Source organism: Paroedura picta, chromosome 13, assembly GCF_049243985.1.
Source record: "Paroedura picta isolate Pp20150507F chromosome 13, Ppicta_v3.0, whole genome shotgun sequence".
NCBI lineage: Eukaryota > Metazoa > Chordata > Lepidosauria > Squamata > Gekkonidae > Paroedura > Paroedura picta.
In genome coordinates this window covers 23,349,003-23,493,181 of record NC_135381.1, presented here as the reverse complement: position 1 = coordinate 23,493,181, position 144,179 = coordinate 23,349,003, and positions in this window count along the sequence as shown.

The window sequence follows — 144,179 nt, the reverse complement described above, 5'->3', positions numbered from 1 at the left end:
ATCTTGAAAAACAGAATCATGTTTACAGCCTGATCTTAAACATATTTTCAGGGGAACATGCCTTATTAGATGTAGTTTGTGTTTACTTCACGCATTGCAAGGAATAATAAGAAGAACTGCTTTCCCACTGGGTCATCACAGCTCCATGATAGCCATGGATAGCAATATGTGTGTGCAGCTCATCCTCTCCTCATTCTCTTTCTTTATAAAGAGGCTAGACAATATTTTAAAATCCAAAGAAATAACACAACTTGGGACTCCAGTTCTTCTTGCCCCATTTTAACAGGGCCTTGGATAGTGGCTTCTAATTAGATTTGGAAACAGGTTGCTACAACAGCATCCTTGGTCTGAATTGGCTAGACTTGTTTTGTTGTTGTTGAAGCAGTGCTGTGTAAAGAAACATTCCCCCCCTTACCACCCATTTCTTCTCATTCTTATGTAGGGTCAGGAAGATATAGTTGGCCTCCCTGTTGTCTTTGGCAGTTTTCTGATTTCCATTTGTTTCTTTTACATCATTTTTACACCACTGATATGTTATATTAAAACTAGCAGGAGATTGAGTAGGGCAGGGACATAAGGGTTTGGGGCAACCATCGGTGACAGCGTGACATGATTTTCAGGAAGAAGAAGAAGAAGAAGAAGAAGAAGAAGAAGAAGAAGAAGAAGAAGAAGAAGAAGAAGAAGAAGAAGAAGAAGAAGAAGAAGAAGAAGAAGAAGAAGAAATGTTGGTTCTTATATGCTGCATTTCTCTACCCGAAGGAGGCTCAAAGCAGCTTACAGTTGCCTTCCCATTCCTCTCCCCACAACAGACACCCTGTGGGGTGGGTGAGGCTGAGAGAGCGCTGATATCACTGCTCGGTCAGAACAGTTTTATCAGTGCCGTGGCGAGCCCAAGATCACCCAGCTGGCTGCATGTGGGGGAGTGCAGAATCGAACCTGGCATGCTAAGTCCGCACTCCTAACCACTACACCAAACTGGCTCTCTAAGTGAGGCCAGTCTTCTCTAGGAATTGCTGGAAACTATGGTTACAGTTTAATTAATTAATTAATTAATTTTAATTTATTTATTTAGTTTAATTTATTTCATTAGAAAATCAGCTTCTGTGTGGTTTCATTAGAGTTTCGGGTGATTCCTAGTGTGGCATAATGTTCACCTGGATTTTTCTGGAAGTGATGTTATGGCATCTCCCAGTGGGCCCATGACAAGCCTACCTCTAATTCAGATTAAGTCTGCAGTAAGATTTTAACAACAATGGGTGACTACACCTCCACTGTAATTTATAATTTGATTGCAACTTGAACTCTCGGGGAAAATGCTCATTTTTTATCAAGCCTTGTAAATCTAAAGGTTAGATGGCTGAGTGCTAGGTAAGCTTGTGAAGGGAGGGCATTCCAGTGTTTAGAGGCCATGACGAAGAAGGCACTTACCCATTTCATTTCACCTGAAAAGGCGAGGGAACAATAACTGAACATGCTTTTTCTACAACATGCAACGACTTCTAATCTGGCGGCTTCTAATCTGGTGAACCAGGTTTGATTCCGCGCTCCCCCACATGCAATCAGCTGGGTGACCTTAGGCCAGTCACAGCCCTAATATTGCTACTCACACAGAGGGCTCCCATATCAGGGCTCTCTCAGCCCCACCTACCTCACAGTGTGTCCATTGTGGGGATAGGAAGGAAAGGTGATTGTAAACTGCTTTGAGACTCCTTTGGGTTGTGAAACCTGGGTATAACAACGCATTCCTTGCCGTGACCAAGGGGCGAAGAAGCTTATTGCAGAGGCACGACGATGGGTCTAACTGGGTATAAAAGCCAACTCTTCTTCTTCTAAATCTTGACCATATACCTCCCTTTGACTTTGGTTTAAAAACTAAAAACCTGTAAATGCTTGAGTTGTCCCTCATAAGAAAGCTTCTCCAGCCTCTCTACTTTCCAGCTCCATTTCCTGTTCAATACTTTTCTTGTCAAGTAGAGATGGTTTTTATTTGTACAGTGACTGTCTTTTGAATTTCTCATTTCTGCTGATTCAGTCCTAACACCCCTGTGATGAATTTGCTGCTTTCCTTATCCAAGTTGAACCCATCATTCTTTTTTTGGATACTATTATTTTCTCACACTCATTTTTAATTGTACTGTACATGCGTTTTTTTTAATGTTACTGACGCGTCAACAGTTAGCATTATAAAAATATATGAAGAAACAATGAACACTGTGCATGTCATTTGTCTTTAAAATAAGCCACATACACTGGCTAAACCAACATGTGAAGAGTGAAGAACTGAAAGCCTTAACAAGAATGCAAACAAAATAAGAAACAAAATGAGAAACATTTGAACATCCTTCCAACTGAACAGAACAGCACATCATTTTCCCTCAGAGGGCAAAATGTGCAAGGTTGGACTGCTAACTCCATTTTCTTTATTAAACCCTGCCCTTTTGTGAGTGCTCCACATCGTGTTGTCATGAAGACTGTGATAACCTTTGCTGTAGGGGTTGAATATTGTTTTTTGTGCCAGCACAGAAACAGCGGTGAGACAGAAGTAGGCATGACTTCAAGTCTTGTCATTACTCTTGGATCCATCCTGCTTTCCTCTTAACCATCACAGCAAATATGTTGAAACTTTTTGATATAAACAATGCTGTTTCAGGAGCACAGGCAATAAATCCAGGTTTTTTTTTTAATTGTAGCCTCTTCCTCTCAAAATGCCAATGTAAAACAAAATGAGTGCGTGTCAGAGTGCCAACCTCCTGATATGCATTAAAGGGAGGAGGGGTTGTATTGCCTTCTCATCCTGCCCACAGATCAGATTGATTGGCAAGAGTTGTCAAAAATGACACACACCCAACTGACATAGCAGCTTGTCTGACACTCCACCTGGCAGCCAGTACAGCAAGGAAACAGGTATCATTAGCCTATGACCAAGTAATGACCATACAAATGCTCAATTCCTGCCCTATGGCACTGAAGCAGGACCTGATTTGGCCCTCTCCAGACATTCGTAAAAGGAAGATGCTGAGTATGAAGGGGAGAATAGGCACCTCCCCATCCAATCAAATTTTAGGCAGGGATAGGGCTAGTTGTTTTTTGGACTTAATCAGGCTGTAAAATTTCTTTCTGGCTACGAAATATTCAGTGAACCCTTCAGGTGTGTTTATATGTTTACTATAACTAAACAATTTCCTCAGCTTCTGTTTCTCAATCCTACAGTGATTATCAAACCAGTAGGTGGCACAGTTCAGCAGATTGAGTAGCAAGGGTCGAGTAGTTTAGAAGGGTGTCATTGATGGTACTGGACGCTACCATGGACTGACGGAGCACAAGTGAGGCATTTTTTGTCATAGAAGTCATGAGCTCGCTCCTCATATTTGGTAGACCATCTGTAAGAGATAATCTGTTTGGATGTAGCATGAGTGGGCAGAGGTTCAGGACAATTTGGGCTTCTTAAGATTAATGTTAGTGGGAGATGGTCACTTTCCGTGTGTATGCCAACCTGAAAATTGATGATGTTTCCTTTCAGGGTAGAGGGGATGATAATATAATCGATGACACTTGCCCTACGTCTTGACCTAAATGTGAACTCGCCCAACATGTCTCCTATACTATGCCCATTTAATAGAATTTTATTTGCAGGGGAACAAAGACCAATAAAATGAGCTCTATTTAGCTCTTTGTCTTTGGAAGCCTAGGAGAAGAAGAGGGTATCTGAGCAGACTTCATCTGGGTTTAAAGCAATAAACTTACATAGGTCCATATCATTTGCGCCCATTCCATTAACCAAGATTCTAGCTTCCTGCTTGGAATAAACATGATTAATTAAGTTCAGAAAATGATCTCCACAATTTAGTTGAGTGAGAATTGTCAATAAAAGCTTCCATTGCACCTTGTCAAATGCTTTTTCAGTGTCTAAAACACAAAAGCCGCTTGAATTCCTCTGGCACGTACCACCTCTATTGCATTAAGCACAAATCTGACATTGTTTTTCATGTGCCTCATTTCATTGAGGCACTTCTCCAGTCTTTCTGCTAAAGCCTTAGCAAAAATTTTATAATCCACATTAAGTAATGATATCAGTCTATAAGAATGCGGTGATAATGGACCAGTGCCTTCTTTGTTTATAAGTGTTATCGACACTTGTTGCCATGATTTAGGAAGTAATTTTCCAGATTCGCCCACTACCTCATTTAACATCTCTATCAAAACAGGAAGAAGTATGTGATTTAATTTCTTATAATAAATTGCAGAAAGACCATCTGGGCCTGGTGCCTTGTTTAATTTCATAGCTGTTACACATTCAAATAGTTCCTGGAATGAGAATCTCTGATTTAATATCTTTCATTGGTCCTCTGTAAAAGTTAAGGACGACAACGTCAACACCGACGACAATGAAGAAGACGAAGACGAAGACGAAGACGAAGACGAAGACGAAGAAGAAGAAGAGTTGTTTCTTATACACCACTTTTCTCTACACAAAGTAGTCTCAGTGGCTTACATTTGCCTCCCCTTTCCTCTCCCCACAACAGACATCCTGTGAGGAAAGTGAGGTTGAGAGAGCCCTGATATTAGTGCTCGGTCAGAACAGCTTTCTCAGTGCTGTGGCAAGCCCAAGGTCACCCAGCTGGATGCACGTGGGAGAGCACAGAATCAAACCTGGCTCACCAAACCTGGCTCACTCCTAACCACTATACCAAGCTGGCTCTCTACAGCCAAAGCAAGCTTGGTAGGTGATGGAGCATAAGGCTGTTTGTTTATTTTGGTTTTCCTGAATGAATGAGGAGGGGAGAACATAGGGGGGGTACAATCGAAAAGGCAAATCTTGGCACATAGAAGTGAGGTCTTGGAGCACAGTCACTTTAGAAATGAGGGCAAAAATAAATCTTGTGAGGGAATGGCAACCGGGAACCAGGTAGTCTTTGAACTGATGCCCTGACCGATTAATGACAGACTGCTTCACTACATCAGCATTGGAGGTGCTGAGGAGGAAGTAAATCTGGCAAAATGCAGAGATCTACACTTAATACTGGGGCTTTCAGAGTGGTTTTCTCAAATATAGTGAGTTATACCTGCTCCTGGATATCGTGGGGGAAAGGTAGTGTCATCATGGATCAGTCATAGATGTTGCAGAAGGAAAATCGAAAGCACTAAATATCAAAATGGAAATTGAATAATGAGTAAATGATTTTTTAAAATTTGGGATCACCGGGGATAAAAAGCCTAGTGCATATTCAGTCCTGGTGTGCTTGGTGTGAGAGAGAATGGGCATGGCAAAAAGGGTTAAGCTCAGTTGCTGAGTATATCTTTTGCAAAGATGGCAGCTTTACTATTTTTTAATGGCAGAGGACACTGCCAGGACAATACTGAAATCTTGGAGGGATCAAGCAAAACAGTCAGGGACCTGGCTTTATGATGTTTGTACTGGTAAAATCCATTTCAAATAGCTATTAGTAACGGGATTACTATTGGAGGTGCACCTGTATACCATGAGCACAGAGATATTTTTTTTGGGGGGGGGGGGTCAGGAAGGAGAGAAGAATGGAAGTAAAGTTTGGCTGAGAGCTTTCACATGGTCCAGGTTGCCGTAGCAACAGTATGTCTTTGTCTCTGTAGCCCAGCGTTATCCAAGTACCATTTAGGAGAGCCTTCTCTCTTATTGTGTATTATTAAGACAAAAAAAAAAACTTGGCAAATCAATTAAGCTGAGAGGCTGACGAGAAAGATGCAGAGTGGGAAATGGAAAGAGGCTCAAAAAATAGATCTCCCTGTTATTGGAAGCCCTGCGTGTCTCAGTCCTGATAGTGGCACTCACTGAAAATGCGCTTTGTGGGATAAAGGACCGGCAGGTAGCAGAGGCAACAGAAACAATATATCTTTTTCATATCCCTTTATTTGTGGGCCCCCATCAAATGCAATCATTATCTTTCTTGTAGATGTGGGTGGGGATCAGTGGGCTCCTTCTTCCGTTATTAACTCAATTTTGCTTCCTCCCCAAAAGAGGATATATTTATGTTTGTTCCGTCAATAATATTCAGTGCTTGAACATTACATGCTTCCACTTAAATCCCCATTTCTTCCCCTCTCGGCAGTTTGTTTATATGACTAACCGTACGATTGTTTCCCAGGCAACCGAACCGAGCACGAATTTGATTAAATACAGATTCAAAGATGCGGCCACCAGTGTATGGGTTAGGAAAAATAAATGTCTGGACAATAATCTTCAGAACTCATCAGATGAGTGCCATTTTGTTTTAAGAGATGGTGCATGAAGCCGATTCTGTCTCTCTCCTGACAATTAAATAACAAGATGGACTTGAGGTTGCAAGACAGCAACCCTCCCCCCCCCATACAGCCATCACAATGTTTCCAACCAAATCTGAGTCAACATTCTTCAAACACACTTATATCTATGATCAGTTCACTCAATCTGTATACCATGATTACTGCTGTAAACAATTTAATGGGACTCTGTCCAGGACAAGACTGTCAGCCATGTCTTGGACTGGGTGTGGAGGGGGTGGCTGAAGGACAAGCCTTTGGCTGTTTTTGACTCATTCACCACAAGGAAGCACGAACTGTCTGCCCACAAGGGCTGCCTACTGTGGGAGAATTGTGTAGTGGTGCCCTCTAAGCTGCAATCTTGGGTGTTAGCAGTGTTGCATGTCAACCACCCCAGAATTGTCCACATGAAGGCTCTGGCATGCAGCTATGTGTGCTGGCCAGGCATCAACAAGGACATAGTGAACTGGATAAAGCACTGTGGCACATGCCAGGAAAATTGCCCAGAAATGCTGCAGGCTCCAATACAGGTATGGGAGTCTACTAGAACCCCATTGTCATGGGTTCACTTGGATTTTGCCAGCCCTTTTCAGGGTCAAACATGCCTGTTAGCAGTGGACTCATATTCAAAGTGGCTGTTCAGTGGTGAGTGAGGCAAAGAGGCCAACTCCCCAGCATGTGGTGCTTATAAAGTTGCCTCACCCTGCCTCCTGCATTACCGCTGGGCGTGTCCCACCGGGAGCACCCACCAACAGGCCCATGCAGTCAGCGCCTCTTCCTTTTTGTGGCCGGTCCCTCAGCAGCATCAACTGTTGGCCATGCTTCACTCACAGCCGCTCTTTTCTGCTGCAAAACTCACATTGTGGACCTTGCTGTCAGCCTCCTTCACAGGATTGTTCCAATGATAAAACATGTGTTTTTAATATGAAGTTGTTTTAAGAGTTATTATATTTTAATGTTTTACTGTAAACTGCAAAGAAACTAATTGTAAGCGCATTTCTGTGGGTGACTTTGGGCCTGTCACTGAGTTTAATCTACTTCCAAGGGTTGTGAGGAAAAAAAAATATGAAGAGGGGAGAACTATGTAAGCTTTTGGGGAGAAAGGATGGGACAAAAAGTATGATCAGTTATGATGGAATTACTTGCATAGTGCTCCATTTGGTACAAGTGCTCCTTTCTCCAAGAAACTCACAATCTATCTAAAATGAGGGCATAAACACAGGAAGAATGCCAGTTAATTCTAGTCACATGCATTTGGGCTAAAAGAGGGGGACAAAGGGGTTGGGCCAAAGGCTTCACAGAAAAGGTGGGGTATGAGGCAGGATTTGAAAGAAATGACAGGAGTTGGATTTTTATGAGGCTGCTACCTGTGACTGGAATGTTATTGTGTTTTAACCTAAGGGGATACCTGAAGGAAAATGGGGGTCTTTGACAAAAGAACAATAACAAGATTTAATGGCCATGGAACAACTCAGCAGGAACTGATTGTCAGGAGACAAGCACCTGATTGATGCTGTTCAAGAAAACTTCTTCAGGAACCCATTAGAGTTTCCTGGAGGGGAGGGAATGACAGGTGTATAAGGATGTGTGAAGAAACAGAAATAAACACCTGGGCACAGGTAGAAATAATGGTAGACACTGAGGGCTGAGATATGGTGGAAACAGAAAATATCTGCATGCAGAGTGTCTTTTTGGGGATCTGATGTGACATAGCAGATCTGCTGCCTTGTAAAAGTGCCTGTTCCCCTCTGACTATGTATATACACGTTTTTATTTTTGTAAGTTAATAAAATAGTACAATGGCACCATACCATCAGCATTCTCTGATCCAAAAGAAACCAAACTTAGATAGTGTGGCTTCTGGAATTTTCTGCCACTTGGACATGTGGAGAGCACATAAGATGTGACTAGGGAAATAGCTGGATGAGTCTTGTGTGTGTGTGTGCGCATGCGTGCCTGCATCCTGCACCTATCTATCCAACACTTTGTCAAACTGCTTTTTCCCAAATATACTGTTGGATTTAGAAGCTTATATCCTATCAGGGCACTAAAATCTCTTTTTTCATAGTGAAAAACCACCAAGATTTCTAATGCTTCCCTATAGGCTTATCTCCCCCCCCCCCCCCGCAGCTGATCAGATACAAAAGATAAAATAATGTCACAGGGTGGGTGTTTTTGCCTCTAGTCCTGATTTCCCAAGGTCAGTTTTGTATATTCCCTCCCCCAGTCTAAGGGGGACGAGCTCTGATAGAGGATGGTAAGTCACATGCTCATGATGGTTTATGTCCTCCAAGAAATGAACAAAGAAAGCCTGTGAGTGATGTAGACGTGGAACGTGCTAATGTTACTGAACAACTGTGCATGTCGTTGTCAGCATAAGCATACATCAATTCTAATAAAGAGGGTGACCGTCACACACAAAAGTAGATCCCTTTCAGGCATAATGCTTTGCTGGCTGCAGATTTAAATTCCTCCTGGAAAATATGGGGGAAAGGATCACCTCGTTGCTCCTCAGTAATCATACATCATGATTTATGCAGCATTTCCCTGCCCCATCAGGAAAGGACTTCTGCGTGGGTGGAATATGGGAGTAACTAAGGATAAAATTTCATTTCATATCTTTTTTGTTTCCAAATGTTGTCATGATGAGCCTTTTCATTTTGCCCATTTGCAATGCTGGTGTGCCTGATTCGTGTGGCCCACCCCCGGCATTTTTTTGCATCCAATTGGTGCAAAAATATTATTAAACTAAAGGGGGGGGGAATGGAATTCTACAACCTGAATGGGTGAAATCTGGCATGATAAAATTTGACATGGCAGGCATGAAAATGAAGAATCCTGAGTGGAAAGCAAACTGGCGATTTTGAGTCAAATGGCTGGTTGGGATAAAGATTAACCCTTTCTCCACTCCCATTGATTTTATCGGAGTCATTTGCCAAGCTGCTCTCTGTCCCTGAAAACTAGGTACCTATATTGCAGACAGAAATTAGGAGGAGCCACTTTTCAGTGGGAAAGTGTTATAGGAAAGGGTTAAACATCCCCTTCCCTACTACTGAGCCCAGCTACATAGGAATGCATTTCAGTAAACATAAAACATCAGGAAATCCATATAACCTTTATTTGTTAGTTAATACATTTTAATTTCAGCCTCTACCCAAGGAGTTCAGCCTGATGTACCTTTTTCTTTCTTCTTCCCCTTTAACTTTATAATAATCCTGTGAGTTAGGCTAGGCAAAAAGAGAGTAACGGAACCAAGGTCATCTAACATGCTTTGCAAGAAAATGGATATTTGAAACTGTCTCTCAAGTCTCAATCATATTAGCAGAGGAAGGGAATTAATCCGGTCCCTCACATGAGCCTATTATGCACGGCCGCCGAAATGGCAATTTCGGGTCACATGGAAAACGTGGAGGGGGAAGATGCGAAGCTTGCACACGGGACAGGACGCAATAGCGGCAAAACCCAGAGTAACCGATTATGCACGCGACGATCCCGGCGCCGCTTCTGGTTGTGCCCCGGTCGCTCGGAAGCTCCGTTTTCTTCCGCGTTTTGCTAACGTGGCTTTTTCGGCAGCATGCACCAAATTTGCGGCCAGTTGCAGCTGGCGCCATGCGTTATCGGTGATTTTAGATGATGCCATTCCACCCCGAATGCGGACCTTCCCCTCTGTGTATAATGGGCTATGCAGAGTTGCAGTCTGCAAAGTGTATCGCAACAACAGGTTTGCATGAAGAATTAATCAATTATGGGCATTCTAATGCCCTGACTGAGGTAGCTCACAGGCACTGAGGCAGGACAAGAAAAAGGAGAGGAGGAAAAAAACATACAAGAGAAGTGTTCAGTGAGCCCTAAACAGCACAAGGTATATATTACAAACAAAGGGAGATGAGAGGACAGGAGGAACATGGGGAGATGCCGTTTCAGCTCAGGGATGCTGCACTAATAAGTGGGAAATAATATCTCCTTGTTTCTCAGTTCAACTTATTATCTCAAATATGGAGAAATAGGCAATTACAGAGTTGCTGTCCTTGGACACCTAGGAGTATTCCTATTATCAGCATCTTCTGCAGGATTCAAAAGTGTGGCCTGAAAAGGAAAGCATTTTGAAATTCTGCAGCACTGCTACTGTTCAGAAATTTCACATTTTAAGGAGATGCAATAATTGGTTAATTGGGTAATTGGTTAATTGGTTAATTGGTCAACTGGTCAATTGGTCAATTGGTTAATTGGTTAATTGGTTGGTTGGTTGGTTGGTTGGTTGATTGGGTAATTGGTTAGCTGGCTAGCTGGTTAATTGGTTAATTGGTCAATTGGTCAATTGGTCAATTGGTCAATTGGTCAATTGGTTAATTGGTTAATTGGTTAATTGGTTAATTGGTTAATTGGTTAATTGGTTGGTTGGTTGGTTAATTGGGTAATTGGTTCACTGGCTAGCTGGCTAGCTGGTTAATTGGTTAATTGGTCTATTGGTTAATTGGTTAATTGGTCAACTGGTCAATTGGTCAATTGGTCAATTGGTCAATTGGTTAATTGGTTGGTTGGTTGGTTGGTTGATTGGGTAATTGGTTAGCTGGCTAGCTGGCTAGCTGGTTAATTGGTTAATTGGTTAATTGGTCAATTGGTCAATTGGTTAATTGGTTAATCGGTTAATCGGTTAAACGGTTAATTGGTTAATTGGTTGGTTGGTTGGTTAATTGTGTAATTGGTCAGCTGGCTAGCTGGCTAGCTGGTTAATTGGTTAATTGGTCTATTGGTTAATTGGGTAATTGGTTAATTGGTTAATTGGTCAACTGGTCAATTGGTCAATTGGTCAATTGGTCAATTGGTCAATTGGTTAATTGGTTGGTTGGTTGGTTGGTTGGTTGGTTGGTTGGGTAATTGGTTAGCTGGCTAGCTGGCTAGCTGGCTAGCTGGTTAATTGGTTAATTGGTTAATTGGTTAAGTGGTTAAGTGGTTAATTGGTTAAGTGGTTAAGTGGTTAATTGGTTAATTGGTTAATTGGTTAAGTGGTTAACTGGTTAATTGGTTAATTGGTTAATTGGTTAATTGGTTAATTGGTTAATTGGTTAATTGGTTAATTAGAATTCTGATCCTATTGGCATTAGTATTCTGAATATTGCATATTCAGGAGTAGGTCAGAAGAATTACTTAATGGAGTTGTTAAAAATAATTTGGGATTTTGATGGGAAGTATCATAACATCTCTGGAAAGGCAGCTGGCATGAATGCTTTATTCACAACCCACATATAGGATTGTAGTGGAAGGTACCAGCTTGTCAGAGACACAAGTCTGGGTCCCTCTGAGTCACCACTCCTTATTGCTTGAGCAGGAGCCAGCCCTGTGGGTCCTCGAGGTTAAATGCACACAAATAAAGCAGCTCTTAAAATATATATATGTATGTTTTATATATCTATGTTTTATTTAAAAAAAATATTTCCATGCAGTACAGTCTATATAGGTTATCAGGGAAAGATATTGAGTTGGGGAGGGGATGCATCTCTTCATTCCTAAGGCCACGGAGGATGTCCTCTGCCTTCCTGTGATGAACTAATGAAGGAGAGTAATGAAAACCTGAAACAATGAAGATGCTGCAATGCAGCATGGGGAGCCAGGGAGCCTCATCCTGCTGCCTCAGCAGTGCAGGGATACATTCCTTTCTTTCCTGACCAAGAGCAATGCTGCTCTACTCAACTTTAGCAAGGATGCTAACATAAGTAATCTAATGCACAGAGCATCACAACATCCTGACAATAACCATGAGATCCCTGATTGGCTGGGAACTCAGAAGGAAAAGGAAAGGGTGATGGCAGAACAATTCATTCATTCCTCAGATTTTCAGTAAAAATGCAACGTATTTCTCTGCTGAGTTATAAGAATTGCTTGCCCCTCATAAAAGGATAGCAGAAACTGTAAATTCAGCTCTCTTCTCTTTTCTCCAAAATGCATTGTTCAAAAAGTGCTCCAGTATGCTTACTTCTGTGTAAGTCTGGGATCACAATCTTTCCTTCTCTGTATTTGATCAAACAATGCATATGGCCTTTTGTATAACAAACATTGCTATTATAGGCTGTGTACTGGGTTTCATATAATGTTGACTCAAAAGCCACAGCAAATGCTGGATGCTACTGCTTTCTTTTTGCTGGATGCTGACCAGTTGGAACAAGATTTGGCCCCAATTGTACTGGCCAAGCTAGGCTAAGGCTGCCCCAACCTTCTGCTGCCCATTGTCCTGCCCTTTGGGCATTGTATTGTTAATCAAGGGGCTTTACACACCGGGATCTTTGTTGCAAATTGGTCACTGAATGAAAAATCGCCATTTAAAATAGTGGAATTCGTCGTTATGCATACCTGCCTTTGTAGTGGAATCCAGTTGCGTTTTGTAGCATTTCCCACAGCTTCCGGTCTCGGCAGAAAAGGAAGCGCTATTGCCAAGCTCGTCCCGCCCCTGGCCGTCAAGCAGCCAATGGGCAGCCGTTAGCATGCTCCCAAACAGCCCCTTTCCATTTAAGAATGGGTTTTTAAAAAAAAAAAACAGACCCATTGTAATGAATCTGTGTAGATTCGTTGCAACGGAGAGACCCATCCAGCTGCCTAATGTGAGCTGTCGTTTGATCGTATGATCGTTGCCACGCTGCCTCGAGTGATAAAAAAAAAATCCCCCCCCCCTCTCACGGGCCCGATTTTCGGCTGAATTAATGTGTAAAAAATAAAGGGACTTTATTTCAGCAAACGGGCTTTTATGTGGTTTGTGCTTAGTGACTAAAGGTGAAGGACTGAAGCCAGGGAAGCCTCTAAACAGAAAGAGGCTCGCTGGTGCGTTTATCCCCACTCGCTCGGAGAAAAAAAAATGGCGATCGCTTCGCCGGAAGTTTGGAGGACAGGCTCAGGAGGAGGGACTTTGAAGAAACCGCAACAATGTTAACGCACAGGTCTTTTTCGCTAGTGTTGCAGATTGGTTGCAAGAGTGTAGCGCTTTCCGGAGGGTGAATCCACTTTTTGGGATTCCCCTGAAAGCGCTACAAGGAAGCGCTTTTTGCAGATTGGTTTCAGGTGTGTGGCAGATTGTCTACGACGTCGTGCGTTATGGCAAATCAATAGCGTTTCCAATTGGCAACCATTGTGCGATTTTGAAGCCGTGCAAAAAGCCCCCAAGTGTTGAGCAGGGGGTTGGACTAGATGGCCTGTATGGCTCCATCCAACCCTATGATTCTATGATTCTATGGTTGTAACTTCAAGCAGTTGCCTCACTTCTGTATTAACTGATTCAACTGTGTTTTCTAATGTCTTTCTTCTCGCCTTATCATCAGCAGCAATAATTTTATTATGACATTGTTTTATCTTTCTCTCTCTTCTCCCCCCTACCCTTGCAGTAATTAGGGCAAAGAGCCCCAGGTCTTTGTTCTTCAAGACTGTCATGTCATATATTATTATGAAGACAGGACTGGGAGTGGGGAGAAAGCAAACTTAATTGAAGGGGGAAAGAACAGATATAACCAACATACAGTACTGTGTATATAATCAATTTTGGGCCAGTAATGAGGTAAGCAGTGGTATCTCTCCTCTCAGCACTTGTAATTAAATCAAGAGTCATGTTTGTCACGCTATTTTTGAAACTGTCATACACTTCAGAAATCAGGGATGCTGCAGGATAAGATTACCAAACAGGAAAGTCTGACTTCAACACACTTCAGTTTCTAACACCGGTGCTAGTCAATGTGACTCAAACAAAGTCAAGGTACTGGCAGGATTCTATCTATCTATCTATCTATCTATCTATCTATCTATCTATCTATCTATCTATCTATCTATCTATCTATCTATCTATCTATCTATCTATCTATCTATCTATCTATCTATCTATCTATCTATCTATCATCTGTCTGTCTGTCTGTCTGTCTGTCGTCCGTCCGTCCGTCCGTCTGTTTGGACGCCGTCCGTCTGTCCTTCTGTCCGTCCGTCCATCCATCCTCTATCTATAGATATATAGTTTGTGTGTGTATGTGAAGCAGGAACAGCCAAGCTACGCATGCATTTAAACCAGGAATATTATTTGTGAAGTGTGAAGTTAACTTTTTATATTTCCTTCATAGAATGCTGCATAGAATGTTCCTCCCCAATGTTTCAATTGTTCTGGCATCAGTATAGGGCACAATTAGTATTCCTGATGATGTAACTCAGGGGAGGTAGATCGCTCCCTGGTTCCGGACAGGGTCTGGCACTTAGTCCAGGAATCCAGGGGAGGGGGAGACCCAGGTGCCTCCTGGCTCAAATCTTGCTCTCATCCTACCACCACCCCCCACTCCATTGTATTGTTAATCAAGTGGACTGGCTCCATCCTATTTGTCCAGGGGCTCCTAGGCAAAACTCTTTGTCTTGCACATCACTCATCCTTGGCCCCTCTGCAAGGGGAAAAATATTTCTCAAATATTAGCTGCTAGACCTATTGAGACATGATGTCTCTCTTTTCTTGGAACCATTAACACATTTGTTTAAGCTCATCACCGGCCATCTCTGGATCTGGCCAGGGCATTGTCCAACATCCTGACCCATGGATAATTCCATCATGTGATCACCTCATAGCCCTCTCCCCAAAACCTAGTATAAACTGTGGCTTCGCACAGTAAATATACCAAACCTTCTTTTCCCCACTCTTCTTTCTTCTCTATACGACTGCTTGCTAGGCGTGCTAGTTTTATTTTATGCTTTTATTATTTTCTTTCTAATAATGTCTATGCTTATCATTTTTACCATTTACCAACGTGTCTGTCTTGAGTTCTTAAGGGCATGATCGACCTTGTAAACACAGACAAAATTGGTCCATTAATGCTAAGTCACCCTACCTCTCGCAATTTGGCTGATTGCCCACAGCTTAAATGTAAGTGTTTCAGACACGTGTAAGCGTGATTCGGGTTACAATGTAGACGAGCATCTGGGGGACATTATCTCGGACTTTTATGTCCCTAGTTTCCACAGGATCTCTTCTACACACTCCTGAATCTCCTGAATTTGTGCCTGCCCAAATGACTGCTTGTCAATATCTGGTGTTTTTAGCTTGCACATGATTTGTTCTACTGGGTCATTAACCTCAAAAGCCAAACCGGTTCATTAGGCTGCTAAAAGTTTTTGATGATTTATGGTTCATGAACCAAGAATGCCATGAACCATGAGTTGATCCACATTTTCCTAGTTCATGCCCATCCCTGTTTGAGAGAACTTTGACTCCCAAATGCTTATCTAATGTCTTCCCCTTAACTAGTATTGCATTTATTTTATAATACAAGACCGAAAAAAATGCTGCACATTATACAGGAGTGTGTTTCTCAGAACAGGCCAACCTGTAAGAAACACAATCTGTTCTCTCTATCAGGAGGTGCAAAATGTGCAGAGAGGATGAAGTTTCAAGGGAGGTATTTATCAACCACAGTCTGGAGGACATTGTGTGGAAAGGACCAGGCTGAGGAATGAAATATGCTTAATGAGCTGCAGCAAACATAGACTCAAGAGAGCACTTTGAAAAACATCGTTCACAAGATAGGGGTGGCAGATTGAACATGCAGTCCTGTTAGCTTCAATATAATGAGGACTCGTGAGGGGGGCGGAGTTTCTGGTCCCTGTCACAAATCTTCCTATTTCATCTTTATTGTGTTGCATATAGCTTAGCATAAAATAATTCAGCTCCAGGATTTCCAGGGAGCGCTCAGGCAAGGGACCCTCTATGGACCTCCTTAACCAGAAACAAGTGCAATAAAAAAAAACTAATGTAGGAGGGTCCATGCAAATTACAAAACTGCCAGTGCTCTTGAAACTGGAGGCTACTGACCGGGACTACATTATCAGCTTCTGGAACTGGCTCTGAAATTAACGCCTTTCCTTTATTGTGCTAGGAATGAGAAGAAATACTTCTCTGCCGTCCCAGAACTTCTCTTTATGCAGTTTCATCCTTTCATTGATCCAGTTAAATTTTGAAAATGTTATCAAAATTAGTTTCGTAATTTCAAAACTGTATCAAACAAGTTTCAAAATAGGAAAGTTAGTCCTAGGGTTTACAAACCTCCAGTCACTTGCATTATTCTCTGTGTTGTCAAAGTCCACATCGATATTGATTGATGTGATTTCTACTCTGCCTTTCAATCCAGAAAAAAAAAATCGCCATGCTGACCCACAAAGAATGATAAAATAAAACTAGTTGAAAAAATGCACCTATTATTGACACAGCAATACTCTGGGTGTCATCCCATGAAAACTCCAGTTCTAGAATCATAGAATCATAGAATAATAGATTTGGAAGGGTTGGTCCTTGGTTCGCATAGCAGGGGTTGGAAATTTACCACCAGGTATGGTGGGGGAAAAGACTGGATGTCTCCTAGATTCATGACTTTAAGATCAAAAGCCTCCTCTATGGGAACTGTTTCTCATGCTTAATCTATCCCCCTCCCCATATATAGATCTGAGGGGGCCATCCATGCTTGTCTCTGTCAATGTTCCTGTTCTTGCCATGCTTTGTCTTGCTTTGCCTCATGGAACGCTTCAATAAAGACTGACTTCTTTGCACCACATGTGTATCGTGCAGTTCTTTATGAGGGAGTCTCTTCTTGTCAGCTGATCAGCCTATGATTTATGACACATACCCTCTAGTGACCTCTGTGTGGGAGAATGCCAGGTGTGGACCCATGTCCAGAGAGAAGAAGAAGAAGAAGAAGAAGAAGAAGAAGAAGAAGAAGAAGAAGAAGAGTTGGTTCTTATATGCCACTTTTCCCTACCCGAAGGAGGCTCAAAGCGGCTTACAGTCGCCTTCCCATTCCTTTCCCCACAACAGACACCCTGTTGGGTGGGTGAGACTGAGAAAGCGCAGATATCACTGCCCGGTCAGAACAGTTTTATCAGTGCCGTGGCGAGCCCAAGGTCACCCAGCTGGTTGTATGTGGAGGAGCGCAGAATCGAACCCGGCATGCCAGATTAGAAGTCCGCACTCCTAACCACTGCACCAAACTGGCTCTCCAGGTGCCAACCTCTTAATACCTGCCATCCTCTATCCTCCACAGGGACTTGTAAAGGGCACACCCAGCTGTGTTGCCACTGGAGGAAAGAGTAGAGTCCAGAAGGAGTAAAAATAGACTCAATCCCCCTCAGCAGGAAGAAGTAGAGTGAAAGCAGATGGCTCTTCCAAGAAATGCTCCCTGTACTTGGGCTGCTGTGAGTTATTAAAGCAGGCTACCCTCCAAGAGGTCAAAAGAGTTCCATGGAGGACCTAGGAAGTGCTCATTCATCTCATTGTCTGTGAGTTCCAGCACAAGGCAAAACCATGCACTTCACGGTAAACCTCTGGGCTAGCCAACATGATTGGCATGGCATGGCATGGCCCAGGAGGGGACAATCCTGCTACCATGCGACAAAGTGGATGGACAGTTGCAATATAGTTAATTGCTACATGGTTGTGGATGCTGGTGCCAGCATGCTGGCAGAGATGAAATGTATGCACCTTGATGTAGTGGTTAGCAGGGACTTCTAATCTGGCAAACTGGGTTTGATTCCACACTCCCCCACATGCAGCCAGCTGGGTGACCTTGGGCTATGCACAGGACTGATAAAGTTGTTCTGACTGGGCAGTGATATCAGGGCTCTCTCAGCCTCACCTACCTCACAGGGTGTCTGTTGTGGGGAGAGGAAAGGGAAATCAAATTTAAACTGCTTTGAGACTCCTTTGGGTAGAGAAAAGTGGATAGTATTGCCAGTTGCAGAGGCTTCAGCTTGTGATAAAGGATGCCGTGGGGCTGAAAAGCAGCACTGTCAAGGATACTAAGACACTCCCCCCTTGAGATGCAATCCTTGCCTGACACCTGACCATTTCTTGCACAGCATCAAGTCTGCTGGGTGAGAGGCAGGGGGTGGGGGATGAAGCACTCTACTGGCACCATGATTGTGCATTTGGTAGAGAAAAAGTGCTGGACATGTTTCATCTCCTCCTTGACCATCCTGCATGGGGAAGAAAAGCTCAATATTAACTACAACAATGGGCTAATCCCCTCCTAAATGTTTTAAGTCTTTAATAAGGTGACCAGTTAGTCCCACTTTTGGAGGGACATCTGGGGGCACTTGGCAAATTGTACCAATGTTGAAATTAAAAATATATATTACAATACTATTTTTGCGTTCTATGCGTTCTATGAAAATTTTTGTTGCTCCATGTAGACCAAATTTTAATAAAGAATCCTCCCCTCCCCCCGTCCATGGTGTCCTGCTTTACCAATGTTAAAAACTGGTCAACTTAGTCTTTAAACCTGTCCAGAATGCCACCAGTGTGCTCTGTGTCCATATAGCCAACTTGGGACAAGTAATCCCCCTAATTTGAGTCCTGTGCTGGGCACTGCCATGGAGCTAAAAGGATGCAATCCATTTAATCCTTTAGTTTTGATCTCCCTCTTCAAAGTGGTAGGGGAAATAGTTTAAATTAGTGATCCCCAACCTGTGGGCTGAGGACCACATGTGCTCCATCGACTAACTGGAGGTGGGCCGCGAAGGACACCTTCTCTCCCCCCGGCCCTTTACTTCATCCACGATCCAGCAGGCGCACATGGGACTATCTTGTTGCAGAGAAACAAGCTCAGGGTTCCCATTGATTTGTCATTGTCATGAATTAAAATTTCCATGAAAATAAAATGTTCCTTATCTTCATTGTTGTGTTGTATCTGTATCTTATTTTGAAGGGATATTTAAACATTACCATAGCAACCAGAGTCAGAGAGCGTTAGGGCAGTGGGCCTCAGTAAAATTGTCAAGCGTTGAGTGGTCCCCGGTGATAAAAAGGTTGGGGACCACTGGTTTAAATGGCTACCAGCCAATTAAACCTAACAGCTGAACAGTGTGAGGTCCACAGTGAGCCACAACGGGGAGAAAGATTGAAATAAAGTCCCTTCCAGTCCCTGCCCATTTTCTTCAGGCTGTGGCTCACCATGGCCAACTTGCCAGACTCATTCAGGCTTATTTGGGTCAGTTTGCTTTGGGGTTCAGTTTGTAGGTCACTCTGAACCCTGAACTGAACTGCTTTTTTTCTGATTCGTGCCCATCCCTAGAGCTGAAGCAATTACTTGTAATCCAATTCCAGAATTAATGATAGTAATTTTTCTAGTTAAAATGGAAATCAAGTGAAGTGAACTGCATAGCTGCATAGCCATGGAAGAAAACAGAAAGGGGAAATCTACTCACCTCTAATTGCCCATCTCCTATTAAATAAAAACAAATAAACAAACGCAACCATGCATGCATCATTCTTCCCAGTTAGCAAAATATTCCCTATGCCGCTCATAATCATGATATATTTTGCAACTGTCATCATCTGTCAAATGCAATCAAGAGCCTTGTCTTTGGGATCGTTACAAGGCAGGTGTTTATATACTTAAACAAACCCCTCCTATGTTCTTTTTATCTGCCAAATGCATAATGAACCTGCAGATGCTTCATTGCTTTTCTCCATTACCCTCCCCGCAAGAAGAGAACCCCAAATCTTTTAATCAATTAATTTGAAACTGCAAGTTTACTTGCATTTTATGTCATCAAATATTTGTAAACAGAAGAGATTAGTATCTGAATCACAGGCTCTAGTACTTTCTATCGGGAACTTTAACTGGCAGCTAAGAAATGAGATTTTTGTGTGCATAATTATTAATCATTACAGGTCGCATGCACCAAAACTCTTTCGTTGATGCTTGCTTGGAAACCAAAACTTAAGAAGAAGAAGAAAAGTCAACATTGGTAATGAGATGAAAATTGTTTCTTGTCTCATGTGGATTTAGGAGTCTGCTTAAGCAAAGGGATCAATGGCCCCTTTCCTGACATAAACAAACCATCAGAACAAGTGTGGCTGGTGGATAGAAAGCTGAACAAAATCCACAAGAGTTCTGGCTGTCTCTAATCATCCATGAAGCAAACTGGGTGGGGATTTATTGTGTGGAATAAAAAAGGAAGACCAGTGGGTTGGATCCGGCAGTCTACAGATGTAAGAACCACAAATCTTTCCCATGTTTCCCTCTGTACATTCAGGAAATTTATTTCTGGGGCTGGTACCTTAATGGAGTAACAAGCACAAAAATCAGAAAGCTACAATAGAATAGGTAAAGTGTGGATTTGTGTGTGTGAAATTGTCCTGCTCCATTCTACTATCAGCAGAGGGAAAAGGAAGAAAGAGTGGGGTCCAGTGCTGCCCTAAGATCCCGGGGGGGAAAAAAGCATTAAAAGATAACAGGTAGAACTTCTAATGACATAATCTAAACCAGGGGTAGTCAACCTGTGGTCCTTCAGATGTTCATGGACTACAATTCCCATGAGCCCCTGCCAGCAAACCCTGGCAGGGGCTCATGGGAATTGTAGTCCATGGACATCTGGAGGACCACAGGTTGACTACCCCTGATCTAAACGAAAACATTGTTACAGGGCAATGTGCTATTGGGAAATGATGTTAGTACCAATATCACCATACTAAGTAAAGGAATGTAATGGTAGAACAAATATTTCCCAGACTATTGTATTGAACACTTATAGTATTATGACCTTTTGGTATCATTGTTCTTTTTAAAATTCTCCTAACTGGATTGGCACAATTGTAAAGGAATTCTTTTGGGGTGAGCTTGTTACACACATTTCTGGTAGGAAGAACATCTTGAATAGCATATTGTCGTTAGCATGCCCGATAACAATTTATTCTGCAACTTCAGTTTGAGAAAGAACAGAAGAGATGAGGGATCAGTAAATCCCCACTGTTATTTTTATTCATCACATTTTTTTTTCTGCACTGCTCTGATCTACATACATCCTTAATTTCTGCTTAACAAAGATTACTTTTCACATTATTTCTGAAATCATTTCATCCAGAGTCAGCTCAGTCCGTTTGCCCTTTTACCTCATTGCATGTACAAAGATTTTAAAAAGCAATCTTGATGCAGCCACCGGCACAATCTCATCTAGATACCCTCCCTCCCCCACCCCGCAGCAACATTCTTCAAGTCTTCATGTGTTCTTCTATGCATTTGGTAAAACATTGCAGAAAATGAATCTTGATACTATCACATCAATATTTTTTAATTCATGCATCAGTAATATCCAGGGAAGAATTCAGGAAGAACAAAATGAACTACATCTATAGCAAACTTCTAGCCTCTAGAACAGGGGTAGTCAAACTGCGGCCCTCCAGATGTCCGTGGACTACAATTCCCAGGAGCCCCTGCCAGCATTCGCTGGCAGGGGCTCCTGGGAATGGTAGTCCACAGACATCTGGAGGGCCGCAGTTTGACTACCCCTGCAATGTGGCGGTTAGTTTAAGATTGGGATGAGATGTGGCTCAGAAACAGAGCATCTTTGCCAGGTTCATTCCCTGGCATGTCCAGTTAAAAGGATCAGCCAATAAGAGATATGAGACCACGAGACCCTGGTAGAGCTGCTGCCAAGACTAAATATTGCTGGCCTTAAAAGACCAGTGGTGTGGCTTGATTGGAGATAGAGTCATATCCGCATGGTGTTGCGTCTTATTTCGGCCAATATATGCCCACCTGACAGTCAACAAAACACACACGCACACACAAACCTAGCCCTACTGTGTGCTCTTCTGAACTGTAAGGTAAAGGTAAAGGTATCCCCTGTGCAAGCACCGAGTCATGTCTGACCCTTGGGGTGACGCCCTCCAGCGTTTTCATGGCAGACTCAATACGGGGTGGTTTGCCAGTGCCTTCCCCAGTCATTACCGTTTACCCCCCAGCAATCTGGGTACTCATTTTACCGACCTCGGAAGGATGGAAGGCTGAGTCAACCTTGAGCCGGCTGCTGGGATTGAACTCCCAGCCTCATGGGCAGAGCTTTCAGACGGCTGCCTTCCCACTCTGCGCCACAAGAGGCTCTTTCTGAACTGTACTGAGCATTAAATATATAGATATATTGTCTCTTGTTCCTCTAAAGTTGAGTACTCTGCATGATTACTGACAAATGAACAAATGTATATTTGAAAGAGCTTAAAGGAATGATTTAACTTTAAATACAGATGAAATCCTGGGTAATAAATAGAAATTAAGTTATTGCCAGAAAAGCAATACAGGCATTTTCAAATACGACTGCGGATTGTGCCTGGAAATATTTGACAGAAGCTAATGATCCATCATCATAAGCAAGAGTGTGAGGAATTGCTACGAAGCACATCGTTTCTTGATTAATTTTTTTTAGATTTTCTTGAGTGTTTTTGGTCCCAAATGTGTATGAATTCCAAGTCTCTCTCTCTCTCTCTTGCCAATTTAAATGGGAAGCTAATGGCTTGTGACCGTGTAATGAGTTGTAATATTTAATCCAGAATCTTTGCTCCGAACCACATTTGGAAGTTTTGACGTAGCTGTGTTCTGCATACATGGCAAATAATGTCCTGTGAATAGCTTGGAACCATTGTTTAAAAGGAGTCTGAACTGACGACGGTGACACTTGTTACTAGGATCGGATCAGATTGCCCATGGGTTGCAATGTACATGTGCATGCCTCATGGATAAAACAGCTCCTCAGCATGAGTTCCTGATATGCTCAGAGTTGGCAATGTGAGTTAAGACTCCCATTGCTTCAAACTAGGCATGGCTGAAAAACTCTCCGTTCATTTTTTTTAATTGTCATGAGTTACATTTAGTCAATTTTTTCTCCGTTTCTTGTTGGCTTTATAAATGGTGTACTCATGAACATTTTAGACACAATTTATAGAATATGATATCTACGGTGTATGTCATTTTTTTTTTGGCAAATGCTAATATATATTACCCTATTTTGCGTCTTTATTTACACCCAATTTTTCTTACTCTGAATATGCTCCTTAAAAAGTACATGTTTTCAACTTTATTTGTACATCAAGTTGAAAACATGTACTGTTTAAGGAGCATATTCAGAGTAAGAAAAATTGGGTGTAAATAAAGAGGCAAAATAGGGTAATTTAAGAGAAAATGCTGTTTCCAGGAGAACATCAACCTCTCCCTCTCAACAGTAGAATTTCTGGAAGAAGAAGAAGAAGAAGAAGAAAAAGAAGAGTTGGTTCTTATATGCTTCTTTTCCCTACCTGAAGGAGTCTCAAAGCGGCTTACAGTCGCCTTCCCATTCCTCTCCCCACAACAGACCACCCATGCTTGTACCTGGCATTTCTGGGGTAGGTGGTTGAGAGCGAACTGACTAAGGAACTGACTCAGGAGCTGACTGCTAGCTCTGCCCTCTGCTGAGTAGGCCTTTGTGCTATAAAAGGCTCTTACTTGTCAGAAGAACCAAAGAACTCTTGGGTTCTGGATCAAACCAGAAGTCTCTAAGGAGCCATAGGGCAAGAGCTAAAGGAATCTTGGCTGTAGGCTCATTGCTGGAAGATCAAGCCAACGGATTGAGTGAAATGTAGGACTGCTTGAAAGCATTTTAGATTAATCAAAGTGGCATAAAGATAGAAGAAGCTCAGGTAGTGACATGTACCATCTGCAGAATGGCACATAGGCCTTCTAAAAAGTAAAACAGAACAGGAATTACAACCAGCACTTCATATCACTTGATTTACCTAGAATGGTGGTGTTGGAAAGTGCTGTCAAGTCACAGCTGACTTATGGTGACCACTATTCTTTGGAGGGCTTCCATCCTAATACTAGCCAGGGCTGACCCCACTTAGCTTCCAAGAGCTAACGAGACTTGGCTGGCCCAGTTATCTAGAGCAGGGGTAGTCAATCTGTGGTCCTCCAGATGTCCATGTACTACAATTCCCATGAGCCCATGACAACGAGTGCAAGGAGCACCAGCAAATGCTGGCAGGGGCTCATAGGAATTGTAGTCCATGAACATCTGGAGGACCATAGGTTGACTACCCCTGATCTAGAGTGCTCTCAGACTTTGTCAGAATAGGGCCATATGCTGTAATCAAGTGAGCAGAGACCACAAAAGCTTTGTACCTAATGAATCAGATTTAATCTCCTTACTCCCCACCAGCCTGTGGCCACTTGTCTCTTTGTCTTTGCTAGCCTTGCTGTGCTTTTCTTCTCTTCTGTCCAATTCTTCTTTGTTTCCAGTTAAGTACACAGCTTAATAACGGGCTAGATAATGTGCTGAGAAAAGCATCCAAGCATTTAACATATCCATATTGGTTTCTGGGGTGGTCCAAATCTTTACCATATTGTAATAAGAAAGTATAGCATGCTGTGCATGGACAAATATTAGCAAATTTCATTCAACGAGCACAAATGCGAAAACTGTTATTCATGAGGTAGGATAGCGAGCAGAACAAAAAAAAAAATCATAAGTGGTGCAGTTTCACAGGAAAATCAGTCCTCTGATATACTTGTAGAAATAGAACCTCTCTGGTATAAGAGTGAATCAGTTAATTGGCTCTTCTTACTATTTTTCTTCTGTTCAGAGAGGGATGGTTTGTGATCAATGGAACTTTAAAAAAATAAAAAGAGATTTTAAGTTTCCAGTTCTAAACTCGACTACTAAATTATTAAAGTTCAATTGGCCTTATTTCAGAGTTGGGAATTAGATGGAATATTCATCCTGCATAATTTTATAGGGAGGATTCTGACATTCTCTTTATCCTAATTTTGATATGGGTGCCATGTTTTGTCTTTCTTTAACAAGTCAGCTACATACTTTTGGGGGCACCTTTGCTCTCATGCCTCCCTCCACTGCTGTTTCCAGTATGTATGGAATCTGGAGCCACAGTGCCCTCCTACTCTTCCTTATGGAACTTTTTCCATGTCTCCAGGATTGCTTACCCCGTTCTTCTTATGCAACTTTTGCACCACCCTCTGGTGCCTCTCCAGCCTTCAAAATGATCAACCCTTCCTTCTCCTTTGAACTCACCTGCCCAACAGTATGTAAAGCCTGATATATCACCGGAGGGCAAAATCACAAAACTCTGGTTCATTGCTTTAGGATGCTTTGGGCTGATCCTGTGTTGAGCAGGGGGTTGGACTAGATGGCCTGTATGGCCCCTTCCAACTCTATGATTCTGTGATTCTGTGATTTACTTTGGCCGTATCATGCGATCAAATCCAATGGAGAGAGCAATAATGTTGGTCAGTGGTAAAACGAGAGAACAATCAAAATGGCCAGAGCATTATAGAACTAAAAGAAGTGGTGCAAGATTGAAAGACATGGTGACAGTTGACCTATAGGATTGCCAGGAGTTGAACACAACATAATGGCTGACATCATCATCACCAGCAGCAGCAGCACCTACTGGCAGCATTGCCTAAAAGCTTCTAGGCAAACTTGACTCTGCAGGCCACTTGATCAACAATACATTGAGGAGTGAGAGGAAGGTAGGGCATGTCTCAGGCTGCAGCTGTGATGTCAAATCCTGAAGTGTAGCCCAGCTGGGTCTTGGCAGACTATGAACATGGTGTTGGACTTTGGCATAAGCCTAGATGTTTGAAAGGGTGCCACTGGTTGTTGGGAACAATATTCCAGTCTATTGAGTGGGGACCAGACACACATCACATTATGTACATTTGGTTGGGCTGTTCCAAGACCTCTGGACCATTCAAGGAGCACCATGCTTCTCCCACTTGAAGCTCACAGTTATCTGATTTTGTGGCCTTGAAGTTCTCAATTATCTAATTTTCTTTCTTTCTTTCCTTGCAAAGGAAGAGTAAGAGTCCTCTATTTAACCTTTCCAATTTGGAACAGAAACTATATGTTCCACCCCTGCCCCCCATTTCAAGGAGTGAAATTGAGCCACCCCAGTATCTGTCAGGGTGGCAGGAGTTCAACTACAAACTCCACACCACCTGGTCTGGACATGATAGCCCTCTTTAAGTATTTGAAAGGTTGTCATTTGGAGGAGGGCAGGATGCTGTTCCCATTGGCTGCAGAGGAAAGGACATGCAGTAATGGGTTTAAACTCCAAGTCCAACGATATAGGCTAGATATCAGGAAAAAAAATCACAGTCAGAGTAGTTCAGCAGTGGAATAGGCTGCCTAAGGAGGTAGTGAGCTCCCCCTCACTGGCAGTCTTCAAGCAAAGGTTGGATACACACTTTTCTTGGATGCTTTAGGATGCTTAGGGCTGATCCTGCGTTGAGCAGGGGGTTGGACTAGATGGCCTGTATGGCCCCTTCCAACTCTATGATTCTATGATTCTATGATTCTGTGGCTACAACAATGGGGGCCATGTGTGTGAACACTGTTTGAAATGCAGCCACATATCACCACCCCAGGATGCTGAGGAGGAGCAGCTGAGGAATCAGGCACTAGCGGTAATGTCACTGGAGGATCTCCTCTACGCAATTAATGGGCTGCAGGAATGCACAATGTCAGCACATGAGTGTGATCTAGCTGTGTTGGGAGGGTGGGTACTTTTTGGTGTGTTTTGGGATGGGGAGAGTTGAGTTTTGGGAATTCATGGCCATTACTTTCCCTCCACAAAATGAGAGGCTAGTATCCCAAGACTGATGGAGGATGTGAGGCAACTCCAGGAACTGTCCTCCCAGCAAAGGGAACTGGTTTCAAAGGTCCAGCAGTTCAAGTCATGCAGGGAGGGGGGGGGGAAACTAGGGGTATAAATAGTTTTCATGTTTTCTGGGTTGGGAGGGCTTGGAGGAGGAAGCTGTGTGTTCATTTATTTTCTTCATTGTTCTGAAATAGTGATGTAATTTTCACCAAACAAGTCTCATGTACCTCTCTGCAGCCTGGACATCCTGGACAATTTCCACTCTGCCTGCTTATGCACACTCAACATCACTGTAGTGGTTGGTGGTATCACTGTGCATCTATCATCTCCACCCCAGCTGGAGAACACGAGAGGTGGTAGAAACAGACTTGGACAGGCTTCTCGACAGGCAATCTAAAAGACAGAAAATATGTTTGACATTTTATTGTCTCAGCAACATTGTGTGCACTTATACTGAAGGGAAAACAGAATTATTATTATTACTAGGGGCCAAGCCGATTGTATCCAGGAATACAATGGGCGCTAGTGCTTGGCAGTGGGAAGAGGAAGTGGAGGAGTTGTCCAGTCTGTAAGGGCATAGGGTTGAATGTGTGTGTTTTGTGGGAGGTTGTGGTGACGTGGTGACAAATGAGGGCATGGGTGTGGAGATATGGGTTTCAAGAACCTGTGGTTTGTTAAGTATGGGAGAGGACTGACCCTTGGGAATTGTGGCATAGTAGTTACAGTAGCCCCTCATATTGACATCGTAGACCATGATCCAGAAAGCCAAACCTTTCCCGATAACACCAGTTATGTAGCCAGTCCTTTACTGGCATGATTTTGCTCTCTCTTCCTAAGCCACGGCCACTTACAGGAAGAACTGATGAAAACACAACCTGTGCTCCTGATGAAAACACAACCTGACCAATTGCGTGAAGATCCATTGTTCATGATTATATATAAATTGGATTTTCCCCCCCGGGATTTCTCTGTTCAGTTCTGCCTCTTGTCCCACCATGCCAATATCACTCTTTTCCGCTGCTCCAGACAGACAAATGCTCTATCTCGATCTACCCCGCAAGGCTGTTGTGTGGATGAAATAGAAGAGGAGTGATGTTGACCACTTTGGGGCCCCCTTGGAGAGAGGGGCCCTGCCGCTACCCCTATGAAAGGGTCGTTCGACCCCCAAAGGGATCCTAATCCCCAGTCTGAGAACCACTGCAGTAGAAGATTAAAGAAAGCAATGCAAGAGACTTGTCCTGACCTTTTTGATACGTTATATAAGTCACAGAGTTCACAAAGTAACTTATGCCAGATCCAGCCCTTGTGACAAATGAGTTTGACACCCCTGGGTTAAAGTGTTGAGCTTGGGTTTGAGAGATCAAGGTTCAAATCCCACACCCCATGAAAACTTGGTGGGTTGACTTTTTGCCAGCTTAATCTATCCCACAAGAGCTGTTTAAAAGGCAAAGGAGGAGGAGGAGGAAAAGATGTTGAAAGCAGCTTTTGGTTCCCACTGGGGAGAAAAACAGGAGCACACTATTTCTCATTGCAGTGATAGAGCCTTGGTACATACAATTTGCATGTATATAGATGCTGTTCCTATGTATAACAAACCCATGTAGGAGTGGGAGGTGCCAGATTTAGTCATGTGCAGACAGAGAATGGTTTCTGGCCTTTGCTCCCTTTTCATGCATATTGACCCTGGACCCCAGTATTTGACATGCTCAGTGCTACTGACTCAGAGACTTGAAGTTCAGCCAAAATCCAGCATCCTAATCACCAGATCATAGTGAGCAGAATAAACAACAATGAAAACCAAATTAAAAATGCAATGATTTAATATTTCCAGAAAGGGGAATGGAAGATGAAGAAGCAAATTTAATCTGAGGATTTCAATTGCCAATATATGGTAATCATATCCTCCCAAGGATACTGGAGAGGGTAATTTAATCCCAAGTGCAATTGAAAAATTACTGATGCTTCTTCTGAGTTGCCTTTTCAGGGAGACAAGGATAAATGCGGGATTTTAACGTAAATTACTAAAATTAGGCACCGACAACAAGTAGTACCCATCTGTTGAGTCTTTTAGAGTTCTATCACCTTCCATCTCAGACTCTGATAGCTGAAAAGAAAATTGCCCTTGTGCAGCAATAGCATTTGTGATTTTATTAGAAGAAGAGCAGGTTTTTCATTACTGAAAGTAATCCCAAAGCTGTTTACAAACCCCTTTCCCTCCTCTCCCCATAACAGGAACCATGTGAGGTAGGTGGTGCTAAGAGAGCTCTATGAAAACTGCTCTGTAAGAACATCTCTGTGACTATTCCAAGGTTGTTAAGCAGAAATTGACTGATATAGAATGTCAACAGGACCTAGGTAATAACCCATCTTTCATTATCAGTGAACCCAATAGATACTTATCTTTCCCTATGACATATTTGGCCAAGCTTGAAGTACCTAGTCATAGGAGGGCCTTCACTTTGGCACGCTGTGATGCCTTCCCTTCGACTGTATTAGAAGGAAGGTATAAGAAAATACCCTATATTGAAAGGGAATGTACCTGTGGCTCTGGACATATAGAAACCATGGAACATGTTCTCCTTCAATGCTGATTTTATAATGACATTTGAATTAGTCTAATTCTTCCACTCTTAGGCAGATTCCTAGGGTGTTCAGGATAATTTTACATTTCTCTGCTGCTTACAGATATAGATAATGATACAACCTACGGAGTTGCCAAATTCTATGCAGCAGCAATCAAAATTCGCAGTAGAATGGTCTGTTTCAAGTGAACTGGACAGCTGTGTTTATGTACCTTACTAGAAATTAAGCCTGCTGTAGAAAAAATACAGCGGGCGCTAGGGAATTGGGAGGAAGAATAAAGGAAAGGAAGGAATACTTTGGCCACCTCATGAGAAGGAAGGACTCCACTTGCCCACTTTCCCCGTCATCCACTGGAGGGTAAAGGGGCCGCCAGAAGACGCTTCTCCACTGGGAAAGGAGACACGGCGGCCCTGCTCTTTTCCCGCTGCCGAAGCCGGGACCTGGCCTGGGGGTGGCCACAAGCCACCCCTCGCCCCCGCGATGATGACTCGGGAGGTGCCCAGCACCTCTCGAGCTGCCTTCCCCCCAAACTATTTAAGTTTCATCGTCAGGATCTGGCCTTCTAAGGAGCAGTCAGGGCTGATCTCCTCTAGGACTGACCGGTTTGTTCGCCTTGCAGTCCAAGGGACTCGCAAGAGTCTTCTCCAGCACCAGAGTTCAAAAGCCTCAACTCTTTGATGCTCGGCCTTCCTTATGGTCCAACTTTCACAGCCATACATTTGGAAGACCATATCCTTGACTAGACACACTTTTGTTGGCAGGGTGATGTCTCTGCTTTTTAGGATGCTATCTAGATTTGTCATAGCTTTCCTCCCCAGGAGTAAGCGTCTTTTAATTTCTTTGCTGCAGTCCCCATCTGCAGTGATCTTGGACCCAGATGTATAGCTAGTTTGGTTATCTCTTAAAATGTATTAATTAATTGACAAATTAATATGATTGGTTTTGTCCTGGAAGTCCCATGTGGAACTTATCCACAAAGGAATTCAATTTGTAATATACCTTTATCATGCCTATTTTTTCTTACCTGCTTTGCCCTGACGCTATGATTTTGGATTTGACCATTTTTAAACTTTGGACTTCGGATCCTGTTGCTTCTGAACTTTGCAATTCATCTGTAATAGTGTGAGTATTGTGCTTAATCAGATATATTAAACAATGTTTTAATTTTCTCACTTTTAGTATAGAATTGACTTTTGTGTACCTTTAATAAAAACAAAATAATTTTCATAACTTGTCTTTTTTGGAAAAGCCTAGTGGGAACCCTGTGCCTTTTCTCTTGTCATTCTACAATCTAGTCTCTTGGGGGGTCTTTCAGTTATGGATAGAGGTTGATAAACCTGTTTTAAGTCCCTGATAGTCTCCAGAACTGCCACTGGGTTTTAAAAAACTAGGGAACCATTGACTAATGGTAGTATACTACCTTGCAGGGAACATGGAGTAATTGTGTCCTGAATCCTGTCCATCTTATGGACATTACCCCAGCTAAGGTCTAGGGACTGGGCTCTGTTTGGTGGGAGCGTGACCACAGTTCTTAATACTGCACTGAAAAAATAACTTTTTCATATAGGTTTATGCACACTATTCAGACTCGTCCCTCTTTATTTCGGCTGAATTTAGAATAAAATTATTGTTCTTTTGAATGGATCTCATTTTCCTTTGCAGACTGCAGTGTACTATAAAATAGCCTGTTCTGTGAACACGGGCCTTCTGGTCTGTTTCTCTTTGTAGCCCTTGGTATAAATCTCTGCCAATGGGTGGCAGCAGCTCACCATGGCTGCCGTTTGAGGAAATGGATGGGCTGGCTGGAAAAGGGACAGGGCAAACCTGGCAGCTCCTACAGCAGTGTGGGCAGTGCCCTGGCAGCATGCACTATAGTGAGGGAGGAAGTGGATCCCCATGGCACCTATATAAGGTGCCACTTGTTTGGGGACCAGTCTCTTCACTGGAACACCCCTGGAGCAGCTTCCCACCCACCCTGTTAAATCAGTTGTAATGTTGATGTTTTACTATTGGCATTAGGTTTGCATGTTGAGATTTCATCACAGCTGTGGGATTTTAGCATGAGAAGGAGCCTGTTTGCAGGGAATCCAGTGTGCGATCAGAATCCCTGGGGGTATAAGGTAAGAGGGGGTGCAAAATGAGTGTGGCTGACCAGATGGGGAAGGCATGTGGGCTCATTTTGGCTAGGTGGCCAGGGGTTATCCAAAGAGGTTTGCACCCTTTGGCCCCCCACATAGGTCACCTCCTATGGAAGGTGATTCCTCTAGGCAAGGAGATACATGTTCCCCGCTGGGAACTGTGGCAGACCCCCAAGGTACCTCTGGATTCATTTGGGGCATGTAGTCAGCAGATTGTTAAATCAGGCTACCTTTCCCATGCCATGCCATGCTAATCCTCCAGCGAGGAGATGAAATAAAGCTTTGGCCATGTTTAAGCCATCCATTGTGTCATGTCTTACTGCCAGCCAAAAATGCCATCCTGCCAGTCAGTTGAATGTAACACCTCATAATCTGTTAAAGTTGACTCTACCTCATAAAATCATAGATTCAAGTGGGTGGCTGTGTTGGTCTGAAGCAGCACAACAAAACAAAATCATCGTTTGTGGCACCTTTAAGACCAAGAAAGATTTATTAAAGGTGTGAGCTTTCGAGTGCAAGCACTCTTCCTCAGACTATGGAATCAGATCTCATAAAATCATGTCATAATAAATGTGCTTTCAGGCAGCTACATTTTTATTCTGCTATTACAAAATATCAGAATGACAAGATTGTTACACTAGAATAAAGGATCAACTGTGATCATGTCAGAACTGCTAAATTAAAACCAGTAAATTAACAGCAAACCTATGCCACCAGCTTCCAGCAATGCCTGCACACATTATATATATATATATATTTTCCCCTAAGAAGATTGTATGTGGGGGCTTTTTTTGGGTCCTAATGCAAATTAATCCAAAGCTCCTGTTAACTCAAATGAAGCATAGCAAGTTCCAGCCTCTTTAACAGACAGCTCTATACTTACCAATATTTCACAGTTTGGACATAGTGAGGACATCTAATTGGAAAATTATCCAATCTGCTCTGACTCAAATATTATATAATCAGGCCCTTTGCAGCCAGGGCTTGATTACACCGTTTCATTTTTGTTTTTGTTTTCTTACTCAGTGAAGTATAACAACACAATTCCAGCAATTTCTTCCCCATTGCAACATCCATTGTGATCTGCTTGGGTCAGTAATTCCCTAAGGGCTAAACTACACATTGCCTTTGACATGACTCATGCTAGGGGAGCCCTGACTTGATTTTGTTTTTGTTTTTTTGAGACACATGTCTGACCCTTGGGGTGACGCCCTCTAGCGTTTTCATGGCAGACTCAATACGGGGTGGTTTGCCAGTGCCTTCCCCAGTCATTACCATTTACCCCCCAGCAAGCTGGGTACTCATTTTACTGACCTCAGAAGGATGGAAGGCTGGGTCAACCTTGAGCCGGCTGCTGGGATTGAACTCCCAACCTCATGGGCAGAGCTTCAGACAGCATTTCTGCTGCTTACCACTCTGCGCCACAAGAGGCTCTAATTAATATATACATTTAGGTTAACATTATATTAAAAACTACCTCCTTAAGACCTCACAGAGGGGCAAATTTACATTGGGCAGATTGATATTTTGTGTGTGGGGGATTCTTAGTCAAGGAAGTCAGCATTTCCTCAATATTAATCTCCTGGCCTCAACCATAGGCCTGCAGGAACAGCTCTGATGTCTTGTAACTAAAGTTCTCAACCACACTTGGAAGCACAGTGTAGGGCAGGGGTAGTCAAACTGCGGCCCTCCAGATGTCCGTGGACTACAATTCCCAGGAGCCCCTGCCAGCATTTGCTGGCAGGGGCTCCTGGGAATTGTAGTCCACGGACATCTGGAGGGCCGCAGTTTGACTACCCCTGGTGTAGGGGGACGAGGGCTTCAGCCTTCACTCCCATACCAATTTCCCAAGTGAAACAGCCACAGGGGGGCATACATGCTGCACTCTGGGGCTCTAAGAGCTGTAACCCATGCACATGCAACCCCACAGTGAGAGAAATAGACTCTTCTCCCCCATGGCTGATTTATGTTGGGAAATTGCTGCAGGAATGAAACCAGAAGCCCTGCCTCCTTCTGCCCTCTACCCCCAAGCTGAGTTGAGTCCCTGACCAGACACATGATAAAGCCTGCCTTTACTAGTTCACAGATTTGCATGCCTTATCAAATATCTGTTAAATGTGCCATGATAACATTTTTTAAATGTTAAAATGTCTATTCACTTCTGGAAGAGGCTGCCCATTGCAACTCTGTATGATGTACTACTCTCTGCATTGGGTGAGACTGAAGCATTTAAGCACATACAGTGCTACAATGCAACATACAGACTTACCCTCAGGAAAGCATCCCTGTTGCTTCCCTATATATTCTGGGCATGCCTCTTTTCAGTCAGGATACGCTTACAGATTAGCAACATGGAGAGCTATAAGGGGCTTATCTGAATGCAAGTAGTTCATACTAAACCCTTTTCAGTTTAAGAGTCCCTCCAGTATTAATTCAGACAAAAAAAACCTGACTCAGTTATCAAGAGTTTAGGGAATGATGGCCCACGCTGTACTGCGTGTGCCTCTTCTGAAGGCAAGTCACCTCACCTCCTCTGGGCATCAGCAGTATTTGAATGATCCAATCAGTACCATCTCTAGCAGAAGCTGTTTGAAAGCTGACTGGATCAGAATAACTGAGCAACACAGTCAGCAGCCTCCTCCCTATGAGTGGATGCTTTGGGCTCTCTGGAGTCTTTAGTTATTTAATTCATTAGCTACATGTGGTGTAAGAAACCTCACACAGCACAGTTGTGTGCCTTGGCTCAGAGTCTGGGAATTACTGGTGTGTGCGTGTAGAGGGGGGGGGGAGAGAATGGATACTTGTCAAAACACCAGGAGAAAAGACAAAAAGTTCCTACATTTCTCAGGAGCAACTTTTACTCCAAATTGTACACTTTTCATTTCTCAAAGAATTTGTGCAGAGAAAGTAATTGACTAAAATCTCCGAATATAAAAATGTCAGGTGCTTTATAAGGAAATTACAAAAGCAACAATAATAAATGTGAAATAGTGATCAATAAGGGGGGGAAATGTGTATCCATAATCTCTCTGAGGCCTCATTGCATTGCATTCTAAGAAACTAGAAGCATGAAGAAAAAGATATACAAAACCCAACTATAGAGAACACACGGGGCTTCCCGCGCATTTGCAAGGGAGCCCTGGTGGAGCTATTAAGATGTGTGCTGTGATTATGAGCTAAGAATGCTCCACAAAATGTACCTAAATCTTAATAGCTCTGTTGATATGATATTAAGCTGGAAAGGGTCTGACTTCATGGCTTATTCTTTAAATGATAGACTTCAAAGCTAGTGACAATGAATAAGAAAAGATAAAAGGAAGGAACTATTTCACATAGTAGTGCAGACAGGACTGGCTGAAGCTGGCAGGTCCCTCCCCCCACACACACACACACACGTTGGCAATTTTATTAATTGAGTACTGGGATCTGCTGTTTTCATCTCAATTGCCCATGCTACAGAACAGGCTTTCTCATTTTCTTTCATTATATGTCTAATATTTTTCTAGGAGAGGGGAAGGCTTACTGCATGTAAACTTGGGTACATGTTAGAAGTGTGGAACTATGATGGAAGTGCAGATTGCAAATGTATCAAATTAAGGCTACTCAACTACTCTTCAGTTGGGAGAGAGATGCAGGTTTGTGGTTTTTTTTGGTGAGCAGGTGGTCTGTTTGTTGGGTTACTTTCTGAAGATACCTACAGTACTTCACACATGCATGTTCTCACACAGCTTAGTAGGAGTCCTAATACATATACACACACACACAAACATACACATACAAGCCTTCCATTGCTGTATGCTGCGGCCAATTGTATGAAAAAAGACTGAAAAAAACAGTCAACCAGTGAGTACAAATGAATACTTTGTGTATTAAAAAGTGTTACTATTTGGTGTACATTTAAGTCCATGCTATGTATGTTATTTTGCATATGACCCAACCACTCTGGTAGAAAATCAGTTTCACCTATGGTGCAGGTGCAAAGGTGCTAGGGTTATGAGCTCTAGGTTGGAAAATACTCAGATGGTGGGACCTGGGGAAGGAAGGGACTTCAATGAGGTATAATGCCATAGAGTCCATCTTCCAAAGGGGCCATTTTCTCCTGAGGAACTGATCTCTGTCCCCTGGAGATCACTTGCAATAGTGGAAGATCTCCAGCCTCCCTCCACTTAGATTTTTTTTGTGTGTGCAAGCACCTGCATTGCACATGCATTTGCAAAGGCATTGCAATTATTGGTCCACTCCACACAGCACTCCCCCCTCCCTGTTTCCCTGGACAACCCTTTGCAAAGGATGGGAAAGAGATGGAGGCTGGCTGGGAAGCAGGGAAACCCAACCACTGCCTCTGAAGCAGCAATTCAGCCCAATCAGCATCCAAATCATCCAAATCACTATCCAAATCACCCGAACCAGGCTGATTCGGATCTGTCAGAGATGCTAGGAGCCCGATTTGGACTGCAATGTATCGATCTGTTGCCGAATCATTCCTGATATGGCCAATTCGGAGCCCATATGGCCGAACTGCACAACCCTAGCTTTAACGGCTTTAATATTAAATCCCTGTGCTGTTAAGCGAAATGCTTGGTAATCCCGTAAATGCTATGATCAAAAATTGGGGGAATCAGCTATGCAAAAGGGGGATAATTAGCAGGATTTGTTTGCATAGTTATCAAGGTGATTAAGCCTTTCAGGAATCCAAGACAGACAACAATCACTGTTTAAAATAATACTGTAGCTATATTTACAGAACTAGAATTAAAGCCCGTTGTAGCTGAGACAACAGGCGCTAGCAGGGGGAAGGGGAAAATAGCAAAGAGGGGGAGGTAGAAAGGAAGAGAGTGATTAAGAGGAGGATGAGGAGGAGCCATGGCCCGGTACTGACTGATCCATGGACCGGTCCCGGTCCTGGGACTGCTGGGGGTTGGGGACCACTGATCTAGAGCATGGTTATCTACCATCAAATTTTGGATAAAACTGCATTTTTGCTCCAGCCCTAACAGTCTCCTGTATGATCTGCTAAGTGATCCCTTTTTTCTAAAAAGTACCAACAGATCCAACATAAAATCCATACTATGGATATCAACATAGGTTCTTTGATTAATTATGAGGAGTCTCAAATCTATGGCATCATTAAACAGAGAATTAATGACACTGAGAGACAGTCCATTGAAGCGGGAATTAATCAGACTAGTTCCACCCGTTTTTGGGGGGTTGACTTCTAATAAAGGGCGTCGAGCCTCTTATATGCAAAATCTTATTAATCTGCTCCACCGACTTGCCTTTATGCTTGCTGGATTAAACATCTTCCCCTCGGCTGTACTATCAGGTAGATATAGTAATGTACCAATGGAGAACAGATTGTGTAAATTCTGTCAACCAGAGTCTAACTCAGTATCACATATTTTACTTTATTGTCCGTCGCATGGCATGCTCAGGCAACGATTTATTGTCCCTCAGCCTTACCTCCCTCACAGTGTTGTTGTGAAGATAATATGATGAAGAAGAGAAAAACGTATGTTGATTTGGCCTCCAGTGTGTGTGTGGGGGGAATGGGGTATAAATAATTAAAATTAAAAAGCAATAAAAATAAATCCATGAATCATAAAATATGTGTGTGTTTTGTAAGTCAGTACTATAATGTCAATAAAACCTGCTGAATCAATGAGATTCTATAACTGAACCACAGATTCTGTAGCTGTACCACTTTGCACACTGAAGGTACTAGTTGGTGATGCCTTGCCCTCAGGAGGTTCACCTGTCCTCAACCAGGGCCAGGGCCTTTTTGGTCCTGGCACCAACCTGGTAGAATGAGCTCCCAGGAGAGATGAGGGCCCTGCAGGATCTTTTGCACCCTTCTGCCAGGTCTTTGGTTGAGGCCAGGGTGCAGAAGATCTGAGGGGCCCCTCCAGATTAGACATCTATTGTACCAGGACTGGACTGATGGAACCTCACCTGAGGCACTAGGAGGGGGCTGCTGGAAAATAAAGGGCAGGAAGTTGGTGTTTTACTTTTCACTGTTGGATTCTGATTTGTAATGGGTGGACGAGAAGGAATGATTCTAACTTTCATGTGGGGGTTTATCTCTTTTTATGCAACTTGCTGTGAGATGGGTCACCAATAGCTGCAGGAAATAAATCCAACAAACAAACAAACAAATACACAGCTTACCAAATTCTGCACTTAAAAAAGAAGAGTCCCATGGAGCAATCAATGGATATATCTAGTCCAGCTTCCTGTTTCTTAAAGTGGTCAAATGGATGTTCCAGAAGCCAGAAGCAGCAAGATAAAGGGGCAAGGCTACTCCACATAGGAACTGGTAGATCAGTTGCCTCTTGCCCTACTCATATTTTCTCTTTTTACCTTTTCCATCTGTGCAAGATGAGTTTTTTGTCTGAGGGGCGTTGTGTTGTTGTTGTTTGGTGGCTGAGCAGCCAGAACTGTAAGCAGCATTCCCAGTGCAGTGATTCTATTTGCCTTCATAGGGAATAGTCTGAATTGAGTATGGAAGTTACGGCATGCATCACACATCACAGATGCCTTCATGATTTGTGCTCCATAATATTGTGCTACTTTTCTTTTCTTTTTATTGCTAGGGGCAAAGTCGGCATTGCCCAGTGTGCTGATAATCAGGCAGAAATAAATGGATTTCCGAAACAGAACTGGAAAACAAGTGGTCTTTTTTTAGTTTAATATTTCTGTCTCTGTGCTCATTGTCACCCGCTACCCCGAGTTCAAAATTAAAGTCACCACGCCTCTGTTTTTATTTGTGAACCACAATGCAGTTGAAAGCTTCCAGGTGGGCCACCAATTTAAGCAGTCACTCTATGTCCCCACCCAACTCAAATTGCTGCCCTAACGTTTTTCAGATTCCCTGGAAATAACATGATGTACAAAATACAGAGTTCTAAAATGATCCCTTTAAAATAAAAGTATCTTTGAAAGCTGAGTAGAAACTCTCATCCTTAATCACCAAAATCATTTTCATCCTTGATGCTATTCCTCCTGTTGGATTCCAAATAAAGGGCTGAAAGGAGAAATTGGGGGAAGTGGCAGAAGATAATCTGTTGGGATGGGAAAAGGTTAAGTGCTCCTTTGGTGCTTTGCTAAAACACATATTCTCACATGTAAAAATAAAATGCCAGCAACTAGATTCTCGGCCATTATGTGAAAATTTCACATAATGGCCGGAGTGACGGCTGATGAATCCAGGTGCCAGGCCTCAGCTACCGCACAGCCTCCTCCAACTATCCACACTTTTCTGAGTGCAGGGGCAGGCTTGGATAGCAGGCAGTGGCGGAATGGCTGGGCTCTGGGCTCACTAGCTGTTGCATCCCGCTCTTCAAGACTGCCTGCACTCTGTTGAGGGCAAGGGCGGCCTCCGAGGACAAGCAGCAGTGGTGGGTGGCCCCATTCACTGCTACTGCTCATCCTCTGAGGCTGCCCCTGCTTTCCTGAGGACATGGGCAACCTCAGAGGACAAGCAGCAGCAGCAGCAAGGGGTGGGGCCTGGAGGACAGGAAGCAGAAACGTGGTGAATGGGGCTCAGTTCTGAGTCTTGCCACCCACCGCCACTGCTTGTCCTCCAAGGCTGCCCACACCCTCAGGAGAGCATGGGCAGCCTCAGAGGATGAGGCTGCGATGGTAGTGTTCCATAGGTGGTACTGGTAGTGTTGGTGGTAGTGTTCCATAGGTTGGTTTCTTTCTTTTTTTAAATTTGTTGATGTTTATAATTAATAAAAAAATAAAAAATTTAAATGGAAAAAAATGCTTTTGTGTTCTCAGCTCTAAGCCTTGCCAGCCACTGCTGCCACTCATTTTTCGGGGTCACCCATGCTGACAATCTACTGCCATGGTCCCTGGTGACAGGTCTATGGACGTATATTGTTTTGTATTGTGGATGTCATTAAAGGTTTTTGTATCGTATTGTATTGTAAAATAACATTTTGCCTCTTCTTTTCTCCTCCTCTTCTTTATAATTGTCACATGGATCAACCAGAGTCTTGACATCTTCAATGACCTTTCAAGTCTGACTGTTTCCTTTGTTTCAATGTCCTATCTTGTCCAGCCTGCATCTCCTTGTTCAATTGTTTCTACATGCCATTGGAAACACCTTTGTTCAAAAGAAATCTGGGAGGAATAGTAATAATAATAATTTTTTAAAGAACCCTTCACACCAGAGGTTTTCTGCGATGTCCTTAGTCATCTGTGTCAAGTTTATAATTGGTGGATGGGTTTATCATTTAAAGATGGTTAGGAAGATTATTCATGCGCTATCTCTTTTGATTAGGAGATTAGTGTAATGTCACATGCAGCATGATGAAAGATTCCTGAGGCTAAAATGGTTGCATTTGAGGGGCCTGAGGAGATTTCCTGCTGTTTTGTCAAATGACTGATTGGCATCACAGATAAGAGAAAAGGACTTTCTCCGTAAGATATTGCTGCGGGTGCATTGTTCAGCCCTCCCCCCTTCAATTTCTTTCTCCCTCTTGTTTTATTTTTTTTTCCACCCTGGATTACTATTGATGTTCAAGAAATCTGTCAGCAGCTGCCTTTTTATATCTTGTTCTGTAAACCAAAGACAAATAACATGACAGCTTTCGGCCTCCTCGACATGGTATTTGTACTTCGCTCTGGGCAACGCCATATACAGAAAAAGGACATCTCAGTTTCTATTTGCATCAACCAAATATTTTAAACAATAATGTAAATCATATCAGTGTGTTTATTTCACTCCTAGACCCAGCAAAAGCAAAATCATAGAATGTTTCCCTTCCATCTACGCATGCTTTCCTGCAGTTGGAATGTCAACAGTGAGTGGGGATATAGAAAGGCAAGAATCACCTGGATTTACACCGGCTGAGAATCTAAACAAGCAATTGGGATATGTTCAGAGAACGGCTAGGATGGTTGGGTGGTTGGAAGCCATGGCTTATGAGGAGCGATTGAGAGAAATTGATATTTATAGCTTGGAGAAGAGGACAGCAAGGGATGATAGGATAACTGTGTTTAACTATGGAAATGGTACACATGTTGAAAATGGGGCTAACTTGTTTACGGCAACTTTAGCAACAGGGACTAGGAGCAATGAGTTCAAATTATGGGAAAGGAGACCCCACAACTATTATAAAGCCTTTGCTGATGGTGAGGGCTGTTCATAGATGAAATATGCTCCCTTGGGGGAAGGTGGAGTTTCCTTTGTTGAAAGTTTTTAAGGGGAGATTGGATGTGCACCTGTCAGGAGTGTGTGATTTTTAAGTCCCCAAGAAGGTGGGGGCCTGGACTGGATAGCCCTGTGTGGTCTTTTCCAGTTATCTGTGATTCTGATTCTGAGTTCTAGAGGGAAGATCTGGAGCATTGTCTGTAGGTAGCAAATTTTAGTTAGGAAGGGGGAAAAAAACAGATGTTTCTATATCTGAAAAGCCTCTGTTTTCAAAGGAAAATACCCGCTACATTTCTGCAAGATTTGCGATTTGTGTCTTTTTCCAAACAACTTCTGCATGCTACAGGTAATTCTGCCACAGGTAGAACTGAACCATTATGTCAGGTAAGATTTACCTTGAATGCAGAGAAAAAGCATTATTCACCTTACAAGAAAGTAGTGCATTTCATCTTAATTTCTCTGTTGGTCTGGCATACTATGAGGGTTTTATGCCTATGAGGGTATGTAGTTCTCATTTTTCCGTTGGGTAGACAGAAATACACTCTTTTCTGATTCTTTTTAGGTTCCCATGTTGTCATTGTGACCCTTTTCCTTTCCACTCATTTGTGTTCCAAATAGATTTCTGTCTTCTGTGCAATTTTTCACAGGATTGATATGATGCCCACTATTTGCATACCAGAACAACACAAAGTGAAATTAACAATTGTGCAAAGTCTTATGGGTTCAAGTTACACAAAGGGAGGGGAAAAAACACAAACTGGGGAGCAAATTGGACACAACGGTATCCATAGGTTGGACCTGTGGACACTGTTATTATTGTAAAAGGATTTTAAAATGTCATAGAATTGGGGCCACAGCATGGTGGGCTGAGGGACTCTTGTCCCCTCCTCCCTCCCCTGCACCTTTTCAATGGTTGAAAGAGCTGTACACACATATTCACCACTTCCACATTTTAAAAGGTGCAGGGAACGGGGGCAAGAGCACCTCAGCCTTATGTACTTTGTGATTGGGCTCACATAGTATTTTAAAATCCTGTAAAAATGGCAGCAGCATACATAGATTGGACCCATAGATGTTAGGGATGCCAGCCTTCAGGTGGGACCATGGGAAACCCCAAAATTGCAGCTCACCTCTGGTCTACTGAGATGAATATCCTTGGAGAAAATGGGTGCTTTGGAGAGTGACGTCTATGATACTGAGGTCCCTCTCCTCTCAAGCTCCACCCCCAAATCTCCAGGAGGTTTCCAACCTGGGTCTCAGAACCATGCCCCAAACTCCCTGCTGGCAGTCCAAGGGTCTGGCAGATGCTGTGATGTTCAGGGATATTTGAGCTGCACCAACACATGCAACATACTGGGAAAGACTGAGGTCTAGAACCAAGATAAACTAACGCCCTCTGTGGTGCTATTAGTGATGCTAGAACTTGGCTTGGTTAGCCTTTGGCCTCTGGTGACTCTCCATGACAACGATGCACTGAGGTTTTTCCAAATCAAGAGGCTGGCTCCCTCTGGTGAATCCTCTCAAAAAACAAAGCTTCTTACAATGAACTTTGCCTCCAGTTTTATTCCAGAAAAAAACTGTGTGACTCAGCTTTCAGACTTTTGGCGACCGATTTCAAGTCGCCATGGAGAATTGACTATGAGGAGTTGACAAAGGTGGGCAACAACCTCGAAGGTGCTGCAGAAGGCTGTCTTTCATTATCTCTTCCTTTTCTGGAGCACAGATGTAATTTGCTAAGTTAGAATCTAAACGAATGAAGGTTAGTAAATAATGCATGTACAGCTTTGCCTGGAGCGAGATGGTGAACAAATGACGACTAGGCAACTTTCCACAGGCCAGCAGCTTCTTGTTACAAGAATAATGTGAAATGAAATAAAATAAGAAGTCACCATGAAGATGATGATACAAATTTCTATCACTGTTTATACTTCAACTCGGAATTGATTTTGAAGGGTTTCCAAGTATTAGGATGTAAGTTTAATGAATTTCAAGGGGATTTATTTCCAAGCCAGTAGAACTGCTACCTCCTACAATCACACATTACCGCTGGTAATAGGAATTAAATTCATAGGACATCAGATTTATTAAAAACTAGGGGCAAAGCCCCTTGTTTCAAGGAATACAATGGGTGCTAGAGCTTGACAGCGGGAAGAAGAAGGAGAGGAGTTGTCCAGACTGTAAGGGCATGGGGTTGAATGTGTGGGAGGTTGTGATGGCATGACAAATGGCCATGACAAATGAGGGCATGGGTGTGGAGAGATGGGTGTCAAGAACCTGTAGTTTGGAATGCTAGTTGAGTGTGGGAGAGGACTGACCTTTGGGAATTGTGGCATAGTGGCTACAGATGAGCTTTCCAGAGCCATGTCTTCAGATATGTGAAGGGAAAATCAGACTGGAGACTATTCTTAGGGGGAGATTACATGGCAACCAATTCCTCCCAGTTCTGCAATCAACATAACTTCCCTTTTTGTGTGAATTAGGTGACAGACACTGAAATGACTCCCTGCCCTAATCCACACGGGGTAGTCACAGTACACAGGCCCTGCTCCTTCTGTCTCCATTTTTTTACTGTTGATAAAATGTTATGTGCACACACGCTTCTTTCATGGATGCTTCTTAGAAGATAAAGGGCTGGATTTTTGTACCTTGCTGTTTACTACCCAAAGGAGTTTCAAAGCAGTTTACAAATACTTTTTCCCTTCATCTTCCCACAATAGACAACCTGTGAGGTATGTGGGGCTGTGAGAGGTCTGAGAGCACTGGAAATGGGCTGCAGTCACCCAGCAGGCCTCAGGTGTCTCAGAGCAGTTTCCAATCTCCTCCCGTCTTCTCCCCATAGCAAACTCCCTGTGAGGGAGGTGGGGTAGAGAGCCTCACTTAAACGATGGAATACCCCAAGAGGAGTTCTCTCTATGCACAGCAGTCTTGACCTTAGTCAGGTTTATGCCCACCTAGGTAGTGTGGAATTCCAGAACATGGCTTACACCAATCTGGCAACCTTACCTCCTCTCTGCAATGTTTTCTTGACCTGAAATATGTCAGTGGGTGCTAGGTGGTTGTGGGGGCATTACACAATATTGAGGTCCCACTTTTCTAGACTTCAAGGTGCCGGAATACGAGGGACAGCCCTTCAATGGCTGATCTCCTTCCTGCAGGATCATGGACAGAGGGTTGCAGGAGCACAAATTGGGGGTGGATGTGGTGCACCAGGCCATGTGGGTGCAGGAAGAGGTGGGGTAACCTGTCATGACTAAAACTCCAGCCTGCATCCTGGCATGAAACCTCCATTACATAAACGGTCAGGGTGAAATAAACATGATAATGAAAGACAAGTCATCTTTCCATCATCTTGTCTAACATTAGTGATCCTCTTTTCAAGAAGTGCTTAATAGAAACCACTGAATAGGGTGTTTTAGCCAAAACTCTCTTGGTTCCTACCATTTCTAGGATTATTCAACAACTTGATTTGTTCTTCCAGAGGATGCTAGGCATGCCACTGCAGTTTTGTACAATGTGAAGCTGATTCAGCTGACTGAATGGAATATAGTGGGTTAATCTTACGAATATGAAGAGGCCCTTAGGAAAGCTCATTTCTCAGAACAACAAATTATAAGTCTCCCTGGGGCTTTTTAAACTTCTGCCAAGAGCAAAACTTTTTTTCCCTCCAGAGTTGTCCCTGGAATCTGAGGAACCGTAATGATAGCTCTGAGCAATATTTGCCTCCTCTTCACTGTTCTCACAGACTTCATTAAGGCTTGTTGTGCTTCTCATAGAATGCAGAGTGATTAAATTCTCCTTGGCAAGACAATTTAGATGAACATTTACAAAAGCAGCTACCATTTAGTGAACTGCTATCTGCATTGACCCTGAGACTTCTGCAGACCTGTTAGTTATTGAGTGATTCATTATGGTCATGGCACAGAGCTTGGAATGTAAAATGATAATTTATTTAATTCATCTATTAGTCTTCAAAATCAAATCAAATACCTTTATTGGCATAATCATAATAAAACATCTATGTAAAAGGCAAGGTGGTTGAGATCCCAGATCACTTGGAGAAAATCCCGTGAAGGAATTTTGCAATGCCTTCGGTTATTTGAGGGTTATGATCCGATAAAAGAAAGTGCACTATTGTTGCAGGACTGTGAATCTTGCTCGTCCCCATGAGAGGAAATATATACAGTTCTCTGATGTGGTTATGTTGCTCACAAAAGAGGAGAACGTGTTCCACTGACTCGGGTTTCTTTGCAGGACATGGGCAGAGTCTGTCGGCATATTGGATTTTAGCATACCAACCTTTAGTCACTGCTGTTGGTAGGAGGTTCAGCCTTGCTAGCATTAAAAAAAAAACTGCTTCAAGGAAGGATCCTTCTGGCTGGGGGATCGATTTCAAAAAATATGGGAGAGCATGTTCTACATGCTCCAGCAATAGTATTCTGATAGTCGATATCCAGGATTCATTGCCTGATGATATTGTAAGCTTGGTTCTCTTCAAGGTTTTCTAAAAAGCTCAATAAACAGGCCTATAGACTTTAGTTTGTTGTTAAACTTCACGAACTAGGGTGATATAAACTTATCAGACAGCATAAGGTAGACAAGACTCCCAGTTTGGGCTCTAAAGTTCTGGCAGAGCCAGTATTTAAAGATACAGAGTCAGGCTAGAGTGGCCAGTTGGGTAACACCGGTCTCCAAGTATATTGAGGGCAGAGATGCATTTGGGGAGGCCCAATAAATGGTGAAGGAAGGCAGATTGCACCCTCTCTACTCCTGTAGGGAGGTCTATGCTCCATACTGGTATACCATAGAAAAGTCTTAAAATCAGCATGGTTTGAAAGATCTTAATAGCAGCAGGGAGGTTTTGACCTCCCTTAGTAAAATAGAATCTCTCTATTGCACTTGCCTTGAAATTTGTGCAGGCTGATATTTGGTTCCAATGTAAGGCCCATTTCAGAGAGTGGTGGAAATGAACTCCTAAATATTTAAAGTGGTGCACTTGCTCAATGAAATGTTCATGTATTTTCCACTTGGTAAGCTTCCTGGATTTGGAAAATACAACTATTTTAGATTTGGTGAAGTTGATCTGGAGCTGGTTTTGAAAGCAGTAGTTTGAGAAGACTTGGTACAAGAGAGGAGGACCGCATCATCTGTGTACAAGAGGAGGGGGACCAGAGAGCTTCCCAGCATTGGAGCATGGCAACAGATTCCTGTAATACTTTCTGATTGGATACATATAGGTTGAATAAATGTGGGGCTAAAATGCAGCCCTTTATTTGCAGGTATTCTGTCAGAAAGTTTCCCATCCCAAGGATCATGGATTCGGCAGCCAGTATTTGTGTGAAAGTTATGAATAAGATACTAAAGTCTAGAGTCCATTCCCATATCAGATAGTTTGGGGATGGAGTTGAAAGCAGCTTGCAGGTCGAGAAAGGCGGTATAGAACTTGCCCTGTTTGGCATGAGTGTATTTTGTCGCTAGATGGTAGAGGGTCAGGGCATGATCGAGAGTGGACTTTCCTGTCATAAAACCGTTCTGTTCTAGCCATTTTTTCACGCTTTATGCCCTCCTCATTTGCAGCTTGAAAAGTCTTAAGAGAAAGCAATATGCTTTAAACTTCTTGTGCTTCAGCCTGCCAATCCCCTCCTGGCATAACTTGCTCCTATTTATAGGTCCGGTGATGGGTGCAATATATATATTTCAAATAAATACTTATTTGTTGTCATGCGTATACACAGGCATAGTGATTGATGAAGAGCCATCCATCACAGACCAAAGAAAATGGAAAATTTATGAGATCAGGGTTAGAGACACCATTGCTAAGTTTATGTACAGTCACCAAATGGGTAGATGACAGTGTTTTTTTTTTTTGTATGGTTAAAAGTTACAATAAAGTTTGCATTGTTCATTTAAAAGTCCAGATACTCTCATCTTGCTATATTTTTCTGCATCATGTGGGAGGGCATTCCGCAGGCTTGGGATGGGAGGTTGTTGCCACAGGCTATATTAAAGTTCTCCCCCTCTTGTGGGCAAGAGGGATATCTGTACAGTTTATATTGCCTATCCTATTAGCCAAGCACTTTGATATACACATACAACATACACACACACATATATATATACATACATACATACACACATACAAACATACATATATATTTATTGCTCTACTTGAACACTGCCATTCACCAACATGCATGCACCATGGAAGGGAGCCTTCTGGCAGAGGGCAGAAATTGAGGCTCTCTTGGAGCTGGTGTGGGCATAAAAAAGCCTGCTGCAGCTGATGGCCACCACACCTACACACACCAGGTATTTTTATGTGGTGCTGGCCAGGAAGCTCAGAGAACAGGGCTTCAACCAGACAATTTAAGATGGTCAAACATGACTTTCTAAACAGCCTGAAGCAATGGTGTGGCATTCCATGGGAGGGTGGAAGAACTCCCTTCCACTCTCAGATGATGCATATCTGGGAGGCTGTGAGATGCCCCATGTTGGAGCAGAGGAGGCATCTGTGTAAGTTACTATATTTACTGATGGTTTCCTAGTGCCTTGCCCCACCCCCACCCACCTAAACAATCTTGTATAAAATGTTATGCCAAGGCAAAACATCATTATTGTTGCTAGGTTCCCCCTATGTAGAAGAGAGTGTGGGGATGCATGAAGGGAGTACTCCCACTAAAGAGGAAAAAGGGACCCTTTTAAAATCACGGTTAAAGGGTGGGTATAAGGCTCAAATGATGTTTTTAATCAAACTTTTTCTTAGCACATATAGTTTGGTGTCTCCTATGTCCTCTTAATGGTCACTTAAGAACATGCCCCTCTTAAAGTGACCGCTGTCCCCTGGGAGAATTAAATGCCTGGTGTGGCCACTGCACATAGCTGAAGTGCCTTCTCTCATCAAAAGAGGCACCTGGAGGCATGGCCCTTCCTGTTAGACACCAATCCCTTTTGTATAACACAACAACACCTGACAATAGTGCAAATCGCAGTAAACTTTATTGATGGCTATATAAACCAAGACCCTTACTTGTCTTCTCCTCTTTATGCCCCCGACTGCAATTCTGGTGCCAGGAAAACAACAGAACACCACTAGTGGTTACATACAGCTCTCAGCTCAAGGCAGTACAATGCATCATCAGTGACTTACAACCTTTACTGGATAATGACAGTTCTCTTTCCCAAGCACTGGGGGGTAAACCTTTTCTTTCACACAGACAGCCCCCCAATCTCAAACAACTCCTCACCCACAACAATGCAGCATCGAATGTGAACATGGACACTGGTACTAGAGCTTGTAACAAACCCAGATGACAACTTTGCTGCCATATACACTCCAACGCCACAATTACTGGACCTAACAAAGTCACCTATACCATCAAAGGCTTATACACCTGCTCATCTTCAAACTTGGTATATGCCATCAAGTGCCAACAATGTCCCTCTGTTCTCTACATAGGCCAAACAGGTCAAACCCTCCACCAAAGAATTAATGGACACAAGTCTGACATCAAAAGGCACAAGACTGAAAAACCTGCAGGGGAAAACTTCAACCTTCCAGGACATTCAGGGACCTAGAAGTAGCTGTTGTATTACAAAGAAACTTCAAGAACAGGCTAGAAAGGGAGATTGCAGAAACGCATGTTATTACAACACTCAACACTCAATACAACACACAATGCTCTGCTGATCTTTTGACTTCTGTTACAGCATTTCCCCACAGATCTTCTGGATCCATGTAAGATATGCCCTATCAGCTTTTTTAAAATAATCGTTAGATCAAGTATTATCCACTAGAGCTATTGTGATCATTTTCATTCCTTGACTGCTATTGCTTTCTTTAGAGATGAATGTGTGATATGACAATTGGTTGTGTGCCTGGGGCCACAGCCCTTCATTGCTCTCCACCCACCGCTTTTTGCCTTTGAGAAAGAAACTTGCCAGAGGAGAGAAATGCCTACTTGGACACAAATGTCTTCTTTAAAGATGACTGGGGAAGAGAGAAAGGAAAGAACACTAGCTGCTCTGGTGTGGGCACAGATGCAGTGGTGGGGGGAAAGTTGGGAGGGGGAAAACCAGGGGCAAGCCAAGGATGTAGCAATGCAGACTGCTACCTTTGAAACAGGCACCAGCTCAACTTCGCTCCTGGTAGAGCTGACCTTGGTTCTGATCAGGTGATGCAATTCCAATATCTGACCCCTACTTAGTCCTTTTGGCCACATTACTCAGACGTAGTATGTGTTTACACGATAGGAGTGGGGTGGCAAGATATTAGAAAGGCTAAAGAGAACTGAGAACCAGTTTGGTGTAGTGGTTAGGAGCACAGACATCTAATCTGGCATGCCAGGTTTGATTCTGCATTCCCCCATATGTAGCCAGCTGGGTGACCTTGGGCTCACCACAGCACTGATAAAACTGTTCTGACCGAGCTCTCTCAGCTTCATCCACCTCACAGGGTGTCTGTTGTGGGGAGAGGAAAGGGAAGGCGACTGTAAGCCACTTTGGACCTCCTTTGGGTAGAGAAAAGCAGCATATAAGAACCAACTCTTCTTCTTCTTCTTCTTCTTCATCTTCTTCTATGTTAGTCTCTTTGGATCCACTTTTGATGTGAAGGAAGTGGAGCATAAATTAAGTAGTTCCCAGGAGGTGGCTTCCAGGCATGACACCATTTTAAAATGAAAGGGCAGGCCGGGAGGGGGTGGAGGGAGGCCTCCTACCTCCCTTCCTCCCAGCGTGCTCTGTCAGGTTGCGATTGCACGGCGTCCGGGAGCTGCCTCCTGGGTGTGGCACCATTTTAAAATGACAGGGTAAGCCAGGGGGAGGAGAGAAGCCTCCCTCCTCCACCCCGGCCTTCCCTGTCACTTTGACCCCTGCACTTACTTGTGCATGTTCTTATTCGGCCCTGCCTCAGACAGGCAATGCCCACTCTCCGCCCACCCAGCCCTTAGGCTGTTATTTTAACAGTGAAGCACTGTTAAAGATACCCCAACAAATCAAACCATCATGAACAACAAAAGTAACGCCAGTTCCTTTTCTATGAATGAACAGTGTTTATGCAATGCATGTCTCATTCCTTTGCATAAGGAAGGCAGAAAAATGTATTCAAGAGGGCAAAGGGGGAGAGAGCCTAACAAGGGTAATTTTTTCATGTTATCTCTGAACAATGTTATCAATTTGTGCTTGTATTCAGCATCCAATTTGTCTATCATGAGGGCTCTGCCCAAGCAAGCCATTTCTTGATGCATAATTTTGTTTTGTTAATTAGATTTCTGCTGTACTTGTTACCTTGATCTCTCATTGATAGGAAATGTCATTTACTCCTTAACCTCTTTCCAGAAGTCTTTAAATGTTTGTGTTATTTTCTAAATCACAGTTTAAGCTAAAAAATATCTATATAAACTGCTCACTGCTGGAATGACAGAGAGATTAGCAGAGCTGGGAAGGCTTTGTTAATAAAATGGCTTGGCTACTCTAATGTGGAACAAGAAATGATTCTTTAGAGCAGAGGTAATCAAACTGCGGCCCTCCAGATGTCCATGGACTACAATTCCCAGGAGCCCCTGCCAGCAAAAGCTGGCAGGGGCTCCTGGGAATTGTAGTCCATGGACATCTGGAGGGCCGCAGTTTGACTACCCCTGCTTTAGAGCAACGATATATATCACTGACAGTGAAATCCTACACAGAGTTTCTCCAGTCTTAAGCCATCTAATTCAACAGATTAGGGTTGCATATAAAGACCCAACTTTGGTTTGCCAACTTCTAGATGGGTCTCCGAGATATCCCAGAATTACAATTAATTTCCAGATGACAGATATCTGTTCCCCTGGAGGAAATGGCTGACTTGGAGAGTAGACTCTGGCATAATACCTTGCGTTAACAGAACCAAAGCTTTGCAAACCACCAGTGTCATTTTGATTGGCCAACCAGATGCCCCTCCATACTCATTGGCTGGGTGTTTTGAGGTGGTGGTAGAGTGGTCTCAAAGGCAGTTGCTTGAAGCTGAACTCTTATAAGATGGAAGTCCAATGGCTAGATAGGAGGGGGTTAGATCATGAAGCACACTTGCCCTTCCTGGATGGAGTGCAATTATCAATTGCACATACAACTAAGAATTTGGGCAAGATTTATGATGCTTCCTTATTAATGGAGTCATTAATCATGAAAGTAGCAGGAAGACTTCTTTACATCTTCATAGCCAGTTGTGTCACAAACTCCTTCTTCCTTTATCCTTTGTTGCATTTGTGCCACAGGTTTGGCCACACCTAAGCAACACAATACTGTTCTCTTATGCAGCTCCTGTTCATTTCAAGCAGGTTTATTCAGAAGACCATCCCAGAGGAGTGTGCCCTTTGTCTCTCCCCATTTTGGACTTTTCAGCTTTATTACACACTGTTCTGCCAGCAGCATGACATCTTGCATACGGCAGCTGACCTTGGTTCACCTCTATTTCAAAGGGCTCCACAGGGAACCTCTAACAGCATTAGTGCTGAAAAAGAACTCATCCAAATGCCAGTGCAGAAAAAATACCAAAGTTACATTGGACAGTCAGATGTGATTTATTTGGGCTCTCATTTCAAAATCTAGAGGTGGATTTTAGGGGCATTTTCTCTGACCATGGAGAATCAATATGTGATTCCTGACATGATTATAAGTAAACTTTGGAATCCGATCAAACCAGCAATAGATGTTTCTAAGGGTTGCATTGCTCCATGCTGGCTATGGCAGCACTGGAGGGTGATGATTTATTTATTGCTTCATTCATAACCTGCCTTTCTCCCCAATTAGAACCCCAAGTGGGACTCCAAGTGGTTAGCATTGTTCTCCTCCCCTCCATTTTATCCTCCATCACAACAACCCTGTGGGGGTAGGTTAGGCTGAGAGTGTTATTGGTTCAAGGGCACCTGACAAACTTCCATAGCAGAACAGAGACTCAAACCTGGATCTCCCAGACTTTTTCAACCTTTTGACTGTGGATGAACCCCTGGAATATTTTTCTTTTCTTTTTCATGATAAGTATTGTTATATAGAAGTATATAGAAAAGAAATGGGTATTGATTATGTTTCCCCCTCCCTTCTTCTCCCACAATTCCTGTATCTTGCTTGAAGCTTCATTTGGACCGTTTATGCACTGGAGGTTTTATTCCAGGCTGCAGGCTGGAGTTTTAGTCATGGCAGGTTGCCCCACCTCTTCCTGCACCCACATGGGGGAGCATTTGGCCTGGTGTACCTCATCAGCCCCCGATCTGTGCTCCTGACAGGGGGGTGGGGCAGTGAAGTTCCCAGTGCATAAACGGTCTTGGTGAGGTAATCCAGATAGAAGCTCCACTGCTCCTGGAATTCTTCGGTTGGCTTTTTGTTGACAATGGATGTTAATTTTGCCATTTTTGCTACGTCAGCAAGTCTATCTAGTCATAGTTCAATTGTTGCTATCTCCGGATATTTCCAGTTCTTAACCAAGACTAATCTTGCCACCGTCATAGCATAAAAGAAGATGTTTCTGGCATGAGAGGGAAGTAGATCTGGACACAAACTTAGTAACCTATATTCAGCTCTCATAGGAAAATTTATATTCAACATTCCTTCTAAGACAGCATGTACTCTTGCCCAAAATTTGTTCACTGTCCCACATCTCCACCACGTATGGAAAAAGGAACCAACTTTTTCATGACATTTCCAACACATATTATTATAGTCCTTTGCCATATTTGCAATTACTTTGGATGTTACGTACCATCTGTAAACCATGTTATGCCAATTTTCTCATAATATTTGACTGTTTGTTAGTTTAGGCACTTTAACCCAGATATGTTCCCATGTTTCCAGTGTAAGGTTAGTACCAATATTCTGTATCAAATTAATCATACACACCTTGACCTGTTCTGATTTAGTTTAATATCCTAGTAACAATCTTTATATTTCACATTGTAAGTGTGGTTTGGCTTGAATTAAGATATTCTCAAACTCTGGGAGCAGACTGCCCATCTCATAAAATCATAGAATACTAGTCGGGTCATCTAGTCCAATCCCCTATACTATGTAGGACACCCATAACCCACTGTAACCTGCCATCTCCTTGAACCTTCACAGATTCAGCAAATCTGTCACATGACTATCCAGCCTCAGTTTAAACATTTCCAAAGATGGAAAACCCACAAATTTCCGAGGAAGCCAGTTCCACTGAAAATCTGCTCTGTCAAGAACTTCTTCCGGATGTTTAGATAGAATTTCTTTTGAATTAATTTCATCCCATTGGTTCTGGTCCGTCCCTCTTGGACAAGAAAGAACAACTCTGCTCCATCCTCAATGTGGTAGCTTTTTAAATACTTGAAGATAGTGATCAGATCCCCTCTCAGTTGCCTCCTCTCCAGGCTAAACAGACCCAGCTCCCCCAACCTTTCTTCATAAGTCTTGGTCTCCAAACCCCTCACCATCTTTGTCGCCCTCCTCTGGACATGCTCTAATTTTTCTACGTCCCTCTTCAACTGGGGTGCCCAAAACTGAACACAGTACTCCAAGTGAGACCGAACCAGAGCAGAGTAAAGTGGTGCCATCACATCTCACGATTATTATTATTACTAGGAAAAGAGCCCATTGTAAACCAAATACAATGGGCGCTAGAATGTGGGGGCAGAGGGAGGGACAGGACAGCATGCGGGAAGGAAGGGCACCTTATACAGGAGACATCGTCGAGGGCGGGCAGCGGCGGCGGGGCGTCCTCGGCTCCTCGGCGGCCATATTGGCGCGGCTGGCAGGGGCTCCCTGGCCGGCGGTCTGATGCAGCGTGAGGCGCAAAGCGCCTCCCAAGGCGTCAGGCCACCGGCCAAGGAGCAACTACGAGCCGCGCGTAGCGGGGAATCGGAGGGACCACCAGCACTCCCCCCCCAAAAAAAAGGCCTGCCAAGGCCTCTCCAGGTCTCAGTAGGGATTATCACGACAGGGGGAATGCTGGCAGGGACTCTGTTCTTCTCCCACACAACCTGAACTGCCTTGCTGAGACCTGGCGAGGCAGCAGGAAGGGCTCCTCGAGGGGGGGGGTGCAGGAGAACTGGCAGGGACTGGCTCACCCTCTACCTCCCTGCAACCCTGCCAAAGCCTGCAAAGCCGGGAGTGTTCAGGGTGGTGGTGAATGCTGGTGGGGCTCCCTCCTTCCCACTTCACCAGGCCTGCAGTCCCAGGCCTTCTGCCCTCCCTCCCAGCTCCTGATGGCCACTTTGCTTACTGTGGACTGGGACTTCTTCCATATGGAAGAAGTTGGAGGGGGATGTGGCCAAGTATGGGACATTGACCCTGATTGGCCCTTCATTGGACAGACAGGAATGGGACAGCCAGGACAGCCTACCTGATTGGTGGTTAGGCAATGAATCTCAACTCCTCCCACCACCCCCTTCCTGTTTTATTTATATGTTCAGATAATAGTTAAAGCAATCAATGAAATGTGTATGCGTGAGAGAGTTTTATAGTTCCCCATTTTCCTTAATAGCTCTCAATAATATTATATTTAAAGGTACCGATCCAAGACTATTCTTGCATTCTCAGTGGGGACCTGTAATTTTACTGAAATAATCAAAGCCAGGATGTAGGCTTTAAAAAAAACACAAAACTTGTGGGCTTCTATCATTTCAAATTTGCCAAATGTCTAAGCACCTGCTTTTCCTAATTGCTCAAACTATCTGTGAGTACTGTATTTCTAATTCCAAACCCAAATTATCAGGTTGTTACTGTCATCATGTTTCTCTAGATGCTCTTGGTACACCTGGCATGGTAATTATTTTTTCAACAGCATCATTTGAAACATAAATCTGATGACATTTCTGAAGTTAATAGGAAGGGCAAACTCTTTGCTCTGTTCTGTATAATTATATGTGAATAGTCTCAGATCTCTGTGAATAGTTTTCATGGTAGAACAAAAAACATAAGTGTACAGTATACTATTATTTCTTATGACTTACTTCCTCCTCTATAGTTCCTGTTTAGCAAAGAGAGAGAGACTAACCATGTAGACTCACCTTGGCACATGCTGATGCTTTCATCCTATCTATTCATGTCCTCATCAAAACCTGCCACTCTGAAAGTGGAAAGTCTTTTGGGGAAAGGCCTCCTGTTCCCCCTGTTCCTCTCCCTGCTGAAAAAGAAAACATCTCTTCTTCCTCTCACTGGCTGACATTATTTCTCCCTGTGGGAACATAGTGGGATGCACCTTTTGCAGGACCCTACAGAGGACTGAGGAAGAAGGACAAACGTTGGTGATTTGCACCCTCTGGGCATGGACATACCACACCTGTCAATCTGCTGCACAGGAATCACTGTCTGTATGTATGCAGAAATGTGTCCAAAGTGTGGGCTGGAAATGATGGGAGGAGGGGCAGCTGCTTTCTGGCACTGTTTTGGGATGGACCATGGAACGAGTACACCAGAGTCAAGAGCAGCAACAAAGAGTTCTGTGGAAGACAAGGATGCTTTACCCGCCTCTGAATCACTGTGAAAGACTACTCCCAATGAATGTAATCAATCACTGTTCTTTGGGCAATGATAACAACATTTTGTCCTCTGTGGAGAGCCTCAGGAACAGATTAAGGAAAGGAGTTTTCAAGATCTCTGGTGATGCTCCTGTGGGTTGGCAGGATAGATCAGTTACACATGGTAGGGGACCTGTGATATAGGAGGATAGCTTCTTCCCCCCATTATAAGTACCCTTTGCACCCACTTTCCCCCTCATGGCACAGAGGGATTGTTTCATAATCAGGAGGAGTGTGAGGGTATAAACCAGGCATGGTGAAACTGTGGCTCTCCAGATGTCTATGAACTACATTTCCCATGAGCAGGCGAGCCACAGTTTTGCCATCCCTGGCATAAACAGTGTCTTAGCCACTTTGCTTGACTGAAGCCAAGAGAAGCTCAGAGTCTTGCATCCAACTAACACCAAAACCCCAGCAGGACAGAGATGCTCCCAATTATGCTCTACTAATTCACTTTTTAAAAGTTCCCTGCCTCTGTAACTGTGAACAGCTGAGAGTAAATAGGCCGTAGAGCTACATGAATATATAGCATTCTGATTCCACGATGATTACAATGAATTAAAATCTAATGAAAATAACAGTACATAATCTCACATTACCAGGTGCAGCATTACCATGAAGAAGTCAGTGGGGTTTCATAGATGTAAATGAGAAAAGAATTTTACTGATTTCTTATCTTCCATGCCTTTTTTTAAGAATCTAAAACTGTATTTGCCAGAATTGCCTCAAGAGACAGACATCTCATTTGCATTAGGGTTTATCTTTCAACTGTTAAATTAATTTAAAACTCAGCTTGATTAATTCAGTTCTGTTTCTAATTCTAAACTTTTTTTTTCATAAACTTTAACTTAGCCAAATTAAATGAAGATGGGTAGATGAAGGTAAAAATGTCTTTTGAATCAGTCTTTCTTCTCCCCTTGTCGATTATCTGGGATTTTACTAATTTCCCAGTCCTTTTACATTCAAGTGTAATTATTACAAAGATGACAAAGGAAACTCGCAGATAATTCTCCTGAAATTATGAATGTCACCAGCCCAATCACCAGCCCAAGAGAGTCCCTTGGACTGCAAGGCGAACAAACCGGTCAGTCCTAGAGGAGATCAGCCCTGACTGCTCTTTAGAAGGCCAGATCCTGAAGCTGAAACTCAAATACTTTGGCCACCTTATGAGACAGAAGGACTCCCTGGAGAAGAGCCTAATGCTGGGAGCGAATGAGGGCAAAAGAAGAAGGGGACGACAGAGAATGAGGTGGCTGGATGGAGTCACTGAAGCAGTAGGTGCAAACTTAAATGGACTCCGGGGAATGGTAGAGGACAGAAAGGCCTGGAGGATCATTGTCCATGGGGTCGCGATGGGCTGGACACGACTTTGCACCTAACAACAACAACAAGTAATCAACCATGTAGACAGGCATGCCTATTCAACCAATTGCTTTTTATTTTAAAAAAAACACTTAATTTCTTGCTATGAACTTGATTAACTGTGAATTATTGGCTCTGTTAAATTAATAGATTAAATTCTTAAGACATTTTCAGTAATTTGGACACAAGAAACCAGACATGCTTCCATACTCTAGCTCCTAAATACTGTTTCATGACAATAAAGCATTATATAGACAGCATGTAAAAAAGAGAGCAAATAATTATTCTTTGGTCACAGCTAGTATAAAAATCCGCATTAGCATTAACACAAGAGATATGTTGCAGGGCATTATTGGGTGGCATGAACATATTCAGCATTCAGTAATTCTATGATATAGGAAGAAAGGAATGATTTATCAAAATCCACCGGGTGATCAGTTTATAACAACAAAATAGATGTCTTTGTTTGCCTCACCGCAGAAGCACTAAATCACTAAAATCACTGAACACAGTCACTACATTAAATATAGCACCCAGGAGAAGCTGCCTTATGGAAACCTGACTTATGCCAGCCATCTTTAATAGCACTGCATTTCTTGAACAAAGGAGGGCAGATATGTCTCTTCTTTGGCTTCTTCACTTGTTGGTAGCACCTTTGTGTAGTAAAACGAAAATGCCTGGTGACTTTACTATCATGGTATACCTCAAGAAATCCCCCCACGTAAAGGGGCCGGTATGTATACTTTGCCCCCCTTGTACCACAAACCATTGCATTCTTCCAAATATCCCTTCAAATAATCCAATTGGGGGTCCATGGCCAGTGCCTGACAAAACTCATTGGGGGTCTTACCCTCAGGTCTTGGGGGGGGGGTTGGTTTTGCTCATGGTCTGTACTGAAAGCCCTAGTTGGCAAGAGCTAAAAACTGCATCTACTCTCTCATCTTTTTCACACTCATGTTGGGGCAGTCTGGAGAGGGCATCTGCTGGAAAGTTAGAGCAGCCCGGAATGTGACTGAGTGTGAAATTAAACTGGGAGAAAAACTCCACTCACCGGATCTGTTTAGCATTTAGCTTGCAGAGTTTTTGGAGTATCTCAAGGTTCTTGTGATCGGTCCACACACCTGGAAAGGTTCCTTAGCCCTCTCTAGGAAATGGCACCAAACTGTGAGGGCTGTCTTTAGTGCCACCGCCTCTTTCTCCCAGATTGCCCAGTTCTTTTCTGCTGGGGTGAACTTGTGGGACATGTATGCACAGGGGCAAAATTTCCCCCCTCCCCTCTTCAGTGTGAAACTCCACCTACTGCAGAGTTCGAGGCATCTACTTGCACAATAAAGGGGCAGTTCATGTCTGAGTTTGTGAACACAGTGGTCTGCCCGCAGGTTCTGTAGTTCCAAACGGGTCCTTTTCTTGTGAGAAAGATGGGTGAAATGGGCCTGGAGGCTAGCCTGGAATCTTTGAACATCTTGAAGGCCTGTAACTCATGGAGGTCCACCCACCTCTCTGCCACCTTCCCCTTAGGTTGTTACCCAGGGTGCAGGCTACATCTGATTCTGACCAGAAGGTCTCCCCCCAATCTAATATGAAGCTGCCAATCTGCACCAGGAAGTAAGCAAACTTCCTACAATCCAGGCAAAGTTGGCCAAGAATTTTCAACTGGCAATGTGCCCTGCCTGGGAAGGTATGGGGTTCTGCTGGGGTGGTCTCTCCAGGGTGGCCTTTGTGTGCAGCAGGGTGGTGGCATAACTGTAGCATCTGGGGTCTATTCCCTGAGGCCACCAGCCAACCCTCAAGCCTCTGCATCTGTCCCAACAGTTGCCACAATGGGAGCCATGGGTGCTTGGGTGGTCTGTAGTGCCGGACTGACCTGAGAGGTGGGGGGTGATGTTTCAGCACTGCCCACAGTTTACAGAGCACTGAACCACACCTTTTGTCCTACTAACAATGGCAGTCCCTTTCCCCAGCCTGATGGTGCTTGTTTGTGCCTAGGGGGCAGTGCAGATTGGCCAGGAAGGGGCCAGGTGGGGTGCAGTGAAAAAGACTCCATCGTTCAGGAGAACCAGCCATATTGGGAGGTTAGCCAGAACTCCATGGGGTTTCCTTTCTGCGCCCAACCGTTTGGTCTTTCCCCACTTTCTCTGTGGGGGCCTTGATGGGCTGTTGACAGCTTGGAGTGCATAGCCATGTCTGTCTGGGGGGTGGGGACCCTCCATTCCATCCACCTGTTGCACCTTCCCCCTATTAGCCATCATACCACCATCTCGGCTCAGTCGGCAGGGACTAGGATTCTCTTAGTTCTCATGAGGGGTGGCATGACAGGATCTTCCAGAGGTGGGGGTGGGAACAACTCTGGAGAGGGTGAAGTGCTTGTGACTGCCACCACTCTGTGGGCATCTTTGGCCATCTGGGCAAGCCCAACCTGTGTGTCAGAGGGGCCTGTCACTGGGCTTCCTCCCCGGGCTTCTGCCCCGGCAGTGAGGAGAGACAGTTGAGACAGGAAAAATCCATGCAGCGCTCCCACTAGGGAGTGAAAACATCAAATTTCTACAGTATATGAGTCCTGGCTGGCAATCATGTGCCACAACTCCTCCATGTGAATGAGGACATGCAAGTCTTGCCCTTCTGGGTGCTGCCAGAGGTCTGGTCCTCATGGGCTTCACTCTATATCAAGTCGGAACCCAGTCCCCAGGGCAACGTGCAGGCAGTTCTATCCACTGTGCCCTGTTGGCTTGCTCCAGTGGGGGTCAAAGTTCAGCAACACTCTCAGATCCTCCTCCATCTGGAGATCCAGAAGTGCACCATTGGTGTGCCTCCCCCCCCCCGGGAGTCTCTTTATGGATCTGGGGAATTGGGATGTCCTGGCCAATTCCATGGCTGTTTCTATCCCCTCCCCTCCTCTGTTCACCAGGAGGTTAGAAGGGGGCTCTGTTCAGGGGGCCTGAGCAACATCTGGGTACCCTGGGTGTTCTCTGTATGTTTCCAACCCACCACCATCTACAGCCTTGGTGTCCCAGTCAGCGCCCTCCTCCCCAGGCGTGGGGAGGGGTTTGGCGAGAAGTGCAGGCGTCATAGCTCCTCTGGCACTCCGGTCTTCAGGTGGTTGGTTGGGCCCTGTACCCTCTCCTGCCACAGCTTTCATCGTGGGTAGGCAGTCAGTCACTGGAAGGCAAGCAGGAGGTTCTTTTGGGTCTCAGTCAAACTGTCATGAACCGTGGCTGATCCTGCTTGATCAGGAGAGACTCTCTTGAACAAAACTCCTCTGAACACATGTGGTACTAAGAAGCTATTCTTTATTGAAAGGTCACATTAGATGATGTGGAAACACAGCATAGTAGGTGCACGGGAACATTGACTGAGATGGGGGGAAGGTTGCCCCCATAAGGGGTTTTATAGAAGGGGAGTTCAGGTGGGAAAAGGGATTCACATCAGAAGAGACGATTGATCTTAAAATGTGTGAATAGCATGGAGACATCTGGTCTGACCCAAAAATTGTTCTTGACAATAAATTTCCAGCCTACCCCAAACAAACCAAGGACAAAAGGGGTGATAAGGGAAGGTTCTCAAGAGTTCTCATGGTGGAGGAGGGAGAGTCATAATGCTGGCCAAAATACCAGGGGAGGTTCAAAGTGTAAAAGAGGCAAGGGGGGAGCTCAGTAAGCTTCTAATTCAACTCTCCTGGCTTTGGCTGGGAGTGGATATAAAGAAACACTGTATCTTTCTCATAGAAATACACCCAGTAACATCATCAGTATTAATTTCAATTCTAAAGGTAAAGCATATCACATTGGCAGTAGCTCTTCAGTAAAGTGGTCATTTCTTCAATTGATGTTAAATCATAGAATCATGGAATAATAGAGTTGGAAGGGCCATCATGGGTCATCTAGTCCAACCCCCTGCACTATGCAGGACACTCACATCCCAATCGCTCATCCACTGTAACCTGCCACCCCCTCAAATCTTCACAGAATCAGCCTCTCCGTCAGATGGCTATCTAGCCTCTGTTTTAAAATTTCCAAAGATGGAGAACCCACCACCTCCCGAGGAAGCCTGTTCCACTGAGGAACTGCTCTGTCAGGAACTTCTCCCAGATGTTTATATGGAATTTCTTTTGAATTAATTTCTTCCCATTTGTTCTAGTCTATCCCTCTGGGGCAAGGGAGAACAATTCTTCTCCATCCTCCATATGGCACCCTTTTAAATACTTGAAGATGGTTATCAGATCCCCTCTCAGTCGTCTCCTTTCCAGGCTAAACTGACCAAGCTCCCCCAACCTTTCTTCATATGTCTTGGTCTCCAAACCCCTCACCATCTCCAAACCCCTCACAATTTTTATATTAAGACTACAATTGCAACCACTGAAGAAGTAATAGAAAGCAGGATTGAATACCTGGGACCCCATTCTGGTTGCAAAATTATTTTAATAACCTAGGATAATAAATCTCAAGAAGATACCATTTTTTGCCTATTGGTTTCATTTGCTTTTGGAGAGTGGATATGACAATCAGACGAAAATGCTTGCTTTGTAGCTGTATGGTGTTTTAAGTCCCTCCCAAAATCATGAATTCCCATAACTCCACCATAAAATTTCCAGGATTTTCCAGCCCAGAGTTGGTAACCCCACCCTAGTTTGTCCCTGAACTGTGTCTGGAAGAAAAGGGGCAACTACTGAACTTTATCAAGGACTGGTGAGATGGCAACAAAACCAGTACTAAAATCCAGCATCCATGCTGTTGGATTCTGCACTAAAAGGATCTCCAGAGTTATTTTCAAAAGCAGCACTATGCAGGGTGCATTGCAGTGACATATCTGCTATCAAGTGACTTGCATGCATGCCTGAGCCAACTGTTGTTATATTCAAGATAGCATCTTAGGCCTTACTTCCAGTTCTGGAAGCAAGTCATGGTTGTACAAGTCTATTCATAATGGTGGCAAGGGAGGAAGAAGGAAAGTTAAAATTCACCAAATAGCCTTTCCACAATCCAACTCAAATATTACAGCTGAAATTGTAATTATTGGTGATCTCGAAAGTAATTCCTGCCTTTGACAGTGACACATCACTTTTCTGTTCTATATTACCACAGGACCTGAGTTATTAATTTTCAGGCTACCGGGGCAGTGAATCACAGCAAGCTTCTGAAAGGTGTTTTCAACATCTTAATTATTTGTCAGGTCTCTCACCACAGATGCTGCTGCGGCACCGCTGGAGTCGTCACGGCAGAAGTGACATCCTGGAGATTACCACACAGGCAAACAGATTTGAGTCCAGTGACAATTTAGAGACCAACAAGTTTTTCAGGGCATAGGTTTTCAAGAAGAGTCAAGGCTCTCTTCAACATAGGAGAAACATCAGAACAGTTCTGAGGGGACCAAAATGAAAATTTAATTCAGAGGCGAGCAATTTCTTGAGCATAAGCAGGAAAGTCTTTGACTAGGAATACCGGACTCTTGGTGGGGCCTGGAGACCTCCTGAAATTAAAAATCATCTTCAGAATATAGAGATGAGCTCCCTGGAAGAAATGGATGCTTCAGAGGGTGGTCTTGATGATACTCTACCCCAGGGGTAGTCAAGCTGTGGTCCTCCAGATGTTCATGGACTACAATTCCCATGAACCCCTGCCAGCAAACGCTGGCAGGGGCTCATGGGAATTGTAGTCCATGGACATCTGGAGGACCACAGCTTGACTACCCCTACTCTACCCCACTGAGGCCCTTCCCTCCCCAGGCTCCACCACTAAATCTCCAGGAATTTCCAAACCTAGAACTGGCATCACTGCCCCCCCCCATCTTCCCACACATCAAAATTCAGGGGAAGCCTAGTAAGCCTATCAGTGCATCAGATACCCCATGGTGATGTTGGCAGAGTTAAAATATGCAAAGAGGAACAGAGAACCTGACAGCTTAAATTAATAAAATAGTTTTATTAAAAAGAGAAACAACTTTATAAAGAGGAGAGAGAGAGAGAGTCCTAGCTAACTAACTGTTGTTCTACATTCATTCTGTCAGTTCTGGAGACAAACTGAGAGGAAATGTGCTCAAAGAAGCAAGAAGTCTTCAAATGAGCCAGTCAAGACATAGGAGGAGACTATTTGGAAACAAGTCTAGCTATGATAAATCTATAGCTCTTCTGATGCTTCCTATAGGATATTCTTCATATACTTTTGAATGATGCATGCCACAGATCTTGCATATACCAACAGGTGGGAGGATTATGAGCTTTCACCAATGAATGTTGCTGTTTGGGGGACAGATCTAGAACCTTCATTGGGGATTGTATGAAACTCCACCGTGAACGAAGGCTGAACTGGCAGTCCTCACTCCACTTGCAGAAAAAACTGGCACTTTTGGGAAACACTTTTCAAATACCTGTTTTTAATAAAAACCAGGAAGCTGAATTTCCCCACTTGTTTGTAACACATCAATAGAGAATGAGCAGCTTTCATTTGCTTTGTTTTTCATTAACTCTTATTATCACCATTGGTCTGCTAATCTCAACCAATTTATTTTCCTTTCACTTTACAAATAGCTCTGTGGCATCTAATAATCTGAATCCACTCTGCAGAAAAGCTAGTGGTTAAGGGCTGTTATGCTGTGCTCTAAATTGCACGCAATATTCAGCATTGAAGCCGTTTCTAAGCTCCATGGGCAACACTTGCTCAGAGTTCCAGCAGAGAACTGGGCTTAGCTTTAAAACATGCACTGGAACAGCAGCTTTGCATACAGAAAAGTGTTGAAAAAGAATAATCAAATGTATTAGAAAGAGCCATAGTAGTTGAAGTTAGTGGGTGGTTATACCGACCAGAGCTGTATGGAAGAGCGGCATAAAAATCTAAGATGGATAGATAGATAGATAGATAGATAGATAGATAGATAGATAGATAGATAGATAGATAGATAGATAGATAGATAGATAGATAGATAGATAGATAGATAGATAGATAGATAGATAGATAGATAGATAGATAGAGAGAGACAGAGAGAGAGAGAGAGAGACAGAGAGACAGAGAGACAGAGAGACAGAGACAGAGAGACAGAGACAGAGAGACAGAGAGAGAGAGACAGACAGACAGATAGAATCATATCTGGGCCTATGCCAATAAAGGACTTGGATGGATGGATGGATTAAATCATATATGGGAAACTCAAATCCCTACCCCCAAGGAATTTTACAATTATATTTTCTGAGAATAACCTACCCCCAAAGGACTTTTGAGGATAAAGTGGGGGAAGGGGGCACATGAGGACTTTGTTGAACTTCTTGTAGGAAGAATAAAGCTGTATCCATAGATCACTGAGATCAATGATGCACTAGCTATTATTTGGCTTACCCACTGAAGGGAATCCAGTTGTAAAGAACTGTGGTTGCTTAACTATAGTACAATATCCAGTAATGTGCAGATGCAGCCTGGCTTTTTTTTTTTTTAAGGCAGTTAATAATGGATATGTTTCTCTTCTAAACACTTCCTTTTCTGTTGTGGTTTTGTTTGCAAGCTCGCAAAATCCACTAGTTGGCAGAGTCCTTTGAAGGATGAAATGAATTTGTGGTACATTTAAGCCCAAGTTAAACATATATATCAACAAGGCATGGTCTGGCCAGAGTTACCCACTCTTCTCTGATTACATCCATGGCCCTTTCTACTTTTAAGTGTCAATACAGTTTCTCTTAGGTAAAAGTGCATCGACTTTCAGTGATTTATGTTTCTCAGCTCTGCGCCAAGCCATTTTCTTTGTTGTACATTTTTTTAGTATTTGCATGTGCCATGGCTAAAATGCTATTAATTTCCCTGATTTTCACACTATGGAAAGGTTTGTTAAAGAGGAGGGAAAAAAATCCTTGGTATTTTAAGGAAAGGTTTTTCAAGGGAAAAAAGCTCCTCCAAAAGAACACAATTAGAGTGGAGCATGCAAAGTCAGCTTCTGTGGCTGACAGATACTACAGGATTGACAAGATCAGGTGCTTGTCTGTTTGTTAATGAACTGATATGCAATGCCCCCTTTTTATCCTAGAAAGATACCTGTGAGCCATTCTTCCTGTATCTGTCCCTACCCCATTGCCCCCAGTCCAGAAACACTGTTTTCTGGTTCCAACTAACAGCTTGTTCAGCATGACTCCCTCATCTTTTCTTTCTTTCTGCACCCACCCTAAGCCCTAGCTTCAGGAGAGAGGAAAAGAAAAGGGCCCCATTCCAAAGAGCAGTGGATCAGTGGTTAGGGAGCACTCTCTAGGGCAAGCTGCTCCTGGCTCTATCCTGCTTGGATTCCAGTCCTGTAACCAAGTGCTGAATGTTTTGCAACTTGCTGCTAGTTTACCAAAAAGAGCTTGGAGGAGAGGGGGATGGAGCTGTTGTGTTCTAAGCCAGAATCCAAGGTTCCTGAGGCAGGGTTGGATGCCCAGGTGCCTGTTTTGTCTTCTGTTGGGTCAGCACTGACCAGGAAAGACAGCTGTGTAGACGTGGCTACTGCTGTCTGACAGGGGAACCTGGACCAAGGAGAGGTTTTAGCAGGGCTGAGAATGCACAACTCTGAGGACGGGTTGCCAGTGGATGAAGCTGCTGACTGCCATGAAGGTAAGCAGCAGCCATCATGTAGGTGTAGGGGATAAGGTAAGAGGCTACCTGAAGGAGACATGACTAAGTCCAGCAGGAAGCGGAGAAGGAGGCAGTGGTCAGTCAGAGGCTTGGTGCAAGAAGGCAGACACCTACAAGGGCCACAGGTCACATGAAAACACCTATTGTGATACCCCCCCCCCATAAAAGAGAGCATGCCTATAGTGGGATGACAGGGGGGGGGAAGTGAGAAAAAGAGATCAAGGGGTGGGGGGAGTGTGGTGGAATGGTTGATTCCATTGTGGGCAGGGTTAAAGTATGGTGTGATCCGAAGGGCAAAAGTGAGTGGAACAGGGTGAGGGAGAGTAGACTGAAGAAAGAGTTATGCTTTACATTTTACTCTGCTGAAGAAAGGGCAAAGCATTTTGTTGTGGTGTACAGTCACCATTTTATGTATATAGAGAGATGCTGCTTTATGCTTGCTTGTGCATCTTTCAACAGCTTTATATAAAAAAATGCTGCCATTCTGCTGATTAATCTCTAGCTTTATCGAGGTTGTCATTTTATCACTTATGACTGTAAATTGCCTCGAGAGATGCAGGCTGAGAAACTGCAGTCTAGACATTTTAAAATAAATAAATAAATCAGATACCACACAAGAGACCTTTGATCAGACATTGCCACCTCTTTTTGTATATTTCAGAGCATCCACAGGATACTGTTCATTTGTTCAGGGGAAAGGTGCACTGTCCTACACTTCCATGACTTAAATCAACATTTAAAGCAAGTTTTAATGCTGGTATATCATATGGGCACACCTGTGTTTTGTCCCTTTTGCAAGCAATCCTGGGAAGCATCATTCTGCACATGTTGTGAGTATGAACTCATGGAGAATTAAACTTCCCTGGCTCCCTGATTGTCTAGGACGTTGCTATTGCAGAATTGGACATTCTGGACAAACTTCTTGTTGCAGCAACTCTGAAACAGATATTACCAGAATAGTTTGGGCAATGATAAGAGAGAGGGGAGTGTTCAGGGATACAAAAGTTTTATATCTCCAGTAATTCATTCAGAGAAAAATGGGACATTACTATTTTATCCAATGGGCATTTCCCAAGGTCTACCACTTCTGGGGACCACTGTGCCCCAAAAGAGAAGCAAACAAGGCATATCAGCATACAAGACAACACACTTAGAAGTGGGAATGTCCACCGACAGAGTACTTATCAGTGTATATACTGTATGTCTGTAGGCAATATCCTGATGAACAAAACATGGGGAAAGTGGCATTCTGATGGGGTGGGGTCTTCATGCATGTTTTGTCTACACTTAGAGTATTACATTTGTCTTCAAGGGGGTGAAACATGTATGTGGAGGCAGAACAATACACTTGGTTGCAAATGAAATGCAACAATTTTCTTTCTTCTCTGTATATGATGGTCAACTGGAAATCATTTTACCCAAAATCCCCCTTCAAAGCAAGAGTTGACCTTCTTATGTTATATATTCAGAATTGGGTTCAATTTAAAATTAGCAAATTTTCTGATTAAAAAAAATAGTTAATTTCTAGAGCCTAATTCCAAATTAAGATGAAATAAAATTACCTACCACTGGTTTTTTACATGCTGCAGCTTCCAACCATAAAAGTGACCACCACTCACTATTTAAATGTGTGACTCAATTATTGCAGATATCCCCCATGTAGTAAATGTAGATTCCCATAAGTATGTTCCCTGGTGCCAACTTCATTCTTTCCAAAAATTTCTCTTGCAAAAACAGAACAGTTAAACTTGGCTTTCCCCCCTCTCATTGGCCTGGGAGGTTTTTTTTTTTTTAAAGCCCAGGAGACATAGAATCATAGAATCATAGAAAAATACAGTTGGAAGGTGTCTCATGGGCCATCTAGTCCAACCCCTGCACTATGCAGGACTCTCACATCCCAATCGCTCATCCACTGTAACCTGTCACCTTCACAGAATCTTCACAGAATCAGCCTCTCCATCAGATGGCTATCTAGCCTCTGTTTAAAAATTTCCAAAGATGGAGAACCCACCATCTCCCGAGGAAGCCTGTTCCACTAAGAAACCACTCTAACTGTCAGGAACTTCTTCCTGATGTTTAGATGGAATTACTTTTGAATTAATTTCATCCCATTGGTTCTGGTCTGTCCCTCTGGGGCAAGAGAGAATAATTCTGTTCCATCCTCCATATGGCAGCCTTTCAAATACTTGAAGATGGTTATCAGATCCCCTCTCAGTCGTCTCCTCTCTAGGCTAAACAGACCAAGCTCCCCCAACCTTTCTTCATATGTCTTCGTCTCCAAACCCCTCACCATCTTTGTTGCCCTCCTCTGGACACGTTTAAGTTTGTCAACATCCCTTTTCAACTGGGGTACCCAAAACTGAATACAGTACTGCAAGTGAGGCCGAACCAGAGCAGAGTAAAGTGGTACCATCACCTCCCGTGATCTGGACATGATACTCCGTTTGATACAGCCCAAAATCCCGTTTGCCTTTTTAGCCACTGAGTCACACTGCTGACTCATGTTCAATGTATGGTCTACTAAGACTCCTAGATCCTTTTCACACATACTACTGTCAAGACAAATCTCCCCCATCTTATACATGGTGTATTTGGTTTTTGTATTATGGACTTATGAACCGTCTTCAGAAACAGCTCTAGGATAGGATGACATCTTGATTGGAACTCCTCAATATTTTATTGATCCCAGCTCTCCTGGCAGCTACTTTATGGTTGCTTGTATGCAATCCCCATTGCAGCTATTGGGTGGTTGTGCCCACAAACTGTTATCGGAAGTCCAAAAGTACCTGTGAGTTCAACAGCATTGGGGATCTATGACTCAATGTGTCATTTCCAACATGTTTGCTTTTTTGTACCATATTTTTTTTGTTGCCCTCTGTGGTTAGGAAAAATTAAAGTCTAAAGGAATGGATTGAAACTTACATGATCCAGGTGAGTACAAAAACGAACATGTTAGAGTCAGTGAATTGATTTTCGTTCATTCCTTACTGCAGCGTAACTGTTAATGAAGTTGCTGGGTCGGCTGAGAATCCAGAGATTTATTTGTTATATAGAACTTAATGTCAAGATAGAGTGTTATTGGTTGCTTTACTCCAATGGTTTTATTCATGGAGCAGAATCCTGGAATGTATGGCAGTGCTGCTCGACTCAATATATCACGACTGAAACATACTTAAGACCTTAATTTTAACTGAGCTTAAAAGGAAATAATTGCATTTAACATGCAAATATTTTGTAATAAAATGGATTTAAAGATAATTTACAAGAATTATTCAGCCATATAATCACCAAGTGAAAAGCAAAGGACAATTTTCAGAACCCAAATAATTAGATTTCACAGAAGTTGTCGCAGTTTGTTTCACTTTGTTCCATACCTTCTCTTCCTCCCCAAACACACACCCAGTTTTGAATATATTTATCCATCTGTATTCCACATATGAAAGTATGTCTACATCCAGTTTGTCTAGATCCCTCTTCAACTGGGGTGTCCAAAACTGAACACAGTATTCTAAGTGAGGCCGAACCAGAGCAGAATAAAGCAGCGCCATCATGTCCCATGATCTGGACATGATACTCTGTTTAATACAGCCCCAAAACCCATTTGCCTTTTTAGCCACCGAGACATGTGGCTGACTCATGTTCAATGTATGATATACTAAAACTCCTAGATCCTTTTCGCACTTGCTGCTGCCATGACAAGTCTCCTGTATTGGTGTATTTGCAGAACTTTACATTTGTCCCTATTAAATTTCATTTTTTTTCAGTTTAGCCCACTTCAGTTTAGCCCAGCCTGTCAAGATCATCCTGTATTCTGATTCTGTCTTCGGTTGTGTTTGCTACCCCACCCAATTTAGTAGCATCTGCAAATCTAATAAGGATCTTCTCTAAAGCCTCATGTCAAATGTTCATATACAGATAAGGGTCTTTCAAGGGGCTGCCTTCAATAACCTTGCCTGGTTTTGAACAAAACCTGCTGTGTGTTTTTGTGTGTCTATCCCTGGTTAAGTCCTCGGATGTTAGAACTAACATATATTTGTGACTTGTGTCACTCCTTGCTGTTTTTATTGTTTTTTTATCCTTTTATATATTTGAGCTCCATAAATAAAATGCAAATGTAATATTTTTATTATATAAAGTAGCAGTTTTCTCAACTTTCCCAGGTTGCCAGGACTGCCTGGACAAATGCAAGATTCTGAGAGTGAAGAAAGTGACATTTGGGGAGTATGTGGGAGTGGGACTATAGAAATTTCCCCTAATCAAAGAGACACAGAAAACATCCTAGAATATTGCTATAGAGGCAGTTTTCTCTCCATTGGGGTGGGTGGGTTATTTCTCAGTTTCTTAAGGGCAGTGGATAGGACCAACAGAAGGGTTAACCCATCATGGGTGGACAAATGGTAAGCACAGATGACTCTAGAGGCCAGTGATGGGGCCCCATAAAAATCCCCAATGTCACCCGTTCACACTCTTAGGTATAAGATGCTATCATTTTGCCTACACTTTCTTTTCTGCAGACTGCATCAAAGTCAGCAGAAGAGATGTGAATTTAGTACCTGTTGTTAAAGGCTGGTAAAATACATCGCATTTAAATCACTGTATACTGACACAAACAGAATGCCTGCCTGTCACGAAGTTGGCTGTATCTGTTAATAAATGTGATGGCAGAACAGCAAATGCTACTTATGTTGTTTAGAAAGAGAGTAATTTCCCAAGGGGCTTATTCTTTTCCCCTCTGCCGGCATGAAATAACGAAGCAGAGTATCTACAGGTACGAGTTGCAAAAATCTGTCTTGCGCAAGCAACGTATATGACAACCCTGCTCACAGTGTGACTGCTGTTGTGCATGTGTACAGCTCTGTAAACACTACACATGGCACAGCAAGGAGCAGCATCACTAGGGGAATCCAGTACATTATTAATGACAACTCTCCCGATATATTTTTGTTTCCTCCATCAACAGAGGAACAAATTTCATGTGATTTCATAGAAGGTGGCCCTGTTGGTCTGAAGAGAGCTCTGCAGCACTTTATTTTCACTTATCATGTGAAATATCCCAGCAGCTAGGAAGAAAAAAAAACACAACAAAACAATTTTTAGATAGATGGAAGAACTAAAGAGTATTGAGTAGCAAGAAAAAGGTCTCTGTAATCAGAGGGACAAATTGTGGATGAGTCTCTTCATTTTCCTGTTGTAGCCAAAGAGTAAAAAGTCCAATAGAAGTCTTTATTAAGAAGCCTTTATAAAGTAGCAGTTTTCTCAACTTTCTCAGGTTGCCAGGGCTGCCTGGACAAATGCAAGATTCTGAAGGTGAAGAAAGTGGCATTTGGGGAGTATGGGTGACCCTTTTGGGGGTCAAATGCCAGGCTGCATCACGGCAACACTGCCATACCCCGTTGGAAATTGGCTGGGAAGACTGGCAGGGTTGGGGCACATGGTTGCTTTCAGCTCAACAGCCTTGTTTTTCTTTCTCAGAACATGGATGGGTTTGACCATCAAGGATGCACCCACTGCATTGGCATTGTGGATAGTTGCCATATCCCCTTATGCGCACCAAACAGGAGCATATAGGAATATTGCAATTGCAAATTCTGATGTACTTCTGGAGGGGAATATGGACTACAATGGTCAGTTCATCGATGCTGATGTCGGGTGAAGTGGCCAAAGAAATGATGCATTCATGTTCGACAACTCTCATCTATGCATGGTCGTGGATGTGTGTGTGTGTGGAGGTGACAATTAATGTTGCCCAGGTCTCAGCCCTTATGGAGAATACCCTCTTCAGAGATGGCTCATGAAGACCTACAAATATCCACAAACAGATGTGCAGAAGCATTTTAACCACAGGCTCTCCAGTGCACAGAATATGGTGGAGCATGTGTTTGGAAGACTGAAGGCTCACTACCAGTTCCTTCTTGCATGCTTTCATGTCTCCCTGGACATTATCATTCTAGTCATGCTTGCCTGCATGACCTTGCACAATATCTGCAAGGAGAAGGGGAATGAGATTCCTGTGGACAGTGAAGAACAGGACATAATTGTTCTGGATGACGAGGGGCCCCCCATGTGCCAGAGCAGATGAAGGATTTTTGAGGAGGGAATAAGGATTCGAGATATCCTGTTCTTATTGATGCTTAGAAATTTTAGGGGAAATAGAAATATCCCTTCCCTTCTGGTCCCCAAAATAAAGTTTGCAATGCGTTTGGAACCATAACCGACTCTCTAGTCTGTCTTTGATGGTCTGGCAGGGAAGAGAGGGGGGTTTATGGATCTGTGCTTATGGTGGTTGGGGGTTTGGATTCCATTCATGGGGTCCACTGCTGGCTGGGGGGTCCGCTGCCTGCACCACTGCATTCTGCCCCTGGGTCTGCTTGCACTGTTATAATCTGTTACCTCTGTCATAGTTATCAATGTTAATATTATTATTGTAAACCACCCTGAGCCTCAGAGGAGGGCAGTATATAAAACAAACGATCAAACAAACAAACCCTTTGCCCACTTTCAGGGGACCATGAGAAGAAAAACAGTGGTTGTAGGGGGCAACCATGGCCAATTCCATAGTTGGAATTGGCTAGCAACTTGTGGTCAACCACATCAAATGTGGTTGACGGATCTAGAAGTATGAGGGTAGCTGAACTGCTTCGATCTAGCAGGCACCGGAGATCATTCATTAGGAAGACCAGGGCAGTCTCCACCCTGTGGGCAAGATGGAAGCCTGACTAGTATGGGTCAAGGACCAAAGTTTCCTCCAAGAAAGCCAGGAGCTCGTCCATAGAGGCCCTCTCAACCACCTTGCCAAGAAACACAAGATGCAAGACAGGGCAGTAGCTGGTGGGGTCCCACAGATCCAGTGACGTTTTTTTCAGGAGAGGGCAAAACACTACCTCCTTCAGTCCTTTGGGGAACTCTCCTGATGTCAGAAAGAGGTTAACAGTATCCCTCAAAGGGCCTTCTATCCATCAGTCTCCCGATAGTCTGTGCCTTCATTTTGCTCCCTGGCATGAATAACGTTTGGCACACTTGTTTCAGTGTGACCGTTTACGCACTGGAGGTTTCATGCTGCGCTGCAGGCTGGAGTTTTAGTCATGGCAGGTTGCCCCACCTCTTCCTGCACCCACATGGGGGAGCATTTGGCCCGGTGCACCTCATCTGCCCCCAATTTGTGCTCCTGCACAGGAGCTGGGGTACTGAAGTTCCCAGTGCATAAACGGTCTATGTGATGGAATAGCCCAAATACCATCATTTCAGAATTCCCATCCCTGCTATATCAGTTTGGAAATTCTTGTTTGGGTTTTGCCTGTGCCACAATCCAATCTACTTCTGACTATTTTTGCACAATTCTTTTGTTTCCATATCCTGATCTGGTCTCGATTAACTCCCACACACAGACTCACATTTTTGTCATTACATTTGTTGAAACTGCATACCAATGTTAGCTAATAATCCTTAGCGCTTTAAAGGAATCCAATTATAGGAAGTGGGGGTTAAACAGAAATGCTTACAACCAAAATACAAAAACAAAATAAATGAAAAAGGGCATATTTATACATCCCTCATTTATTCCCTCAGTGAGAACTAGACCCTTGCCCCTTTTTTTCATCTATGACATGTTGGCAACTATGACAACCAGGGCCGTTGCCATAGCATCCATAGGCAAAGCTCATGTAGGAGGAGGCAAAACAAAACTCCAGGAATTAAGTGAAGGCTGGCCCTGTGATTGTTTTTGAGAAGCACAGCTCAGAGGGTGACATGAACTATAAACCTGAAATTTATCCTGACAGAAAGACAAGTTGTCCCTATTGGGGGGGAAAAAAATCTCATCATCAGAGCCTTTGGTTTAATAGGGTCCAACACCTTGATTTGCCCTCCATAAAGAGATTAATGTTGTGGGAAGAAGGCTGGGCTCAGTGTGGGAGGGGGCTTACAAGCACATTGGGAGCCGACGCTGAAACTCCTGATGAAGGAAGAGCACCTGTTCCTTCAAAGGTATTAGTTAATGCTATTTGAAACTGTTTATCTTTTTAAGCTATAGTGACATGAAACATTTCTCAGTATAAGAAGATTTAGACACCTATTTGTGATGATTGTCAAGGAAGGCTTCTACATCATTGCTCTGAACGTAAGCCAGAATGGCAGGGCCCTCAGGAGAATTGCCCGCCACTAATAAAACAGTGTATTTCCATCTACTCTCACTATGTGTCAGCCTTTGAAATATGTTCTAACAAACCCATGCTATCCAGTCAACGTAGCACGGGAAAGCTTTGTGCCAGTGTGAGGAGGATATGTCTTAAAGAAGGATTGTTATTGTTATTTTATTCTGCTCCCCTTTTCTTAAATGCTGTACCTGGCTTCTACAAGGAAGGGGGACACTCCAGCATTTGTATTTTCAACAAAAAGTTACCAAGCAGTAGTTTGTGTTCACTAATATTTCTCCAGAGTTGTAGCTCCCTATAGCAGGGGTAGTCAACCTGTGGTCTTCCAAATGAGAGAATCTCAACAAATGAGACCTTGTGGCAGAAGGGTTCACAAGGGAAATGGATCTCTTTGGGATTTTGGCCTCGTAAATTGCCTAATGTTGAGTACACCCCTTTTGAGAAGCAACTTTTAGCAAGCTATTGGGCTCTTGTGGGCACAGAAAGAATAACAGGACAAGACTCAGTAGTATTGAGACCTGCCATACCCTTTATGACTTGGGTAAAAGATAAATCTGCTAGCCCACGAGTGGGGGGGGGGGCTCAACAGTATAATTAAGTGGAAGTGGTATATTGCAGAAAGAACCAGAACAGGACCTCAATTGGGTGAGTGCCTTACAAGAACAAGTTTTAGCTGTATTGTATTCCTAAATACAGAGCCTCTTGTGGCGCAGGGTGGTAAGGCAGCAGAAATGCTGTCTGAAGCTGTCTGCCCATGAGGCTGGGAGTTCAATCCCAGCAGCCGGCTCATGGTTGACTCAGCCTTCCATCCTTCCGAGGTCGGTAAAATGAGCACCCAGCTTGCTGGGGGGTAAATGGTAATGACTGGGGAAGGCCCTGGCAAACCACCCCGTATTGAGTCTGCCATGAAAACGCCAGAGGGCGTCACCCCAAGGGTCAGGCATGACCTGGTGCTTGCACAGGGGATACCTTTACCTTCATTTATTCCTAAATACAATGGGCTTTACATCTAGTAACTAATAAATCACAACTCACCTACCTCTACACCAGTGTGCTTATTGTTATCAAATCCTAATAAAAGCACCATTTGCCACTTTGAGCTGGCAAGACAACCTCCGCCTCCAATGTCCCACCCACGCTCCCACCTCCCTCTCCCTTCTCCCAGGGATGGGATTTTCTTTTAGAGCAAACTGCCTCTAGCAATGAATATGCATTCACTCATTTAGGCAATGCCAAAAATAATTCCCCTCAAAGGTTGTCACGCAAAGCATGCCTCTCTAAAGCCCCCCCCCCCCAATATCAGGAATGAGATTAATTCCAGACTTGTGATTCCATAATGGGTGGCATTATAAAAGGTACTATGCATCTATGATTAGATGCATAGGCGTTTCAGTGAAGAAGTTTTACTTTAAAAAAAATTAGCGGGCATTGAGGGCCCTTTAAAACATTGTGAAAGGGGATTGGCTGCCTGGCTTGATAGACAGGTGGAAGAGAGTTGGGTGTAAAGCATGTTGCTCTCTTCTGCCATTTCATGCATCACTTGCGGAGTGTAAGAAGTGTGAAAAGGTGGCAGACAAAAGTGAGAGAGCCAGCAGGTGAAGAATGGCCAGAGGTGCAATAATTTTTAGTGCTACACTATTTCGCTGGCATAACAGTATTTTTTTCAATGGGCAGAAATGCCCCCACAGTTCAGTTTGCCCTTCAGTGTAAGACAGTTCAATCACATCATGTGACAAAAAGGGAGAAGTTGGCTCTTTCCTGTGCTCTGGATATAGTAGAAGCAGCAGCACTGGGAAGTCAAAGGCCAGGTTTTGCTCCTCCCTCTGTTTCATTAATAGCCTTTCTTCTTCATATTGCATAATACTTACTAGTATGTAGCACAGGCTAAGAAGACCAGAAATTCCAGTGGTGGGGAGACCATCCTGCATTTAGGAAGTGCTCACAAGAATCCACTTTTATGTAATTTGGCTTAGTATATTATCACCCCAGATGCATTGTGCTCCACTCATAATATTGTGGACACACTACACTCAGTACACAATTCACACATATGCATGGTTCCATTTCCCCCTTTCTCTTCTTGATTGGGTATGGAAGGAAACAAAAATACTCTGGCAATGCATCTTGCCTTTTCTTATATTTCCTTTTCCTTTATGATATTTGCTGCCTGGATAATACAAGAACGATCAGAGTAGAATCTAATTTCCATTGACTCCTAAGAAACACTTGATACAGTCCCTCTCCTCCAAATCATCTTATAACTCACACTGACCTCTGAGGAGCATTGTAATGAGGAGAGCCTTTTTCTCAGTTGTAAAGTAATTCCAAGTGACTTACTTCTCATGTCACAGTAATTACGCCTGACTTCCATTGCATAGATTAATATCTTTTCTCTGCCATACTGACTTCAGGATCATTATCTCCTGGCCCATCAAAAGACGATGGCTCCTATTTGCAATTATCCCCTGCAAGACTTTTAAAACTTTATCCCCTGTAAGACTTCTTTTATCTTTTGTGTAGACCAGGCCATCATATAATTCTGTGCTGAGAGTGTAGCTCATGTGCTTTTTTCCCTAACACACATGAGAGACACTCTCAGCACAGAATTATATGATAGCGAAGAGTGGTGAGCCTAGGCATATGCCATAGGAGGTGGTCTCCAAAAAGTCAAAAAATATTTACATATTGGTTGGATAATAATCAACAGATCCCACTCAGCTACACTTTATAATTAGTTCAGACTTTGTATATAGAGTATATTGTTATAATTCTGACGACTGAAGAAGACCCAGTAGGGTCGAAACGCATTTGGTCTTATGTGCAGTTAGTTCTGTATAGTTTTGATGTAGTTTTTATTCTGTTTTTAAATTGTGCACCACAATAAATAATTACTGTTTTTTATAATATTTTATTGTACAGCTCAACTTCTGAGTTTCCTCTCTGTTGTTTGAGATCAGTTGTGATTCTGGGAGATCTACAGATCCCAGCTGGAATGTGACAACCCTATTAAATCTTTTGTCATCCAGACATAGGCTTGTCTTACATGCCGTGACTGTCATTGAGTATTCATTGTGTTGCAGAAATGACAATGACACTAAACACTTATGAGTTACATCACAGGGATTCTGTTTTGAGGACTGAGTTTGTACTCTCTGTTTTTCACCTATCCTAAACTACATATATGTTATGAGGCACCAGGGATGTGATTTCTTGAAGTGAACAGATAAGAATCTTAAGTGACACTCCACTTTGGGGCTGAGCATGAAGGGGGAGGGGGTGAGAGATGGTTTTAATTCTTGCGTCTCAAGTCTCCTTGCCATAAAAAGTTGACATTCACAGCATTTTATGACTAGGGCCCAGAGATTAAAAGATGCCCTCTGAAGTGTTGCTGGCTGTAATTCAGTGTATTTGTTTATTTAGACACTGGAATAAAAAAGAAAAAAAAAACCTTCCACCCTGTCCTTTAGTTGTCCTTTCTTGCAATCTAAACTTATGCTGAGGGAAGAGAAGGTAATTTTCAGATAGTTACATTTCAAAGCAGCATAAAAAAAAAATAAAACAGATTTTTGGGCTGCAATATTAGTTTTTATACACCCATAACCTAGAAACAACTCATAGCAAAGCTATTTCAAGGTGTCCTCAGCTGCTGTTTCTTTTGGAAGACAAAAGATATCAAAGGATCACATATGCATGTTCAAGGATGCTTGATCTCTGCACCATCATGGGTGTTCGCCATGTTTAAAAGATCAATACAAAAAGAAAGGTCCACAAAATCAACAGAAGAAAACAGGGAACCTTTCCAAGGCAACATGTTTGTAATAATGTATACAATGAATTTCAATTCTATTTCTTTTACAATTTGTTTATATACCAGAAGGAACAACCATAACGGCTTCTAGATTCTGTTTTCATTGACTTTATCATTGTTGAATCCTCCAATCCTCCAAAAACAGTTTGTTGTATCAAAGGTGGCAAAATCCTATTGCCTTTCCTTATATTACTATTTTAATATTTTAGTATCAATAGGCCATAGGCTCTCTAGGGTACCTCGGGGAATGCTAGTCAATGGGGAGTGGTCGTTGACAACAGGGAGTGATGGAAGGCTTCCAGCCATAGACGCCGGTGCTTATTCCAGGACTCTTCCTCCTCAGGTGAGTTCTCCTCCATGGATGATGTTGTTGACATCCATGAGGAGGAGAGGTAGTGGCTGAAAGGTACGGAGGAGGTATGACGATGCCAAGGACCTTCTAAATTCCTCTGAATGGGATGAGGTAGAGAAATTACCCCTGGGAAGCTATACAGATGCTGAATCACTGCCAGGTGTCCATTCACCCAAGATATAGTTCCTTCACCAGTTGGCTGAGGGTCTTCACTGTGTATATTGCATTGATTACTGCTGCCTTCCCAGAGTGGGGGTATCATTTGAATCAGTACTTGGGCCATATTTTGGAGGCCCGGCAGCTGGCAGGGTATGAGGTGGCCTTGGAATACGATAAGTGTTTCAAGGAATTGGCTTCACATAATGTGCTTCCTTGGTGGGACATTGAGCAGTATTCATCCACTGGCCGGTGTTATATCTATAGAGTTTATGCTACAACTTTAAGTTGGATGAATACTGAAATATTGGAAAATTGCTAGGATAAGTTTCACAATCCTAGGAGGAAACAACCACTGATGAAAATTCAACTTGGAAAACAGCACAAATCTAGAGTCCATTTGATTCAATATCTTATTAAGGAATATTGTATAAATATTTTACTGTATACAGATTTTTATAGCCTGGGACAGGTTCTCTTTTTTTTCTGTTTGTACATTTATTCAGAACCACCTGTTTTTTCGTGTTGACATCTGTAGCTGACAAAATTTTGGAACAAATCATCAAACAGTCCTTGAGCAGCTGGAATACAGAGCTGTGATTTCTAAGACTCAGCATGAGTTTTGCAAGAACAAATCATGTCAGACCAATCTTATCTCTGTTTTCGAGAAAGTAACTACCTTGCTGGATCAGGGGTAAATATTTATTTAGCTACTCTAGCAACAAACTCCAAATATTGAACAAAGAAAAACAGGCAAATTCATGCACTATTATACCTTTCAGGCAGCCCACTGCTGCCTCTGATTGGCCGTAAGCAGAACAATCGGATTGGCTCTAAGCAGAGCAAGTGGATTGGCTCTAAGCAGAGCAATCTCAGAAATGGCTCAGAAATGAGTATATAAATCTTTATTTTATGAAGATTTACCCAATTCTTAGATGACATTTTATGATTTACAAGGATCCAGACAGACTGCAGGAATTTAGCACATGGTCAAATCCTACACATGAGACTATAAAACTTGAATGTAACTTTCATTAATTTAAGATTTCATTTTTGGATATGTATGTACACAAGAATAACAATAATCTATTATCGGTTTCCACTTATAAAAAATTGTAAAACTTTATTAGAATTTAATTCTTATCACCCCAGACAAAAAAAATCTGCCTATAGGACAATTTTAAGGCACCATCACAATAATACCTCTGATAGGGAATATAATTTGGCAGCTGAGAAACTTTGTACCTATTTAAGAGAGAGATACTATCCCCAGGCAGTAATCACTAGAGCAAGAGAGAGAGCAAGATTGACTAACAGGTGTGCCTTGTTAACTTATAAAGAATGTGAACCTCTTAATAAGATGGTTTGTGTATTTGATTTTTCTCCTTATTCACATAAAATTAAAAATATTAATTCCAGACACTGGCATATGATCTCTCATTTAAAAGGATGTGAAACAAAAAATATTTTTGCCTAGAAACAAGGGAGGAACATTAAGAAGTTCATCCCAAGACCTATCAGCTTTGGAGAGAATCAGCTACCAGCTGGTTGTTTTAAATGTGGAACTTGTCAAGCCTGTAAATTTATGGAGGAAGCTAGGAGCTCTAAATTACAGGTTGGAGATTGTAATGTTACCATAAATAAGTTTATGAATTGTAACACATCTGAAGTTATTTACTTAATTAGGTGCACCTGTCAGAAGATTTACATTGGAATGTCCACACGTGCTCTTAAGAACACGTGTCCAGATTATTTGAACACGTGTCCAGATTATTAGAACACGTGTCCAGATTAAAACATGGTGTCATTGAGGTCCCCCTCACCCAATTTTCCAAAGGTCCCTTGTCTGATTGCCAGACAATCCTCAAAACACCTGGCTACACACACATAGACAATCAATCTCAGGATACTTTTGGTAATGCCAGGATACCTGCAGTGCAATCCTAAATATACCATTTACTTCGATGGATTTAGAAGGACATACATTTGCTTAAGATTGTACTCTTTGTTTGGCATAGCACTGCTAGAAGTTCCTCTGTTTGATCTGCCCTCATGAGTAATATGGATGCTAAAGCACAGCATCATGGGGAACCAGGACTACTCAAATGACAGCACTGTTGCTGACCACTCAGAGCACATGGAACAGCCTGTTCCCTCAGCCCTCTCTGCTTTGTGAGGATTTTTCACCCTTCACTCACTTACTTGTCACTTTTACTTCAGTTCTTAGAACCCGGCTTTCAAAGTGCTGTCCATTACAGGGGGATATTTCAAAACTATGGCACCCCCATACTACTTCAGTAAACAATACAGATTATTCCACTTCATCAGGATTCTTTTGCTTCCTTCTGCCATTTATGCATGACAGGTCTTAGAAGAAGCTTCCCACTCTTTCAAAGGCAGCATATTTGTATATATTTGCATATGCACAGACATAAAATGCTTCAAAAACCTGCTGACATGGATGCACTAGTCTGCTGATTAAAGAAGATTTCAGTAGGCACCCTAATTGTTCCAAACACCTCTGGAATAAAGAATTAATGGAAAAAGCTGTTCCATTACGCTTAGTTTCCATCGTGTAATTGAATTAAAAGATATTGCATAAAAATAACACATAAAAATGCTGTTTTGAGCAAATCTGACTCGACAGCTGATGAAATAAGTGACAGCCTTGTATAAAATATGGCAGTTATGGGTATTGGCATTCTGTGGTAATTTGCAAGTGTTGTATATATTTTATTCTCTCAGATTTATCATGGAGGAGGGTGAAAACAACCAGACTGACAGATATGGTGCATCTGAAGCTTCCATTTAAAATGTGAGAGTTGAAAGAACCCTCTGCCTTAAAAAACTATCTACAGTATTCAGTTTGATTCAGTAACATCATGGCATGCACTTTAGAGATTTGGGGCATACCAAGGCACCTATATTCAGGTGAGTGAAATATCCTCCCACCCCTTTCTAATTCTCACTAATGTACTGGACAGCCGAGGAAGAATTCAGGGGGATGACATTGAAGTGATGCCATGGTAAAACTATAAAGTTTGAGAAGTTTAAGAGCATGCAATGACCTCATGATGGCATTTCTGGTTACACTATGCAAAGTAACACCCAGTCCCCAACAGCTTCCAGTGGTTACCAGCCATTTGGTGGTATCCTTAATTCAGGCCTCCTTAGAAGTCCAGAGAGATCTAGGCCTCTTACTGGTTTTGAACCCCCTAGCCATAATAAAATGACAACAGGTACAAAGAAAATAAGGGATCAAAAGAGAGAGAAGTTACAAAACTAACATGCCCCTAAATTTAATGGATCTGAGGGCCTTTTGAACCTTAGACCCTACCTATATTATGGAGAACTAATGAGAAGGGGGAGCAGTTTTATGATAGTGCAAGGATTGTGTAATGGTTAGAAAAATAGACTAAAATCTGGAAGGCCAAGGTTTAAATCCATATTGAGTCACAGAAGTTTGCTGGGTGATCTTGGGTCTGTGTTATTCTAAACCAGGGGTGGGCAAACTGTGGCCCTCCAGATGTCTATGGACTACAATTTCAATGAGCCCCTGCCAGTGAATGCTGGTAGGGGCTCATGGGAATTGTAGTCCATAGACATCTGGAGGGCCACAGTTTGCCCACGCCTGCTCTAAACTTATCTCGTGGTGTTGTTGCTGTTAGGATAAAATGGAGGATGGGAGAACAATGTCGTAAGTTGCTTCGAGTCTCCACTGGGGAGGGGTCTGTCTATCTATGTATGTATCTATCCGTTCATAAGTCTTGCATAGGTCCAGGTTCTGGCACTCGTGTCTCCAGTTAAATGATCTGAAGTGGTAAGCATTTCTGGGTATGTTTTCCCTTTACCTAGGAACCTGAAGAACCTGGTGAAGTAAAAAGCACTAAGGAAAATGGACCAATGGTCTGACTTGGTATACGACAGGCAGCTTTTAATTGGGAGGGAGCATGGCTTAGTGGTTGAAGCTTCAGGTTCTCCAGATACTCAGAAGTGCTGAGAAATAGCTGCTATACTTGAGTAAGTGTGAAGTGCTGATATCAGTGTGAGACAGTATTGAATAAGATTGATCAAGCTCCCTGTATACATTCTTTGCTCATAATTAATGGGAATGACCCACAAGTAAGTTGACTGGAGACTACAACAAGTAAGTTGACTACCTGACTACTCTTCATTAGTGAGTAAACAGCAGTTTCTTAGGTTGAAACATGAGTCATATGGAGCACTTAGCTGTCTTCTATAAAGATCAGGCCAGAACATAAATTTCCTTTAATAGTGTGATATCTTCTGCAGAGAACACTTGAAAATTATTGCATGCTTTATGTAAATTGGGATAAGACTAATGAAATAACAAATCATTCTAAATCACAACATTCCGCTTACCCTTCATTTCCCATTTGAATGTGCAAGTGCTTAGTTTGGTAGGAGAACTCTATGCTTTGGGAAGAATTAATTTGGTTTTGCATGTTTCTGTATCGGCATACATAATTTCATAATAGATGTATTTGCAAATTAGCCTTGGTCTATGAAATTGGAAAATCCATTAGGAGAGCTAGGAAGGGAAATAAGCATATTATTAATGAAATGCTCAAAATAGAACTAAGACAGAAATTAAATATTGTTACGATACCAGAATTGACGACAGATAATTTTGTCAAAGTGTGTGCTCACTATTCAATAACCACAAACCACTATCAACTTTGGAAACCTGTAAGTTGAACCAGTATCCATATACCCAGGGGGGGAAATGAACCCCGTATAAGGTTTGAGTTGAATTAGTTTATTTAAATGATTGATCTAAATAACTGGGTAATTAGTCTACTTTTAGAGTGAAGTGCATCTCAGCAGCCCTGGCTGCAAATTCAGGCAGCAACTTTTGTAGGCTTTGCACATCTTTCCACCAAGACAGACTAATCTACATTACTTCCCCCCACACCGAGTTTTCACAAGAAATTTTAAGGAGTTGGTTGCTGACGTTCAGTACCAAGAGTATTTCCTCCTCAACCCATGCCAACATACAATGAATGATGGACTGATGCAAGAAGTGCGACCATGACTCATCAAAGGTCACCTTTTTAGCTGCAGGGGACTCCATGCTGGAGGAACCAGGCCTAATGGAGAGGGTGGGACGACAAGCCCCAGCATCCCTTGGGGCAGCAGGGGTATGATGGACATGCCAGGAGGGGCAGCAAGGTAGGTGGGAGACAAGCTGGAGCCAGCATGGAGCCCAGCGTTGTCAGCAGGTGAAGGTGGGAGTGGGTGAACGTTGCTCCAGAGGTGTTTTGTGGTGGCATGGGTTGGGGGACTTGGCCAGGAGGGGGGAGGGTATTCGCCCAGACATGCCCAATGTGGTGCAGGAGGGGTCCAGGGAAGGGGAGGAAGACATCCCATGGAGGCTGGCTGCAGGAAGGGGGCCAGAAAGTGATGGCATGGGCCAGAGGCCCAGTGCCCTGTGGGCCCATGATTAATGGGCAGCTGCCATCTGGCTGTCACAGAAGGCCCCTTGGGGGGCTGGAGAGCAGCCTGCTGATGAGCAGCCTGCACTTCCAGCCTGCAAATCAATGTTTCATTCTGGCTCTCTATGCTTCTCTGTTTATCCACACAGTGTCCACATCGATTCTTGGTTTGCTGTTAGCCATCTTGATTTAATGAAATCTGGCAGTGCGCCCTTGATCCTTATGACCCCTTCTTTTTATATTTGTTTTATATTTCCCAGTGTTTTTCTGACTTTCTGTTCAAGTTTTGTAGATATGTTTTATGTAATCCTGTTGTACAATTTTTATGTGCAACTCATATATATACAGAGTACGAAATTTATATTTAAAATATACATATTAATGGTATTGCTGTTTATTGATGCAAAAGGTAACATTCCTGCATACACTTTGCAGGAAAATTCAGTATAAGGAAATAGAATGGCATAGAAATAAAGAATCATAGGTTTGTTTTGTACAAAGAAGAGAAATTGAAAAGGGGATTTTCAAAATGAAACAGAAATTTGAAATCATCCCAAAGAAATCAGAATAGCTGATGTACTTTGAATAGATTGAAAAGGCTCCTGATTGAAGCTTTCATGCAGTGTCTGAAATAGTCACTATTTTTTAGAAGACAACAATTTCAGGGAATTACAAAAAACTGTGCCTGGTTCAGATGGTTTTAAGCCTCAAATTCTATTCATCAAAACACTATTGGACCTTTTTCTTACCATGATCCCTACCAGCTGGTATTCAGCAGACAAGTTCTTAGATTTCTTTTCCTGACATGTCTGTGGAAGTTTTCATTGCACTACAATGACCAAACCATCTTCATCAAATGCTGCCATTTCCACTACTGCTCAACTGCAACAAATCCTTGACAAATTCAACAAACAAACATCGGGAGGATGTCAAAAGCAACTACAATCATCCTGTCAGCCGCTCGGTGTAAAGATCTGCAAGGGGGGGAAAGTGAGTGCCTATGAATTTTCCTTGAATTTGTTCACTTCTAGGTGACATTCAAACTTCCTAAAAGGAGATGAAGGATTCTTTGAACAAATAGCTGTGGACTGTACTCTGAAATTGATTGATCGATTGATTGATTTATAGACCGCCGCTCTCCAAAAAGGGCTCGCGGCAGTTTACAACATAAAACAATAAAAACACAACCCCAGGAAACATTCCCAATTTATCAAACAACACCAAACAAAGGCAGCAGTGGTTATACATCTCAACCCATCCTATCTTGTTGAGCCTAGTGGGTAAGTTGTCTTCCTGTAAGAGTGGGAGCAGAATTGGTAAGCTTTGGGGATCCTTGATCGAAATGCTGGGACTCTGCCCTGGCCTCAACCATAAGCCTGGCGGAAGAGCTCCATCTTGCAAGCCCTGCAGAAAAGCTGACAAATCCCACAGGGCCCTCAGCTCTTCCAGGAGCTCATTCCACCAGGTTGGAGCCAGGGCCAAAAAGGCCCTGGCCCGGGTTGAGGCCAGGCGAACTTCCCGGGGGTTCAGGGCAACCAGTAAATTCATACCTGCAGAGCGAAAAGCTCTGCAGGGAGCATAAGCAACCAAGCGGTCCCACAGGTACATGGGACCCAGGCCCATGTATGGCCTTAAAGGTTAATACCAATACCTTGAACTTGACCTGGAAACAGACTGGTAACCAGTGCAGATGACGAAGCACCGGCTGAATATGGGCCCTCCAAGATGTCCTAGTGAGGATCCTCACAGCCGCATTTTGTACCAGCTGTAACTTCCGGATCAAAGACAAGGGTAGGCCATTTAGTATGCATCTTAGTAAACTAATATTTCATTTTCATAATGGTCAGACATAATGGTCAGACATCAACCCTAGGCTCCCATGTTTCACCGCCCTTCTCAGAGTTTTGAACTTAAGTAGACCTGGAGACTCTAGGCAAGATAGGACAGCTATCTATGGCCCAGGCTGCCAGGTCCAGCAGCTGAAGCCGAACACCTAACATAATTCCTAAAGGCAGAAAAGAGGATTTTACAAAAATGAACATTCTCACAGCACCAGGCTGCTTCAGAAATTATTGTGGCACCTCCCCAAACTGAAATATTTATTGCAGTCCTATTTTTAATATTATTCCAGGTGGATTTTGTTGCTATTTAACAGCCAGGCTTTCCATACCCCATTAACGTGCTCTACTAGGCCTGCCAATCACAAGGAAAATAGAGTCTGAAGAGCTTCAATACTATTTTAACAGCAAGAATAAGACTTTTTATATCATTATTCCTCCTACTGCACGCTGTCCTTTGGGAGGGTGAGGATATTGAGTATGCTAACCATGGTATGCATTTCTTAACTTAAGCTCACTAACTCCTTTCTCATTCTAACCTAAATTTAATGCATTAAATAAATTCTCTGGGATGTGCTTGCAGTGGCAGGATGCAATTTAATGCTGGCAAGCAGCCAACACTTATCTCCCCCCAGCCCAATTAAAAACATTTGATGGGGCTGCATTCCTTAGAACAAATGCAGCTACTCCAAATTACAATAAATTTTAAAATCTGTTTACAAAGCAATTTTCCAGACCCTTTTGCACTGCATAATTAAAGCATCTACTAAACACAGATTTGATTGAACTTGTCAGACCTTCTAAAAAAATCTTCTTAAGGACAAGGACCTTAATCCTTGGGGTTGATAACAGGAGCTGCTGATCAATGATAGGGATTAATTGAACTGTTCACTTTGGCTGCTTTGTTTAATGTTCCCAGACTCCAAATTCATCCATCTTGGTTAACAAACCTAGATTTGTTAACCATAGATGATTTGCCAAATTTTAATTATTTGTTGTATGCATGTCATTTTTAGTGTTAAGCATTTTTTCTGGTTCATCATAATGTCTCCTGATGTGTCAGTGGAGTTAACTGTTTTATAATGAAAGATTATATCATTTAAATACATGTAAAATCCTAAGCATGCTGCAAAGTGATTTCTTTTTAACAGAAAATTTCAAAAGGAGAAATGAATTCTTTCCTAGAACCTAAACTAAAGCTCAACTCCTAACCAAGAACCATTGGGGAATACTGGTCAGTCATTCTGAGTCAACGTATATGTTTGCTGACTCACTTTTAGAATTCTTTCAAATTGAGTCAGCAAACATTAAAAGGGAATTAAATGGCAAAACCAAAAGTCTTCTTAGGGAGTAGGGTAATATTACACATGAGATATTGAAGTTTTGATATTTTCAAATGCAAATAGATTATTTAGATTCCTGGATGAAAACCAAGAGTCCATAAATGCCAACAGTGGGGCTCTCAGCCCCACTGAGGCACCATCTTTCTGAATATGTTCAGAGAGCAGTTCAGTCAAGCAACCAGCTGAGGATCCCTGGCCCCAAGGAAATACACTTAGCCACAGCCTACACCTTTTCATCCCTGGCTCCTTTCTGGTGGAATGAGACTCCTGGTTAGATCAGGGCGCTGACAGATCTTGCCAAGTTCCACAGGGATTGTAAGACTGAGCTGCCAGGCTTATGGATGAGGCTTATCAGGAACAATACCATAACATAAAACCAGACCTCCCCCCCCCATAACCCTCCTCCTCCCCCAACTCATGACCTCCTTATATATCAGTGTCAGTGATCGCTCATTGCTGGTGCTGATAGCTGCTTTTTAACCATAATCTTAAATTCCATGCTGATCCATTGTTTTATTCTTGCTGAAATGGATTAGTTAACATAGTTGTTCACTGCCCCAAGATGGTGAGTATGAAAGGGACAATATATACATTAATCTATAAATAAATAAATAAATAAATAAATAAATAAATAAATAAATAAATAAATAAATAAATAAATAAATAAATAAATAAATAAATAAATAAATATAAATAATATGTTGAATGAACCTCTTAACTTCTTGTAGATTGTTGTTCTTATATTCTAACCAGAATTAAAGCCCATTGTAGCTAAGACAACAGGTGCTAGCGAGGGGGGGGGGAGGAAAATAGCAAAGAGATAGGGAGGAAGAAAGGAAGAGAGTGATTAAGATAGAGAGAGCTTGGCACTGGGAAGAGTAAGGGGAGGGGTTGTCCAGTCTGTAAGGGCATGAGGTTGAATATATCTGTTTTGTGAGGGCTGTGGTGGTGTGGTGACAAATGAGGGCATAGGTGTGGAGAGATGGGTGTCAAGAAGCTGTGATTTGTAATATTAGTTCAGTGTGGGAGTGTTCTGACCTTCGGGAATTGTGGCATAGTGGTTACAGATGAGCTTTCCAAAGCCATGTCTTCAGATATGTGAAGGGAAAATAAGACTGGATTTTAAATTGCTTATAGACACCTGAGGCCTGCTGAGTGTCTGTGGATCACTCCCAGTTCTCACAAAGATCTCAGCCCCACTTCCCTCACAGGGTGACTGTTATGGGGAAAGGAAGACAAAGTGATTTTAAACTGCTTAGTGACAACTGAGGCCTGCTGGGTGATTGTGGACCATTCCCAGTTCTCTGAGCCCTCTCACAGCCCCACATCCCTCACAGGTTATCTGTTGTGGGGAGATGAATTTAAAAGTTGTTTACTGCCAGTCCCATCTGTCTCCATACCAGTATGAAACTTTCTTACAAGTAGAAGCTAAGATGGCTGCTATCTTGTCCTGGGACCAGAAAGTAGAATTCAAAATTACATTACATATTACTAACAGTCACATAATCCCAATTAAAATAAATTGTGCGGAATGTGGATACACAAATTACATAAGGTTAGCATGCATAGTGAGATAAAAAAAACTTTAGTAAATAGTAGGGTGTGAGCGTGGATCACTGGCTTTGACAGTATTATTTCTAATATGTCTTTTTAAACTACAAATGGGTTCGAGGGGGTTGATTGGTTGGTTTGGCAGTTACCATGTGGCTGTGTTTGGATGCTGTGACACAGTTTACTAATGTAACAAGATTAACTTTTGCTTATATATTCCTACTGTTATGATGGTCAGTTCTTAGTTCTGACGAAGGGTGCTTGCACTCGAAAGTTCACACTGAATAAACTTTTGTTGGTCTTAAAGGTGCTGCTGGACTCTGATTTTATTGTGCTACTTCAGACCAACACAGCTACTCATTTGAATCTCTCTATCTTAATCACTGTCTTCCTTTTTACCTCCTCTCTCTTTGCTATTTCCACCCCCGCTGCCCCTTCTTTAGTACAGAGAAACTAATTTATCTTCAGTTAGATGGAGCCAATGAATGCTTTAGGAGGACACTCATCATAGCAATTTCCCAGGAGTCCTCATTCATTGTTTCTCAGATTCAGCTCACTCATCTCTACTCTTCCTGTTATAATCAGGCCATCCTTCCTTAACCAACTTTTCTTCAACTCAACATTCTTATATTGCCCAAGCTTTTCCCAATTTGAAATCTGTACTTTGAGAGCTCATTTTAATCTTCCTTCCACTATTTGCAATGAATTTACCCATCTTATGCCATTGTCACGTTAATATTTAAACAGTTTATTTGCAGTGTGCATCCTACTAAATCCAGTCAATAAGAAAAAGAAATATCCACTACATTATATGGCTTCTTTTTCCTTCATTGTTTTTCTTTGCAGCTTTTTCTCAACCAATAGTTGGGCTTGTTTGCTTACTCATCTTCATTACTTTTCTGGCTCCCATGTTATCCCTCTCCTAAATCTTTTTTCCCCCTTTGACATATGAAGACTTAAAAGGTATAAATCAGTCGGAGTGGTATGACTTCTGCTGACTCCTCTGACCAAGAAGACAACTCATCATTTAGGTTACAGGTTGTGGGCATTACATTGCCTCATGACCCTTTTGACAGCTGTATGACACAAATAGAAATTGCTCACCTCCAGGTACTGTGGTCTGAACTGCTTTGGTGTTACAGAGGAATACTTGAAAAATGCTGTATACAAACAAATGTATTAGCTCATTTCCGAAATTATCCTTAAACAGATTTGTTACTGGATTTTGGAATTCCAAGTTGCCTGATTCAATTTTTTTTTGTAAATGTTATTTTGTCTATGAATGTATAGCACTGCTGGTTCCAGATTTTTGGTGGCATTGGGCAGACAGTACCCAGGCCCTTCCTAACCACCAACAGCCCCATTCCATGCCTCCCTTTTCACTCATCCACCTTCTGTGTTTCTACCTAGCTGAGAATCCTCTGTTTCTCACACATGCAGTCACAGCTGCCTGCACCACATCCATGTCCTTTCCCCAACAGTGCGGCTGTTGCATGCATTGTGTACTGCCAACAATTAATCTCCAGTTTGGCTAATGTAACGACTGTCATATTTCTTCCTTTTTCTCATACTTTTAATGGATGTGTGTATTTTGTTTTGTGTCAGTGAGAAATTTGATCAACTGATTTTTAATGGGTTGGATCCAAGCAGGTTGTGCTCTAGTGTAAAAGTTAGGAGAGATCATTTTTGACCATAAGAAAAGATATATACACACAATACCTTTATTGGCATAAAGCAGATTGGCAAGATAAACAAAGATAGTCAAGATACATCAGTCAGTTTCAATTTAAAAACTGAAGACAGAAATTCAGCCATAAAAGAAAAGATATAATGGAAACCTTGGGATGTGCTATGGGGTAGGAACTATAGTAAGGAGGAAATTAGGTGAGATTAAGTGAAAACACTGACTGGCTCCAACAATATATTTTTAACTGAAAGCTGCCATTTCCTCTCATTCTTCCCATAAGAAACAACAATACAATCTCATCTATGCTCAGCACCCTTTTATCTATTTGTATCTGTGAAATTCCAGAGAAGCAGAAAGGTGAGGTCTCCCATTATACTGGGTGAACTCTTGGCAGCAACCCCCAAACTCTACTGTTGCTTGATATGGCAATGAAAGGGGGAAGTGATCATAGTTTCCAATGAATCCTAGAGTATATACAAACAATATCACTTGGCTTCTGGGTTAACCACAGAAATGATGTCACACTGCTTCCATAGAATACTAGAATACTAGAGTTGTAAGGGACTTCATGGGCCATCTAGTCCAACCTCCTGCACTATGTAGGACACTCACAACATGATCGCTCATCCACTATAACCTGCCACCCCCTTGAACCTTCACAGAATCAGCCACTCTGGCAGATGGCTATCAAGCCTCTATTTAATATTTCCAAAGATGGAGAACCTACTACCTCCTGAGGAAGCCTGTTACACTGAGAAACCGCTCTAAATGTCAAGAACTTCTTCCGGATGTTTAGGTGAAATTTCATTTGAATTAATTTCATCCCATTGGTTCTGGTCCATCCCTCAGAAATGATACACTATGCAGGATACTCACAACACGATTGCTCATCTGTAACAGTAGGAGCTGTTATTAATAAAAAGCTAAGGGCTAAGTGGGCAGAGAGTGGATGTGTCCTGTCAGAGGCAGGTCCCAATCGGGATGGGCAAAGTGAGTCCCAATTGGACCCTGCCTCAGACAGGTAACGGCCACTCAGGACTTTGGTGCAATCATTGGCAATGGGGACCACTGCCTTATACTGTTTCTACAGGGTGTACAGTCTTAGATTTTGTGGGTCCTCTTGGGAAGACAATCCTGAGAAAGAGCAGTTAGAAATACACCAAGCTGTTAGGTTTAAATGTTGGCAGCCATTTTAATGATCCTTTTTACATCCTTCCTTTGGAAGAGGGGGAAGTGAAATGGAGGTTGGTGGGTAGGCCTGTCAAGCTGTCAGACTTAAGTGGATGACATACATTTCAGGAATCCTTTAACTTCCTCCCACTTGGAACTAGGGAATGTGAAACAGACAGCTGATTAGCATAGCTGAATATGTCTGAATAAAAGCCAGAAAAATTTGGCTTTTATTTTGGACAGGTATACTGGCAGCCAAAACAGATTAGAGATTCTGTATTTGACTTAGAAAATACCTATTTTTTCCAGTTCTAGTAAACTGAATGCACATGCCTATTTTCAAACCACACCAGACAAGGGATCTCTGCACTCTTCCTATTTGAGTGGGTAAGGAAAGTTTCTTCTCACTAAAAGATATATCCCCTTTCTCTGGTTTGAATGGGGGTTGCCATCTAACTACCTACCCATCCTTGCCAACATTCCCCAGTTCCCTTGTCTGTCTATTCTCAGGGCATTTCCACACCCTTAAAAATAGTGTTAAGTTTGCTGAAAGAAATCACTATATTCCCGCCCCTCCATATGACGTCACCAACATCCAACATCTGCTCAGTACCCAGCTTGCTACATCCTCAGTTTTAAAGTGTGATTTAGAGAATAGCAAAAAATGGATTCACCCTCCTAAATAGCATTTTCTACCAGCTCACAACAAGCACGCAACCAGCAGAAGAAACTTATGGAGGCCATGTAAAGTTATGCAGTGTTCCATGTAAACTGCCCAGAGCCGTAAAGAATGGGTGGTATAAAAATCCAAACAAACAAACAAACAAACAAACAAAATAGTGGCATATTCAAGCCCTGCAGTGTCTCGCTCTCACATCCATTGCCTCTCCCTTCTTCCTGAGAATGTGAAGAAGTCTCTTTTTAAAAATAGTGACCTGCATGGTAAAATGAATGCACATTGTGCTCGCATAGGAGAGCCTAGCAATCCATGGAGCAAATGTTATTCAGTGAATTATCTTAAGGACTAGTATCAAAGCCCATTTTAAAAATGGCCTTTGAAAGGGGCGGCAAGCAGGAGGGTATGAGAGGGTGGTTGCGGCTCCTTTTTGGCCCTCAAAGTGGGATAAATGGAGTGGAAAGCACCCCCCCCCACACACACACCAGTGACGACAGGGCTTTTTGGCCTGCAGGGAGGCTCCAAACTCCCCCCTCCCAGATCCCTCCCAGCATGAGCGTAATTGTGGGGCACAAAGCCATGTTGATGCCTCTCTCCTCGTGGGTGACAATGGAGGCCGCAGCCAAAAGGCTTCTAGCAGGCAAGGAGGGAGGGTGGGAGGAGTTGTTGTACTTGTCCCTATTTTAAAAATTAAAAAATATTTAAAATTTTAATGGAGCCCCAAGGACAACCCACCTTGCCAATTGCATCACTTTGCTGTGCAGCTCATCCTCCATTGTTATTTAATATCTATATGCGTCCCCTGGCTCAGCTGGTACGGAGTTATGGGCTTGGGTGTCACCAGTACGCTGATGATACCCAGCTCTATCTCTTGATGGATGGCCGGCCAGATCTCCCCCCAGAAAAATTCGCCAGTTGTTTGGAAGCAGTGGCTGGATGGATCAGGAAGAGCCGCCTGAGACTCAACCCCTCCAAGACGGAGGTCCTTTGGCTAGGCCGAAGGGAGCAGGAACAGGAAGCGCGTCTTCCCTGCCTGGACGGGGTACAACTGTCATCTGTGCCCCAAGCCAGGAATTTGGGAGTGATTCTGGATGCCTCACTTTCCATGGAGGCCCAGGTCACTAAGGTAGCCCGGACGGCGTTTCTCCATCTACGCCAAGCTCGGCTACTAGCGCCCTACCTGCCCCCGGAACACCTGGCCACTGTGATCCACGCAACGGTTACTTCTAGATTAGACTTCTGTAACTCGCTCTACGCGGGCCTACCCTTGTCTCTAACCCGGAAGTTACAGCTGGTACAGAATGCAGCTGCACGGGTCCTCACTAAATCATCTTGGAGGTCCCATGTTCAGCCTCTGCTGAAGCAGCTGCACTGGTTGCCAGTTTGTTTCCGGATCAGGTTCAAGGTTTTGGTACTAACCTTTAAGACTATACGCGGCTTGGGTCCTGCATACTTGAGGGACCGCCTATCTCCTTATGCCCCCCGCAGGGCACTTCGCTCTGCGGGTAAGAATCTGCTGATGATCCCAGGACCCCGGGAGGCACGCCTGGCCTCGACAAGGGCCAGGGCCTTTTCGGTCCTGGCCCCTACCTGGTGGAATGAGCTCCCTGAAGAGCTGCGGGCCCTGTCGGAGCTCTCTGAGTTCCGCAGAGCCTGCAAAACGGAGCTCTTCCGCCAGGCGTTTGTCTAAGGCCGGGTGATGGCCCGGGGCTAAGATCGGACCCCTCTCCCCGGAGGGGGGAGACCAGTACTAAACTGACCTGGTTCCCCAGAGTGTTCCATCCTATGCCCAATTATCCTCCGTTCCCTTCTGCTCATCCAGTGGGCCTGTACGGGAATAGTTTTAATCGCCATCATTGTGACTTAGTCATTGTTTTAATGGGGTTTTAATGGGGAATTTTAATGATTAATATATTGTATTGTATTAAAATGTTGTGAACCGCCGCGAGCCGGTTTCCGAGAGCGGCGGTCATACAAATCAAATAAATAATAATAATAATAATAATAATTGCAAAGCAGAACTCCAGCACAATCTCACCTGTGGTGGACATTCCCAGCCCAAACTGCTGTGAGACCAGCCTGTAGCATGTGGAGTTGGTGAGGTACCAGATGGCCACAGCCAGCCTCTTTTCCACTGGGACTGGCATGTGCATGCATGTTTCCTGCCGCTCTATCCCCCCTTAAAAATGTTGACAATTTCGAAAAAGGTTCCCCTGGACATCCTAAAGTTGATGATCCATTGGTCATTACTCCAATTGGCAAGGGAAATATTATTCCACCAGTCCATGGTTCTTTTTGTCCACCCACATCTGCTTGTGGAATTGCTCTGCGAGCCCTCCTGGAGAGACCCAAGTCTGGCTGGGGATGGATCCACAATAATAAAACTTCCAGTTGATCTTCATAATCCTCTCATGAAGCAATGCCATGTCCACCCTCATTCAAAGGAGGGTGCCATAAACTCATCCCACTAGAATATATATCTGAGCCAGCTGCGCTAACAGGAGATTCTCCATTTTGAATTAGCTCCCACTCTGAAGATGCAGACAAAGAACAATTTCAGCCAGGTGTGCTTCCGGGTGGCTTTATTCAGGTTACCCATGGGTGTGTCATCGGGCATCATGGGGGCGTGGAGAAATTATAATAATTACATCTGCCTATAAATAATAGATCATGTTTTTCCAATTTATTTCCCTAAGACTATGCCTCTTTGAGTATATGAATATCCATTTAAACAAATTAGTAAAAATATATTTTTTTTAAATTCACACACTGCTGGACCTTTACACAGTGGGAATATATGCTGGAAGGTGATTGGTTGCCTAGAGTGATTTATAGGCCAAAACGCTACAAGTTTAAAGTTTAAAGCACATTGCTCTCTCTAATGTCATTTCAGCCCACAATTATGGAGGGTAAATAGTGCTAAAAGATGGCCGAATAATGTGAGAAGGCAAAAAGGTGTGGAGGGTTGGTGAAGCACTATAAATATTGTGCTTTGCAATCCAGCTTGCATTATGCTAAGTTGACCAAAGTGCGGAAATACCCCGAGTCATGGCTGAATTTCAAAACTGTCAGGATACAACTCTTCTCAGTTAGGGCTAAATTTAGACTGAATTATCCTCAGCATCCATTTCAGAAGTCTTTATCTGCTCAGCTAATCCTAACCAATAAAATCTCTTGGAACAGCTTGTCAGTCAAGGCTCTCTGACTCTCAGAAGAATTAACCCTTTGGAGCCCTTTTCTGTTTACACAGCACTTCTTCATTTTAAAAGTGCAATCTGTCACAATGAGGAAAAGCTTTAGGCAAGAACAAAGAGAGAAAGATGTTCAGCTTGATATCTTAATGTCAATAATGTTAAAAAATAATCATGGTGCAAGGGAGTAAAGCTGTCACTTCAAGCGGCCTGCTTCCTCAAAGGTCTGCCTTGAGGTGATGTTTAGACTCTAACAAAACAAAATAATGGTTAACACTTGGGCACATTTGCGCAATCATCTTCCGATTAGTTTATCTGCTTGCACAAAAGAGATGAAGATGTATAGACAAGAAACTGATTGAAGAAATGCCCTCCCCCCAAAAAATAGAATAATAGATTACTAAAGATGGAGAACCCACCACCTCCCAAGGAAGCTTGTTTCACTGAGAAACCTCTCTAACTGTCAGGAACTTCTTCCTGATGTTTAGATGGAACTTCTTTTGAATTAATTTCATCCCATTGGTTCTGGTCCATCCCTCTGGGGCAAGAGAGAACAACTCTGCTCCATCCTCTATATGGCACCCTTTTAAATACTTGAAGATGGTTATCAGATCCCCTCTCAGTCGTCTCCTCTCTAGGCTAAACAGACCAAGCTCCCACAATCTTTCCTCATACGTCTTGGTCTCCAAACCCCTCACCATCTTTGTTGCCCTCCTCTGGACACGCTCCAGTTTGTCTACATCCCTCTTCAACTGGGGTGCCCAAAACTGAACACAGTACTCCAAGTGAGGCCAAACCAGAGCAGAGTAAAGTAAATCTACTAAATCTTTAGTAGACTAAATCTACTAAGACTCCTAGATCCTTTTCGCACATGCTACTGCCAAGACAAGTCTCTCCCATCCTATATTGGTGTATATAGTTTTTCCTACCTAAATGCTGAGCTTTACATTTGTACCTATTGAATTTCAATTTATTTAGTTTACATATGCTTTACTCCCCATATTTTTAAACAGGAAAGAAGACTCATTGCCCTTTAAAGCTTATGATGCACCTCTGAAAGTAAAGAACATCAATGAACTAGCTAGTCTTCAAGGTACCACAGGACTATTATTTGTTGTTGTCACCAAACCTGCCTAGCCCATTGGTATTTGGTATGCCTTTAGAGCCTGCTATTTTGAAAGGAAAGGGAGAATCTGATGGATTTGTAGTCAAGCTTCCTGAAAGTATAATTGATGAAAATGTGGGCATTCTTTCTGCCTTACCCTCATGGAACTCAGTTTTAGGATGATTTGGGATGATCCTGCGTTGAGCAGGGGGTTGGACTAGATGGCCTGTATGGCCCCTTCCAACTCTATGATTCTATGATTCTATGATTCTAAAACAGCTCCAGAACATCAGTTGTCACCATTATAAGTAATGTTTGATTGAACAATGCCAAAACCAGAAAATTTGCAGTATCAAAACTGGTCTGAACCTAAGTGTTTCAATAACTGGAACATAAAATGGCTTCAAAGTGATTTAAATCAGGTTTTACCCCAGATGTGGAGACTTCAAAGGGAAAGTTTTGTCTGCCTAAATTTACATTTTCTCATGTTAAGGTTCAACCGAGCTGCACTAACAATGTAAATTTATCTCATGTTCTTCAGAGGTCTTTCCAAATACAAATATATCATATAAATAGCATTGCACTTCCTTTTGCCCCTGAAGTATCAAAGATATAATTATTTGAAAAGCTACAGGGACCTGTTAACCCATAGGGAACATGTTTAAATCAAACAATCATTCATGTTATAAATGATGTAAGATTTGTATTCTCTTCATGCATTACAACATATTGATATGCACTCTGTAAACCAGAGTAGAATTTTTTTACCCTTCCAATTAAAAAGAACAATTTCTGTTGTCACACAGACAACCCCCCAATCTCAAACAACTCCTCACCCACAACAATGCAGCATTAAAGGTATTTTGCGTAGAGTCCCATGGTCAGAAAGACTTAAAGAGATGGGAGTCCAAGAGGGCTGGGAGTCTCTTAAAAGGCTCAGTCACAAACAATTCCCTTGAGAAGAAACGGAAGTCAAAGTTTGCAGTTTCAAAAGATAATTTTGACACCAAAAGTGACTGTTTGGAAATGTGGTAACTAAGTAAGCCTCTTTTCCCAATTGTAAGTGTTGGAAATGTCATAATAAAGTGGGTTTCCCCCCCCCTTTTTTTCTTCTTTATTAGTGTATTGTTATAGGTCCAAAGTTCATACTGTTCTACAAGAAATGATCAATGTTAAGCATTTAATTCAAATCTGAAAATATGGTGTTGAATATCTGTCAGGATGGCTCTTAGAATGTGTCAAGTATAAAATGTTTTATAGGTGGTATATGATACCAAAAGTGACTGTTAAAATTGCTAAAAACTATGTTAACAAATGTTGGAAATGTGGTAACAAAGTAGGCTTCTTTTCCTAAATGTGGTGTAAATATGAAAAAGCTTATAAGTTTTGGGCAAAAGTTCATACCATTGTGTAGTTAATGTGGGGTCTTAGATTTCCTATGTAAGCTGAATCTGTATTATTAAATATATCTCCGCAGTGCCTCCCAGCCTAAACTCAAACCTTAACTAAAAGGAGGCACTTAATGGAGGGGGTGTAAGTGTAACAAATGAAGACTATATTTTACTGTTCTTTGTATTAACAACTTATACTGTCTCGTTTCTATATTTCTATCTTTATGAAAATAAAAAAATATATTAAAAAGATAATTTGGGGGCTTGCTTTTTGTACAGGTACAGAGGAGATGGGAATTTCTCTGCTGCCTAGCAGGAAGAAAATGGAGAAGCAAGTTGGAAATGTCACTTCAGAATCAGAATCATAGAAATGTAGATGGCCAGATAATGACAACGAGCAGTCAGAATCCCACTTAAGCCATAGTCAGACCTAAACTATAGAGCAGGGGTCCCCAACCTTTTTGAGCACAGAACAGTGGGCACAGCTCCACAGAATGATTGTCATGTTATAACTTCAGTAACACTCTGTAGATCCTTGTGCTGTGATGGCAGCTGCTGCCAACACAACATTAAGAAAAATCTGTCCAGCCAATCCAACAGTCAGTCAGAAACTTTGCTGGGCAAAAGTCTTACCTGATCCCTGCCCACTTCCTAAAAACTCTTAGTGAGTAACAGAAAAAGGTGTCAGTGGGTACCATTTCCAAGCCGGGGACCCCTGTTATAGAGCATCTGTTGGCCAACAGGCAGAGGGGACATTTACTACAGACAGGAAGAGAAAGATGGTTTGCTGGGCAGTGCTGGATAATACAACTCATGAGAGTGTTGAGGAAGCTGCCTTAGTTTTCTCTTGTTCTTTGTCACTGGTACACACTAAAGTGGAGGACTCCATCTTGATTTCAAGAAGTAGGCATTAGCACATGACACTGCACTCACCAGGAGATAACACCTTAGGGCAAAGGTAATAGGTGATTTTAAGGAGGGAAAAGGGGAAGGAGAGAGGCTATGGCCCTGGTCCGGGGGGGGGGCATTGTGTGTGCCACCCGGGAGCATGAGGCCCCACATGTGCTACATGGAAAAACCGGCCCTGTTTGTACGTTGCTTTTTACTACCCAAAGGAGTCCCAAAGCAGCTTGCAATAACCTACCCTTCATCTCCTCACAACAGACACTCTGTGACCGTTTATGCACTGGGAAATTCAGTGCCCCAGCTCCCATGCAGGAGCACAAATTGGAGGCAGATGAGGTGCCCCAGGCCAAATGCTCCCCCATGTGGGTGCAGGAAGAGGTGGGGCAACCTGCTATGACTAAAACTCCAGCCTGCAGCCTGGCATGAAACCTCCAGTGCATAAACGGTCTGTGAGGTGAGTGGAATTGAGAGACCTCTGAGAGAAATGTGACTGGCCCATGGTCACCCAACTGGCTGCATATGGAGGAGTTGGGAATCAAACCCAGCTCTCAATATTAGATACTGCCACTCTTAATCACTACACCAAGCTGACCGCAACTCTTAGAATTATGTCTCTCTCTAATTGCCTTTTGTAGGGATATATGAGATTCAGGATTTAGAGGATAATGGTTTATTTCATTTTCTTTAATCCTTGCTTGTTCTGTTGTATTTGCAGATGTGGTAGAAGGTTTTTTTTTATTTTCTTAATAAAATCCTATTTATTCTAATGCAGTCCATCTCTGTGATCCATTTTAAGCCCCTGTGCAATTTCATGCATAGGAAAGGGGAGGCGGCAAAGCTTCAAATGTCCTTCCATGAAGTCCTCAGCCAAGTGTGTTGCTGCCTTTGGTAGCGAGTTCAAAACGAGAGGAAGACACAGAAGTTGAGCTGTGTCTGTGCAGCAAGCAGCAGAGGGAGGCTGAATGTCAACCTTCAGAAAGGGAACTCTGCAAATTGTTTTTCTGGTAATGGTAAAAATACCTACAGGGAGATAAATGGAGAATAGAGGAAGAAGAGACAAGCTAAGCTGGAAACCAGGAACAACAGTAGAACTCCATCACCACCGGACAGTAAGGTTAAACTTATCTGGCTAAAAAAAAAAGAGGCCACAAAATAGGGCTTCAAAGCTTGTGACGGGAGATTTTGAAGAAAAGTGGGGTGCCTGATTACATGCAGTCAACAGTCAAAACGCACAATGGAGGCTGAGGAGGCAGCAGAGTCAGTAGACCTGGCTAATAAAAGGTTTTTGTGCTTAGGGAACGATATTAAAAACCAAGTAAACCTACCTGCCAGCATGGTATAGTAGTTAAGAGCAGCAGATTCTATCCTGTAGAACCAGATTTGATTCCCTGCTCCTACAAATGAAGACTGTTGGGTAATTCTGAACTAGTCACATTTCTTTCAGAACTCTCTCATGTGGCAGTGACTAGAAGGGGAAGTTAAGGCAATTGTAATCTGCTCTGAGACTGCTTAGGGTAGAGAAAAGTGGGTATAAAAATCAACCTTCATTCTATGCCTATGAGCTAGCTTGGTGTGTGGTTAGGAGTGCGGACTTCAAATCTGGCAGGCTGATTTTGATCCCGTGCCCCCCCACATGCAACCAGCTGGGTGACCTTGGGCTCACCACAGCACTGATAAAGCTGTTCTGACCGAGCAGTAATATCAGAGCTCTCTCAGCCTCACCTACCTCACAGGGTTGTGGGGAGAGGAAAGGGAAGGCGAATGTAAGCCACTTTGAGACTTCCTCCAGTAGAGAAAAGTAGCAATTTCTTCTTCTTCTTCTTCTTCTTCTTCTTCTTCTTCTTCTTCTTCTTCTTCTTCTTCTTCTTCTTCTTCTTCTTCTTCTTCTGCTCCTCAGCTTGTGTATTATGTACCTTCTTGATGATCAACTAACCTTCAAACGTTCATGCTTGCAAAACACAAAAAAGGAAGCTTTAGAAATCCAGCTTCCAGTCTTAAAATCAAGAATGGTAGAATGATCAATTGTTTAGTATTGTGAGCCAAAGCTTTAAGTATTGGGGTCATTTTTTAAAAATTTTGAAAAGCAGAATGTTGTGAATCTGAGGAGTGCTTTAGAAACTTCTGCCAAATCCTGCAGATCATGAGTAACAAAGGGTGAAGACTTTATGTGTGCGCATGTGCAAGTGTGCAGTGGATCATACGCTGTCCTTTGTTTATGCTGGAAGAGAACATATTTAGACCTGTAAAGAAGTTCTTCCAAAGATGATGATGATGATGATGATGATGATGATGATGATGATGATGATGATGATTAGATTTATTTCCCGCCTCTCCCGACAGGCTCGAGGCGGGTCACAACAACTAACCCCATTAAAATTCCCATTAAAACATCAATCTACTAACATGACGGCTAAAAATCCCATCCCTCCCCAATTATCAAAGAGGTGAAGAGGAAAGGATAGGGGAGTAGCGCACACTCCAACTCCTGGGTGGGGGAGGAACGATATTCAAACCCATTTCTTTCTTTACTCCAAGTACTTTTGCACTCAAATGCCACAAAAGCAACTTGTTTCATGCCTCCAACATTTCAATGAGACTTCCAGCAATGCACACATGCATTCTTATCAATGCCCCCAGCAATCTCACCTTCACCACTGCCTCAGTGAACTTTTAACAATATAGCACCAGTTCATTTTTTAGTAATTTGCCACTAAAAGTGGAAGGAGACAGAGCAACTCCTAGCTCCTCTCACTGCTTGTCTGTGATTGGTCCACCCCTTTTTGGGGTTCTTAGTAGGAAAGTTTAGTACCTCATTAAAGAGGGATTAACACTACCACAGTGGGACAAATAGTGATACCTTACAGTCCAGCCAGTTTGACCTGAAGTGCAGGGAGTGTATTTTTACCCACTTCTTCTTGCTAAGATGGTTTTCTTCCTCCCTCCCACCCCAACTACACTAATTGGCAGCATTGTTTAAATTTTGGCATGGCTGAGATGAATGCTTTTGTGAGAAAAGAATGGTCATGCAGATCTGAATGTTTAAAAACAAACAAACAAACATGAAGAGCTTCTTCTCTTTTCTGTTTCCTGAGAAGCATTTTCTTTTTCATCACTCTCTGTGTTCCCTTTTATTTCCATTATGACTTCTAAATTACTTTACCAAGATATGGAAGAAAAGAGGTGCATTGTGCCTGAGAGAATATCTGTATCAATTGTGTCATCAATGGCATTTGGCAAAGTAAGGGTTAGCAGATCCAGGCAGGAGGCAAGCATTTAGCTCTGTTATGCTGCCACCAACAGACAAGAATCTTATATTCAAAGAATTAGGCACAACAGGTAGCGCGTTTTTTAGGGATTAGTCGCTGCTTCAGGTATGCCATCATAATTTTGGGCTGAAGGTCAAGTACTAAGAAGAGAAATAATCCCACCAAAGAGCAACACCTGCAGTGGTTTATTGCCAGTTCAAAAAAGAACTTATTCAGGGCCTGTTGGGAAACATGAAGAGAGTTCTATATATATATATATATATTGCTGGTGATGACATTGCATATTCAGAAGCTAGCATATTGGGCTTTCTTTAACAAAATGCCTGTCAGAACTGGTGCTTGGGAGGCCAATTCAGTGTGCTGTCTGGCAGTTTAATGTGCAACTGAGCAACAAATTTCAAGGACTTGGGAGCCAGGATAGTTACAACCGTCGGGTGGGCTCCAATAGGCTTAAGTCTCACTTGATCTCACACAGAATGGAAGATGCAAAACATTCCTCTGGTTATCTGTCATGGTAGATTGGCAGTGGCTGGTGGTTTTCTCTTCCCTTAAGCTACTTGTGTGGTTTAAAAGGAAGTTATCTGTGTCTCACAGCCCATATACCTTCTTTGAGACCTAAGAGGCAATAGGGTTCTGTCTCAGCAGCAAGGATGCATGTGGCTCCTAGGTCATCTAGTCCAACCCTCTACATTACGCAGGACACTCACAACCCTATCGTTCATCCACTGTAACCTGCCACTTCCTTGAACCTTGACAGAATAAGCCTTTCTGTCAGTTGGCGATCCAGCCTCTGGTTGAAAATCTCCAAAGATGGAGAATCCACCACCTCCTAAGGAAGCCTGCTTTGGGATTGAAATGTCAGATACTGGATTGGACTGATGACACCTGGGTCTGAAATCAGTGCTCTGGGTATGGGAGGCCAACCCCCAGACTGAAACAACAGTTTCTTGGAATTGGAGTCAATGTTCTGGGAGCTATCATTCCAGTCCCAGAGATGTTTATATGGCCCCAAAGAGCATTTATTCCAATGCTAGATGTTTTCAGTTCTCCTCTGGAAATTGCCATTCCACTCCCTGAGCTGCTTATCTGGTTCCAGGATCTATCATTCCATTCTGGGGGACTCTAATTCCAGTCAAAGTGCATGGATGTCACCATCAGGGCCATCTCATTCCACTCTGGTGGCTGTCATTCCAATCCTAGAATATTTAATTCTAGGCTGCACAGCCCACTCATGAGAGTGGGCTTTGAAAGGGGGCCGCGGCCCTCCCCGGCGACTCCCTGGCTTCCCTGGGGGCCTCAGAGCAGGACCGCCACCTTCCTGACGCGGCGGGCATGCTGTGAGGCGTGGAGGGAAGCTATAGGGTGGATGAGCAATAGGGTTGTGAGCGTCCTGCATATTGCAGGGGGTTGGACTAGATGACCCATGAGGTACCTTCCAACTCTATTATTCTATGATTCTATGGCCTCTCTTATGGGAATGAACACCGTAAAACTTCCAAACCTGAATATTTTCCCTGAATTCAAATTTTAATTCCCTCATACAGTCTCTCTCCCATCCTTTGGAAAGATCAGAGACTCAAATAGATTATTAATCTGCTTTGCGATTAGCATAGCATATGTGAGCTTCACTCCAGCTGTCATGCTAAAAAAGGTATAAGAATACATTAGAAACTGAAAAGGGTTTGCGGAGGAATGATGTATAATGTAAAATGATTAAAAATTATAATGTTTTCCACATTTTAGCTCTTTGGGCTTAATGAAAAGGACTGTATTTCTGAGTCACTTAATATATGTTTCTCTTCCTCCCCCCTTTCTCCTGCTGTTTTGGGGTTGGCCATGTTCATGGAGGAACTGGAGAACATGGTGTCAACTGTTGAAGGACTTCCTGAGGATAGTTTCTCCCCGTTCCAGTCGTTTGCTATCTCTCACTGCACGGTGTGCCGATCCTCCTTGATCCTAGTACATTTCTCCAATGAGTTTTGGAATTAAATTACACAAGATGTGCAGTAGTTTCCAGACCCTTCCCTGCTCCCTACATGTTTCCATGACATGCTTCTGGATCGATGAAACATATTGTATAAAGTATAATGTATAAAGCAACCCATGATAGCACAGAACAAAACTACAGTAAAGCGGATCTCAATAAAACTGCACAAGCTTCAAGAGTCTTCTTGCCGTGCTTCTCAATGGGTATGTGCTGACTGGCAACACAGTAGTGGAAAATGCATATCAATTGAAAGCATTGAGATGTGAGGGAAATGGCATTGTGTGGTCTCTAAGGAAATATAAAGGCGTTTTTTTAAAGAAGTAGTTCAACTTAACAGACAATAATAGAGGTTGAATTCGAGTAACTACACAGGACTGCATGGTTAGTCAATCAGAATTTCAAAATTCGGGGGGGGATTGACCGAGGAGATTTTCAGAAACATTACTGTGAATGAGTCTCTATAGAAAAACCTCTTACATTGATCTATGCAGCAATTTTCAAGGAAGAAGGTTCTGCTACAAGTTGAGAGAGGTGCCGTGTATTGAAGTGTTTGTCGCATTGACATATGCATAAACAAAGGTGATTAAGATAAGCATACCTTTGCTGTTTTATGCTCTCTGTATCGAGCAGTAACATTCAAGGGTGAATGAGCCATTATATGCCAATTGCAGAAGCTACATGCTATTTCAAGCACATAAAACTTTAAATCTGAATCCATCATACTGTATAATTTGGATATTATGACACAGTTAACTAATTTGCTACTTAATTTTCTTTTCCCCTATATCTACACTCTTATGAACTTTGTTCCATTGTCTGAGGAAGAGTGCTTGCACTTGAAAGCACACACTTTTAATAAAAACCCAGCTGAGACTTACCTCAGTCGAACATTTTTAAAATTATTATTACAAATTTGTATTATTGTATTAAGATATAATGAAATCTTTACACCGCTCCACGGAAGCGGTATAAATAAAGCAGTAAGGGGTGTGGGGAAGGGCTTGGTCCAGGATGGGGGTCCAACAATTGGTCTTTTGTCCCCGGGCTGACGAGTCGGGAGGCGCAAAGCGTATTATCAGAGATTTGAAACTCTTCCCAAGGATTAGACCAACATTAAGCATTACACTAGTCCATTTGGAGACATAGCAGGTGATCACATGATTATATTACTAACTCATGTAATTTTACCAAATTAGATCCTTGGCCTATCTTCTGTATTGTGTATTCAGACTGGCAGCAGCAATCCAAGGTCTCAGGTTTTTCATATCACCTACTTCCTTGTCTCTTACTTGGATATATCAGGAATTGAACTGGGGACCTGCTGCATACAAAATAGAGCAGATGGTCTACCACTAAGCCATGCAGTGGTGTCTAAGCCATTTTTCTTAACAGCTGGTCCTCTGACAAAAAGGTAAGTTATGTTGGGAAAGATTTATCAAGAAACAGCTAGCACTATTCCACTCCGTGAAAGAGTTATTTTCTTTTGGTGCACCCTGAGTTTAATGAGACAGCCCAGTTGGCATGTCCAGTATCCAGAATACACTCTAGAAGAGTCCCAGCATCCCTTGTAATTCACAGAGGGCCCTCTACAGGCCGGTCCATGTGGGCAATGAAGGAAGTTTGATGACCACTGTTACAAACACTGTTTTCTACCCAATTTTTCATCTATAAAGAAATCTCTGAACAAATGTGCGCAATCGCACAGTATCAAAAGTAACATACTTATTATTCCAGACCATCTGTAGACTTGAACAGAAGTTAATAATTATCAAACTACCAAACAGATGCATAGAATTCAGAATTAAAATTAGGCTTTTATTTCCATCCCTCTACCCTTGTGGGTATTCTCTCTTAATAGCAAGAATTTCTTCCCAACTGAATACACAAAGGAAATTCTAAACACATAACTATTCAGCTTTAATAGGCCCTCAACCAAATTGATGGAATGGGCCACCATCTTGACATCTTCTCAGATATAATAACCTTCAACAGCTGCACAGATAAAAGGAGCTGCTTGCAATAGATGGTTCAATTGCAAACATGTTTTTTCCTTTTTTCATCTTCTCCAGGGGTGAATGGTTCTTCTCACACTACAACATCTAGTGGGAGGAATAAGAATCCTTCTACATTCGCTGTTTCAGGCACCAAACCCTGTAACCTCCTTTGCTGCCATGATTTCATGATATGCCATAAGAAGAGGGATAATTCTTGAGGGTGCTCAGTTTGAAGAAGACTTGCTTCTTATATGCCACTTTTTCCCCATCAGAAGGAGTCCCAAAGTGGCTCACAATCATCTTCCCATTCCTCTCCACACAACAGACACCTTGTGAGGTAGGTGAGCCTGAGAGAGCCATGATTTTACTGCTCGGTCAGAACTGCTTTATCAGTGCTGTGGCGAGCCCAAGGTTACCTAGCTGGCTACATATGGAGGAGCAGGGAACCAAATCTGGCTCACCACAATTGAAATCTGTACTCCTAACCACTACACCAAGCTGGCTCACCACACTAATATGGCTTGAACATTTGCAGGAGCCAGAAGACCAAAAAGTGTGAGGATTGAAGGGATTCAAACCCCCCAAATAGTATTGGAAGAACAGATATTTTGTGATACACAGAATAATTCAGTGGCAGCATTGGATTAAATTTGGAAGGGGGCTTGTAGAAAAACCACATATCCGAAAGATGGCTGTCCAGCTTCTGCTTGTTTCTCCCAAGAAAGACAACATGTTGGATGGAAGACCACCAAGAAGGGTTCTGCCTGAGTCTACCTCAGCAGCTGGCATGAAGGAGGCCCATAGAAGGCTCGGGGGGGGGGTAGAAAAAGCTCATCCCAACCTCTTTTGCATCCCTGTTTGGCTTGTTTGCTCACAGAGTTCCAAGCAGCAGCAATTCCTGCGACTTCTCTCCCTAACAATCCTCCAAGTACTAGTGAATGGAAGAACTGACAATACTCCTCTGCTGGGGGTGAGATTTAAACTTGTTGGCAAAGATTAAATGTGCAAGAACATGATAGCTTTATTTAGAAGAGAAACAACTGTGCATAGAAAGAGGAGGGAGAGAGTCCTGCCTAACTATCTAACTGTTGTTCTGTATTCATTCTCAGTGTTGTAGAGGCAAGCTGTGGGGAAACTCTTCTTCATCTTAAGGCAAAAATGGTGGAATTATGCTCAGAGGAGCAGGAAGTTTCCAATTGAGTCTATTAGGACACAGGAGGAAAGTATCTGAATAATACCAGGAAGTTCCTGACCTAAATATGCTAACTACATACCTCCTCCAGTGCCCCCTGTAAGATATTCTTCCTAAGCGATTGAATCATACATGTTGAAGATCTTGCATATTCCAACATAACTCCCCACTTCATTTTTAATAAAGTCTTCAGATTTTTCTGCAAGCCTCAAGTGTCCCACACATTTGCAGAAAAGTCTCCTTTGTGCCAAAGTGGCCCCACTCAGCAGATTGAGATATCAGACTTCATTATTAGAAGAAGAAGAAGAAGAAGAAGAGTTGGTTCTTATATGCCGCTTTTCCCTACCCGAAGGAGGCTCAAAGCGGCTTACAGTCGCCTTCCCATTCCTCTCCCCACAACAGACACCCTGTGGGGTGGGTGAGGCTGAGAGAGCGCTGATATCACTGCCCGGTAAGAACAGTTTTATCAGTGCCGTGGCGAGCCCAAGGTCACCCAGCTGGTTGCATGTGGGGGAGCGCAGAATCGAACCCGGCATGCCAGATTAGAAGTCCGCACTCCTAACCACTACACCAAACTGGCTATTAGGTTATATGGTGCCCCTCAACCCCAGTCAGCAAGGCTATACCTTGAGTCCTCTCTCCAGTTCTGTCACCTCTACAAAAAGCCACTATAAATCATCGTAGCCAGACCATGAGAGAGCAAACTGAAGTTGAATCCAGATAAAACAGAGATGATATTTGCTGGAAGCACCCCTGGTTTAAGCAGGATTCTCTCATGAGAAGGAAGGGCTCCCTGGAGAAGAGCCTAATGCTGGGAGCGATTGAGGGCAAAAGAAGAAGGGGACGACAGAGAATGAGGTGGCTGGATGGAGTCACTGAACCAGTCGGTGTGAACTTAGATGGACTCCGGGGAATGGTAGAGGACAGGAAGGCCTGGAGGGTCATTGTCCATGGGGTCACGATGGGTCGGACACAACTTCACACTTAACAACAATAACAACAAATCTATTCTACCATTATTGGTGTGCAGAAAGACTCTTAAGAGCTTGAGAATCTTCCTGAATCTTGGTTTCCTATTGAAGAAACAGATGTCTATCAAAGTGAAAAAGGTGTTTTAAAATTGATTTTAATGTTTGTATATCCGTTGTTTAATATTGATTCCATAAAATTGTTTTAACACTCTGGTTCAGGAAAAAGCAGGCATATAAGTAGATATTTCATTAAAATATCTAAAATTTAATACTTTATTAAATTCCCCCATATGTTTTACAGTTCCATCCTAACTATAATTATACCCTTTGTAAGTCCCACTGACTTCTATGGACTTAGAAGGGTACAAGGATGACACTCTTAGCTTCTTTTGGTTATTGTCTCCAGGCTTATTTTCAGTTTGTTGCTGATTCACATCACTTGCCTAGCTTTGATAGGATTTCTGCAAGAGAGGACTTTCTGGTTCAGTGCCGCAGCTTTCCTTTCCTCATAAGATGAACGGAACCAAGCCACAAATAACTGCTTGTCTTTTTACAAGCCATGCTTCACCATCTGTCTTCCTTACTCAGTCATCTGCCTTTGGGAAAATGGATAAGAAGCAACAATTTGCTACCAGAGGATAACAACAGGAGGAAGCAATAATGACAGGAGGAAGTAATAATGTCTTGCTGTTAACCATGTGTCACTGTTGGCTCAAGACACAAGGACTGAACATCTGATCTTTGATATGTTGGACTCCAGTGTGAGTCTGATTCCTAATATTTGGGCATCCCTCTCACATCACTTAAGCAGAACTCCCCTTGGATCAATTTAGAATGGTTTAGGCTGAAGGGTAATAATAATCTTATTTTCATTCAGAGGCAGGGAAGAATTTCTCAGACCAATGATGCTCAAATACTCTTATTCATTTATTTACAGTATTCTTATACCACTATTCAGTTAAAAAAAAATTTGATAAGGCAATTTACAAATTAGATGCAGAAATTTAATATTGAATAAATTGAATAAAAGTCAATGCAATCTTAATTAGAAATATTTTAAAAATCTCAAAATAGTGTTTAACCTTATCTTGTTATTAAAAGTATACCAGTAATGGCCTAAACTCTAAACACAAAATTCACAACTAAAATCAAAGGTCAATAGAGCATTCTACTTAATGGGGAATCAACAAAAATTAAGAAGGTCCTGCAGATCTTGCATTCATCTAAAATTAAATTATGAACAGGGCATCCCTAGCAGATCTTAAGGATCGGGAGGGATAAGAGAATAGTTGTTCTTAGAAATACTCTGGTGTAATCTTTTGATCATTCCCACCAAAAGACACTATGTCTTTTATACGAATTGTTGTTTCCAGGGTGGTTTTAAGAGCAGCTCAACCTAGAACAAATTACATTAATTTGATGCTTAGATTAGATCTGAGAATTATGAAGATTATTCCTGTTTAGGAATTTGTGCATTTCAGCACAATCTAACATCTACAGTCTAGAACCCATGTTTTAGACTTTGACATCAAAGCATTGTGCATTTTCCTCCTTCACCACCACCATTAATGTGGAGCTATATCATATTCCCCATACAGCATCAAGTTATCAGGACCTAAGTTAGATGAAGTAGTGGGGAAAGAGTCTAGACATACGCAGGTTATTTTTAATAGCAACCACCATGTACATATCATAATGCCCACTTATCACATCATTTTAAGGCTTACATTTCCGATCTCCATTGTCACTAATGCAGATTCCCATATAATTGTTTTTATTTGATACATGTCTTACATGCATTTCTTTTAATATTTAGTGTCCTTTCCCATCTCCATTCTGGTTGTGTTGTAGATTATTTGGCTTGTCTTGGGTTTGCATATTTTAAGAGTGGCTGCAGATCGACGTGGCCACCAGTTGATGCCACGGAGGGCCTTGAAAAGCAGGAAGACGTGAAGCAGCTGGGTCCTGGCAGCATGCATGCCTGGCTGGGGGTGGGGGGTGGAGCTTGGGTGCCTATATAAGGTGCCACATGGAGCACTCTGCCTCTCCGCCATGTTCTTGCCGCTTAAACAGCTTCCCTCTCTCCTGCCCCTTTTTGTTACAGTGTTATATCTTCTGTTAGTGTTCATGTTTATATTCTTTGTCACAGCTGCTGTTTAGCGACATGGAAATGAGCTTGGTAAGGCATCCAGTTTGTGCACTGGATTCCTGTGGTTGAGGGGGTCTCTTAAAAGGCCAGCATTGAAGGGAAAGTGGCTGTCCTGGCTGGGGCATACCAGGGGCTCTGAGCCAGGCAGCAAGTGAGGCCAAACAAGGTGGGCACCTGTAGGCTCTCACGTTTTGCTGCCTCCATGTGGTCTACATATGGAAGGACTTCCTGGCTGGGAAGAGGTGAATCCCAAGGACATCTGGAGCCCAGGTAAGCAGCAGCTGGATGGCTGCACCGGGAGCATGGGCTCATTTCCTGTGCCTTGCCAACCCTCTGTTATGGTGAGGGGAATTACTATAGCTGCGGTCTTACTCTGCCAAAAAAGGACCTGTTCATCACTTGCAAAGCCTTTAAAGTTAGTAGACAACTATACCTGCACAACTACCTCTCCTGCTATGCTGTGCTTCAACAGCCCCATTCATCTGAGCAAAGCCTTTGGAAGTTGACCCACCACAGCGCAAACCGGCAAAATTGTCAACTGCCGACTTGTGCATATCTTTTGTGGTGGCTTCCACATTATGTTATGGTTTTCCTGATACTATTAGGAAAGCCCCAACTCTTTTAGCATTTTGCAAAATGGAATTTTCAAGAGAGCATTCTTTTAGAGGGACCAGAACTGTGAGTAATAGGGCAGCATAAAGATAAAGGTAAAGGTATCCCCTGTGCAAGCACCGGGTCATGTCTGACCTTTGGGGTGACGCCCTCCAGCGTTTTCATGGCAGACTCAATACGGGGTGGTTTGCCAGTGCCTTCCCCAGTCATGACCGTTTACCCCCCCCCCCCAGCAAGCTGGGTACTCATTTTACTGACCTCGGAAGGATGGAAGGCTGAGTCAACCTTGAGCCGGCTGCTAGGATCGAACTCCCAGCCTCATGGACAGACAGCTTCAGACAGCATTTCTGCTACCTTACCACCCTGCGCCACAAGAGGCTCTTAACAGGTCAGCATAGAAGGTCCCATTTATCTACAGAGATACCATTTACCTCCAGCGATTGTCTTGTTCCCATAGACAGTTATCTTTGCTTCTGTTATTTCTTTCTAGTTCTTCAGTCCCAGTCCAAACATATAATTTTGTTTTAATAAGAATCTTTGGTATTACATTCAATTGTTGTTAAATTGGTTTGTAATGTACTTGCTGATTGACTGAATAGTTAATATCATAATTACGATTGGCCTTGAGTCCCAGTAAGAAAGGCAGACCATAAATGAAAATGAATAATGATAACGTTAATGATGATGATGATCCACAATGAAAAACAATGCAATAAGAACAGTGTAAACCAATTAAAAACCATGTGAATAAGCGGTTCCTGGTTGAGAGTGACTTATGTAAACTCAGCACTGTATGTCCACTGTGACCTCAAGGACTTAAAGCAAAGCAAATTAGACAGTCAGTCAGAGTCACTCAATATAGTTGTGTTATACTTGAATTTCTGTTATATACAGTCCAGAATCTGTGCTGCTTGATGCTGTGGCCTCTTGAACTGAGACAAAACGATGCAGAATAAAACATACAGCCAACAATACAATCACTACATAGCTCCCCACAGAAATAGACTTTAAATATATATATCCATCTGCTGTCACTTCTGACAGATAGTGACCCTACAAATTAATTACATATTGTGTCTTCCTCCCTGAGATTTCCCTAGCATTATTGTCTTTCCCACTGAGGTTTATTTTCTTGTGTGACAAAATTATGATAGTGTCAGTGGACCCCAGAATAACTAGAATACCAGTTATTCTATCAGAGTCAGATTGTGAGGCGAAAGTGTGAAGCTCAGACTCACAGGTTAGGCAGAGAAGCTCAAGAGTAAGTTGTAGCTGTATTTTGGCTATGTATGTTGCTATTTAAATGACTCCCACCCCATGATGGCATTATCAATGTCTAATCTTACCCAATGGCCTGGAGAAGAGATGAATGAGAGGGGAAATAATTGCTCTCTTTAAGTATTTGGAAGGTTGTCACTTGGAGGAGAGCAGGGAATGGTTCCTGTTGGCAGCAGAGGAGAGGACCCACAGCAATGGCTTTAAACTACCTGTAGAATGGTACTAGCTAGATATTGGGGGGGGGGGGTTATGATCAGAGTAGTTCAGCAGTGGAATAGCCTCCCTAAAGAGGTGATAAGCTCCCCCTCACTGGAGATCTTCAAGCAGCTGCTCAACAGATACTTATCATGGATGCTTTAGGCTGATCCTGTATTGAGCAGGGGCCTGTATGGCTCCTTCCAACTCTATGATGCTTTGATTTTATAGAGGTGCTTGAACACCAGCTAGTTCAAGTTACATCCTGCTCAACAATCACAGTCAAGATCATCTGCAGGTTTTTTTTAAATTTATTCCTTCTAAATAGAATAATACTGTGCAATCAGCTTTTCATACATGTGCATAAACTGGGGGAGTTTCACTCCCCCCCCCCTTCACTGCTTCACTGTTTGCTCAACAGGTCATAGTTAAATAAACAGTTAAATCAGTCAAAAATAAACACCAGTTTAAAAAAAACACACCCATTTTGATGTTCTTCTTTGCAGCTCTTAACAAAATGAATGGGGACTGATCTATATGGTTTGGCAGCCTTCTTGCATCTGTGTAGTTTTGAAGAAACCCTATGCAAGCCTTTTCATCAGATATCTGAGACATTCAAACACCATGATTGGCTCATATCTAATCATCACAGTCAAGGAAATTGCATTTGAATGTTGAATGGGGTGCCGGGAAATTCACAGCGTCTCTCTTATAAAATATCCAGAGAGGTCACTGTCAGCTGCCTGTCAGGAACATCCCCAATCTCTCTTGAATCTCTGAGATTAGTTGGACTCCATTTCATCCCCATAGGCTTTCAATGGCAAGACAGATTGCTTATTTCTGGTACCAGGATTGCAGATGCAAGTGTTCAAAACAGAAACAGACAACAGAAAAAGAATAATCCATATGTTAAAATTGTAGATCAACTCTTGATTTTTTTAACAAAAATCTCAAGTTATTTTGTACATCTGAGCTTATTGTTGGGGAAAATGTTTCATCTTTTAGTCCCCCCGCGACTTAGAAAGCACACTTTCCTGTCTCTTCAAAGAAACTTAGCAGGATCTCTCTGTCACACACTTATACACGCACACCACAAAAACACCAGCTGTCCGTTGCTGAACACCATGCTGCTGGCACAATTGAAAATCTACATTTGGAAGCAGAGCACGGAGACAGGGAGACAAATATTGACTTGCCAATTTCAGCGGCAAGATATCAGATGAGTACTTTGTTGTTCAGTGAAGGTTTCTTAAAGTGGGATCTCAGCTGATGTGGCCAGTGATGGTCTGTGCCTCTTCCCTTGACAAGTCAATTTCCAAATGGCATCCAGGCCCAGTCTTGGCAACCATTTCTGTATAACCATGTTTTCTTCCTCCTCTGCTCAGCAAAACCCTGAATGAAATAGCAAAAGATTAAGCCAATGGGGATGGCACAGCATTTTGTTTTGAAACTCAATGAGTATCCAGATTTTTCAGTGAAGAAATATACAGGCCATTAACAGCTAGAAAGCAGTTTTATTGTAATGTTACAGACCCTTCCTCCTAAGGCAGAGCATTCTAAGTGATTAACAGAACCATTCTAAATGGGTAGCCATGTTGGTCAGAATTAGCACAAAGCATGGTCGAGACTCACTTTAGCTGCTTGTTGATGCTGTGGAGGGCTGGGAGGAGGCAGACGCAACTGCCTCAGTGGCCATCTGTGTGCTAGTCCTGAAGCCCTATAGGCCACCATAAGTTGGCTGCACTTTACAGACATACACAAAAGCTGATATAACTTGTGGCACTGAACTGTATAAATTATTTGTTGTATGAAACCAGATTCCCTTGGTCCATCCCATCTTTCAGGTCCCTCTGGATGTCTCCAAAGTCTAATAATACAGGAAGAGCAAAAACAATATAACCACCACACTTAATATGACTCTTCAAGTGACTGAAGACAGCTCAGTGACAGCTGATTCACTTCTCTTTTGCCAAGCAGATCCAGCAGAATTCAACATGGATACAACTGTTAATGTGTATGTTGGCTGGTTTCAGCTGAACTGACAAGTAAAAAGAAATAATGCTTTGTGGCTGTAGCAGCAATAGACTTGTTCCACATAATTATGCAACTATGTTTTTGTTATGGAATCTATAACTGTTAGTTTAAAATTTTAGTTTCTCTGCCTTGCTATTTTTATGCCAATAAAGGTACTTTGACTATGTCTTTATAGAATCATAGAATCATAGAGTTGGAAGGGGCCATACAGGCCATCTAGTACAACCCCCTGCTCAACACAGGATCAGCCCAAAGCATAGAGTTGTAGAGTAAAAGGCTGTTGTAGAGTAAAAGGCAGGCTGTACATTTTCAAAAATAAATAGGTAAAAATGGATATATGCTGAAGATGAAACAGAGCTTTCAGTTATATATCAAGGCAGCAGGAAGTACCTGTGGCAGTGAAATGAGTTCCATCTGCAAATGTTGGAAGAAATTGAATTGGATCCATTGGAACAGTTCACAGAAATTCACACCAATTTAATCAGGTTTTTGGAGCTTTCTGGAATGTGTTCCATTTACCCGAGAAGTCATGTAGGTATTGTACCAATCTCACTTCTAGGAGGAAGAAATTCTAGTTTGAAGTGATTATGGAAGTAAATACATAAATATTATTTTATGGTAAATCAAGGAAGATTGAAAAATATACACTGATTAATTAAGTAATTTTAATATGTGTTTATTTTAAGCGTGTGTTGTGACTTTCTATAGCTATGTAATGTAAAGCCAGGGGTCCCCAGCTCTTTTGATCCTGTAGCATCTCTGGAATGATGCAGAATGGTGGACACAACCATAAAATGGCTGCCATAGGAGGTGGCTCCAATCACAAAATGAGCACCACAAGAGGCAAAGCTATAGATAGAGAAAGCCCAAAGAAGTTGTGGATAAGAGCATGAATACATTATGAAAGAGTATGAGAGATGGAGGGAGGGAGGGAGAGGAAGGGGGAGAGGGAGAGAGTAAAGCCAGCAGCTGTCACCCAAACTATGTTATTTTAATATGCCCAGCCAATTAGATTTCCAGTTATTAATCAGAATTCCTGCTTGGCCTGAGCTCCATCTGATCCCACCCATTTTCTAAAAATACTTGGCAAGCACCAGGAAAGGTACTGGTGGGCACCATGGCCCCCATGGACACCAAGCTGAAGATCTCTGATCTAAGCAAGAATGCACCTTCTAGCTTTCAAAGCTACTGAACCAAACCCCAAAAGAAAACAAACCAAGAGATGAGGGGCAGAAAGTGTCATAAGGCTTGGGGGCAGATATCCCCATGTGGAGTTGCGAGGAAGTTATCAGCCTTCATAAGTTCACTGGTTCATGTCAAAAATATCTTTTAGGGAAACTTTAGAATCATAGAATCACAGAATCATAGAGTTGGAAGGGGCCATACAGGCCATCTAGTCCAACCCCCTGCTCAACATAGGATCAGCCCTAAGCATCCTAAAGCATCCAAGAAAAGTGTGTATCCAACCTTTGCTTGAAGACTGCCAGTGAGGGGGAGCTCACCACCTCCTTAGGCAGCCTATTCCACTGCTGAACTACTGAACTTTGCTTATCTATTGTGCAGAAACCAGTCTCCATTTTTTTTGCCTTTTTTGTCATTTTCTGTTTCCCGTGCAGAATTTTTTCTTGTAATACAAGCATATGAGTTGAAAAACTCACTCCAAGTTTGGAATGAGATGTGGCATATCTATAGTATCAGTCTGTAACATATTCTGTAATGTACCAGTCTTGTAAAGCATAAAGCATAATATGCATGCAGATTTTAATTAAATGAAAAAAAATGACTGTAGTCTTGCTACCTGAGAATATTAACTTTGTGCTAAAGTTGATGGCTGCCAACTCTCTTCTTTGTAATCAGGTTTCATAGGCTGACAACAAAATCTATTCTAATTAAATCATGATTTTTTAAAAGAACCATCAGATTTCTTGGTGCAGCACATAAAGCTGTGGTCTGGTATTTGCCAACAAATAACATCTTATTGGCTGGATGCCACTCTGCTAGTCGACATCGGTGTAAAACTATGGCCAAAAGTAGACCAACAACAGCCTACCACATCATGAATCCAACAAACCAAACTGATTTGCAACCACAATGGGGTTTATCTAAGTTTGAGATGCCCCTGACCCGTGACCCCCCCCAAACCTCCATTTTTCAGGTTATTGCCTACCTCTGCCCTTTCTGATAACCTGGTTAAAGACTCAGCCCCTTTTGGTAGCTATTGCATCTCATTTACTTTCTAGGAGAGACTGGATAGAGGCAAACAACCAAACCTGCTCTCTGTGTGATCTTTCACTGAGTCCTCTGCCACTATTCCTTCCTTCCTCTGATGTTGGCACACTGGGGAAGATTCTGTGGGCAGAGGTCCTTGGATGCTCCTAAAGTGGTTCCAGGTCACTGAAAAGAGATGATGGTGTTCAGGGCTCCTCAGGTGGTTCCTAGCATATTTGTTATTTTGGAATGGAGTCCAGAAATGGTTACTGGGGAAGGATCACTGCTTACAGGTGACTTCTGAAGTGACTACTTCTAAGAGGTCTCAGAATCTAAGAAGGATGCCTTATCATCTAAAATGTCTGTCCCTGTGGAACTGGGGAAATCCATGACACTGGAATTTAGATCAGTGCTGAAGCAACTCATTATAAAAGGCAAGCAATGCAGTCTTTAAGAGGGTGTTCCAAACTTGAGCCTATGACTCTACTAGGATTTTGAGAAAGAGGGTGGGTGGTATCACAAAATACTTACTATGTGAGGTAGTATCAATTGCACAATTGCTGCCAGAGGAATGGAGCCAATCACAAAACTGTGGAAAGTTTCACGTCCACTATCCTTCTGTGTTGAAGGCAGCTATTTATTAATGGGAACTTCCTGCAGACCCCAAAATTATGCCTTCTGAGATCTTCTGAAGCACTTTCTGTTCTAATGAAGTAGAAGAAAGTCAGGACTGGTTCTTTGCTTTGGGAAAGAGCTGTTTTGGGGAAGAAGCAAATAGGTCCAAGGAAACACATCTATGGGCATCATGGTACCCTTGGATACCATAACTGTGGATCAGTACATCTTAATATAAGGTTCTAGGTATCTCAGACTTGAAACTCTAGATGTGGGAACTAGGATCCTCACTATGGGCTTTACCAATACTGCTGCCTGGGAATCTGCTGCTGGCCAACCCTCTTATGCCCTTCAACATCACCACTGCAATGCCATACTACTAAGTTGTGTTAAAAAAAATCAAAGTGTTCTTCATAAAGAAAACATTGTTTTCAAAATACAAAAAGTTTGAGATGTTCCACGCATTTTTATATTCTTCTTTTGATTATATGTGATATAAGAACTGTCATTGAAGGTGTGTGCTCTGTAACTGTGAGTTTTTCCTGCTGGATAGTGATGATTTACTTTATTATACAGCCTTACCACCTATGAATGGATTAGTTTATGTAGTAAAATCATATACCTGAGCTTTGAAAACCAGAGAATTCTTGACCATCAGTAGAGGTTTGACAGAGTCTTGATAAGAATCAGTGCAGAGTTCTACAAGATAAATCTAGAAACCATTTAGATCAAGACCTGCAATCAATATTTATTTACGGTTATTCAGACCAAAATTAAGACCCCCAATGGTAGAGCATTTTATCTAGACACCTGCTTTGACAGAGGGAGATATCCACCACCCGTAGTTTTAGAAAGAAGAACTCACTAACCAGCGAAACAGTGAAGCAAACATGTTCATAACACTATTCCCAAATAGAGAAGAAATAAATAAAATGCTAACTCTGGAGAGAACACCTTTTCTCTAGGGTATGAAACAGAACTTCTTTTGTTTTGCTTAATGCTTATCATTAATGTATGTTAACATGTGGCAGAGTGTTATAAATTCAATTAAATGTTAATGCAAGCATCTGCTTGCTTCACTTGCTTAGTAAGAACATTATATTTTAACAGCAACAGGAAGAGTATTTCTCCCCTTTGAAAAAGCCCCAAGGAGGACGGCAGGTACAGGCTGGAGTCTGTTCCACTGGACACCAGGCAACTTGAAAGTACTCAGAATTATTTGGCACTTTAATAGGATTAGATCCCATCGAAGATGCAACAATGGAGAGAGCCCAGAATACCAAAAGCTATTTATAGTACAAAACAATGATGCTTTGAAAGAGGATGTGATTTAAAGGAGAAAGTGGAAAGCAGCAGGGAATAGAAATATATGAATTGTAAGGCATGCCATAGTACTCTGTAGTAGACCTGCAAGGCCAAGGTTTGTTGTGGCTTCTTCCCCTTCTTGGAAGATATGTTATCAAAAAGAAACATTAAAAGATATAAGGATTCTTGGGATTGTGTTTCCTACTGAAACGAAGGTGGGGGGGAATGCTAGCAATAGTAAAGAGGCCAAGGTTCAGAAATGTTTTGCAGCTTATTTGAAACATGACCTGACCTTCAGACTGGCTGCAAATTTAATGGAGACAGCTTCATTCTGAATTGCATTGATTTGGAAATAGGTATCATTCACATCAACTTGGGATATGATCTGGTTTCCACAAGTACTAGTTAGGTGACTCTCAGGATGTCCTACAGACTCTTCTCCCATGGCCTGGCAAATGGTGCACTACAAACTCTTTCCTGACCCATCTGATCCCAGCAAAAACAGGAGACTGCCCTAGATCAGTGTTTCCCAACCTGACAGTAGGTCTCAAAGCTTCTGAAAGTGGGTTGCAGGCCAGCCCTCCCTAATGATTGTTCTTTGTCTTTTCCATATTTCTTTTTCTTTCCTCATCACCAACTTCTCACATGTTCATCTCTCCAACCTTCTTCATGAGAATAACGAAGGGAACTAATAACTTCAGCTGAAAGATGGAGGGGAGGCTGGAGAATACGTGGAAGCTGTTCAGCATGTCATGTAAAAAAACCGAAGAGATTAGAAAGAGGCATGTGCTTTGATGGGTTCTGCCATGGTGCTATCCCTTCAGCAGACCAACCCCCTATATTGCCTTCTTCCTGCTGTGAATGTTGTACTGCTCCTATCCCCTTGCTGCCAATCTCTTCACTGCCATTGGCCATCTTCCTATATCTCCTCAACCCAGCACTCCTGGAGTATGTCTCCTCAGACTCAGCTGGCAGAGGAGTAGGAGGTTAGGGTGAATTGTGGGGGGGGGGGGGCAGTTTCATTTTTTATGAAATGATTGTTGGTTTCTCAGGAACATCTGGCTGGACACCGTAGAAAACGGAAGACACTTGTCAATTTGGGGGAAATGGCTTGCAAGTGATCAGGTAACTTTAAAAGATCAAAAATCCTATGTATACCAAGTCATTGCACCCGAGGAACTTGAGGAAGACAACAGATATAAAAGGTAAAGGTATCCCCTGTGCAAGCACCAAGTCATGTCTGACCCTTGGGGTGATGCCCTCCAGCGTTTTCATGGCAGACTGAATACGGGGTGGTTTGCCAGTGCCTTCCCCAGTCATTACCATTTACCCCCCAGCAAGCTGGGTACTCATTTTACCGACCTCGGAAGGATGGAAGGCTGAGTCAACCTTGAGCCGGCTGCTGGGATTGAACTCCCAGCCTCATGGGCAAAGCTTTCAGACGGCTGCCTTACCACTCTGCACCACAAGAGGCTCTATATACAATAAGGATAAAAAAGCAGTATTTATTTAATAATTATTTAATACTATTACAGCCATGTAATAGTTGACATGTGTCTCCAAGAAAAAAAACAAAACATACAATGTATGTTAGTGCGGGCAGGGCAACATTCGGGCACATGGTGAGCAAGGGACTCTGTGACATTATGATGCTCACTTCGACATATTATGCATGGCAGCCGCTATGCCGGGTGGCTGTCATGTTGTTGCGGCAGGGCAGGATGCCCCGCCATTCCCCATGTACGCATGGGGCGGGGCTCCCCAGTGTATGCCGAAGCCTCGGTGTAGTGTGCGCACATGTGCTACTCCCGGGCTGGGAAGCCCGGGATGCTGCCCTCAGAATGTCAAAAATGTAGTGTTTACAAATGCAGCTACATTTAAGTTGTGCAGAATGGACTTCAGAATCCAGGAGAAGAAAGATTCTCCAGTTGTACTGATAGTTCATAGAAAAGCTTTGAGTTTCTCAGTCTGATGTGGGAGAAAACACTAGAACTTGCCATGCTGCACAGAAACTGATCCCTATTGGTTTGTGTCCTTCTAATAAAGGGAAACATGGTATGAAAGTTGGAATTTCCCAGTGGCCTGTGTAATTAGTAGGATTAATGGCTGTGTAAACTAATAGGATTACTTAGAGTCTAATGGGATATTTCTTTATCAACCTCCAGTTGAGATAATATGAAGCCTTGAGTTGTATGCTTTTCACTTCTGCAGGCAAAACACAGCAGCTTCTTATGTTGTCTGAAGATTAATACCAAATTTAAGTCTATAGGCCTGTCTATTGAGCTCTTGGAAAACCTTGACGAGAACCAAGATTACAATACCATCAGGCAACGAATCTTGGATATTGACTATCAGAACACTATCACCGAAGCATGCAGAACATGCTCTCCCATCTTTTTTGAAATCTATCCGCCAGTAAGAAGGATTCCGGAGTACTTTACATCTTTAAAATCGCCTTCCCTGAAGCGTTTTTTTAATGCTAGCAAGTCTAAACCTCCCACCAACAGCAGTGACTAAAGGCCGATATGCCAAAATCCCATATGGCGACAGACTCTGCTCAGGACCTGCAAAGAAACCGGAGTCAGTGGAACATGTTCTCCTCTTCTGTGAGCAACGCAACCATCTTAGAGAACAGTACATATATCTTCTCATGTGGGCGTTCAAGATTTACGGTCCCTCGACAGCAGTGCACTTTCTTTTACTCGATCACAATCCTCAAGTAACCAAAGGCATCACAGAATTCCTCCACAAGATTTTCTCCAAGCGGTTTGAATTGCCTGGTCTTTTATATAGATGTTTTGCTTTGATTATACCAATAAAAGTGGTTGAATTGAATTGAATTGAATTGAATTGAATTGAATTGAATTGAATTGATAATATGAAGCCTTGAGTTGTATGCTTTTCACTTCTGCAGGCAAAACACAGCAGCTTCTTAGTCTGTAAGCATAAAATGTTTTGAACTGTAAATAGTACTACAGCATTGCTATCAGAGGGACTAAGAGACTAAATACAGAACCAGGCTTTCTGGTTCATATTTTGCTTCTACCATTAATTTACTTGGTGGGCTTAGCTTTCTCTGTGAAGCAAAAGAAAAACAGTACTATTGACTTAGATGGTTGTTGTAGCTGGTTGGATCATGCCTAAAGGTCTCTGTGAGCAAGAGGGAACTCCCCCCACCATCTGTTCCATTCCTTTTAAGGTCTTCCCGAGGGTCTGTCAGACTAAAATCTTGGATAGCCAGAAGCTGATCCTGCATTCATGGATGCCTTAGGCTGATACCTCATTGGCCAGGGGATTTGATCAGCTCAATTATATGATCCCTTCCAACCCTATGATTCTATGATTCTAATCCTCACTCTGCTTAGACTCATAGAATCATAGAATAATAGAATTGGAAGGTGCCTCATGGGTCATCTAGTCCAACCCCCTGCATTATGCAGGACACTCACAACCCTAGCGCTCATCCACTGTAGCCTGCTACCCAGTTTGAACCTTCACAGAATCAGCCTCTCCATCAGATAGCTATCTAAAGGTAAAGGTAAAGGTATCCCCTGTGCAAGCACCGAGTCATGTCTGACCCTTGGGATGACGCCCTGTAGCGTTTTCATGGCAGACTCAATACGGGGTGGTTTGCCAGTGCCTTCCCCAGTCATTACCGTTTACCCCCCAGCAAGCTGGGTACTCATTTTACCGACCTCGGAAGGATGGAAGGCTGAGTCAACCTTGAGCCGGCTGCTGGGATTGAACTCCCAACCTCATGGGCAAAGCTTTCAGGCGGCTGCCTTACCACTCTGCGCCACAAGAGGCTCTCTCTCTATATATATATATATAAAGGCTATCTAGCCTTTGTTTAAAAATTTCCAAAGATGGAGAACCTCCCGAGGAAGCCCGTTTCACTGAGAAACCGCTCTGTCAGGAACTTCTTTTGAATTAATTTCATCCCATTGGTTTTGGTCCATCCCTCTGGGGCAAGAGAGAACAACTCTGCTCCATCCTCTATATGGCACCCTTTTAAATACTTGAAAATGGTTATCAGATCCCCTCTCAGTCATCTCCTCTCTAGGCTAAACAGACCAAGCTCCCCCAACCTTTCTTCATAAATCTTGGTCTCCAAACTCCTCACCATCTTTGCTGCCCTCCTCTGGACAAGCTCCAGTTTGTCTACATCCCTCTTCAACTGGGGTGCCCAAAACTGAACACAGTACTCCAAGTGAGGCCAAACCAAAGCAGAGTACAGCGGTTCCATCACCTCCCATGATCTGGACACGATACTCCATTTGATACAGCCCCAAATCCCATTTGTCTTATTAGCCACTGAATCACACTGCTGACTCATGTTCAGACTCCTAGATCCTTTTTGCACATGCTACTGCCAAGACAAGTCTCCCCCATCCTATATTGGTGTATTTGGTTTCTCCTATCTAAATGCAGAACTTCATATTTGTCCCTAATGAACTTCATTTTATTGAATTTAGCCCACTTCTCGAGCCTATCAAGATCATCCTGTATTATGATTCTGTCTTTGGTTGTGTTTGCTACCCCTCCCAGTTTAGTATCGTCTGCAAATTTTGCAAATTTAATAAGTATCCCCTCTAATCCCTACGATAAAATTAGCTTGTTGGGTGACCTGGGGCCGGTCACACACTGGTCTGGAGATTGAGGGGTAGAGTCTGGGGGTTGGCTTTGGGGAGGGGCTAGATCTCAGATTCCCCTAACCGAATTAGCAGGGATGCCAGATACTCCAATGCCATGCCCCACCTCTCTATTGATAATCAGCTGGCGAGCAGGGGAGAATTATTGCGCCTCAAAAAGGAAGAATACCTGGCATTTCAGCAGTGCGCTTCTGTGAACTGGAAGTGATGTAGGCACATTAGGGGTGATGGTCTGTTCTTTGTACAAAAACTGTATGGTAGAAGCTAATTCTATCGTAGAGTTTTGCCCCCACAATCAGAGTGTCACCCTCACCAATATCCCCGACCTATCTGTGTCACTTCCAGGTCACATAGACATGCCACTGCTCTTTGGAAGTTCATCTGATATCCGCACCAGCTGCTCAGGGGGACCTGGCAATCCTACCAATTACTCATTTCTTCCACGTGAGATGTTCTCTGAAATTTGGAAATCAATGTTCACTCTTGGAGATCTCCATGTTTAACCTGGAGTTTAGCAACTCCAGTCTATGGTACTTTAAGGTGGGGTTGCAAGAATGCCAACTGAATTCGCCATTGGGCAAAAAGGTGAAGTAAATAAATGTAAATAAGATAAATTTTAGAGAGCATTTTAGACTGCAGAAAGAAGTGGAAGTAAGGGAAGCCATGCTTCTGTGGAGGGGAGTCCTTCCATTCTCATAAATTTCAGGCATGATCCAACCCTATTTATCTATGCAGAGGTGATAATGGAAAAGCAGGGCTGGCAGTGACATCTTTTCATCCTCCATAAAGCTTTACTGCCACTGCCAAGTGTAAAAAGTGACAGGACCTTGTATGATCCATGGGTACTCGAAAGCTCACGCCTTGAATAAATCTTTGTAGGTCTTAAAGGTGCCACTAGAATCTGATTTTGTTTTGTTGTTCATGGGAGAATGTAGTGGAGGAGGCAGGGCTGCAGATGTGAAGGTCCCTGACTGTTTAGGGCTTTAAAGGTGAGAATGAATACCTGATTCAGTCCTCAATCTAGAGCCAGGTCTTCCACATTCTGGACCACATCACTTGTGATTATCAGACTGTTTTTTTTTCCTCTTTATTATTTTTACAAAAAAAAAAGAATCATATTCTGAGAAAAAAGTTTAGAAGATTTAGACAGAAACATTCTGACCCCGGGATAGAATGAACTTGATTCCCGTTTTCCATTGTGGACACAAACCCTATAGATAAGATCAGGCAGAACTGATCTTATCTATAGTCATTTTACTGAGATATCCATTTCACCAAGGACTCTTTTTCACTTTTGGAGAAAGCGTTTATGTGGAAGGAGAGAGCTATCAATGCTCCAATGCAAAAGGTTCCCCTTATGATTATTCTCTGTTACCCTTTAGCTATTTTCCAGTCCAGTAAGTGCTAGTACTTTTTCTTCTTCCTCGCAGCTGTTTAACTTGGCCATTAACTTTTGTAGCTGGCCACAATCTTTTAAGCACATTTTTCTTTGTGATGTACTCAACTCATGTTGCCAGACCACATTTTAATAATAAGAACAGAGCTAAGAAGCCAACGTTCTGTTTCCCTCTCTTAGTCACCGTTTTGTCCTTCCAAAATTATAAGAGGAAAGGGCATAGGGAGGTGCAATGATGCCCTATATTTCAGGAATTCTAAAGATTTAAACAAATAACAATTAATAATAATTTTTTTTGTCTTCTTTTGTGGACTATTTAATTCCAGTGACTGGCCTGAAGGCAAAACAGAACTTGCTAGGGCTTTAATGTTGGATGGACTTTAATGGTTATCCACAGAGATAATTCTTGATTTCATAGGAACACAGGAAACTACAGTTATTGGGACACATGACTCAGATGCATCTCCTCTACCTCTAGCCCTATCCACATTCTAGAGTGAATGCATGTACATCCTACATGTTTACAAGTATGTCTGTTTTTAAGGAACATTCAACATGGATTTACTTTTAAAATGAAACTGGATACCATTACCTAGATCAGTGGTCCCCAACCCCCGGTCCAGGGACTGGTCCCAGTTCGTGGATCAGTTGGTACCGGGCCGCGGCTCCTCCTCGTCCTCCTCCCCAGCTGCTGCCTTGGGGGCTGCCCTGCCACTCTGCTGCTGGCTCACTTTTGGTGCTCTCCAGTGGCTGCCATAGCTGGGGCTCCCCCTCGGTGTGGCACTGCACAGCTGCTGCTGGCAGCACCCCCCAGCGGGCAGCGGGAAGTCAGGGACACCGGCGGGAAAGCAAGTGGAGCAGGGGTTCAGGCGGCGATGACGTCCCTCGGCAATAGACTACCCCCATACCCAGGCCTCAGTAAAATTGTCAAGCGTTGACCGATCCCTGGTGATAAAAAGGTTGGGGAACACTGACATAGATAAAATGTGGGGATTAAACAAGGATAGTGTCAGCATACCTCATAGGGTTCCCATATGGGGTACAGTTCCAGAGTCTACTAACCAAATGATCCATTTTCTCCAGAAGCACTAATTCCAGGGGATCCCCAGGTCCTACTTGAAGGCAGGCATCTCTAATACCTCAAGGTGGGGGCCAGCTGGATTGGCCTATGGCTTTCAGCAGGCCCACAACCACCACCTACTACCCATCCCTAGCCCCCATTCATGGACAAGCTGGCTCTCCACCTGCACATCCAGTCACAAGCACTGCCAAAGATGTCTAGGAAGGATATGCATACAATATGCATAGCTCAGTAAAATCAGACTCCAGTAGCAATTTTAAGCACAACAAAAATTTATTCAAGGCACTCTTTGTCAGACAAAGAACTGACCATCGTAACAGTAGGAATATATAAGCAAACGCTAATCCTGTTATATTATGTCAAAGTACTGAGTGTTGTAATAACTTGCATTACTGCAATCTCCCTTTCTGGCCTGTTCTTGAAGTTTCTTTGTAATAAAACAGCTACTTTCAGGTCTTTTATTGAATGTCCTGGAAGGTTGAAGTGTTCCCCTACAGGTCTTTCAATCTTGTGGCTTTTGATGTCAGACTTGTGTCCATTAATTCTTTGGCAGAGGGTTTGACCTGTTTGCCCTATGCAGAGAACAGAAGGACATTGTTGGCACTTGATGGCATATATGAAGTTTGAAGATGAGCCTTTGATGGTATAGGTGATGTTATTAGGTCCAGTAATTGTGGCATTGGAGTATATATGGCAGCAAAGTTGGCATCTGGGTTTGTTGCAAGCTCTAGTACCAGTGTCCATGTTCCCATTTGATGCTGCATTGTTGTGGGTGAGGAGTTGTTTGAGATTGGGGGGCTGTCTGTGTGAAAGAAAAGGTTTACCCCCCAGTGCTTGGGAAAGAGAACTGTCATTATCCAGTAGGGGCTGTAAGTCACTGATGATGCGTTGTACTGTCTATAGCTGAGAGCTATATGTAACCACTAGTGGTGTTCTGTTGTTTTCTCTTTTGGGTCTGTCTTCTAACAGGTTTTCTTTTAGTATCCTTCTGGCTTTGTTAATCTGTTCCTTGACCTCACTAGCTGGGTACTTTAGTTCCAAAAAGGTTTGTTGTAGATTATTTAGGTGGGAATCTCTGTCCGTGGGATTGGAGAAGATGCGGTTATAACGTAGGGCCTGCCTGTTTACAATGGATTGTTTGGTATGTTTAGGGTGGTAGCTGGAGGCATGCAGGTACGTTTGCCGGTCAGTAGGCCAAAGAAAAAGTGTTGCATCTTCCTTTACCGGTGCCATTCTGCTATTCAGCTATCCTTTGAGTTAGCCTCCAAAGTTTTACTGTAACTGACTTCTAAAACTCTCAGATAATTGAAGCACTAAAGAAACTCTTGAGTGTGCGCACTCATGAGAAAGGATAACACATTGGGACTTTCAATAGCCACCTTTTGATGTATATTAGATCTCAGTAAATAATAATGGCATCTTAAAAATCAGTTATTGTTCTTCTCATGTGCGTCTGATTGAAGAGGAAGATGAAAGAATCTCACTTGAAAATTGAGTTTTCAAGTTTAGCTCGAAGGAGACCCAAAGCAAATCAACGCAACTGCAATCCTTTTGACTGCTGATAAATTGAATTGACTGGAACTGAAGTCTATTAGGATGTAATATGAGAAGGATACAGGCAAGAGGATGATACAGGATACAGGATAATTAATAAAGAAGCTTGGCATCATCCTTGCTATTGGCTTTCAGACTCATCTGCAAACCTGAGATGCAAGCTCATTAGAGGGGAAAAATGATAATGCTTATTTTCGTATGTTTCAATGATTTCGTGCTCCTCCGGAGCTGGGACATGACAAAGCGACATGGATTTTGTGCCTTTGTGAATTATCATTGTGATGATTAAGGGTACAGAAAATGGATTGTTCCTCTAAGTAGCATTTTCAATTCAGAGTCATTTTAAATAAAAAAAAGTGTTTGTGCACATGCACCATACTGTTTCCTACTGATTCTCTAAGTAAGGTTTCTTGGTTTGAGAATCAGTAGGAAACAGTATGGTGCATGTGCACAAACACTTTTTATTTAAAGTACCCACCACCTCCCAAGGAAGCCTGGTCCACTGAGAAATTGCTCTAACTGTCAGGAACTTCTTCCGGATGTTTAGATGGAATTTCTTTTGAATTAATTTCATGCCATTCATTCTGGTCTGTCCCTCTGGGGCAAGAGAGAACAATTCTGCTCCATTCTCCATATGGTACCCTTTTAATTACTTGAAGAAGGTTATCAGATCCCCTCTCAGTCATCTCCTCTCTAGGCTAAACAGACCAAGCTCCCCCAACTTTTCTTCATACGTCTTGGTCTCCAAACCCCTCACCATCTTTGTTGCCCTCCTCTGGACACGCTCCAGTTTGTCAACATCTCTCTTCAACTGTGGTGCCCAAAACTGAACACAGTACTCCAAGTGAGGCTGAACCAGAGCAGAGTAAAGCGGTACCATCGCCTCCCATGATCTGGGCACTATACTCCGTTTGATCTTGACTCCTAGATCCTTTTCGCACATGCTACTGTTCTTTTAAATGGTCTTCCAATAAGCCTGCTAGCATTCCCTGCCCATTCTTGATTCCATTGTCAAATATTAATCATGGGAACAGTTACTGTCACACCATTCTCTTTTCTTTACATAAGATCATCACATCATAGATCAGTGGTTCCATTTTCATCCCCACAGCAGCCAGGCATTCATTAATGGGTCCTAATTCCTTGTGATATACATAGAAGCAGCTAATAAGGATGAGGGGAAGAAGGTCATTCAGAAAATCTTCTTGACTTTTCCTTACGTCCTCTGCAATCTATCAAAAATAACTTTGCCATGGGCTCTCTCTATCGCTCTCTCTGTCTCTCTGCCTTGATATTTTACGGATGGATTCCTTAATTAAATTAATCCAGGCCTTGTGCTTTGTCAACTTTTTAAATAACTTTCACTAGACAGTTTCCTCCTTCTGTAGAATCAACCAGGACCTCTTCTTGGGATTGTCTGCATCTGGAGTTTACTCCCTCTCTGTCCAAGATTGAAAAGGGGTCTTCAACTCTGCATATAAAGGAAGTCTTGAATTTTCACATCAGATTTGGGGGTGGGGTCACTAATGGTAACTCACACAAGTATTCCCCAAACCCTGGAGCTGGGACTGATTTGACATTACATACACAGAAAAGTTACCATGAAAATCCTCTACCTGCATATGTCAGAAATCAAACCTGGGACTTTCTTTCTTCATCTGGTGGGATGTGTTCCACAAGTTTTCTTGGCTTTATTCATTCTCCAAAAAATCTTATGGTTCATTACTTTTCCTACTTTACAATTCCATCCTTTTGCAGAGCACTTCTGTTATCCAGATTTAATACATTCCCTTTGGCTATGGTTGTGGGCAGATATAGGGATATTCCATACAATGAAAGAACGTGTCGTTATTGTTGTAAAGAACCAGATTCCAGTCACCATATCATATTGTGTCGCATTAACTACAACCAGCTATGACAACATTTGATTTTACCTCTTTTACCTTCTGTTAACACAATTATTACACTTACTGAGCAGGTTGCTGAGTTCTTATCAGTTGTGGGGGAGTGGGGAATCAAATCCAGCTCACCAGATTAGTAGTCGCAGTCCTAACCACTACACCAAGCTGGCTCTCTGTACAGTGTACAGGATAACTTTTCAACAATGGCATATGGGCGTTATATGTTTTTTTTAAATTTTTAAACATTATGCAAAATAAATGTTCACATATTTTTTGTAACTTGTTGTCTAGTTCACACAGACATTCAACCTTTTAGGTAAAGGTAAAGGTATCCCCTGTGCAAGCACCGAGTCATGTCTGACCCTTGGGGTGACGCCCTCTAGCGTTTTCATGGCAGACTCAATACGGGGTGGTTTGCCAGTGCCTTCCCCAGATTCAACCTTTTAGGCTCTAACTATTCCGGTTCATTAAATTTCATCCTCTGAAATGAAACTATTTTGCTTCCTATTTCTCATTCCATTTGCATTGCTGTCTGTTCTTATAGTCAGCACAGTCAAAATGAATAGAATGAATCACAGCCACCTTGTTCAATATACATTTCTGGGGAGAAGATCCAGAGTACCAAGAAACTAGCTTAATGAGGCTAAAGGTATTGGAAGTGTGGCCCTGCCTAGCATATGGCAAAGACATTTTAAATTGGGGTGGGGGGTATCAAAAGCTGTGGTATGGAACAGGACAACTTATGCTGCTTAATCTTTTTAAAGAAAATCAATATATCCCTTTGCATAGTATTACCCCCTTCTGTAGACCTTAATACCTCCTTGAAGACTATTTTAAGAACTCTTTGAAAAGAACAAAAGACACAGACAGATAGATATAAGAGAGAGAAAGAGAGAGAGAGTCAACCAGTCACTCAGATTTGGGATTGCCTTTTTAGAAAAAATCTCCATGACCGAAAAAGGAGACCAAACCATTTTAATATTTCTTATTTTTGGCATAATTGTACCTGTCATTCCATTATCAAGGAAGAAATATAGATATTTCAAATGGATTCAACTGCTAATACCTTTAAGATTTATTGTTATATTTCCCGGCTGCTGGCCAGCCTCTGGAGATGGGCGACATTATGTGAAGGGGTTGCAATATGCCACCTGCCTCCAGGGGGTCTCCAGCTACATTTTCAAGGTGCAGAAATGCCCCCTTTCTCCCTCCTCCGCATCAGCACTGCAACTGTAGCTGTTAATCTGTACAGGAAGTATTTTCAGGATGGCCAAGGTGTCTTGAAGGTCACTTGAGTGCTTTGCCCTGCATTCCAAACACAGCATAAAAAACAGATGGTTGCTCTGGGGATCACATTTGTATGTGGTAAAAAAGCTAGGCATCTTTGTTTGGCATTACAGGGGAAGCCTCATCCCCACCGACTCATATCTCCAATTTCCCCAGGACATTTCCCACTAAACTATATGTCACAGCACAATAATTCATGCCTACCTTCGCGTCAATAGCAGAGGATCAGCAACTTTGCTTCCCTTCTTATGTGGATCCCGAGAATCAAGAAAATATACACAGGCTGTCTCCTCTGGTATCCTGATGCTGTTGACTATAACCTTGGAACACTCTGACAAATACTGCATAATCAAAAGCATTAGTACAGCTTTTCTCTTGTGCCAAACAATTGGAGATTTCCCTTTTTCCTTTACTAATACTGGCAGGTATAGAATTGGCTTAGCTGTAACGTTCTTTGTTCTCATCTTACGGGTGGCAACAAATGTCTCAATTCAGTTTCTTCCAAGATAAGTTTTAGTGAGTATAGGGGTGGGGAGAGAAATGTTTATTACTCCACACAACTGTGTTGCATAATGATGTGACTTCTGCTCTCTCTTTCAAGGACACAGAAATATAGCAAGAAGCCTAAAGCAGCTTCCCAGGGCCAAATTGTACTACCTGTGCATTCAGAATCTCAGCAAGCAAGAAGGTTCTCCAGCTGCCTCTTCACCATTAGGCTAACATAGCTGCTTGGCCAGATGACATGAGGATTTACTAAAACCCCTCTTTAATTCCTGACCTGATGAAATGCCAAGCCAAGGTACTAAGGTTACATAGAGGGTGCCAACATGTCAATAACATAATTTCATTTCTGATGTTTAATCTAATTCATTTATATCCCACCTTTCTCCCCAATAGGGACTTGAAGTGGCTCACATCATTTTCCTCTCCTCCATTTTAGCCTCATAACAACCTTGCGAGGTAGGTTAGGCTGAGGGGCTGTATCTGGCCCAAGGCCACCCAGTAAACTTTCCTGGTATGAGTGAGGATTTGAACCCTGATCTCTCAGATACTAATTTGACATTCTTAACCAGTACAATAGAGGTTCAGCTGAATTCTAGAACCATATGGTGTCACTTCTGTTTTTACTCTAGAAATAACATCATGGTGTTGATACAATGTCAGTTTTGGCATTATATTTTTCCTTACCAGGCACCAAGCAGTACTGAAGGTTGGGGGCTTCTAGTGGGAGGTCTCCCACTATAGCAAAAGTGCTAGAAGGCACATTAAAGTAAACACATGTTGCTAAAAATGGCAGCTGTGTATTTAGCTCTTCCCTTATGTGATCTCAAATAGAACTTGCCGTCTGATTAAAGTCTGTGTTTTCCTTCTTTCATCCATTTTGCTGGCTGCTGCTGGTGGGAACGGAATCCATAAATGCAAGCCGTTGTAGCAGTACAAGATTCCTGCTGCTACTAGATATTATGGAGAGGGGAAAAAGAATAGATGCAAGCTCTGTTTTCTTTTGCAGATACCCATTTCCATAACATCTTGTTTGGATGATAATGCCATGGACTTACAATGCAAGATCATTGATCTAATAGGAGCTGACCCAGTAGGCAAATGTTGGCAAGGGCTCCTGGGAATTGTAGTCCATGGACATCTGGAGGGCCGCAGTTTGACTAACCTGCATGTTAAATAGTCAGGATCACACAAATCAGTTCATCAGTCATGCCTTTCCATAGGAGGGTCAACCTGATCCAATTTGTCAGACCAGAGGAGATTTATTTTGTGCTGAGTTCTACCAGAGCATCATGTGAAACAGAAATTCTCCAAAGAAACCAGCAACAGCTGGTATCAGTGTGACTACGTTTCACTCACTTCTCATTACTTAGTTCGTTAGTTAGCATCCTAGATGTTTTTTTTTAAAGAACTATCCATGTGGCTTATATCTACTTATTTCCTTTGGATGATTTAAGATCAATTTGACTACCTTTCACTCACTTCTCATTACTTAGTTCGTTAGTTAGCATCCTAGATGTTTTTTTTAAAGAACTATCCATGTGGTTTATATGTACTTATTTCCTTTGGATGATTTAAGATCAATTTGACAAGACAAGAAGTCACAGTTGGGGATGAACAAACACTCCCTACTTTTACTTCGGTTTCTGTTCATTTATATTGATGACAACTGCTTTGATGCTTTTCATAGCATCATAGGATGATGGAGATGGACCTCCTGGATCATCTAGTTCAACCCTCTGCACTGTGCAGGACACTCACAACCGTATCGCTCATCCACTGCAACCTGCCACCCCCTTGAGCCTTCGGAGAATCAGCCTCTCTATCAGATGGCTAGCCAACTTCTGTTTAAAAATCTTCAAAGATGGAGAACCCACCACCTCCCGAGGAAGCTTGTCCCACTGAGAAACCACTCTGTCAGGAACTTCTTCCGGATGTTTTGATGGAATTTCTTTTGCATTAATTTCATTCTACTGGTTCTGGTCCGTCGCTCTGAGGTATGAGCCTGGGGCAACAGCCTCTCTTTAAAAATCTCCAAAGATGGACAACCCACCTCCTCCCAAGGAAGACTGTTCCACTGAGAAACCGCTCTGTCAGGAACTTCTTCCAGATGTTTTGACAGAATTTCTTTTGCATTAATTTCATCCCACTTGTTCTGGTCCGTCCCTCTGGGGCATGAGATGTTTTCATACATTTGCATCATGTACACTTGTATCATTTTAATATGCAATTTATATGACCTTTATGCCAAATAAGTGTATATATTTATAAGTTTATAAGGGAACTTTGAAATGAAGATAAAGGAAAATCTCTCTTAAACACCTACAGAAGAATTATATGGTAAAAGGACATTTGAAATGGGCATGAGAGTTAAAATGTCAAGAAGATAAATTCATGTGCATATTTGCACTTATTTTTTCCTGCTTTTTTTCTCTCAAATGCCTTCGGTCATAGCTGACCAAAATCAGCTTAGAACACTGTTTTCCATTACTTCTTTTTCTCACAACACCCCTTTGATATAAGATTAGCTAGGAAAGTGCTCAAGGTCATCCATTCGTCTCCCATGGTAGAAGTTGGGATCTGAATGATCTGCAGTTTTATCCTTTGAACTACAACCGCACTCCTGGCTAACCACATGGCTACCAGTGGTAAGCTGCAGTTACCAAAGGCATACAGAAATATCAGCACAGAGAGGGCTAGACTGGTGGGGACAATTGTATACTTTCGTCTAAGTTAGCGGAGAAAAGGATAATAATTAAGTGTCATTAACATCTAGTTTGGAAATTAACATAGTTTGGAAATGACAGTACTTTTTAATATTATACTGTTGTGAGATATTTGGACATAGGTGAATTTTTGTCTTTGGCTGAAGTGCATTTGGACAATAGGGAACATGATGCATATTTACAATACAATCACAGATAATACAGCAGATTTCCTTACAGATATCTCTTTGTGAGCTACAAATGGGTTTGAGGGGTCTGATTGGCTGGTTTGACAGGGAGTTATCATGTGGCTGTGTTTGGATGGTGTGACACAGTTTACTAATGTAACAGGATTAACTTTTGTTTATATTTCCTACTGTTATGATGGTCAGTTCTTAGTCTGATGAAGAGTGCTTGCACTTCAAAGCTCACACCTTGAATAAATCTTTGTTGGGCTTAAAGGTGCTACTAGACTCTGATTTTATTAAACTATCCATATCTTTGCCTACAGTCCCTGAGTAAATAAAAACCTTGTTTAAGTGGGAAAGGAGACAGCATGTCAATTTGAATGTACAAGATGATGTACCAACAGAAGAAGATATTTTCCCCCACGTCAGCCTGGAGGGATTTCTTTCCCCTGTTAGAAGTATCATTCTTCAAGATGGGGAGCATTGCACATCACTCTGTCAAAGGCTTTCTATTTAAAGAAACATGGACAGGGTAAAGAAAAACAGTCACCAAAGACATTGATAAGTATGTCAGCCTGCAATGGCAGTCAAATTTTCCTGCAGTTAAAAAAAAATCAAAACAGGAAGTTTCATGAAACCCTGGTTTAGAAAGCTTGCAATAGAGGGATTCTAATATCCCTACATTCTATCAAACCCGAGGAATGAAGCAAAAGTGGGCTGAAATGGAAATTACGAGGGACTAGCTTGCAAAATAAATCAAGTCATAAAACATATAGTTGTGAGATGGGGACCAAATGTGTACACAACAGAGTACTAATATGAATGATGTGAATGATAGGCTAGGAGCGTAAAGCTGTCATCTCAGAACTATATAGTGCTCTCTGATGAAAAGATAAATTGTCATGAAGGACAACTGGAAGGAAAGACCATAAGTTACCTAACTCAGCTGGGAGCACATGGGGAGTGCTGCTGCTGACCAGGTGAGGCTATTTTGTTGTGGTGATTGGGGAGGATTAAAAAGGGCTGCTCCTTGCCAGAGGCAGAGCTCAGACAGCTGGGAGCACATGGAGAGAGAGCTGCTGCTGCTGACCAGGTGAGGCTATTTTGTTGTGGTGATTGGGGAGGATTAAAAAGGGCTGCTCCTTGCCAGAGGCAGAGCTCAGACAGCTGGGAGCACATGGAGAGAGAGCTGCTGACCAGGTGAGGCTATTGTTGTGGTGATTGGGGAGGATTAAAAAGGGCTGCTCCTCACCAGTGGCTCTTAGCCTGGGTTCTTGGCCTAGCAATTAGAATCTGTAGATTATATTTTCCTAGTAGTTGCACTGCCTAGAAGTTACGATGGACCTCCAGCACACTCATCCCATCATCTGCAATGAGTGTGACATGATTGCCTTCTTCCCTGAAGACAAGATGGACTACATCTGCCCCAAGTGTAAGATGGAGGAAAGGATTAGGGGCTTAGAAGAGAGGATTATTACTCTGAAAGAAATTAAGAAAGGGGAGGAGTTCATAGACTGGAGCTGTGCAACTCTTAATAAAGAGGATACAACCAGTCCTGAAGAGGATATGGGGATTGACCTCCTTAAGGACCCTGTGCAAACAGTTAGAAAAAAGTCTCAAAGGTGTAGAGTGAGACGGTTCTCGGGGCCTTTGGAGCTCCAGAATAGATTTCAGGCCCTTGCAGAACTGGAACAGTTCTGTTTTGCAAACCCTGTGGAACCAATTAAGGTCCCATAGGCCTCTGATTTCACTTAGTGGAGCACTCCAGCAGGCCAGGACCAGGGCCAGAAAAGCCTCTTGAATGAGGCTAATCTAATTTCCTTGAGGCCAGGCATCCTAAGCAGGTTTTGCTCACTTTGAAGGATACTCTTTGGAGGATATATGGGGAAAGGTGGTTCCACAGATATGATGGTCCCAGACCATTTAGGGCTTTAAAGGTAAAGGTAATGGTATCCCCTGTGCAAGCACTGAGTCATGTCTGACCCTTGGGGTGACACCCTCTAGCGTTTTCATGGCAGACTCAATACGGGGTGGTTTGCCAGTGCCTTCCCCAGTTATTACCGTTTACCCCCCAGCAAGCTGGGTACTCATTTTACCAACCTCGGAAGGATGGAAGGCTGAGTCAACCTTGAGCCGGCTGCTGGGATTGAACTCCCAGCCTCATGGACAAAGCTTTCAGATGGCTGCCTTACCACTCTGCACCACAAGAGGCTCTTGGGCTTTAAAAGTGATAACCAAAACCTTGAATCTGATCTTCAATCTGGAGCCAGTACAGTGGGAAGAGGACAGATTGAATACGATCCCTCCACTGGGTCCTGGTGAAGATCTGTGTAGCTGTATTTTGGACCTTAGTGTGACTGCTCTTGACCAGGGCCAGGGCCTTTTTGACCCTGGCCCCAGCTTGGTGGAATACAGTGCCACCAGAGATGCAGGCCATGACAGTGCTATCAAAGTTCCACAAGCTCTGATTGAAATTTTGTTGTAAATTATATTGTACACCACCTAAATCTGGATACAGAGTGGGGAAGTTAATAAATTGAATAAATATATAAAGAATAAAATAGCTGTATTCACATGGCATACTAGTATGAATATGGAATGATACAATTGATGCTCATCTCACTGTAAGAACACATTTCTGTAATTTTAGATCTCCACAGATCATTATTCCCTCAGTAGCTATGTATTGGGGACCATCCAGCATTTGACATACCCCCTTTCAGGCCCCACTGGGGTCCATGACTCATGGGCTGCATTTAGCTTAGTGGGTAACAATTATTGAGCCTATCTGATGATAATACCATCTTCTTTTCTTTAAAATAACCATAAAGCCTCTTATGGCCCAACCCCTCATGTTTAGTATAGCTGTAGTGGTCTTAACCACTGTGACAGCCTCTAATCTGGAAAGCCAAGTTTGATTCCACACGCAATCTTCACATGCAACCAACTGGGTGACCTTGGGCAAGTCACATTTCTCTCAGAGCTCTCTCAGCCTCACGTACCTCACACGGTGTCTGTTGTGGTGAGAGAAGGGGAAAGCAACTGTAGGCCATTTTGAACTCCTTTGAGTAGTAAAAAGTAGGGTACAAAAAACATCTCTTCTTTTTTAACTCCTTGACTTCAAATATTTTGTTTTATGCCTCTGAGTACAGCGTATGTTTGAGCATTTTCATGTGGAGGTGCAAAACAAGAAACATTAAAAATTCAAGCACTGGATAAAATTATGGCGCTAATTATCTAAATTAGTTTATTAAAGTAGTAGGAAGCTACTACTGTGAACACAAAAGAAAGAAGGAGCAATATTCTGTTTTAAGAAGGCTTATACATTATTAATGGCCATTTTTCCTGAGAGCTGAAGCAACAGCAATGACCTTCTTAGAAGGAACACAAGGGAAAAGCAAAGGAGACATCATCATATGTTGATTACATACTGAAGTTTTCAAAGAATTTGCCAGATCTCAGGCCCTCTTCAGATATTTGGAGTCAAGACCCATGGCCGTTTTCTGAGTCTCTCCATCTCATGCTAATTTGAGAGTGTAACAACTTCAAAACTACCAGGAATATAGAATTCTAAACTAATCTCCAACTAAGTCTTTTTGTCCCCCCACCTTCAAATCTGGACATAAAGATGTTCATCAAGTGCAACCTTCTATAAAGAGTTAAGATTTTCTTATTATTTTCTGGAGAAAACTCACAAGACATTTGGTATCTTGCAAATACTGTTAAGCTAAAGCCATTCCACAAAGTCAGCTCAGCTTCACTTGTCAGTGTGACTATCACGTGTGCAGAAGATCCTCAAACTGTCACTTTGTTCTTCTCTGCATAACATGGGTGTTTGTGCTGCTACAATCTCTTTGCTTCTCAGCTTGTTTGCTTTGCCAAGGACTTCTGCTTGCCAAGAGTCTTTCATATTTTAAAGCTGACCCTCGGTCCACCTTCAAAATTGACAGCTCTCCCTTCTCTAGTTCTACTTCCCCCTTTCATCAGCTCCTCCTGAACTCTCCATATATCACATTCTTGTGATTTTAACTACCTTGTCAGAGGAAGAGATCTGAGGGACAGGAGAAAATAGGTAAAGGTTATGGCTTGCTATTTTCTTCTTTCTCAGCTGCAGTGTCCCATGGGAATTATAATTGCTAAGCAGAAATCTGGTTGCAGTAAGCAGTCATAACGTGTTCCGCCTCACTCTTGATATTCTAGATACCTTTATCTAAAAGAGAGTGCCTAAATAGTAGCCTTATCTCTTTACGTTCTTCCTTCATCAGAGATTCAGTGTGGCATAGTGGTTAGAAGAACAGCTGGGTGCTTTTTTTTTAATATCCTGCTATTCACTACACAAAGAAATCTCAGAGTGGCTTAAAACTGCCTTCCCTTCCTCTCCATACAACAGATATACTGTGAGGTAGATGGAGTGAGAGAACTGTAAAAGGACTGCTCTACTATCCTAAGGTCACTCAGCTGGCTGCATGTGGGGGAGTGGGGACTCAAACTTGGTTCGGAAGATAAGAGGCCACTGCTTTTTGGAGGAATGGCTCCAAAAAGCTACATCAGGATGGCTACATCAGGATGGCTCTTAGAGTTATCAGACTAGGGTCTGGGAGACCCCGGTTCAAACCACTGCGCTGCCAGTTACTTGTCCTCACTTGTTCAAACCACTGCGCTGCCAGTTACTTGTCCTTGGGCCAGTTACTTGTCCTCAGCCTAGCCTACCTCACAGGGTTGTTGTGGGGATAAATCAGAGGAGAGGAAGATGCTGCAAAATCCATTGAAAGACCATTCTGTTTACTTTGATCTTAGTAGAATTCTATCTAAACAAATGTGAATTAAAGTAGCTTTCCCTTTTTCTGTAAGACTATTCCATTATGGCCTTGTTACACTATGCCCACTTTTCCAAGCAGAGACAGATTCAAAGGGCAGCACTTACCTGGGCTAGCTCTTTGGGGAAGAGAAAGAGCCTTTGAGATATATGACATTTCTGTAATATTGTCTTCTTTATATATAAACGTGGCACTTCAACATCATATCCGCTACTCCACATGGCATTCCCAAGTAGAGAAATCCTGCACTGCCAACGGACTTCAGCCAGCTCAATCATGTCTTTCTGTGGTGGAAAGTGCAATCAAGGCATGGCTGACTTATGGCTACCCCATAAGGTTTTCAAGGCAAAAGATGAACATTGCTATTTCCTGCTTCTGTGCAGAAACTTTGGACTTCTTTGATGATCTCCAATCCAAGCACTGACCACGGAATAACCCCAGGATACCTGGCAAAATGAACCTCTGGCCTCCCAGCTGGGTCAGCTGCACTCATTTACATGTCAACCTCTTTGGAGGCCCCTAAATCACAGGGAATCCAGTATGCAAACCAGGCTCCCTGCCAACAGGCTCCATGTCTGCCCTAAACTGCATCTGTGACAACATTAATAACCTTTGCCATTTGAACTTGATTAACAATAACCACATCAAAACCTAGATCCTAGGGTCGGTGGGAAGAAAATGGTTTCGTCAGCAATCTGGGACAGAAAGGCTGAGACCTGCACATGTAGTGACTTATTTAAGTGCAGCATGTCCCCCTTTCATCCCCTGATGCAACACATGCTACCTGTGTATAGCATGCACACCTGGAAGCTGCTGGGATGGTCACATCCCTTTGCAGCCAGCCCTCCGTAGCATCAACGAGATGCTCTGATAAGTCATGGCCATGCTTGTTTCTGAGACAGAGATAACCATGTTTCATTTTCGTTACCAAGGTGAAACAAATAAGCACAAGATAGGAGGAAGGCAAAGAATCATATTTAATGTGATTTCTACACGCATTGACACACACAAGCTCTGAACAAACATCTTTTCCCCCCTTTCTATTTGCATTAGATATTAACAAGGCTGTAGTATTCTGAAGCAAAGCAACACCAGCAACAAAAAGTTTCTGAGGCTTAGAATTAAATTAAACAAATACCTAGGGTTTTTTTTCGGGGGGGGGGGAGAAAAGACTGGCAAAATAAAATCCTTTTTGAGAAGGTTTTGAAACACAGCTTGCCCATGATTTTTCCCCAGAGCAGAGTAAAACGGTAACACGAGTGATCTGCGGAAAAGGTGCCGGGAGCTGTCAGAATCATCTCCCACTGCCTTTAGACACTGGCAGATATGACAGGTACAATTTCTCATTACTTTTTTTTTTCATTACTTCTGAACAGAGACGGGCTGCATTGAAATTCCCCAACCTGTCTTAAGTTGCCTGTGGCACCTGGCTAAAATATGTTACAACTGTGTCATTTGGGAAAGGGAATGGTCATCAACTGGGGGGAAATCCATGTTCCATGGAGATATACCCTGAAGTAGCTAAACTTGAAAAACAAAGTAAAACTATAAAAATTACAGTTTTCTTCTCAATAAGGGAATCTACACATTACATTTTAGATGAACAGTTGAGATGTCAGCACAGCCAGCACGAGAGCCAGTTTGGTGTAGTGGTTAGGAGTGCGGACTTCTAATCTGGCATGCCAGGTTCGATTCTGCGCTCCCCCACATGCAACCAGCTGGGTGGCCTTGGGCTCCCCATGGCTCTGATAAAGCTGTTCTGACCGGGCAGTGATATCAGGGCTCTCTCAGCCTCACCCACCTCACAGGGTGTCTGTTGTGGGGAGAGGAATGGGAAGGCGACTGTAAGCCGCTTTGAGCCTCCTTCGGGTAGGGAAAAGCGGCATATAAGAACCAACTCTTCTTCTTCTTCTTGTCTTACATTCAGGAAGCTAAGACTGACTGAGATTACTCATGGATACATATTAGGGTCAAGAGACATGGGGCAATCACAATTGCACAACTGTGCTGTGAACTTCAGTATATACCCAATTATCGGGTGAACCTACCTTTCTCGTACTCCCACAATACATGCAAGATGAGCTCCTCATCAGATACTTGGGTATTCCCTGATAAGTTCCTCATCAGCATAGCACAATTGCAACTTGCAGATACTTTTGATCGGTTTGAAAATTATTCTATTTACTGCTTAAGATGCAGTAAATCTTCCAGGGTCATGTGCAGATCATTAAACTGACTAGCTGATATTATAAAGCATAGAATTGCTTGCAATTCATCTCCTCTCTGTGTCTTTACAGTTGGATGACTAGTATGTCAGCAGCTATTTGAGAAGATCACAAGAACTGGTAGTAAATTTAATTAGATTTATGAGACATTGAAAGAACACTCACATTACAATCCTATGCAGAGTTACTCTGGTCTAAGCCTTGAATCAGTACTTTTGCATAGGATTGTACTGAGAGACACCTAAGTAGCAAATGTCAATATAAAACATCCTCTTTTTTTTCTGTGACTGATTTAAAAATTAGATGCTGCAACAGATGGGTTGGATGAGTCAGTCTAATTATGTGAGAAAATAGTATCATTATGGAAATCATATTGTGATGCTCCCATTCAACTTCCCTCCCACAGAGACAAGCTCCCCCCCCCCCCCCCGTTTTTCTTTCCCTTTCAGGCTGAGCCACCCTAGACATGATTTCCCCCCGATAGTGTTTCACACTATCACAATATTTTGGCTGTTCTCTCAGCCCAGGAACTTGAGGGAAGGTTTGGGAGCCCCCTTTAACTTAAATGACAAGACATTTGTATATTAAAAATGTTTTATATTCAAATTAACAAAACATTTTATTTAATGTAGAGGGGAAAGGCCAGGTGAGATCAGGATTAAATTTTCTAAGGTATCTCAATCTAGATAACTCACAGAGACTTTACTTCTTATGTTTTAGGCTAAATAGAGGCTCTTAAACTTGATAGCCCAGGGCCTGGTCAGGGTGTTTTGGGATCATCTGCCTACTGTGCAGTACCCAAACAGAATGACCATTAGACTGGAAAACCTTTTATAATTTTATTTAACTGGAGAAGAACAAAATTACACGGGGGGGGGGGGAGTGTCCCAGAAAAGCCCGTGTGTAGAACAGAGGATTGCATGAGACTTTATAATATTCCATTGAAGGAAGGAAAGATGATGTCCTTTGGGTCAAACCAATAACCTGGGATCTTCACCCCTTGCACATCCCCCAGGACCAACCCATTGCCATTATGCTAAAAGGTTACAAAAGGCAATTTCCCATTCTTTCTCAATCAATATTGACAGTTTTGAACTCAGCCCTGACTGAGAGCAGTTCACCACAGACAGGAGAACTGGAGAAAGTTGGCAAGGATGAGTGGATAGTTAGATGGATACTCCTATTCAGGCCAAGGACAGGGGATAGATCTTCCAAAGAGAGAAGAAATGTCCATAACAAATCATAAAGGGAGTTTGCTCTGAAGAGTGCAGAGACCTATGCATTGTTGTGGTTAGAAACTGCTTGTAGAAACCTTAAGAGTCTGTCAATATTCAACTCTTCTCAGCTAGGGCTGAAATCAGAGTGGATTATCCCCAGCAACCAGTGCAGAAGTCTTTCTTTACCCAGCTGATGCTAACCAATCATATATTGGAGCAGCCTGCCACTCAAGGCTTTTGGGTTTGTGAAAAATTAACCCTTCACAGTACTTTATCTGTTTATACAGCACTTCTAAGCATTTAAAAGTGCAGCCTATCACATATATGAAACAGTCCGGTACACTAAGCTTCTCTTTGTTGTTGTTGTTGTTAGGTGTGAAGTCGTATCCGACCCATTGCAACCCCATGGAAAATGATCCTCCAGGCTTTTCTGTTCCCGAAGTCCATTTAAGCTAATTCTGATTGCTTCAGTGACTCCATCCAGCCACCTCATACTCTGTCGTCCCCTTCTTCTTTTGCCCTCAATCGCTCCCAGCATTAGGCTCTTCTCCAGGGAGTCCTTCCTTCTCATAAGGTGGCCAAACTATTTCAGTTTCATCTTCAGGATCTGGCCTTCTAAGGAGCAGTCAGGGCTGATCTCCTCTAGGACTGACTGGTCTGTTCGCCTTGCAATCCAAGGGACTCGCAACAGTCTTCTCCAGCACCAGAGTTCAAAAGCCTCAATTCTTTGACGCTCGGCCTTCCTTATGGTCCAACTTTCACAGCCATACATTGCAACTGGGAAGACCATAGCCATAACTAGATGAACTTTTTTTGGCAGGGTGATGTCTCTGCTTTGTAGGATGCTATCTAGATTTGCCATAGCAAGCGTATTTTAATTTTTTTGCTGCAGTCCCAATATTCAGTGTCTTGGAGCCCAGGAAAATAAAATCTGTTATTACCTCCATTTCTTCCCCATCTATTTGCCAATAATTGAGAGGGCCAGATGTCATGATCTTAGTTTTCTTGATGTCGATTTTAAGCCAACTTTTGCACTCTCCTCCTTCACCTGCATCAAACGGCTCTTTTTGCCATTAGAATGGTATCATCTGCATATTTGAGGTTGTTGATATTTCTCCCTGCAATCTTCATCCCAATTTGTGACTCATCTAACCCTGCCTTTCTCATGATGTGCTCCACATACAAGTTATATAGGCAAGCCGACAGTATACAGCCTTGCCGAACTCCTTTCTCAATTTTGAACCAATCAGTGATTCAATGCCTGGTTCTCACTGTTGCTTCTTGACCTGTATATAGGTTTCTCAAGAGACAGATAAGATGCTCTGGTATTCCCACTTCTTTAAGCACTTGACACTATTTGTTGTGCTCTACACCAGTGATCCCCAACCCGTGGGCCACAGCCAGGTGCCGGGCCGCGGCTCCCTCTTCCTGCCCCCCCTCACAGTAAAAAAGCTTCCCAGGCCACAAGCTTGCGGCCCGGGAAGCTTCTTACTGCAGGAGGGGGGGAGAAGGAATCAGGGCCTACACAATCAAAGGCTTTATCATAATCAATGAAGCAGAAGTAGATGTTTTTCTGGAACTCCCTAGCTTTCTCCATGATCCAGTGTATTTTGACAATTTGATCTCTAGTTCCTCTGCCTCTTTGAAATCCTGCCTGTTCTTCTGGAAGTTCTTGGTCCACATATTGCTGGAGCCTAGCTTGTAGGATTTTGAGCAAAACTTTGCTAGCATGAGAAATTAGTGCAATGGTGTGGTAGTTTGAACATTCTTTGGCATTGCCCTTCTTTGGGATTGGAATGTAAACTCACCTTTTCCAATCCTGTGGCCACTGTTGAGTTTTCCAAATTTGCTGGCATATTGAGTATAGCACTTTTATTGCATCATCTTTTAAGATTTTGAATAGTTCAACTGGAATGCTATCACCACCACTAGCTTTATTGTTATTCAGACTTCCTAAGGCCCATTTGACTTCACATTCCAGGATGTTTGGCTCCAGGTCAGTGACTACCCCTTCGTGGTTATCAGGGATGTTAAGCTCGCTCTTGTATAATTCTTCTGTAAAATTTTGCCACCTTTTTAAATCTCTTCTGCTTCTGTTAGGTCCCTACCATTTTGCTCCTTTTTCATACCCATCTTTGCATGAAACATTCTCCTCATATCTCTGGTCCTCCCTATTCTATTGTTTTATTCTATTTGTTTGCACTGTTAATTTAAGAAGGCATTCTTATCTCTTCTAGTTATTCTCTGGAATTCTGCATTCAATTGGGTGTATCTTTCTCTTTCTCCTTCTCCCTTGCCTTTCACTTCCCTTCTCTCCTCAGCTATTTGTAAAGGTTCCTCAGACAGCCATTTTGCTTTCTTGCATTTCTTTTTCGTTGGGATGGTTTTAGTTGCTACCTCTTGTGCAATGTTGCAAACCTCTGTCTATAGTTCTTCAGGTACTCTGTCTATCAGATATAATTCCTTAACTCTATTTGTCACCTCTACTGTATATTTGTCAGGGATATGATTTAGTTCATACCTGAGTGGCCTGGTGCTTTTCCCTACTTTCTTCAATTTAAGCCTAAATTTTGCAGCAAGAATCTGATGATCTGAACTACAATCGGCTCCTGGTCTTGTTTTTATTGACCATCTTTGGGTGCAGAGCACATAGTCAATCTGATTTCTGTGTTGACCATCTGGTGTTGTCCATGTTTAGAATTGTTTCTTTACAGAACAATAATTAAGAAAATATTATTTCACCCCCTTATCCATCAGTGACTTAAGTCTTTATATTGAAAGGCTTTTGTTTCAGTAACACCCCCAAACACTTCAGTATATTTTCTTTGATTAATCTCTGACTCCTTTGGTTTCCAGCAGGTTAGTCCACTCTATCCAATATCTAAACCTGTTCCCTTGAAACACAAAAACTTGAATTTTTATCCAACTCTTAAGGTATCTACAGGCAGTTTCTAACTACTGCCTGTATTTAGTTAAAATTTAATTTAGTTAAAAATTCAAGTTCTTTCTAACCACATCAAAGCATAGGTCTCTGCA